The sequence below is a fragment of the Haliotis cracherodii genome, unplaced genomic scaffold (genome assembly GCF_022045235.1).
Source record: "Haliotis cracherodii isolate W230 unplaced genomic scaffold, xgHalCrac1.p SCAF_1, whole genome shotgun sequence".
Taxonomy (NCBI): domain Eukaryota; kingdom Metazoa; phylum Mollusca; class Gastropoda; order Lepetellida; family Haliotidae; genus Haliotis; species Haliotis cracherodii.
This window is the reverse complement of record NW_027266264.1, coordinates 70332804-70472541: the sequence shown is the minus strand read 5'-3', so window position 1 is coordinate 70472541 and position 139738 is coordinate 70332804. Positions and strand designations below refer to the sequence as shown.

Here is a 139738-nt window from a genome sequence, read left to right as displayed (position 1 = left end):
CGACAACCATAGTCGCCTCCTATGACAAGCATGGTTTGCTGAAGACCTATTCCAGCTGCACTGGCTACCTGTGAGACTCAGGATCGTGTTCAAGCTGATCATGTTTCTCTACAAATCGATCCATGGCTATCCCCAGTATACCTCCAGGAGCTCACTGCCCTTTACCCACCTGGACGAACACTGAGATCTGCAAACCAACTACAGCTCGCTGTTCCACCAACCAGCAGAACAACATATGGCGACAGAACCTTCCGAAAAGCAGGCGCAACTCTATGGAATGCGCTGCCCACTGATGTTGACCAGGAGATCTAAAGATGTCAACATCTTCAGATCAAAACTCAAGACCATCCTCTTCAAAAGTGCATACATCTTGTGCAGGCAGTATATCTGGATAAGAAGCGCTATATAAATGCTTAATTTAATAGTATTCTAACCCGGATCTTCATGGTTGGAATTATCAAGGGCTGGTGTGTGCAATTTAATTGCTATAGTCTTAAACGAGACGTTAAACGTCATTTCACCAAACTTTAATACCAAACTTAAATCACACAATCCTTGGTGATTTCTTCAGTTTCTTCAAGGACACCACTGATCCTAATAGAACTTCGACGGCTCGTCTACTCCCCCAGAACGTGTCTCCTCTCAAGAATTCACAAACATAGCTCAGTGATTATTAAAGGCATATCAGGTACACATCCCGCAATCAGTGAACAAGTGTAGTATTGAATGAGTTGTGATGACATATGTGACAATGTATTTGGTGATAGATATCAGTACACCTAAGCTGAATCTCTCGGTGTTGCTAGAAACTGCATAGTGAAACTTGAGCATCCCCTTGTTGACCGTTTGTCTTTATGTCGTCCAATAATCTTCCAAGGCTTCATCGACAGCATACGTGGAACACCTCAGTTCTATCCGAAGACGTTTCCACATGGCATGTTAGAGTTCCTCTGTCATCTGAAAGTGATAAAAGTGATAAGGCCTAAAGAATATGTTTTATATACTTATATATAATTTATATATACTCTGCAAATAAAGAAATGCAAAAGTGGTTTTAGATGTATAGTTTATATATCATATAAATAATCAACAGCTGGTAATTAATATTTCAAAATAGGCACACATCATTGTCATTGATCCAGGTTCCAATTTATCTCCGGGCCATAAAACCAATTTAGTCACGGACTAGTGACGGCACCGCTTCCCTCTCTCTTAATTGTCTGGCTTCCGTCACCATTCGGCAAAGTCCAGCGGTATGGTGACTTTACGTCCATTGTTAGAGAATTTGTGAACATAAATCTTATTCTCCTGCGGTTAAATCTATACTTTTATCCTGTATGTATTTGATATATGTGATCTCGTATATGTATGCAAACCTATTCATGTATTGAAGATGTTTTTGTAACCTTTGATTTTCACGCAGTAGCGCGATTATCTAGTACTGGAACAGATTTCTCAAGTAGTTATTTTCATTTTTGCCACATCGATAATTGTACATATCTGGTTGTAAATCTTTAGTGGTACCGTTGGATAGCTTATGTTTAGCGCTTTATTGTAGTACATACATCTTCCGTATTGCTTCAGTAGTTAGCTTGCTTTACGGGTTTTCCCTGTGTTAGAAAACACACTTAGGTTACCTCACCAGGCTATTGCCCTCTCCGACGTCCGCGCACACGTATATAACCCTTGGCGAAATCATGTGTCGGGTAATGGGTAAAGCACATAGATATTTCACAAATCCGCAAAAAAACTCCAGTCAGCCCTGGACGGAATAGATCAATGGTGCAATAAATGGGGGTTTATCCATTCAAGTGAAAAGACTGTTGGAGTTCTATTCAAACGCAGGGGAAGGATGCTCTGATACCCCGTGTCACCATAAAAGGCAAACCAATCAAATTCGAAAAATCCGCAATATTTCTTTGGGTGATCCTTGATCAACACCTCACTTGGCGCAAACATATAGAATATGTGGACATAACAATAACTGAAACTGTATAAAGGGAAATCTAGTGAAATGGTTTAGCAATCATCTAAAAAACCGGAAACGGAGGGTAGTAACTCAAGGACTCCGATCTGACCTAAACCTAGTAAATGTAGGTGTGCCTCAGGGATCAGTGTTAGGACCACTGTTGTTTAAGTATGTATTAATGAAATCATTGAGGGGATCGAAAGCAATAAAGGTGTGAGGATGTGGAAATAAACCCCGGCCCACAGAAGCCAACTGTAAGTGAGCTCGCGGATATAATAAAGACTTTGCAGCACGAAGTAAAAACTCTCAAACTTAGAGATTCATTGACTAGGAAAACAAACGATCTGACAAGTAAAACTGAGGACATAGAAACTAGATCTCGCAAAAAACTAGTGATTTATGGTATCCCCGAGAAGCAGGGTGGGGATAGAAAGACGTGGGGCGACTGTGAGAATGCGGTGAGAGAGGTGCTCGACGATAAGCTTGGTATACCAGGCGCTGATGATGATGAGAAAGTTGGGACAGAGAGAGGACACAGAGTAGGGGAACGGGATGAAGAAGGGAAACCCACCCAACTGTTGTACAGATGACTCGAAATAAAACTAAGCCTGATATCCTCAGATTAGCCAGAAGCAAACTGTAGGAAGCCACAATAAATATAAGTGACGATTTGAGTTTCCCTGTTAGCGAAAAGAGAAGAAAGCTTATCCCACATGTGATAAAGGCCAGAGGGGTGGGAAGGAAGCGTCCATCTGGTTGGACAAGCTTGTGGTAAATAATAATAACACTAGGACAGTATCACAGCTTCGATAGGGTTGTGGCCAGGGCCAGTCACAACAGGACAGAAGAGCTGCACATCCTACTATATCACACCTGATACAACTCTTACAGATTTTCCCCTGGAACTGCCAATCTACAAAAAGACACTTTTCTGAAAATTATCATCATTCACTTTCATTGGACTATGTGATACATGGTTGTTTTCTCACAATGACACCGCCTCCGTGGTCTTGTGGTAGAGCGTCCGCCCGGAGAGCTGAAGGTCCGGGGTTTGATCCCCGGCCGCGTCATACCAAAAGACGTTAAAAGATGGTACTTGTTGTTACCCTGTCTGGCGCTCGGCATTAAGGGGCTCGGAGTCAGTATACTGTGTCTGAGTGGGGTATTCATGTTAAACTGCGGCATGGTATCTCAGTGAGCTAGCACTATAAATCGGCATCAGTCCGGACTAGTACAAGCAGCCACACAAACACAAACACGTACATGCACGTGGCTATATAAGTGCAATAATCTTGGACGCGACGTTAAACCCAATTTCACCTCACCTCTCACAATGACTACTCAGACTTTAACACTACTCATAATGGGTTTTTTCTGTATGTAGAGACAAGGGTAAGCATGGAGGGGTGGGTGTGTTTGTTCATAGATCTGTGAGTAGTGGCGTTAAGAGAATAATACCTCGTAATAAGGATACAGTTTGTTTAATGCTTCATAAAGTCTTTTCCAGCTTAGAAAGAGATATGATTCTAGGATTTGTGTACATTTCCGCACAGAAATCTGTGTATTGCCATGACCAGGACAAGGACAGCCTCAACCTGCTAGATGATGCTCTGTGTGATATCAGCTGTAAACATGATGCTCTGGTGATACCAGCTGTGGATTGTAACAGTAGAGCTGGAGAGGAAGATGACTTTAATACTGATGACAGTGCACATTATCTCCCAGTTGAGTACCCCGACTGCTATGACAGTGATGGCTTTTCTTCTACGCGCTCACATAAAGACAAGTCAACAATTTTGGAAGGCGATTGCTTCACATCTGCAAAACATACTCAATCCACATGTTAGATGGCAGATACCTAGCGGATGAAGATGGGTGGGTGGGGGTGGGGGCGGGGGGGGGGGGGGGGGAGGGGGGGGGGTATACGTGTGTAGCAAATGGAGGTGTCAGTGTTGTGGATTATATCATTGCCAGTTCATCATTATTTTAACACATAAAACACTTTAGTGTATCAGAAATTGATACTTCAGATCATTTCCCTCTCCTGTGTGAACTTGGCATACATTTGAAACACTGCGAATGATACAAGTGTTGATGAAATTTGATTATCATAAGTACGTCAGGGATAATATTCATGCAGCCAATTTCATCTCAGTGTTACTTGTGAGATGAAACTTAAATCTTTGCTTTAGGTCAGATATATGTTGATATTGAGCAATCCGTCGCGTCCAATTGCCAGTAGTATACGCAAGTACAACAAGTACCATCTTTTAACGTCGTTTGGTATGACGCGGCCGGGGATCGAACCCCGGACCGTCCGCTCTCCGGGCGGACGCTCTTCCTCTCGACCACAGAGGCATCTGAGTTTGCAAAGAGTGAGAAGTACTTAGCACTTGACACATTTATAAACAACCTTACACGTTATCAACGATATAGAGGATATTTCAAATCTTAATGTAATCGAAAGTAAAGTGACTTTCCAAGATACAACAAAAGCTAAGTTTGATGCCATTAAAAGTGAAATTGTGAAAGGAACTCGGGAAAATAGACACTTAAACATTACAGGCAATATTAATTCTAAGGAATGGTTTAACTACTTCGAACAACTTTTAACCTCGTCTCTGTCCAACTCTCTTATGGCAGCTACTGTTCATCACGAGCTGCTACCACACGACACCGCGCCGTGTCCGGAATGTAATGTTGGACAACCCGATCAACTAAATTTACCTATCACAGAACAAGAAGTGACACAAGCAATTCGGAAACAACGGCAAAATAAAGCTCCCGGGTGTGATGGCTTTCCAGCAGAACTATTTATAAAATCCCTCGATATTATTGTTCTAATATGTGTCACACTGCCCAACGAGATAATGAGGTCGGGTATGTACCCCGAAACATTGTGCAGAGCGATTATATGTCCGCTTCATAAGATCAGGTTAACACCCACAGAAGAATCTCTTTACTTCCGGCCACAGGCAAAATATCCATCAAAATATTTAATGAAAGACTTTTAATATGGTCACACGAAAATAACATCATCTCTGAAAATCCGTTCGTTCAACAAGATAGAGTATGTTTACGTTATATAGAATAGTGAAAAAATATTTCTTTTAATCGAAAGGAGGAAGATATTACAGTTTTTAATCGATTTTAGCAAAGTTTTTGATCGCGTAAATCACTCCTTCCTGTGGCATTGCCTTCTGAAGTATGGAATTCATGGAAATTTTCTGAAAGTGCTTCGTGATATGTACTCTAAACTTAAACCATGTGTAGGGACTGAAAATTGTCTTACGGAGTATTCCAACTGTTGTGTTGGGACACGTCAAGGATGCATAATAAGCCCAGCATTATTCACACTATTTATCAATGAAATTGTCACCGAAATGAATCAAGCAAATTGCAGAGGAATTTTCATTTCAGAAGAAGATCCAAATGTTTGTTCGTTGCTATACGCGGATGGCGTCGCAAATTCAGCTGACAGCGGAGGGAGACCACAAGAGAAGTTTAACTATGACAGTGATGTTTGTATGAGATGCGTATGGCTTTAAATGTCGAAAAATAAAAACAAAATCATAGTTTTCAGAAATGGAGGACCAATACGGCACTACGAAAAATGGCATTACTATGGAATACTGTAAGGGACATTCTCGCGATCTCGCATTCTCGCGATCTCGACCTTTGGAAACGAGGTAAATATGCCAAAAACACGAGAATGCGAGATCGCGAGAACGCGAGATTTGGCCAAAATCTCGCGTTCTCGCGATCTCGCATTCTCGTGTTTTTGGTACATAGCCATTTTTGTCAAAAGTCGACAACGCGAGAATGCGACATTTGAACATGATGCAAAATCTCGCAATCTCGCAATCTCGACTTGTCAAATTAGGCCACATAAAAACGAAATCGCGAGAACGCGAGAATGCGACATTTCATTTTCTCGCGATCTCGCGTTCTCGTGTTCTCGCGTTTTAGACGCTGTCCGTGCGCATGCGTAATATCATAAGGTCAAGCGCATGCGCACGTTAGTAGTCCTATGGTCATGCTTCTTTCATGCTCTTCATTCTCCAAGTAGCATTTCGCAAACTTATGACTTGAGCTTGAAAATGCTATGTAATTTAAATACACAAAGTCTGAGTCATCTCCCGTTGTTACAGTTTCCTAAGTACTTTATAATAAAACCCTCAACATGCTCAATATATTTTACAAAAGAAATTGTGTGCATGAATGTCCAATGATAGTGAAAATATTAATGTGTCTGAAAGCTGGAAACAAAACTATTACCGTCAGTGAGTGAGTAATATTGCTTAAAGTCGCATCAGCAGTACTACAGTTACAGAAATAATCACAGGCCAGTGAGTTTCTCCATGAGGCAATTTTATACACGGCTAGCATATTCATGAAAGGCAAAATTTTCATAGACCAATTTGTAATACAAAATTAACTTTCATATTTTCATATTGTAACCGGGGATTGTGATGGAAAATACAATTTCAAACATAGACTACGGGTGTGAGTGTTTATTGCCAGAGTAGATAATGACATCTTTTAATGTACAAAACAATACTGCATAGGTTTCATTCATTCGTTTCATATAAACATACGTCTATATTCTGTACATGAACATGAACTTACTAATCAATGATATACAAAATCATTATATTAACCCTATAATGAACAAACAATTCATCAAGGGCGATAACTCGATCCCGACATCACTCATAAGATACAATATAAACCTGGTCCATGTTGTAAAACACACTTAACATTATAAATACAATTACCATTTTCTTGAAACTGCTGTATTTATTCAGTAACTCACATATATTTGGCACGATACACTATTTACAATTCATATTTCGAGACACGACAAACATGTAAATTACCCATACCCAGTGGGTGACACTGGGATGTTTATCGTCTTCATGCAACCGCTTTCTGAACGATAATGAAGTACTATATTGAGCCAGCTGACGGTCACTTCCCTCTCACAATTAACGTCATCAAACTCTCTGCCATATTAAAGTACATGATCACAATCAAATCATCCGAAATGAGGTCATGATTAATCGTATAAAACACCCCGCTTCGTTCTTCAATGATTTTAGCGAGTAAACGTGTAGTCATCTATAGAGTAAGTGAGAGAGTTGGGTTTAACACCGCTTTAAACAGTATTCCAGTTACATCACAACGTGTCAGCTTAATATGAGAGGAAAGCCCGAAGTGATGCAGGTCTCAGACGTTTACCTCTTCGATGAAGCCCACGAGAACGGCGAACCGGGATTCGAACCCACAATCATAGGTTCCGGGCGTGCCCAACTGACGCAACTCTGCACAGAGAATCGCGGCGCCTCAGACGACTGGGCCACCCTAACGAGTGTTGATATATTTGATGTCAGACCGCCGTCATATAGCTGGAATATTGCTGAGTGCGGCGTTAACAACAAACAAACAAACAAACAAAATCTTTCTGAAAAATACCTTTAGGCATCCATGTTGGTTATTTGACTGTTAGTTGTTAGACAATATTTGTCAAATTCAGTCAGTTCACAGGCAAGAAACGGAGAGTGTTCTTGACTTTATAATGTTACCAGTCTACATAAAATTTCTGTATAATCAAAAGACTTGGAACATTTGCATTCTGACATTGTCAAAAGTCACGTGATTTTGAGCAGCCATTTTGAAATAAACTTCATTAATTTGCAAAGCAGAAATTTCGATGAACGTTCTTGTTCATCCCGTCGTTTTGATGTTTATTCATCATCCAACATCATTCTTCCAACTTTTTCAGTTTGCAGACAGTAATAAGATGTTGGATACAATGGTTCGTGCGCACCTCAGTTCACGCCGCTGCACGCGAGTTTACCGTGAGTGAGTGAGTTTGGTTTTACGCCGCTTTTAGCAATATTCCACCAATATCACGGCGGGGGACACTAGAAATGGGCTTCAAACATTGTAACCATGTCGGGAATCGAAACCGGGTCTTCGGCGTGACGTGCGAATGCTTTAACCACTCGGCTACCCGACCGCCCCGAGTTTACCGTGACGAATTACCTTACAAAATAGTTACATTTAACTGTATAGACAATTAGCACAAAAACACGAGAACGCGAGATTGCGACACTTGACCAATGTCGCAATCTCGCGTTCTCGCGTTCTCGTGTTTTTGTGCTAATTGCCTATACAGTTATATGTAACTATTTTCAAAAACACGAGAACGCGAGAACGCGAGATCGCGACACTTGACCAATGTCGCGTTCTCGCGTTCTCGTGTTTTTGTGCTAAATGCCTATACAGTTATATGTAACTATTTTCAAAAACACGAGAACGCGAGAACGCGAGATCGCGACACTTGACCAATGTCGCAATCTCGCGTTCTCGCGTTCTCGCGTTTTTGTGCTAATTGCCTATACAGTTATATGTAACTATTTTCAAAAACACGAGAACGCGAGAACGCGAGATCGCGACACTTGACCAATGTCGCGATCTCGCGTTCTCGCGTTCTCGTGTTTTTGTGCTAATTGCCTATACAGTTATATGTAACTATTTTCAAAAACACGAGAATGCGAGAACGCGAGATTGCGACATTGGTCAAGTGTCGCGATCTCGCGTTCTCGTGTTTTTGTTCCTGTTTGCCTGTACAGTCATCTTGTGGCTCAGTCGTCTGAGTTGTCGCAATTCGTTGTGTAGAGTTGCGTCCCTTGGATGTGCCAGAAACCTACAAAGGTAGGGGCATTGCCTAAAAGTCGGGCCGGGCCGGGCCGGGCCAAGGCGGGCCAAAGTGTTACTGGCTAATTACTTCATTATCGGCGATCATACCTACATATAATTGATGCAACATTCAGACATGACATTAATGAACAATCACCAAAAAAAAAGTGCACCATAGATAAGTAATTCGGAGTAAATCACTTGAAAACCAGAAAGTGGAGCTGTGTGCAAGCGTCGCTGATCTTGGTAACATGTAAAAGAGCAATCGTTAAACGAAATAAGATTTGAAACGTATCAAATACTTCTAGCTATCGTGATACAAATTTCCATCTGTGAGCATAGCGTTTATATTTATAGGAACGTACTATATATAAGTAAATACCACTTTATGATGTCACTGATCGTCGTATTTAAAGCAGACACGTTGGTTAAAGTAGACCTCTTCTCCCTATACTCTCAACAGTCACACAAGTGTTCGGTCCGACTTGGCCCGGGCGGTCAAAATCAACTTTAAACATAAATATCTATCTTCATATGTGTTTACATCTATAGATTAGTGTTATATCTACCTATATACCACTTTATAATGTCACGGTACATCGTATTTAAAGAAAACATGGGGCTCAAAGTGAAGCATGTTTACTGTGTTTTCTTAAGAAAATCTATGTCAGAAGTGTTCGGTCCGACTTGGTCCGGGCTGTCAAAATCAACTTAAACCGCACAGATGTATCTTCAAATGTGTTAACATCTATAGACTAGTGTTATATCTAAGTGAAGCCATCCATGAAGAAAACATCCTGCGTTGGTTTAACACGAATTAGTGCCAAACGCGTTAATTAATGAAAGAAGAGTAGTCAAAACACTGTCATTTCGAATTCCTGCCCAGGACATCACACCCCTGCACGCTAAGGTCGGTGAGAAACCTTCTCATCAAAGTCAAGACACAGTCAAGACACTGACTTTTCGGTATGGACTCTCGGTATGTAGCTATAATTATCATTTTATTACATTGCTGAAGATGCATTTTGATACAAACTCAATTAAATGAGCAAAACTATACGTTTCTGGACATTTGAGATCTGCCTAGATATGCACGTTTCGTTTTATTATTCTGCAATCCAGTTTTAGTATTACCCGCTGGCCCGGCCCGCCCCGACTTTTCTTGGCCCGACTTTTAGGCAATCCCAATGGTAGGTTTCCTCCCATTTAAAAGGGGCACTGATCTACAGCAATGACCCGAGACTGGTTGTTGTCTTTGTTATTGTTTTCCCCCGTGAGTATCCGGATGATATAGCAGATGTCAAGACTTGTCGCGACCTGTGCTGCGCCATTCGTAAGCGCATGTATCGCTTTTATTAATAGTATTTCATTGTGGGTACATTGTTTAGACAAAATGTATAAAGTTTCACGAAGGCAATTTTTGCAACGCATAAATATTCAGTTATTTTATAAATTGACTGAAAATCGGTCAATTTATGTTATTGTTATTACGAATTCCAAACATTTTTATGTTTTAATTTCATCACCCAGTGACTGAAAATGATAGGATTAAATTAAAGAAAACGAAATTCAAAGTATGTTTCTATAGTTTTGGCTTCTTATACTAGCGGGGCGGTCGGGTAGCCTAGTGGTTATTGCTGAAATAGTGCTAAAAGCGGGGTAAAATCAAACACACTCACTCACTCTAATACTAGGATAAATAGTCTATTTTTGAGCCCTTTTGAACCTCTTAAAAGTTGTTAGTCAATCTGGACTTGGATTCAGTCAATTTCTATATTACTGATATATTTAGACATTTTATAAATTGCCTGAGTGAATCACATTTTACACATTGAGTGTAATATACATGTATACACGCCTACAGGTACAAGAGGAACAAAAATGATTTTGTCCAATGCAACAGCAAATGAATGAAAACAAAATGCAAATATCATAAAAACGACCCACCGAAGTTTTATGTATACATTTGGGCAGCTTCCTTGTTCGAGGAATGTATCCGTGAACATTCACATATGGGAACAATATCCCATACGTCTGCAGCTGTACAAATAAATTTATTCGACTTCACATGGCTCTGTTACATTCAAATGTTTTAAAATATAAACATATAGCGTTTCTGGATATTATAACCCGTGTACGTTTCTCAACTGATCACTAAGTTTGTTTCAGATGTTTCACAAAGGTGTCTAGTCTCATCGGTCAGCTGAGATAGCACGTGTGACAATTATGTTCATGATGTCCATTGTGCTTTATAAATATCCATGGAGTTAGAAAGCAATGAACAATCAATAAACGTATTATCGGCTAATCCTTTGAACCAAGTATGTTGTTTTTACATCGGCACTTCACGCCATGATATGAGTGTATTCCGTCTGCTTTAGTAAACCTACACATGTAAACACTTACAAACCCACTGTGCAAGATAACAGTGATTAATCAATGAACGTAATTTCTGTGGAACTTTTGATGGCGAGGAATGATCCGTTTACAAAAAAGTAAATGAACTGATCACTCCTCTTGCTGGGCTGCGACGTGAATATTACATAACATACATTTCACCTCACTTCAAACCTGGATTCAGATGAAATAATTACCCCAGACACAAGACACAACAGCCAAATGGGAACCGTTGTCAGGTAATCTGAGTAGTGCTACCACTAACTATACCTGTAATAGGTTCATTAACTGAGCAAAGACACAGGTGTAGGGTTATGCCAGAAAACGTGGATAACAACAAGAGATAGCAATCGTATTATCCGCGCAATCCAAAATCCGAAAATGCTTTCACTGCTGGGATACCATTTTTTAAACTATAAAAATAAACTGACGGCCAAAAGAAACGTTACCAACGATATTTCTATGATAAAATATGACCAACACAAATTGAAGCAGCAATAACAATTAACACGTCCCATTTTAATTCTGGAAACCCTAACGGCCAGAAACTCTACGGTCTTTTCCCAGTGTCGGTCAAAGGTATTTACAAAAATAAGCATGCTGTTTTTATGGGAACATACTAAGGAAGAAAAAATGAAAAAAAAGAGTTCAAAAACTCAATATTTACACCATCTCGCCACTGGGCCAATTATTGTATTGTAGAAATTCATCATTCAGAACCGTAAAATTGCTAATTCAACAACAAAGTCCTTGACCTCCAACAGGGACATTTCTTGACAAGGGGTCATTCGTCCAGTATTCGATCAACAACATTGGTTACAACTTTAAGGTGACAACGGCCCAGACCGTTCAAAACGGGATATGACCTCCATGAGCGGCAATGCATCTTCGAATGCGGCGTCGAACTGAGTAGACAAGCGTCCTCACATCGACCGCAGGTATCCGATTCCATTCCTCACGGAGGGCAACGATCAACGCTTGTCTCGTGAAGGGAGGATGTTGACGTTTCCGAAGACGACGCACCAGCTGGTCCGAGATGTTCTGAGGGTGACATATCTGGTGATCGAGCTGGCCATGGCAGGACAGTCACGCTGTAGGCGTTGAGGAAGTCTCTAGTAATACGGGCTTTATGGGGTGTGGCGTTATCTTGTTGGAACACCGTCCGTTGTTGACGCTGGATGAAAGGAAGAACCACTGGCCGTACGATATTGTCAATGTAGCGTTGTGCTGTCAGATTGCCTTCGATGATGAGAAGTTCCGTCTTCTCGTCCCCGCAAACGCCGCCCCAGACCATCACCCTTCCGCCCCCGTAAGGTTCAACCTCCTGGACACAACAAGGAGCCGTACGTTCACCACGTCGTCGATAAACTCGCGTCCGCCCATCAGGTTTGAAGAGTTGGAACCTGCTCTCGTCACTTAACGGCACTCGCCGCCAATCCCTTTGTTGCCATCGCTGAGTTTGCCTGCACCACGTCAATCTGGCACGTCGATGTTGACGGGTCAAGGTCATGCCCTTGAAAGGGCGATAAGCCCGGAGACCATAATGTCGTAGTCGTCTGGTCACAGTTTGTCTGCTGACCGGATGTCCTAAGCTGTTGGCAGCTGATGACGTCACAGTAAGAAATCTGTTCCTCGGATGAAGTACTCGTAAAAAGCGGTCATCCTGCGGGGTCGTGACCTTTGGTCTGCCACTCCGTGGTGTGTCTGCGGTTCTGCCAGTCTGTCGGAGACGTGCGACCAGTCTGGAGCAGTTCATGTTAATGGCAACCGCTCTCTGTGTCGCTCCAGCATACATATGGCTCTCTCCCTCTGGACAGCGGTGGGGCGGTCGGGTAGCCTAGTGGTTGAAGCGTTCGCTCGTCACGCCGAAGACCCGGGTTCGATTCCAGACATGGGTACAATGTGTGAAGCCCATTTCTGGTGTCCCCCGCCGTGATATTGCTGGAATATTGCTAAAAGCGGCGTAAAACCAAACACACTCACTCACTCACTCTGGACAGCGGTCAGTCTTGGCATGTTCGTTGGTGTTAATCATCGCAACCATTGATAGGGAACAGGTCCGTGCGTAATTTATACCCGGGATTGCACGATAATTTGGGAAAGAATGTTTTATAAAAATGCTGAAAAACACCAATATTTCCCAAAATCCGTAAAGCACGTGTAAAGAACGACAGAGAACATGAAGGCTGTATTCGTGAAATAACCATCTGGGGTATTTCCATATAACGACATCCGATGAGCTTCCATCGTTGTTTTTGTCCGTTTGTTTAGGCTGACGAAATTAATTAACATGCGCCCTGTGTCTGAGATTCAGAGATTACAGGTAACCAATCAGTGTTCTTGAACACAGTAGTCCAGTCTCTTGTCACACTCAGTTGCGTCAGCGAGCAAATCGGCAGATAGTGAACCCCAGCTGGCAGTGTTAGACAGCCGAGAAGAAGATTAGTGCCCCTTTAAACCTACAAGCCGGGATATAACTGAAATATAAATACTGTTCAAAGCAGTGTTAAGCCAAACTCACTCACTTATTCAGAGCCATGCCGGTCCCCCAGGCTTGATATTGGCGGTACTTTTCCAGTATAAGCATGCCTGTCATTTGGATGTTATGGCCGCAATAAATTAATAGTTACAGTTTGATTGATTTTTTAAAAACATGGGAGACAGGAGACATTTAAATTTAACGTTTTATTTTGTTCTTATCGACCTACTTTAGGCATATGTGTACAATTGCTGTCGACGGATGCGATTCACATGCATCATGTGTGTTCAGTAGGGCTACGTGTTGCGGAGTATTTTATCAGGTAAAGAAAGTAGCAACACTCATATTAACGATACTTCTATTTCTAGGAATTTGAGGGCATTAAAATAATGTAAGGCAGGATGTTTTGTTGTCAGGCGGGCGCGGATGAACATCAATTTATTAAAGTAGCGAATAAGGTATCGTATAAAAACAAACAAAAAAACCATCGGACAATATCATTTTATCCGAATGCTACAATTTGGTCTGTGAGAATTTTCTTTTAATGAATATTCTAGCCGTGTATAAAATTGCCTCATTGAGAAACTCACTGGCTTGTGATTATTTCTGTAACTCACAGTGTAGCCGTGAATAGCTGCAATACTGCTGATGCGACTTTAAGCAATACTACTCACTCACTCACTGACGGTGATAGTTAATGTTTTCACCATCATTGGACATTCATGCACACAATTTCTTTTGTAAAATATATTGAGCATGTTGAGGGTTTTATTATAAAGTACATAGGAAACTGTAACAACGGGAGATGACTCAGACTTTGTGTATTTAAATTACATAGCATTTCCAAGCTCAAGTCATAAGTTTGCGAAATGCTACTTGGAGAATGAAGAGCATGAAAGAAGCATGACCATAGGACTACTAACGTGCGCATGCACTTAACCTTATGATATTACGCATGCGCACGGACAGCGTCTAAAACGCGAGAACGCGAGAACGCGAGATCGCGAGAAAATGAAATGTCGCATTCTCGCGTTCTCGCGATTTCGTGTTTTTGTGGCCTAATTTGACAAGTCGAGATTGCGAGATTGCGAGATTTTGCATCATGTCCAAATGTCGCATTCTCGCGTTGTCGACTTTTGACAAAAAGTGCTATGTACCAAAAACACGAGAATGCGAGATCGCGAGAACGCGAGATTTTGGCCAAATCTCGCATTCTCGCGATCTCGCATTCTCGTGTTTTTGGCATATTTACCTCGTTTCCAAAGGTCGAGATCGCGAGAATGCGAGATCGCGAGAATGTCCCTTACAGTATTCCATACATTACAGAGGAAATCATTTAGAAACAGTTTCTTCTTACAGGAACCTGGTTTATTCTTCTGGACAAGAGCAGCATCTAGCCTAGCACAACAAGCAGAAAAGGCATGTCTTCTGATATATAACATCTCTCAACTTTCTTGAGGTGTACCTGGATATATAGCATCTAAAGTAATGTTTGATACAATGATTCCACCAATTTTAACTTACAGTTCAGAATTATGGGGACTACAGTACTGTGAACACGTAGAAAGGACACAAACTAAATACTAGTGTTCAAACGAATATTTCAGTTGCCAAACCACGCATGTAACGACGCCGTTCTAGGTGAATGTGGAAGACATAAATTGTATGTACGTTATATCATCAAATGTATAAATTACAGGACTAAACTACTTGCTATGAAAACAAATCGATTACCTAAACAAATCTTTCTAATGCTGTATGTACTGGATGAACTTGTTCGAACATCTTGGGCTACTCACATCAAGAACAGTATTTGCAAATACGGATTTGGATATGTAGGGACAGAATAGGATGTTGGAAATTAAAAAATGTTTCCATCTCATCTTAAACAAAGAGTTCTGGACTGTGACTTTCAAGAACGGCACAGCAATATTTTTCTTTAATCTTAACTCCAAGCCTTTTCAACTTTTAAATCAGCTCTTGAACCCGAACTCTACTTAAAATACATTGACTGTAAACCTTGTAATTATAAAGCAAATGTGCCCCGTGATACATTGTTTTCAAAGTTTCTAATATCGAAACACTGCAGAGACTATGTACAAATCGGGGCGGTCGGGTAGCCTAGTGGTTAAAGCGTCCGCTCGTCACGCCGAAGACCGGGGTTCGATTCCCGACATGGGTACAATGTGTGAAGCCCATTTCTGGTGTCTGGTGCTGGAATATTGCTAAAAGCGTCTTAAAAACCATACTCACTCACTCACTCACTATGTACAAATTATTTATCTTACCAATTTTCGATTGTTTTAGTAATATATGGGATATTTGTGCGATAGATCAGAGCCAAATATTAGAAAAATCTCTACCTGGATGCTTTAAGGACAATTCGCGGGTTTTCCAGGCACTAGCCTTGAAAAATAGATGATGAAACAAAGTATAAATCTCTCGGGAAAAGGCGAAACTATTTCATATTTTGGAATGTTTTACTTATGGCATTACTTATCGCCTGATGCAGGTTCCATAGAATCTTTTAAATGAATTATTACAAACACGGCATTTTGACTTGGACTATGGATCGAGAATATGTCAAATCCATCACTCGCGACTCAGACGAGGATGTAGTGACTTGAATTATAAGTGCGATAGACACATCTCTGAAGACCCTTCTTGTTCCGGCGGTTCGATATGCAAGGAATCAGCTCATTATTTCTTCATATGTCCAAATTATAGTACCATAAGATTAAATTCACACTTTCTATACCCGGGGATATAATCTCAATTCTGTACGTTATGGAAATTATCTTTCCGATTTCATTCCACCGCGCGTTTCCACTTTAAGTAATTACTCGCTGAGGGATAGTTCCAACTTACAAGTTACTAAATGCAGAACTGAAAAATATGCAAAATCATTTAATCCCACAACCACAAACTTATGGAACAATTTATCCCCCGATTTGACCAATGCGGGTTCCAAAGAATCTTTCAAATTATTAATAACACGACATTTTGACTTGGACATTGGATCGAGAATATGTTAAATCCATCACTCGCGATAGATTTTAAACTCACCTCCATCATATCCACTGGTATCTAAAAGTTACTTCTAACTTGACTGTATTTCCATTTTTGAGCGGTATTTATACAAGTCGCAAGATTTGTTTACCAATCCAGTATGGTTATATTTTACAGAAATGAATATGTTGAGCCATATCTGTTACCAATACCTCCAAAAGAGTTATTTTTATATTCATTTAAGCAAAGATTGAATGATATATTTTGTCAATAGTGGCACCAAAGTATTTCTGAGTCACTTTATCTCAGCAAATACAGCAAAGTAAAATCATTGTTACAAACTGAAAGATATTTAACTTGTTTAAATGATAAAAGTTTAATCAGAGCTTATTGTAAACTTAGAATTTCATTGCATAATTTTAATATTAATATATGTCGCAGGTCCAAAGACGGTGATATTATGAACTCTATTTGTATAAACTGTTCATCCGGAGAAGTAGAGGATGAATACCATGTCTTACTTACATGTGAAACGTATTCCCATTTAAGGTATAAATTTATCCCCATGTTGCAAGGTACTTTTTAAGGACCGTCAGTTAATGATAAATCTGCTAAACTCTGAAAATCCTGATATGATCCATGCTGTTTCTGCATTCTTAAAACATGTCTTTAAAATGAGGAATGTGTAACTTGATCTAACATCTGATCATGTACATCACGTGACAATATTGATATCCAATCTGCATTGTACTATGGGCCTTGATGCCTAAAATACTGAATAAACTGTCTGTCTGTCTGTCAAAAAGAGCACCCTTCTATTACCACCACCTCACCGTCATAATGCACCTCCAAACGTGATACTGATGAATATACATTGGCGCAATATATAAGTAAGAGTGTTAATGGTTAATGTTTGAAACCCCGAAGTCGGCCAAGTTGCAATTCCATCATAAAGATTGCCGTGATCTTCACAGGTGAGGTGAAAAGGGGTTTAACGTCGCGTCCAAGATTATTGCACTGAGATGCCATGCCGCAGCAGCTTAATACCCCACTCAGACACCGACCAGTCCTTGTGATAGACCTTTAATGCCGAGTGCCAGACAGGGTAACAACAAATACCATCTTTTAACGTCGGGCTGGGTTCGATCCCCGGACCTTCCGCTCTCCGGGCGGACGCTCTACCACTAGACCACCAGATCTTCACAGACGAAGTCGGGTTAATTGGAACGAGTGTCGGGTTGGTCATGTGATGGTTATGGTAATCAGGGACAGATTGGGCTCATATTGTGCAGAAGTAAAAGGGTTAAAGGTCGACTGGTCTGGTTGGCACGTCGCCAAACAAACTTGGATACACGACAACGAAGTATAGGTACACAACGAGTACTCGGCTTCGCGACCAGGAGAGATGGTGAGTCAGAGTTATTCTTCCCAATAACAGATTCATTGATTTTGTAAGTGAACAAGATATCGCTGTATGACATGACATTATCTTAAAAAGGAGATTTTAATACAGTAAACTACGGTTATAACGAACACGCTTATAACGAACTGACGGACATAACGAACTACTTTTTTGGTCCCGATAATTAGCTGTATTAAGCTGTATATATGCTTATAACAAACTACGGTTATAACGAACTAAAATTAGTAGTCCCTTTGAGTTTGTTATAACCGTACTTTACTGTAATGCGATGAAATAGGACAGAGCGGATCGTACAGGTGGTAAGTCAACATAAGCGGTTGTAGTTCCTCTAAGAGTGTTACAAATGGCTTCAGGTGCTCACATTATTCTAAACCTCGGAACTGAGCGTTAATATTCAACGATTCATAAATTCCTCATTGTCGGACATGAATGCTTTAGAAGAAAAGAATGATAACTTGGCGCGCAGATTAGATCTAGATTATGTGATCACCCACAAACAATGCCGTGATTGAGAGGCATTTAGTAGTAAGTTGGAGTGTTACGCCATATGACGACTGCCTTATGTCTTATGAATGAACAAACAAGTATATCTGTCGACCGTCACGACATGCCTGGTAGTCCTGGCTACAGCTCTGGTGAAGCATGACATGACACAGCGTCAGATTGCAGCATGATACGATTACTGATTTAATGTAACAAAGGCGGTGTTAATACAAGGGCCCTCAGCCAGAGTCTATATCTAGCAGAAAAACCAAATAAAACGCTACACAATCGTCATCATCACCAAGCTAATGGACGTAAGTTGTCGTTCCTCGGTTCGTAGCGGGTGCAGAAGAATATTAAGCAGGTTGGGATAGTTTTGTGGGTGTTTAAGCAGGTGTGGCTATTGTGGGCTTTCGGAACGCTAGGACACCTCCGTATGGGCAGATAGTCTATAGTATGTGGGTAAGCTAAAGGAGACTTGTTGTTTATATCGTTTATAATACGGCTGATCTGTTTATAACATCACTTATTGTATTTTCAGGCGTATGTTGAAGGACTTACTCCTGGTGAGGCACAAGGTAGGTCCAACTCACACCAACAACTGGGGACCCGTGAAGATCCGGGGTAGTATAGGTCTTCAGCGACCCATGCTTGCCGTAAAAGGCGACTATGCTTGTCTAAAGAGGCGACTAACGGGATCGGGTGGTCAGGCTCACTGACTTGGTTGATGCATATCATCGATCCCAATTGCGTGGATCGATGCTCATGATATCAATAACTGGATGGCCTGGTCAAGACTCGATTATTTACAGACCGCCGTCATATAGCTGCAATATTGCTGAGTGCTGCGTTAAACAACAAACCAACCAGCCAACCAACCAACAGCTGGGCACATTGCAGAAAGCGATCTTAGCCACAACGACCACCATCATTCATTGTATCGTTTATAATACGATATTGTGAATTCATAACCACCTTTATTCACTCTAAGGACCGCCAGCGGTGGTACATAAGCTTAGCAATACAATTTATTAATACCTATCTACATAACATATGGTACAGTAAGATGGCAAGTCCACAAAACAAAGAATTTATCTTTAACTTAAATGAGTATTCAGGATATACGTTTGGTGTTCAATAAATAGTTTGTAAAATTTAAAGATGTTTGGCCAATGGTAATAATATTTATTCATAAAAAAAATCGTTTACTGGATAGGGATTAACAACTGAACAGGTGGTGGAAAGCTTCACCGTGAGTATGGTTTTACGCCATTTTTAGCAATATCCACGCAATATTAAGGTGATGGCACCAGAAATGGGCTTCAGGAGCCGAACCCAGGTCTTCGGCGTGACGAGCGAACGCTTTAACCGCTAGGCTACCCGACTGCCAAGAGCATTTGTATCACATAGTGTGCATAAGCGGTCTTTACGAGGTAGCTTCCCAATGTGCCTTCAATCCCATTGTGCCTACAATCTCAATGTGCATACGCTTTAAAACAACATGACACGGTCTGATGGTCGGGATGTTGTATAAAACTTTGCACCTAATTTACATAATAAATGTCTATTGGCCAAAGTGTAGGCAATCTTGGAAATGGATAAAATAGAGAACAATGTCATGGTCATTTTGTATGTTATTTTATTTATCTAACATATTAGTTTTTGGTATAAACTGATCAGTGAAATCATATCACAGAAACGACAACTTGTGAATGGCATTATGAAATATTAAAAGTATGTACATGTTTGGGAGGGCCTTGGCGATACGATTCTTGATGTTATTGTGCCATCCTTCCAAGTGATTGTTGGTTCTGCGACCAATGTTGTGATACTGTTTCCAAATTCGTACATAAAGTAAGACAGGGACAACAATTGCATCAAACACGAATTAACTTTAAGATCGCTTTGTGGAGATGGGGCCCTGCACGGTTTGGTGAAGATATCTTAGTCTACGTGTATTAAACGTTATGTGACCAGTCATGTCGGAATAATCAGAGATAAATGACCGTAATAACTGACTTAAATATGTGTGTTTGCAGAGATTAAGGATGCCTTCCACCTGTTTGATAAGAACGATGACAAGGTGATAAGCAAAGATGAGCTGGGATCAGTCCTACGCGCTCTCGGTCAAAACCCCACACAGAAAAACATCGACTTATATATGGAGCAAGCAGACACAGACGGTGGGTATATATATATATATTGCGAGGGAAAGTGAATGTTGTTTGTCACCATAGGTGATACGCTGGATCACGCTGGATGTCTGGAAAGTATCAAATTGTACTTGAGGCATATATGTGAGTAAGTGAGTGAGTGAGAGAGATGGGTTTAACGCCGCTTTGAACAGTATTCCGGTTATATCACGGCGTGTCAGGTTAATGTGGGAGGAAAGCCCGAAATGATGCAGGCCTCAGACGTTTGCCCCTTCAGTAAAACCCATGATCACGGATATGGTGCTGACATACCTAGAAACATATTCGGGGCGAACCGGGATTCGAACCCAAGATCATAGGTGTACATCGAATTGCGGCACCTTCGACGAGTAGGACCAGTGCCCACAAGAACACACCCCCCACCCCCCCACCCGCCCCCCCCCCAACTTCCCTCTCCACCAGCCAACCCCACTCACCGTGCCCTGTTCTCATCGTCGATATTGGCAGTCGGCAACCGGGAGGTCTATCCAAAGAAATTGTCTTGGCCTTCCTTAACATTTGCTGGGGCGGTCGGGTAGCCTAGTGGTTAAAGCGTTCGCTCGTCACGCCGAAAACCCGGGTTCGATTCCCGACATGGGTACATTGTATGAAGCCCATTTCTGGTGTCCCCCGCCGTGATATTGCTGGAAGATTGCTTAAAGCGGCGTAAAACCATACTCAATCACAATCAATCACTTACAATTTGCCGTTTGTAGTGACTGCCGAAGCTCACTATCGAATAAGTGTGTTGTAAAACAAAAGAAAAATAGTTGTCAATGTTAAAATGCAACCTGCCAAATACGACGTGAACTCTTCAAGTGTTGTAAGGTGTCAGCTCCTTGCGTCATGTAATGGGAATATTCTGTGACCCAGCCTCGGGGTGTCTCAGCTACGACGAGTTCGTCAGGTTGGTTGAGAAAGACATCATATCGCAGCAAGAGGTGGAAGTGCAGCTCAAACAGGCGTTCCAGGTGTTTGACAAGGACAAAAATGAACTGCTGGATAAAAAGGTAAGAGGGAAATACGCATAATCACACACTCAATGAAGTGTTGACGTATAAGAAAATACTTTATAAGCCGATTAAATCTTAGGAGCTTGCATGGGGATATGTTGTTTGCCCTTATTGCTGGAACTTTGATATGGTGTTGTCAGGGTACGTTATGGAGACTTTCAGTGTCCTTACTTACAAGGGTGATGTGTTTTCGGGGTTTGTTATAGAGGAGGTTCTATGTCCGCACTAACAAGGCGAAATGAGGGCATGACACTTTCATAGATACCACTTTATTTATGTATTTGATTACTATTTGCCAATTCAGCAGGATAATCCCGATTAAGCGTATTGAGATGAATGTGTACGTGTTGTTCACACAGGGTAGGATTAATGTACAAAGAAATAAACATAATGATGAAGCCAATGGGATTAACGTAGAGGTGCCAGTTAAATACAGTGAGGGGATCGTGAAGAAGAGATGACGATGGTAACGATGGTAACGATATAACAACAAGACCATCAAGATATCCACGGGCGGTTTATGCAAAGATTCAAATACAATAGAGTACGCACTCGGGAGATAGATGGGTGTCTTCCCAGAGTGCCTACAGTCCCATTGTGCCAACAGTAAAATCATGAAGTAAGACGGTCTGATGCTCAGAAAGCGAGGCACGAGAGAAGATGACTGTTACCCGGTTCACCTGTGATATGAGATAAACTTGTCCATACTGAGACAACGAAAGTGTAGTGAGTGAGTGCGTGAGTGAGTGATTGAGTATGGTTTACGCCGCTTTTAGCAATATTCCAGCAATATTATGGCGGGGGACACCAGAAATGGGCTTCACACATTGTACCCATGTCGGGAATCGAACCCGGGTCTTCGGCGTGACGAGCGAATGCTTTAACCACTAGGCTACCCGACCGCCCGAAACAGTGTAGGCACAATGGGAAACAGTAATAGAACCATAACACATAATGAAAGTCACGGATATATTATAATTTATAATAACACAGACGAAAAATACAACAATAGTTATGACAATACTTTACATTGAATCAGTTAACCAGTCAAATCATAGAAACTTACTGAAATCTCAAACAGTGGTGCATCGACCTTTGCACCCTGAATGCACACACACTTTCAGTGCATTGCACCCCGACGTCTCACGTTGAGCCGGTACCGGTCACCTCCATGGAACACTGACTGGCCCCCCGTCTGGAATGTTATATACTCTGCTCGCTGAATATTTGCCATAATGAGATGATTCAGTGACTTGACAAAGTCTAGTTTTATACTTTTCAACGTGATGAGATTAAAATACAGGAAGTAATATATTGTAGGCACAATGTGATTGAACCGAAAGATGCCTTGCAAATGGTCATCTTAATTAATTCAGTAGGTTTACTCTATTCTCCCAATGAAGGACAAGTAGTAGCCATGAAACGTCAAAAAACTATAAGAAGTCCATAAAAGCGTCATGTCTCCAAGTGCTTCGAGCGTCTAAATGTCCGTCCAACATTTGAAGGGTGGAGTGTTTTGAGGGAATGTCTCACTTTCTTCTCTGTTCTCATTACATCATTATCTAACGCAGGAGCTCCTCCATGTCCTGACGAGCATGGGAGAAGTCTTGTCATTGGAGGAAGCAGAACAAATACTGCGATTAGCAGATCGAAACGGAGACGGCAAACTGAACGTTACAGGTAAATGTGACTTTGTGTTCCTGAACTGTTCAGTTTTATTATACTTTCTCCATGATTTATTAAACTTAATATTTGCTTGAAATCGAACATTGTTTATTTATCAACTGAATCCCTTGTAACACAAATCGATTTTTCTTTATTCAGAATTCACTCATTTTCTCTGCGATCGGATTTAACGTTCCTCTATATTCGGAGGCAGCAGTGGGTGTATAGAGTGGACTTCAGCACAGTCTACCCCAACATGACGATACCTGCATGACTGTAGACTACAGTGTGTGCTGGAAGATAGAATGTGTGTTATAATGGACGTCCGATCACGTACATCACTGTGTCGGTAGATCATTGTATATTTCACGCGAATATACACAAGCGAAGACCAGCATAGATCGATGTATACCTTCCCATGGACTATACAACTGTCCGCTGTAGACATCAGTGGGAGCCGCTGTGGTGGACACTGTAGTGGACATTGTGTTCGTGGCTTCAAACAACCAGTACTGTTATTATTCGAACATTAAGTTTTGGTGGAACTTCAAATCGTGTTTTGTTATATTTTGTTGTGAGTGAGTGAGTGAGTGAGTGAGTGAGCGAGTGAGTGATTAACACCCTGTCACACACAAACACCGTGATTAACACACTGAGTTAGTGAGTGGGTGGGTTGGTGAGTGAGTGAGTTGGTGGGTGAGTGAGTGAGTGAGTTGGTGAGTGAGTGAGTGAGTGAGTGAGTGAGTGAGCAAGGCTCTCCACGGGCTGGCATTTGTGTACCCCTTATACACAGACACCAGCCCCAACGGTCACTGAGATCTTGTGATCACAACATGGTCACCATAACACCATCCAGGACCAAGATATTTGGTGACAGAACAGACAACAGGCCAATGTCTGTGGAATAATCAACCATTGCACATTCACCTAATACAGGAACTTGCAACCTTTAAGAATCAACTGAAAACACATCTTCTTGAGCAGGCCAATGAAGAGTAGAGACATGGTCTCTTTGTCTGTCACGTCATTATTCAAACTCAAAGCGTCTTTGAGCAGTAGATTACTGTATACTAGCGCTATTTATTTATTTATGTCTGATTAACACGATTTCAACCGCTTGTTTGTTTGGTCCAGACTTGATTATATACACCCAAGTATACTAATATATACTTGGAACGAAGATGACACGTTCACACAAACAAGACCCTTAGACGCTGATAGATATCAGAAATTAGTTATCATTGTATCTGAAAGCGTCAGAAACAGTAATCATATATCCATGGATATGGTAATCAGGTGCGTGCACAGTCGTACTGCGTGATTGCGTGCAGGTGTTCCCCACCGTGGGTAACTGTATCTGACATGGCCGTGCTCCCATAGGTAACGCACAACACAAGCACGCATCCCTCCGTATTGGTCTCTCACAGGTTCAGGGTCGACTGTGGCTTGTAGCAGATATACACGGTCGTTCAGGGTGCGAGCCGACAGCAAACCACTTCCCAAACGGTGTAAATCTTGAACGTATAGCTGTGGACTCCGGGTTGGTTTGAATCCAGTTGTGACATATAAGGGGGGACTTGTCGGAGATCTAGATGTGACGAGCCGAGGGACCTATCTTGGACATGGATCTACTACTGAAGGAATTATCTTTTGAGTATCCAAAAGCTATCTTCAGTCAGAGGGACGCCTTCACGCAGACAGAACCAAGTAGGTCCTGATTATCTTGTCTGTACAAACATTGGTCTGAATCCATTCCGTACTACAAATGACGATTCCGTTCTTTATCAGTGATGCCGTTGATTGGGAATTGTTGTCATGGAAACATATATCATAACGTACGGGGGGATTGCATGCCATCGTACCCTAACGGCACGGGGTGTGGATACCAATCGCAGGCTTGTCTGGTCCAGACTTGGTTATTTGCAAACTGCCATCATATTGCTGAAATATTGCTGTAGCGCGGCGCTAAAGAGCAAACAAACAAATACAAATACAAACATTGATGAAGGTCCTCGGCCAGATTGGCGTCTTCGGGTCAGATATTGGGGTCTTGGGAAGACGTGCAATAAAGAAGAGATATACAATGTGCAAAAAAGAAGAGATATACAATGTGCAAAAAGAACTGACCTCTGTTTATTTTTATGGTCAAACACGAGGCTACTATGCATATTACAATGTAACAAACCAAGATGTAGTTTTTCTCATGTTTACACATTTTCGTGTGACAATACAACAGCACCGTTATGTGTATATCGCCACCCCAAATATATGTATATTCCCATGGACAGATACCAGGGGTCACATGAGGTACAACACATGTAATCTCAGCCAGCGTATGCAGAAACCATGTCAGCATGATTGTGTCATCAATGCATTGCAGTAGAGCATGTGAGAATCGTGAGATGGTTGCTGTGCAACAGTAGCCATCTTGGCGAGACAATACCTGACAGTAACGCACAAATGACAAGCCACACGCAAACACGCAAAAAGATAAAAAGATGAGTGTATCCTGTCCAACCCGTCACAAACACATGCAAAGGCAAGTCAAGTGTTCACCCAACAAAACACGAGAATATATGGCACAAGTAAAAATAGGGAACCGCTTCAGACATAACTTTTTTCATTGATGCATCAAATATGGATATATATATATATATATATATATATCCAAATTTGATTATATAAGAGACCTACCTTTCGGAATCCCCTGGGGTTCCTGTGACAAGCATCGCGGTAGTAGAGATATATGTTTCTCCGAATCTTCTAGGGCTTCTGTGACAAGCACGTGATGGTCAAGACATATATGTCCCCAAATCCCCAGGGCTTCTGTGACAAACACGTGGTAGCAGAGATATAAATTTCTTCGGAATCCCATGGGGATCCTGTGACAAGCATGAAATAGTACGTAGAAGCCTATATTTCCCGAAATCCCCAGGGGCTTCTGTGACAAGCACGTGGAAGTAGATACCTATATTTCCCGGAATCCCCTTGGGCTCCTATGACAGTAGTAGAGACCTATATTTCCCCAAATCCCCAGAGGTGTCTGTGACAAGCACGTGATGGTAGAGACATATATTTCTTTGGAATCCCCTTGATTTCCTGTGACAAGCACGTGGTAGTAGAGGCCCATATTTCCCTGAATCTCCTTGGGCTCCTGTGACAAGCACATGGGAGTAGATACCTACAATTTCCGTAATCTCCAGGAGCTTCTGTGACAGGTACGAGGTAGTAGATATTATATTTCTTGGAATCCCTAGGGCTCCCGGTGACGAGCACGTGGGAGTAGAGACCTATATTTCCCGGAATCCCCTTGGGCTCCTGTGACAAGCACGTGATAGTAGAGACCTACGAGGGGTGTTCATTAAAGATTTCCCCTGACCCACTTCCGATGGACCTAGTGGAATGAAACTTGGCATAGGCATTAGTCTTTCTCCACATAGGAACATAGGAAGAGGTGGAAGTCAGATGGTGTAAGGTCAGGAGAGTAAGGAGGATGTGGAAGGATTTCATAGCCACAGGACCGCGCTTCTGTCTGGGCAACATGAGAGTTGTGTACTGGAGCATTGTCTTGCAGGAGACGGACACCCTTGGTCAGCATGCCACGCCTCTTAAGCTTGATAGGATCCCGCAATTTCCGCAGCAGTGAAGCATAATCAGCTCCTGTAATTGTGGTACCCTTTGCCAAGAAATCCATCATCACTACTCCGTGCTGGTCCCTAAACACCGTGAGCATGACCTACCCTGCAGAGGGTTGGACACGTGCCTTCTTTGGGGGTGGTGACTCCACATGCTTCCATTGCATCGACTGAATTTTAGTCTCAGGATCATAGTGATGGACCCATGTTTCATCCTGTGTGATAAGTCTGTAAAAAAAGTTTGCCTGGTTTTTTTTGGCACATGTCCAAAAGATCCTCTGAGCAATTGACTCGTTCCTGGTTTTGGAAAGGTGTGAGCAACCTGGGAATCCATCGTGCAGACACCTTATGCATGTTCAAATTGTCATGGATGAGTTTTTCCACAGACCCTACACTGATCTTGACATCTTGTGCTAACTGGCGAACAGTTATACGTCGGTCTGCCAAAATGACGGTCTCCACTTGATGGATAGTGTCCTCATCAATGGCTGAATGGGGGCGACCAGGAATGGCAGCTGTTTCCAGAGATGTCCGACCACACTTGAACTGGCGATGCCAGTGTTTAACAACGTCATATGATGGGGCATCTTCCCCATAAGTTGCTTTCATTTCATCGAAAGTTTCTTTTAGTGTGCGACCTTTCAAAAATAAAAGCCTAATCACTGCTCGGTATTCTACTGGCTCGATTGTCACACCCTACTCGATCATAACACCTGTAAAAGTGGTAAGATTAATAGTTCGGTGCTGCAAATTCAGACATAACCCATATATACATGTATCATTACACATGTGAAATTTCAACCAAGTATGATAACCCTAAATGGTTTATGGGAAATCTTTAATGAACACCCCTCGTATATTTCCCGGAATCCCCTTTGGGCTCCTGGTGATGAGCACGTGATGGTAGAGAGATAAATTTCTTCGGAATCCCCTTGGGATCCTGTGACAAGCATGAAATAGTACGTATAGGCATATATTTCCCGGAGTCCCCATGTGCTTCTGTGACAAGCACGTGGTAGTAGATACCTATATTTCCCAGAATTCCTGAGGCTCCCGGTGACGAGCACGTAGGAGTAGAGACCTATATTTCCCGGAATCCCCAGAACTTCTGTGACAAGCACGTGATGATAGAGACCTATATTTCTCGGAATCCCCTTGATCCCCTGTGACAAGCACGTGGTAGTAGAGGCCTATATTTCCCAAAATCCCCAGGGGCTTCTGTGACAAGCACGTGGGAGTAGAGACCTATATTTCCCCAAATCCCCTTGATCTTCTGTGACAAGCACGTGGTAGTAGAGGCCTATATGTCCAAGAATCCACTTGGGCTCCTGTGACAAGCACGTTGTAGTAGACCCATATATTTCCCAAAATCCCCAGGGGCTTCTGTGACAAGCACGTGGGAGTAGAGACCTATATTTCCCAGAATCCCCTTTGGCTCCTATGACGAGCACGTTGTAGTAGAGACCTATATTTCCTAGAATCCAATTGGGCTCCTGTGACAAGCACGTGGTAGTAGAGGCCTATATTTCCCTGAATCCCCTGGGTCTCCTGTGACGAGCACATGGGACTACATACCTATATTTTATGGAATCCCCAGGTGCTTCTGTGACAAGCACGTGGTAGTAGAGACCTATATTTCCCAGAATCCCCTTTGGGTTCCTGGTGATGAGCACGTGATGGTAGAGAGATAAATTTCTTCGGAATCCCCTTGGGATCCTGTGACAAGCATGAAATAGTACGCAGAGGCCTATATTTCCGAGAATCCCCATGAGCTTCTGTGAAAAGCACGTGGTAGTAGAGACCTATATTTCCCGGAATCCTTGGGGCTCCCGGTGACGAGCACGTGGGAGTAGAGACCTATATTTCCCAAAATCCCCTTGGGCTCCTGTGACAAGCACGTGGTAGTAGATACCTATATTTCCCAGAATCCCCTTGGGCTCCTGTGACGAGCACATGGGAGTACATACCTATATTTTATGGAATCCCCAGGTGCTACTGTGACAAGCACGTGGTAGTAGAGACCTATATTTCCCAGAATCCCCTTTGGGTTCCTGGTGATGAGCACGTGATGGTAGAGAGATAAATTTCTTCGGAATCCCCTTGGGATCCTGTGACAAGCATGAAATAGTACGCAGAGGCCGTGGTAGTAGAGACCTATATTTCCCGGAATCCCTGGGGCTCCCGGTGACGAGCACGTGGGAGTAGAGACCTATATTTCCCAAAATCCCCTTGGGCTCCTGTGACAAGCACGTGGTAGTAGATACCTATATTTCCCCAAATCCCCTTGGGCTCCTGTGACGAGCACGTGGTAGTAGAGACCTATATTTCCCGGAATCCCTGGGGCTCCCGGTGACGAGCACGTGGGAGTAGAGACCTATATTTCCCGGAATCCCCTTTGGCTCCTGTGACGAGCACGTGGTAGTAGAGACCTATACTTCCCGGAATCCCCTTGGGCTCCTGTGACGAGCACGTGGTAGTAGAGACCTATATTTCCCGGAATCCCTGGGGCTCCCGGTGACGAGCACGTGGGAGTAGATACCTATATTTCCCGGAATCCCCTTGGATTCCTGTGACAATCACGTGGTAGTAAGGACCTATATTTCCCGGAATCCCCTTGGGCTCCTGGTGATGAGCACGTGATGGTAGAGAGATAAACGACGGACTAAGACCTGTAATGTACACTGTCTAAAACAGTGAACCTAAGCATCCCCCTAAATACATATATACTGTAATTATTTAGCACACTTACGTGCCACACTCCCACGAAAAGTGTATGCAATGAACTTTGTATTACTTTGTAAGAATTTGAATGCATGACATATAATAAAAATACAAGACGCTTATAATCATAATATATACAATGTGGTCAAACAGGTGTGCAAATTTAAATCATCGTTTGGATATATGGTGAAAAATCCGTAAGACTTAAGAATAGCTTTATTTCGGGTATCGGAACAAAGCGTAAAGATAGCCTGCAGGTTAGTCAACCAGGCACAACGGAAAAACATAAGCCATTGTGTAGCCCTTACGGAGTGTGTTATCACATCGGCTTGGATAAGCTCCCATTGAGGCCTGAGCGATCACTCGGGACCTCTCGGCTTGTTCCGCTAGATTGAAGAGCCGAATGCCCTTGCGTCCCTAGCAACGCCCCTATCGACTAAGATGAAAGATGGCGACGGCATATGGTAACTTCATTCTGTTTCTTGTTGGATAGAATCACGTTTGTGTTGAAGACTCTCTGAACAATGGATACAGAGACTGAAAATTCTATGTCTGTTTCAGAAAGTACGCGAAGAATAGACTTGTTATCGAGGGCCAAACCAGTACCTCCAGGTTTTTTAGAGGATAGGTAAGTTTTTCGAGTTTTTGAATGATTGTTGTCGATTTGTTTAGCAAAAATATAGGCCTACTATTAATGTCACAACATTAAAAATTACTATTTGTTGCCCCCCACACCTAAACTAACGCTCACTCGAATTTGAGACATGTAAACTAGATATTTTAGGAGTGGTGTGGACGTGATACAATTATAAATAACAAGATAATAGATAGTGGATGCTTATATTATGATGATTTATCGAGGTGGCAGGTGGTTTCAATTTGATTTCCTTACCGAAATGGATACAATGGTGATATGCCCTTGTTTCGGGTAGCATTGGGATTCAGGAGTGTTTTGGGCGACACTCGTCAAACCATTATTGGCTTACCGGGTATAAATAAGCCTAGTTCACAAGATCCTGAAATTGTTTCTTTTTCTCTCTCTGAACATGCTTATATTTAGAAATACACAATAAGGGAAAGTTATTTATCATATAATAAAACATTGCAGGGAGAATAAACCACTAGGGGTTTATTCTCCCAGCAGTATTTTATTGTACAAGGTTATATTAAAGAGGTTTTTGTTGTTATTTATCTCTAATTCAAATCAGTTTGGTAGTTTTTTTTTATGTGTGAACTGAATTATACGGTATATATATATTTTTAAAAACATTGACTTGGTTGCTAACCATACCCATTGTGTAGTTCCCATCCCTGCACTCAAGAAAGAAACCACTCAGCATTTAACTGTTAAAACTTGCAAATTTGAATTCTAAAATAATGCTAAAAGTTTCTTCAACTCTGTAGAGTTACATCTCTTTCAGAAATCTGTTGTTATACTTTCATTATGTCACGGCATATGTATTGACTACCATTGTGTATTGCCATTGTAGCAGGGCGTGGAGTCATCCCACCGATGACATCCTTACCTTGTCAGCTTGCTGAGGGGGTTAACCTCTTTGGTCATGTGGACAAGGTGTCTGACCTCTGATGGTTCTAATCCCATCACGGGACATGGCTACACCATGATTACAATGTTTCAACTGGCAGTAGAAATGCTCATGTATGAAAGTAACATTGCTGGTCTCATATTACAAATATTAGTAACACTATTAATTTTTTCTTATAATTTCGTTTGTTCCCAGAGCTGTAGAGTAAGATAGTATTCTGTCAATATATATTTCTGATTGCAATAGAATGACACAATACACCTTTTATTGTGTGTTAAAATTGCCTGTGTTTGTTGCAGGCGTTCCGTGTACTGGGTAGACAATGACCCCCAGCAGCCGCAGGGACTGACTGAGGGAGGAACATCTAGGGTCACACTCTTCAGTGAGTGCATCCCTCATCTACCATCACCAGTCCGGCCTCCGTTCTTTTACTTTGAGCCAAATACTTCGAGCGGTCGGGTAGCCTAGCGGTTATAAAGTGTTCGCTCGTCACGGCGAAGACCCGGGTTCGATTCCCGACATGGGTACAAAGTGTGAAGCCCATTTCTGGTGTCCCCCGCCGTGATATTGGTGGAATATTGCTCAAAGCGGCGTAAAACCATACTCACTGCAGCCCAAAAAAATATTTGTGTTTCAAGCAACCCATCGTTTCGTTTGTGACCCAAATATGTTCATAACAGCTGTAAAAAATGGATGTTTCCCCATATTATTGTTGCTGTAGCTATTTTGACCATCAGATTGAGACATATTGGAACTAACTTAAGTTAAATATTATTCATAAAAGCATGAAATTATTATTAAAAAAATGCCAACTGACCCACTGATCTTGGGTCCATGTTGATTCTCCTTGTGAATTCCAAATGCATCAAATACAGTGCATGCAGTACATAAATTCATGTATTTATTTTTAATAATGATTTTTGTGTTGTAGCAACCACCACACGGCTCGAGGAACTGGCTCGGCACAGGTCTGCTCATCATGAGTATAAGAAACACAGGTAAAATGATGCTTTGAATGGTACGCTTAGTGACAATTAGGGGTGAGTAAGAGAAAAACTTTGGGTGTGGGTGATAAAGACCCGGGTGGAGTGGGAGACAGACCTTGGGTATGGGTGATATAGACCAGGGTGGAGTGGCAGACAGACCTTGGGTGTGGGTGATATAGACCAGGGTGGAGTAGCAGACAGACCTTGGGTATTGGTGATATAGACCGGGGTGGAGTGGCAGACAGACCTTGGGTAAGGGTGATATAGACCAGGGTGGAGTAGCAGACAGACCTTGGGTGTGGGTGATATAGACCAGGGTGGAGTAGCAGACAGACCTTGGGTATGGGTGATATAGACCAGGGTGGAGTAGCAGACAGACCTTGGGTATTGGTGATATAGACCAGGGTGGAGTAGCAGACAGACCTTGGGTATTGGTGATATAGACCAGGGTGGAGTAGCAGACAGACCTTGGGTATGGGTGATATAGACTGGGGTGGAGTGGGAGACAGACTTTGGGTGTGGGTGATATAGACCAGGGTGGAGTAGCAGACAGACCTTGGGTATTGGTGATATAGACCGGGGTGGAGTAGCAGACAGACCTTGGGTATGGGTGATATAGACTGGGGTGGAGTAGCAGACAGACCTTGGGTATTGGTGATATAGACCGGGGTGGAGTAGCAGACAGACCTTGGGTATTGGTGATATAGACCGGGGTGGAGTAGCAGACAGACCTTGGGTATGGGTGATATAGACTGGGGTGGAGTGGGAGACAGACTTTGGGTGTGGGTGATATAGACCGGGGTGGAGTAGCAGACAGACCTTGGGTGTGGGTGATATAGACTGGGGTGGAGTAGCAGACAGACCTTGGGTATGGGTGATATAGACCAGGGTGGAGTAGCAGACAGACCTTGGTTGTGGGTGATATAGACCAGGGTGGAGTAGCAGACAGATCTTGGGTATTGGTGATATAGACCGGGGTGGAGTAGCAGACAGACCTTGGGTGTTGGTGATATAGACTGGGGTGGAGTAGGAGAGAAACCTTGGGTGTGGGTGATATAGACTGGGGTGGAGTGGGAGACAGACCTTGGGTATGGGTGATATAGATATAGACTGGGGTGGAGTAGGAGAGAAACCTTGGGTGTGGGTGATATAGACCGGGGTGGAGTGGGGGAGAACCCTTGGGTAAGGGTGATTTCAAGAGCCTTTTTTAATGAGTGATCAAGTTAGGTTTAACTCTGCTTTGAACAGTGTATTTTTCAGTAAGATTTTTCCCAAGAAGTTGAAAAAATCATTTTCATACATTTTGATCAAAGTAAAGAAAATATATATGTTTGCAGTAACGTTTAGTTTTCGAGATGACAGAAAAGGGTCTGATAATACCTCCTCCTTTAACAAAACAAATGAATCAAGTAGTTTTCTGAGTAAGAGTTTACAGGCGAATAAAGATGAAAACAATGGACACACAAGCAAATAACAAACTTCCTGGAACCTATGTCCAGGTAATCTGATTACACGTTATTTAGTAATACTTGTTGTAGACCCACTCCAATATGGCCTGTGAAGAAGTCGGCTTTAGATGCCACTCCAACGGAGCGGCTTGAGGTCTTGAGTCTTGCGAAGGGACTCCATGATGAGTTCAAGATAGAGAGATCTCCATACTCTGTGGTAACCAAGGCGGCACGCAGTGTGTCCGCATCAGATCGCCTTCAGTCACTTGCCGTCCCCAAAAACAGGGAAGACCGATATTGTGTCAATGACTACGAGTGGGGTCAACCCAGCGAGGTCTCTCCTGCAGCCAAAACGGCCAGTGCCTCAGCAAGGGTGGAGACGCTAGCAGAAGCTAAGGGCTATCACAACGACTTCAAGGGAGAGAACCCTGTCCAGTGGCCAGTATCGGATCAGGCTCTGAAGGCTATAGCATCCCTGCGTCTTCAGCAGCTGGCACGGCCACGGAGTCGTACGATGATCAAAGACGACTATGATCCATACAAGGTCACTCTTGCTGCCAAGAAGGCTAGAGCAACACCAAGGCTGGAGGAGCTGTGTGCCCCAATACCTCGCAAGGTGCGGCAGAAGAAGACGGTTGCAGTTGGTCAGTGAAGAACAGGACAGTGTTATGTATTCATGTCAGTATTACTCATTTGTTTTAAGCAGTATTATACGGTTTGGCAAGCTTCTGATCAGTATTACATTGAATCTTGTTGTTGTTGCAAAGGTTTGTTTATGTCAATATGCTGTGACAACAAATCTCAGGTTGTTCAACATTTTGTTCTGAAATCAAAATGTTTATAATATTATTATGAATGTGTTATAATAAAGCTTTGTAGTGATATATAATTTACATGAATGATAGTCATAATCATCATAAACATACAGTTTAGACATTTTTCAATGCCCCAATGTTGTACCAACTGTTTCTGAGGTCGTACATGTGAAAAGGATTTTTTCAATTTGAAAAAAAAGAAATGGATGGACAGCAGGGGCATTTTCATCAGTATGTATATCTGTATATACTGTATTTGAATTTAGAGTATTGCAAGGTAGTACAGTAGAACACGGATATAAGGAACTACAATGGACCAGAGAAATCAGTTCGTTATCTCCGTTGTTCGTTATACACGTTTTTGCTCGGAAACGTCCGCCATCTTGGATAAGACAAAACACAATACACGTAATTGCAGTGTTACGCGTGAAATCTTCATGGCCTAATTTCTGGGCGAGTGAACTGACACTTGGACACAATCTCGTGAAATTTAAAGATTACATGTACAGGTAAGATTAACACAATGCAAATTTAACAAGGTTGATCCGTCACCGCTGATTGTATTGATTCGCCGCTGATTGCGTACGGCCAATTGTCAGTGACACTTGACACTGAGTGAGATTTCTCAGTTCGCTATACACGTCACTAATTAGGCCTAGTGATAGATGGGCTTTTCGGTGATCAGATATCAGTTCGCTGTATCCGTTAGTTCGTTAGTTCGTAAATTTTATGTGATATTATATAGGAGATAAATCGGGGATTTTTTAACAGTTCACTGTATCCGTTTGTTCGCTATATCCGTGTTCTACTGTATTCACAAAGGGTATGTGTCTGGATAACAATCGTTTATCCAGTATGACAGGATAACAAGGGTTAAGGATCAAAGCAGGCTTGTGTTATGATGTGTATCATCATATGAAAATATATTTATTTTTAAATTTACAATATTCATCCTCTTGAGATCATAAGCTGTTGCATGCATCATTCATATATTATATGGTGATGTATCAACGTCTGAAGCTGTTGCTGAATCTGTCATGTCTAACAGGTACAGAACTGCGAAGCCGGTCACTCCAGTATTAAACAGTTTACATATTTCTTTACACATGCTGTTTGCTTTATAAAGGTTTTCATATTGTGTATGTTTGAGTGAAGTTTGCCAGTATTTATTATACAGATTACAGTATTATTCTATGTCTTTCACCAGTGTTTTTTATTGCACAAGTGTTCAGTGGAATATCCATGTTGAGACTTTTTTGGCGCATATTCATTTTTTGTAATAAAAGATTGTGAGCAATGTAGTTTTGTGATTGTTGCAGTTTGTTGGAGTGAGTGACAGTGTGTGGGTCAGTGTTGTTCACTTTAGTCAGCAGTAGTCCAGCTGTGGCATGGCAGCCTGGGCCACGTTCATCAGTCATCGACCATGTCATTCTCCATATCTCCGGGTTTTGCATTTCAGTAAACCTTCACTAACCCCTGGATCCATTCCCATGGTTCTTGTGATCTCAAATTACCCTCCCTTGATCTTCATTAGCAAATTTGATTAGATACACTTCTCTGTCCAATGGACCAATCAGAATGCGAGTTACAAACTAGCCTCAATGTTGGATTGGCAGTGGCAGCCAGGTCCCTCGATTATGATAGAGTTTATGAGAATTCAACTTTGAAAAACTGACTGACATGCAAAATATCCCTTAAAGACACTTTTGATGGAAAATATGTCTTCATGTCCCCCTCCCTAACCCATGTTCTTTTTCCTTATATTGATCTTGATTGGTCGGTGAATGTTAATGAAAATCAAGGGCAGGTAATTTAAGATTGTGAGGGTTATTGAAGGTTAACCAAAATGCGAGCCCTGGAAATATAATGGATGTGACCATGTTCACAGCACAAGCAAATAGCAATGCTGTATGGGTGTGATGACTCCCAGTCTATCAGATAAAAAGTATCCCTTTCAAAAGTGGAGTAGTATTATAAATTTTATCAATATATCATATCAATTCGAAAATGTCCAATCAATGATAACCATAAAGACGTGTCAAATTTTCTTCTATTGTATCATGTATTATGTTGTGACATTGTTGTCGAGACGTGTTTTGTGTGTATCACAGCACGTCATCTACAAAATGAGTCATGAACACTGCTGTGTATACATGATACACAGGAAGCAGTCTGTTGGATCAACACAGTAACACCTATATTGTCACTTGCATATCATATATATGTGCATACACCTTACCATGGCTTACCACTAATCATTTCTCCAATGAGCTGTTTGGACAGTGATTCTAATCTTGACCTACAGATAATATCCTAAGTGACTTAGTCCCAGGCGTATAATGCTAAAATGTAGTGGAACCTCTCATAATGTCTACTGCCAAATTGAGTTTGGGATCTGCTTCCTCTACATCTTGTAAGTCTTTGTTTACACAACGTCATCAAAATCAGATCTTTTTTTCCCAATGACACTTCTCCACATGAAGATAGGAGTAAGCCTCCATAGGTCGCTTCAGATGAACTTTCTGATCGGCCAGTCAGCACTGAGTGAGTGAGTGAGTGAGTTGGGTAACGCCGCTTTTAACAGTATTCCAGTTATATCGCAGCATGTCAGCTTAATATGGGAAGAAAGCCTGAAGTGATGCAGGTCTCAGGCGTTAACCACTTCAGTGAAACCCATGAGCACGGGTATGGTGCTGACAAACCTAGAAACATAATCGAGGCAACCGGTATTCGAACCCACAATCATAGTTTTCTGGCGTGGCCGAGGGACGCAACTCTGTACAGTGAATCATGACGACCCATGACCCAGTCAGCGCTGAGACTTCTAAATTCTCAGCATGAATGAGCAAAGTGTTCAGAAAAGAATATCTGACTTCTGTAACTTGAAACGAACTTGAATGTATGTTATGATTAAGGCCACGATCATCCATGATCATCTTCCCGAGGTAACTAGCCTTATTATCAAAATCTTGTTTACACCCTTGCCACATCAAGTCCACTTTCTTGGGCTCAATATGACTGGACAATCGCATATATCGATAGTCCAATCACAGAAGATTTCACAAAATCAATTGTTGCCTGTCTTTGTTGACATGAATATGTCTTCTTCATCTTTTAAACACCTGCAACGTTTGCCTGTTTTTGTATCAGGGATGAAATCGCGAATGTTTTCGTTATCTGATCAAATAGGTTATCACTTATGGTAGTTGCCATCTTTGTGAAAAGCTATACAAGATAAGAACAGCAATCTGATTGGATATCGCATTTAATTACAAGGGGCACAACTCATGATGGTGCCAGGGTCGAGACAATAAAATTGCCTTGATGTGGCAAGGGTAGAAACTAGGCTTTTGATGCTCCATGGTACTGTTGTAGATATTCTATATACCCTGTTATTTCTGACCTCCTAGGCTTCTACACCCAAAAGGGAGTACGCCACTCTCAGCAATATGACGGCGGCCTGTCAATAATCAAACCTTGACCAGACAATCCAACAATCATCATTGTGGGCAACAATCCATGTCTTCAGAGCACGATTACACACTATCAGCCAAGTCACCAAACCTGACCTCCCCATCCATTTGGCCACCTTTTAGACCAGTATAGGTTGCTGGGGACCTATTCTCACCCGGGATTCCTTTGGCATTACGAGACATATAGTTTATGTCAAAGAATTGGAGTTCGAGGCTCAATTTCAAGCAGAATCCTTCAAATAAATTGCATGTCTGTTGTCATACTTGTACACATAAACAATCTGCCCACAATGTCTTCTGATGCATCATACAGGTCATATGGGGTTTAACGCTGTGTTCAAGATTATTGCACTTATATAGCCACACATGTGTGTGTGTGTGTGTTTGTTTGTGTTTGTGTGTGTGCGTGTGCGTCCAGACTAAAGCTGGAAGTATTGTTCCAGCCAACAGATACCATGCCGCAGATTAACATGAATACCCAACGCACACACACTATACTGACTCCGAGCTGACCAGTCATTATTTAATCCCCATAATGCAGAGCGTCAGGCAGGGTAACAACAAGTACAATTTTTTAATGTCTTGGTATGACATAGATAGGATCAAATCAACAACCTCCCTCTCTCCGTGCAGCGCTCTATCCACTAGACCACAGAGTAGGTCCATGCATCAAGGAAACAAGACTGAGGTTTATAGCTTGTATTCACGTAATACATTAAAACCGTATCAGAAATAAGATTCATATGACCATGGATGTATGAGATCTTTATGGCCCAGTGTTATTTCAATGTTATTCATCAACACAGCTGAGGTTTGTCTTTGCATCTATATAGGACTGACACCCATTCCAGTGAATATTGTATGCTGGCTACCACCTTGTTTTTCCTAAACTCAACACACACTTTCATACTGGCTGTATAGTAGGCAGTGTTGTCAGGACAGACATCATTGATGTACCGTCCTGTTGCCATCTGACATGGATGCCCTAGTGTCCTTGAGATGACAGCCATACTACATCAATGCTGTCCTTCAGACGAATAGCATGGCAGTCCCAATGTCCTAGTCAACTGACAACACGGTTGTCCCAGTTGTCCTAGATGACCGACAAGATGGTTGTCCCAACTGTCCTAGATGACTGACAACATGGTTGTCCCAACTCTCCTAGATGACTGACAACATGGTTGTACCAACTCTCCTAGATGACAGACAAGATGGTTGTCCCAATTCTTCTAGATGACTGACAAAATGGTTGTCCCAATTCTCCTAGATGACCGACAAGATGGTTGTCCCAATTGTCCTAGATGACTGATAACATAGTTGTCCCAACTGTCATAGATGACTGACAACACGGTTGTCCCAATTCTCCTAGATGACCGACAACATGGTTGTCCCAACTGTCCTAGATGACTGATAACATGGTTGTCCCACTACTCTGTTGATAGAACAAGTTACTATCCCAGAGTTGTGGACATATTTCATCTTTGGCTCACTATCCAAGTTGACATATATCATGGTTGTCCTACTGTCCCACATAAAACGGCGTCTCAAAGTCCAGTGAACAGCTTCTATTACACAGTTTATCCATACAGGAACAGTTTTGGATCTTGTGAACGTAGCAGAAGTTCATGTTTGTCCCGAATTGCCATGGAGACAGCTATTTCAGCCTTGTTAAGCAGGTTCCACTGTACTCCTGGGTGGGTCACAAATTGGTTCCACTGTACCCCTGGGTGGGGGTCATAAGTTGGTCCCAGCAGCCTGCAGCACATTGTGCTTGGAGAAGTGGAGGTATATCACAGACACCGACTTGGTGGGGAAGGCACTGAGAAGCTCAGGTGAGGCGCTGGACTCAGGGCTAGAACGCAAAGGACAAAGGTTATCCGTGAAATAACACCTAATATCTCAAATGCATGCCGACACAGACTGACCATTATCTTTCCATCAGTATCATACATACCCTGCAGCACTGACTTCTAGTCGACAGGGAAGGAGCTCTACATGCATTGCTACCATGGTTACACGTCTACAGGTGAAAACATTTAGTCATATCAACATGATCAATGCCCAGTAGTCATTATAGGGTGGGGGTGTGGTGAGTTTCCTGAAGAAATTACACAGCAAAAGAGGTGGGGTTCACAATATGGGGGGAGGGGTCTCATAAAAATCAAATGACACCATTCTATTTTTCAAATATTTGTGATGATTATTCAGGGACTGGTCATGTTATATAGTGTGTTGGGAGTGGGGCCATGAAAGAATTTTACATGAAATGGGGGGTGGGGGGCAGCAGAAACATCGTAAGACCAATCTCACCTCCATCTATAATAAACGACCAGGAAATATGGAAAGGAGAAGGAGTGTCTACCCTTCTTCAGGTACATTATATGCTGACTACAATCACGGCCTTGCATGACAGTACTCACTTGTCCTTGTCTACAGTCTTCCCGACGTCCCACACCCAGATACAGGAGTCCAGGCCCCCGGAGGCCAACAATGAGCTGTTGCGGCTGAAGCAGAGGGAGTAGACAGCGTCGGAGTGCCCACGCAGCTCCTTGTACAGATGACCAGTGCTCAGGTCCCACACACGGATCCGACGATCTTCACCTACAACATTTACAACGTACCTACATCAGCCTTTACATCAGTCTCTTCATGATGTTTTAACATCACTGTTATACATGTTATAAGCAGGGACAAAATATCAAAATGATATACAAGATTCAATTACAAGAAATCAATCACAGATTAACACGTGAGGAATTGAGGATGTTTTTCCAAAGTAAATGAATACTGTAAGATTTGAGTTTTGAGTAGGATGCTCTTCAGTTATCTCTTGGCACAAAAAAAACATAATTCACAAAAATCCAAAATCATATTTATTTGGGGTAATTATTAGCATGATTAGTAAACTACACCTCTAGAATGTAATAAACAGCTTTATTCTCCTGTATAGGGGGCTCTACAAGAATAAACATTTTGGGTGTGGAACAGGAGCAGTGGTTTGTTGATAGTTACTTCCCTTTGTGCTTATGCTCAGGAAACTACAATGCCATCTTTAGTCTTCATTATTTTCTTCCTTCAGAACAAACAATAACTGTGTACCACACTTGATGTACCACGCCAACGGCTGATGGTATGGTAACTTCCAATCAAATTTTAACCAACATTGATGAATATAGCAATTATTGATAGGGGATTCCGATACACCTCAACAAGACTCCAGCAGACATCCATAGTCAGGATCACCTGATAACCACAGGGAGTCTGTCATCTTCAACAATACCACCTTGCAGGATTACCATGAACTAGGACCACAAGCATCCCTCTGGTGTCGTTCATAGCATGGTACGCTATATCATCGCGTCAGCTAATTAATAAAGGATCGTAATGGCGTATGCTTATTAACCTATTAAATTAGTCATACCCAAATTGTTTCATGTTATTTGTTCAACGTTTATGATACATTAGTTCGGAATGATCGTTGCTGATTTTCTTAAGCAAGATCAATGATAAAGGAATCCGCCATTAGCAAACTCAATGGTGCAACCCTATATTATTGCAGAGTCGCTATTTTTAGGTTTGATCATCCAAATAAATAGGTTCTATTCTAACCAATTCCGAATGGAGGTAGGGATAATGCCAGTTCAAAAACATTCCAGAAACAACGAACGAGTTAAAATGTTCACTTTTGAAAAATATCATGCTTAGATTTGTATAAGTAAACAGCCAACAGGGTGTGTGGATTACCACGAAAATAGAGAGTCCAAGTATATACATGATTGAGATTGAACCAAGATACCTTGACCCCAGTAAGTCTTAACCCAACTTTTATTAATGGGTGTGACAATAAACACCTTGATTATTAAACAAAAGCTAATAAACAGATTAGGAGCCAATAGAACCAGAAAGGATTACCATAATCAACTGGATCTGATCCTTATTTCCCAACTAAGAAGTAACCTCCAGATCATCATCCACAACTAATAACAACCATCCTCATTACCCGAGTGTTGGATCACACTCTCCCCAGGTAGTTGTCAGCCAAGGTCTTGTCACTGCTTCCATTTCTCTTCCATATCTTGCCAGTAACTGTCTTGACAAAGAATATCAGCAATCATGGGAAACAATCAAGGCTGTTCCTTGAACCCGTTGTTAGTTATCCATTTACTGACCTTGGTCTAGTGGGAGTCATAGATGCCTGAGGTAGATTCCCTGTGAGTTCTAATCACAGCCTGCGATACCTGATCTCAAAGTCCTTCTGAATCAAGATATTGCTATACTACATCCAAGCATTAAGATGTAGTATTTGAGGATTCTGATGAAAACTGTCTGATTGAGGTTGACAGAGTAGGTGTAACCAATCCAGCTTTAGCGGTAGATCAAGCAGAGTCCATACATCTTGGTTGGCAGGGCTTGAACTACCAGATACAACAGGACGTTGTGGGGGGTATTGCAAGTCTGGGATCATTTACCAAAGGTGAAAAGAATTTGCTATCAAGTTGTTGAATCGAGATGTTGAACACATCAATCTGAGGCATCTATCCTACTTCAGGAATGAGCATGAAAACATCCAGATGAAGTGTCCATTCTGTGAAGATTATCCCTGAACATCTGGAAAGAGTGTCTGCCAAAATGTTCATTTTGCTTGGAATGTGTTCGGCCTGAATGCTGATATTCAATGTGCCCACTAGATCAATGAGGTAACAAGTCTCCAGCATCGAAATAATGGTAAGATCTGGTGCCTCCGTGCACGATGATGTTGGATACTACTGTCATATTGATGTGTCTTAGGATCCATACCCTCAAGATACCGTATCAACACACACATCAAGATCTGTGTACAGTTGGTATTGACATGACGTTGGACTGAAGGGTGCTCCCACCAGGCCATGCAGCAGATGGAGCCACGAACTCCTGACGTACCTGTGAAGGAGAGTCACTATAGCCGATCTGGATTGGCATCTGAAGCATGGAAGGCATCCCGGGCTATGATATTGTCTTTGAAACATGCTTCCTATAAACTGGTAAGTTTCCAATGAAATCTCCAAACTGTTTAGGAAGAACTAACATGACTACGACTGCCCTGCAGGCTTGGGTCCTCTGTAACATTCGAGCCCTAAGACATCTCATCATGTCGCATCTTCCGTACTTGATCCCTGCTATCAGCTTAGTTTCATTGTGTAATAGACTGTGTGAGGTATCTGCACTCAAATCCGAGTGCTAAGAAAAACATTCCTTCAATCTGGTAGCCGAAGCCTGTCTTGTACTGTGTATGCAGGAAAGCCGAGTAGAATCTGAGCCTGGATCCAGAATAGCCATCGGATTCACCTCCTGCACCTGTTAAGTAGCTAGATTCACACCAAGTCCAGTAAGATCCATCAGTGCCACAGCGACAGTACAAGATCAGTAGCCAGGTGTGGCATTGGTTTCAGGAGTGGAGACTCCATACAGCTGGGAGCCTGATTTAGCCTTCGCTAAATCAGCAACTGGAAGATCTCCGTAAAGCTCGCATCTCAAATCAAGACCACAGGTAATGTCTATGCACTTTGGACAGACCCGGGTCAGAATAGACATTTGAGAGCTTTCCAAAACACATGTAGCCGTGTTGGCTCAAGAGCAGATATGAGAAGATGGTGGACATAGTTTCCCAAGCAAGAACGCCAAGAGAAGTAACACTATCAAGAAACACTGACTCATGCACCATACTCAAGTAAGTCCTTGACAGGAGGACAAGGCTCTTTTTATTCTAGAGGTAGAGTTTTTGCTACACTTATGTATGATCTGTCACTCTAACAAAGAAAAGACAACAAATCGTTTTGAAGACAATGTATGTCACACTGTCTTCAACACATGTTTAAGTGTATTGAGTACATTTGTATTTAGTACAGACTGAGGTTATATACTTAATTTATTAATATTTCACTTATTAGTGAGTTAGTGAGTTGGGTTTAACGCCGCTTTTAACAGTATTCCAGTTATATCGCAGCATGTCAGCTTAATATGGGAAGAAAGCCTGAAGAGATGCAGGTCTCAGACGTTTACCACTTCAGTGAAACCCACGAGCACGGGGTATGTTGCTGACAAACCTAGAAACATAATCGGGGCGAACCGGGATTCGAACCCACAATCATAGGTTTATGGCGTGCCCAAGGGACGCAACTCTGCACAGCGAATCGCGGCGCCTTAGACGACTGGGTCACCCGTGCCCCCATTTCACTTATTAAGCTGCTTCTCATAATGTTAAAGCAGTCAGTTTATGGTTCAATATTACACTATTATTATCATGGTTTTCTGAAAATGAACTGGGAATGATATGATATACTGATGTTTGCTGCCTACCTGCTGATGCTAAGAGCTTTCCATCTGGTGAGAATGCAAGGGACATAACTGAGCCCCGGTGACCTTGAAACAAGCGGACAGTACGGCCACTTTGTATGCTCCACAATCGGACAGTCTTGTCTCCAGATCCAGTTGCAAGGTAGTTGCCATTTGGGTGGAACTTGACACACTGAAACAGCATGAAGAAGACAACTGAAACACCATCAAAGTTCCCTGAAAGACCTGGATAGGAGGTCACACTCAATTAACACCACATGGCAGAACTGGGTTACACAGTAAGCATGGTAAGTGTGTGCACAGCCATATGAATAGGGGTGCCTATTGGGGCATTTTTGACTATTGCGATACTATTGCGATAATTAAAACAACTATTGCGATACTATTGCGATAGTGGCCCTACTATTGCGATACTATTGCGATAGTTTTCACTTGCAATTATAGCAGGCTTTAGCAGCATATATTTCAGCATTTTGACTGACACCATCAACATAATTATAACTTTCTGATACTATTCGTAAAGAAAACAAGAAATGAGAAGAAAACAAGTTCAAATTGACCTCTCAAAAACATTTTAATACAAAATTTCACTTCATGTAACTTGTAAAGTCTTAGGTTACTGCAGTGTTTTAGCACCAATGTGAATGAATGTGATTGAATGACTAGTATTTGACTATACAAACTGTCAAACTAATTGTCACATTGGCATTCACTGAATGACTAAATGCGATTTAACATATCAATTAGGAAACAAAGTTGACAAAAACTGACATGTGGCGTCCGCCATCTTGTCAATGTTGCCTAGCGACGAGTAGCTAAGGGACATAATTCTAAATCAAGCAGACAAAGTAGTGCAATCCAAAGGAAAGCACGACAGAGGTTAGATGATCATAGGAGTTGTTTCTATGTTTTTTAAGAAAGTAAATGTACCAAACAAATTAACTATCGAAACTATCTATAGTTAGACAAACTATTGCCAATAGTATCGATTGTTTCAAGTTGCAATCGATAGCAATCGCAATCAATCGATAGTTCGATGTATCGTTACACCACTACATATGAACAATGCCATATCGACACCTTGCGAAAATTTGAACTGTTTATACCAAGAAACACATTCACTTTCCTACATCCAACAGTATTCCTTTTTGGTTTTTTTCAGTGAGTGGTTACCATGGTACATGTGAAAACTGACAACAGCTAGAAGCCATGATTAGAAGCTCATTGTACCATCAGTCAATGTTGAAAATAAACAGAAAAATATCAAATCTAACTACACATCATCTAATTACTTTGTTCTTACAAGCCCACAATGGTTTACATGTAAAGTGCCTGATATAAAGTGAGTATTCCAGGTCAACATTTCACAAACATGACCAAACCAAAGATATGTCATCCCACGTAATACTGACATTGTACTCACATCTACATCAAATGTATGGCCAATAAACGATCGGAGGGGATATGTCCTTTCTGTGCACCACAGCTTGGCTGTACGATCCTGAGAGCTGCTGGCAAAATAGCCCGCAGTAGCACTGGAGTGAGAATTATGTCTAAATTAATGACAATTGTATGCAAATTTTATAAAATTTCAGCTATATAACAGCAGGGAATATCAAAATCATTGCCTCAGCTTCTGATAGGGACTTGGTTTTGGGCTCTGGAAAAATGAGAAGCTGATTCAGAATTATATAGGTCGTCTAGCCCTGTCTTAAACCTAGCCCATCTCTGTCCCTTGACCAGTCAGTTTAAACATCAATTTAAAGCTCTGTACTTTCATTAACAAAATTTAAATTTGTTTTACAAACATCTCTAGTTATCATAGTGGGATAAAGCCAAGAAGATTGATTTTGATATTTCACTCAACCTGTAATCTCACATACAAGCCAATTTGATTATCATAATGAGATATATAATTCAGACATGTTAACCAATTATGATGAAGCATATTGCCAGATTACTACATGTCTGCCCCACATGTTGCCGTTGATCGTGGTGGAGTCCCTCCTCACCTAGCATCGATGTCCCACACGGGGTAGTTGTGTCCCTGGTAGCACACCCTGTTGGTGTGTGTCCTCACATCCCACAGCCGCACTGCATAACAAACAAACAGTCAGTGAAAATAAACACTTCATCCTTAATGCTATGGCACATCTAACTCTACCAGTATGATACACCAGTGTCTACCTGTATGGTACACCTGTGTCTACCTGTATTGTACATCTGTGTCTATCTGTATGGTGTGCCTGTATCTACCTGTATGGTACACCTGTGTCTACCTGTATGGTACACCTGTGTCTACCTGTATTGTACATCTGTGTCTACCTGTATTGTACATCTGTGTCTATCTGTATGGTGTGCCTGTATCTACCTGTATGGTACACCTGTGTCTACCTGTATGGTACACCTGTGTCTACCTGTATGGTACACCTGTGTCTACCTGTATTGTACATCTGTGTCTATCTGTATGGTGTGCCTGTATCTACCTGTATGGTACACCTGTGTCTACCTGTATGGTACACCTGTGTCTACCTGTATTGTACATCTGTGTCTATCTGTATGGTACATCTGTATCTACCTGTATGGTACACCTGTGTCTACCTGTATGGTACACCAGTGTCTACCTGTATGGTACACCTGTGTCTACCTGTATGGTACACCAGTGTCTACCTGTATGGTACACCTGTGTCTACCTGTATGGTACACCTGTGTCTACCAGTATGGTACACCTGTGTCTACCTGTATGGTTCATCTACCTCTACCTGTATGGTACATCTGTGTCTACCTGTATGTTACAAATGTGTCTACCTGTATGGTACACCTGTGTCTACCTGAATGATACAAATGTGTCTTCCTGTATGGTTCATCTACCTCTACCTGTATAGTACACCTGTGCCTACCTGTGGTGTCTTCTGAGCAGGAGAGTAGGTAGGTGGAGTCGGGGGTGAAGCAGGTTTTGTAGACAGCCCCAGCATGGCCCCGGAGTGTCAGTGTCTCAAGATCACAGCTAGCCCTGCGGTACACAACAGTAACATGTGCAAACCTTTGATTTGATGGAAATTCAAGATATCAGGACAATTCTGGATTACACATGGTGAGAATGTAAGTGAGGGAACATAATCAACATAATAATGCTGTTTGGAGTGCGCAACAGATCAATGAGTTACCTGTGTCATCATCCCTGCTGTGTGGGCACTGGGACAACGAGGTCAATCACAGGTGAACACTGCCATAATATACCTTTTCCTGTAGTGTCACCAGTGATGTCAGGTGAGGAGAAATGGGGTTTAACATCGTGTCCACGATTATTGTACTTATATAGTGACCTGCTTGTACTTGTCCGGAGTAATGCTGACTTTATAGTGCTAGCCCACTAAGACACATGCTGCATTTTAACATGAATACCCAGCTCAGACACAGTATACTGACTCCGAGCCGACCAGTCCTCGTTTTAGCCCCTTAATGTCGAGCGCCAGACAGGGCAACAACAACTTCAACAAGCACCACCTTTCAACAGCTTTCGGTATGACGAGGCCGGGGATCAAACCACAGACCTTCCACTCTCCGGGAGGACGGTGTCACCAGTGAGCTACAAGTGGTTTACCTGGTGATCAAACCAGCAGCATGGCACATCTACCTTTATATCAGAGAGATACAAGTGGGATGTAACATCTACATATTCCTGTAGTGTCACCAGTGAGTTACAATTAGGTTACCTGAGGGCTGCTTTGTCGGCCTCGACATTGAGGAGGTCAGCTGCTAGCGCTATCCTGCTGGGGTCGCCGTCGCCTGCCTCGGAATGGATGTGTCCGGGTGTCAGGCTCCATAGAGACACAGTGGAGTCTTCAAACCCTGCCGCCAGACTCTCCCCATCAGGGGAGACACACGTACTGCACAACCTGCAGAACAAATTGTCGAAAATCACACAACAACGACAATGGAGACACAAATTTTGATGGGTTTGCAGAAGGAGCATCAAAACAATATTGAGCTAGTGCTATTGATATTGAGCTAGTGCTATTGACATTGAGCTAGTCCTATTGATATTGAGCTGGTGCTACTGATATTGAGCTAGTCCTATTGATATTGAGCTAGTGCTATTGATACTGATCTAATGATACTAAAATGAGCTGGTGCTATTGATATTGAGCTAGTGCTATTGATATTGAGCTGGTGCTACTGATATTGAGCTGGTGCTATTGACATTGAGGTAGTGCTTGTGGTAGTGCTATTGAGCTGGTGCTACTGATATTGAGCTAGTGCTATTGATACTGATCTAATGATACTAAAATGAGGTGATGCTATTGATATTGAGCTGGTGCTACTGATATTGAGCTGGTGCTACTGATATTGAGCTAGTGCTATTGATACTGATCTCGTGCTATTGATATTGAGCTGGTGCTACTGATATTGAAGTAGTACTAGTGCTATTGATATTGAGCTAGTGCTATTGATATTGAGGTAGTGCTAGTGCTATTGATATTGAGCTAGTGCTATTGATATTGAGGTAGTACTAGTGCTATTGATATTGAGCTAGTGCTATTGATATTGAGGTAGTGCTAGTGCTATTGATATTGAGCTAGTGCTGGTACACTGTGCGTGTGGTACACATACCCTTGGTAAGCGTTGAGGAATGTGTAGACACATATTGAGGACATACAGGGTGGTCCATCTCGAACCTTCTGGATGGACTGTGTGAGGGTGGACATGCTGACATCACTGGACACTGGGGTCGTGCTGGACTGCTTGGTAGCATGGTCGTCCTCCACCTTGGGAGTGTCAGTATGTTCCATGTTGCTTAGCTCTTTATGCTTCACTGAAAAATTATGTGGTCGGCTTCAAACTGGCTCTTACTCTTTGTTTCACTGACAAGGGACGTGGCAGGCTTTATATAGGCTCTAACTCTTTGTTTCACTGACACGGGATGTGGTACGCTTCATATAGGCTCTAACCCCTTGTTTCACTGACATACGATGTGGTACGCTTCATATTGGCTCTAACCCCTTGTTTCACTGACATGGGATGCGGTAGGCTTTATATAGGCTCTAACCCCTTGTTTCACTGACACACGATGTGGTACGCTTCATATTGGCTCTAACCCTTTGTTTCACTGACATGGGACGTGGTAGACTTTATATAGGCTCTAACTCTTTGTTTCCCTGACATGGGATGCTGTAGACTTTATATAGGCTCTAACCCTTTGTTTCACTGACATGGGATGTGGTACGCTTCATATAGGCTCTAACTTTGTTTCACTGACATGGGATGTGGTACGCTTCATATAGGCTCTAACCGTTTGTTTCACTGACATGGGATGCTGTACGCTTCATATTGGCTCTAACCCTTTGTTTCAGTGATGATGTGGTGGACTATATTGACTCTATATTGGCTGTAACCCTTTATTTCTCTCTACATTTTTCAAATTACTGAAATATAATGTAGAATGTACATGATGTATACTGACTCAATCCCTTTTGGTGGGAAAGACATGTCAGTTGTTACTGGCTCAAACTTGCATTAAAAAACAATATCGGCCTTACACCATGTACACAGGTGCTAACCATTTTGGTGTCACTAAAACATGACGAAAAGAATTGTAAACATTTTTCTCATACACATATCTCCATTCAGCCTGGGAAACAGGGAGAGACAGTATGAGTCTGTATACCCACTGAGATACCATTCTGCAGTTTAACATAGATGACCCACTCAGGTGCAGTATACTGACTGCCAAGCTGACTACTTCTTGTCTTATCCCCGTAATGCTGAGTGCCAGGCAGGGAAACAACAAGTACCTTCTTTTAATGTATTTAAGTATGATGTGGACAGGGATCAAACCACTGACTTTCCACTCTCCAGGCAGGTGATCTATGAACCAGATCACTATAGTAGGTCAGAAAACAAGAGAAGGAATTGAAAATATGTTACCTACCTTCTACATGGAAGAATTGGTTGAAGATTTGCAACATTATCATGTTGTCCTCCATCTGAAAACACATGTAGAAAACCAACTCACCAAATCTGCAAGTGTCTCAGAAACACATAGAAAATATACACCAGCGACCGTGCGACTATGAGGCGACTAATGGGATCGGGTGGTCAGGCTCGCTGACTTGGTTGATGCATGTCATCAATCTCATATTGCGTGGATCGATGCTCATGATATTATTTACTGAACTGTCTGGTCCAGGCTCGATTATTTACAGACTGCCGTCATATAGCTGGGATATTGCTTAGTGCTGAGTTAAACAACAAACCAACCAACCATGTCACACAACTGGTGGGTGAGTGAATGGATGATCTATCGCTCATCGATCTATTGATCTACCATATTCCAGCTGTCAGTGCTATTTGTAAATGATCAAGTGTGGGTTATGTAAGCCAGTTATTCAAGCATATGTGTTGTGTGTGGATTTCACTTTGTATAAATGGAAACTTCCACGTCGAGGTGGTAAAACACATGAAGCCGAATCATTTGAGAAAGCCGACATCTGATTGGCTCAAGAACCCACCCATCCTTCATTAAGATTTGGTGGTCAAAGTTCACTCATGGTATACCTGACGAGATGTTTGTGTCCAGATCCTGATCCAGAGAGGTATCGTATTGGCCAAAAAGATCTGATTTTAATGAGATATGCTGTTGGTGCAACACCATTTCACAGATTTAAGAAGGGTCAACCACTACATCAAAGTGATAAAGAATCAGCACGGTCAAGTTACCATGGTTACTCACTTTGAGGTGCCTCATCAGGTAACTCAGACTGGCCTCTGTCAAGGAGATGCTGAACTTGTTGTCTCTGAAAGAAAGATAAATGCTCATTTACTGGGATGCAAGAGTGACTGAGTATGGTTTTACGCCGCTTTGAGCAATATTCCAGCAATATCACAACAGGGGACACCAGAAATGGGCTTCACACATTGTACCCATGTCGGGAATCGATCCTGGGTCTTCAGCATGACGAGCTAACACTTTAACCACTAGGCTACTGACCGCCCCCTGGGATACAAGAGAAACTTGCAACAAAACAATAAACATTTATAGTCATTAGTGAAGTAAACATTAATGCTTTTTTGTATCCCAGTATTTTCCATTGCATACTTTTGTACATGGGATGCCAGAAATGCACACACTGACACCACAAGTATGTGCTGGTGCTGACAGACCAGGGATCACAACAGGCTCAATCTGGGATTTGAACCAAGGACAACCAATCCGGCCATGGCTAAAACATGCCCACTAGGTCCCATGTTCTCCCTGCAACACAACATGACCACTCTGACCCCTACACTCATGTAGTCACTCTGTCTGACCACCTACCTGAAGTTCCCGACATCTTGTGAGTTGGCTACATCTAGTTTGGTGTCCATCTTCCGCAGTGCTCTGATCAGCGTCTTATGACTGTCATCCTCTTTCAGTAGTGAAACATGCCGATCATGGAACTTATGGGCTACAAACAATGGAACAATCAGTTTTGTGGAACTACAGTGATTTTCTTTCATCACCTCTGTATGGATAAATAACAATCAGCAATACTCCACAATTACAATCATCAATACTCCACAATTACAATCATCAATACTCCACAATTACAATCATCAATACTCCACAATTACAATCATCAATACTCCACAATTACAATCATCAATACTCCACAATTACAATCAGCAATACTCCACAATTACAATCAGCAATACTCCATTCTCCAGCATACCAATGTGGCCTGTATGTTATCAAGTTTGGGCTTGACTGTACATGCTGTGAAACATGTTGTAAACTGGTAAAGGGGACCCATTCTGTACCCTGGTAAAGGCGTCCCATTCTGTACCGGAATAACTTTAGAAGTCCAGGATAGAAAACATGTTAGATCCACATCTTGCAGATGAAACAAATTTGAGTTTCAAGCCTCAGAGTTTTAAATTATTATGAACTTGTTATGGTACAGTTTATATAAAAAGACTCAGGTGAGATTCTCTGAATGTCTCACAACAAATTCTATCGTGGTGAAACAGGGAGAGAGACTATTTCATTTTGGCAATATGACCAACACATCAGAGAGGTCTGTAAGTTTGGCAAGCAATGGTAAGTAATCAAATCTGGACCAGTGGTTGATAGTAAGAGCAACAATCACCATCCTTGTTGTTTGGAGGCACACAATCAGCATGTAATGAGTCGAGATTGATTTATCCTACACTAGGTTGTAGCTAATGGTGTACCTGGAGTCTTATGTCCATTACAGAGAAGTTCCAGGTAGACGTGGACAAACATTGGGAAGAGAAGACCTCGAAGTTCTCCCTGGTAGGGCTCCACAGCATCAAGTACAAAATGTTTCAATCTGAAAGTCAAAATGAAAAACATTGTGATCCCGTAAGTTTCAAAAGGTTCTATTTACGATCAACTTTTGAACTTGTTTGTCAATATCAATTTCAGGAATGTTTACTTTAAGTCTAATATACAGTGTTAACAAGTAATAGATTCCTGGGAACCTGTAGGTCCATCTATTCCTATAGTATTTGAATCTAGGGGCCCTTACATCTTTAACTTATCACAGCAGGCCAAAGACAGTGAGTGAGTGAGTATGGTTTTACACCGCTTTTAGTAATATTCCAGCAATATCACGACGGGACACCAGAAATGGGCTTCACACATTGTACCCATCTCACGAATCAAACCTGGGTCTTCGGCGTGACGAGCGAACGCTTTAACCACTAGGCTACCCGACCACCCGTCAGTGCAATGACAACATGGACAAAGGTTTTCACATGCGGATATGGGGAGCATCAGCTGAGTTTACAGACTAAGATCAGTTTTACATGACCATGTTGACTGCATTGCTACATGTAAACTGTGCCAGCTAGTGCAGTCTTCACAGTAAATATCAAGTTACTGAAACCTTCTACCAGGGTCTACCAGACAGAACACATTCATATCTAGATTTTACTCCTTTATCAGAGTCTTGGTAACGCTTATTAGACTGAAAGAAAGCTTACACTGAACTAGACTTCCCTTTTGGACAAATGGCTAAGTCCCAGATCAATCAATACTGCATATCACATTAATGTATCACCAAATTAATAGGATTGTCAACCACAAGCCTAAAATGTGCCATGAAATTAATGTGAGAAGCTCTACCATTGAGTCTACCTATGGGCTTCCTTACTCAATAATTATTCCTAAAAGTAAAAACAACATCACACATTGTTGGCATGGTTGATCATCATCTAAACTGCCTGATCATATTGGTGAATATATACCAGTGTATCTGCTTTGTCATGTGGGTAATATACTTGTTGTACATGGTGACTAGCCATTCATGGCAGGTGAGCTAAACTTGGGTCTGCTGTCCTTAATGTTAAATGTTTCCAGTACGTGCATGAGCAATGAATGTGAGAAAGTGACATGGCAAATAAAAGAGCACTCACATGTTTTGCATTAATTTCATGCGAGCATTAACACAGTTAATATTAAGTTTGTTAGTTTGTTGTTTGTTGTTTGTAGCCACACTCAACAATATTTCACCTATATGGCAGCTGTCTGTAAATAATCGAGTCTGGACCAGACAATCCAGTGATCGATATCATGAGCATCGATCCACGCAATTGGGTTATGATGACATGCATCAACCAAGTCAGCGAGCCTGACCACCCAACCCGTTAGTCGCCTCTTACGACAAGCATAGTCGCCTTGTTGGTATGCATGGGTTGCTGAAGACCTATTCTACCCCGCATCTTCACAGGTCATTTAATTTTAAGTTTTACATTAAAACAATAGCACTAAACTATACAAATACATACGACATGTATTAGCAAAGGCAAAGCCTTGGTCCCAAACAGCATATCAAAATGCAGAACAGCATATCAATGCTGAGAAGATATTGGAAATATTTTGTATGCAAATATTTATCTAGACTTGCTTAGAGGCTTATATCCAGTATATCCAGCCCCAGGCCGGCAGTAAATGTCAGAAAAAAAAATCTCAAATATTTCCAAAGTCATACTCTTATAGTCATAACTGATATTATGGCTTGGTCAAAGTGACTTGTATTTCACTGACAACAGGACCAATACACATGATATAGATGAAGAGGCTTTAATGCTTTGTTTCACATCATTGCATAGAAAGCAATGTTAAAATACCTCTGAATTTAAGAAAATAAGAATGTGAAAACATACCAAATTTGAAAAAAAAGGATTTTTCCCAATTTGCCCAACAAGGGGATTTAGTTAGGGATCATACTGTAAAATTGCTAGTATGTACAAATGAACACTAATGACCATGACCTGTTCATTGAGTGAGTGAGATAGTGTTGTTTTACACCAAAGTCAGCATTATTCCTGCATTAACAAGACAAACTGATAAAACTGTGTGAGACAGCATGAGGAAAGATCCATGTTGCGGGGTGCTGTGACACAATCACCCATGCTCATTACTCAGCAATAATGACAACAGTGGGGTACTGGTGCCCCCCAGAATCAGACACAAAGAATCACTGGCCAGAATCACTAATAACAGGGTTCATTTCTATAGAACAGTGTCTCTAACAGTCAAACCTTGTGAATTGCTGATCACAAGCTGTGGCATCCCCAGAAATGCTGCTGTAGACAAGGACGTTCTCGGTGTTGCCGTTGCAGTTGACGCTCCCATGCAGGGCCACCTCACTCAGCTGTTGTGTAGCTCCACACTCCCGTTTCCCACTCACCTCTGCATCCTGCAATAAATGATGCCTTAATCATATGCAGAATATAGTCATCACATGGAACACCACCATGATCATACAGGTACAGTGATATATGGTCCAGTCCAAGCATTCTGGGTTCAAAAGAAAGTAAAATTAATGGTCACTATGTACATGATGTAGCAGATAATTATTGTGAACATAAATATGATGCTCAAACCCTGACATTGGGGTTGACACTTTTGAATGCAGGGAATAATCAACTGTAATCCACAACATTTTTGTTTTTCTGTTATATTTTGATCAGATGAAATATATGAAATTAATGCAAATACACGATTATGCAATATCCACGTTGGTCTGCAAAGTCCCAAGTTTCACGCATTTTACAACATGTTCATCTGTCACGTATTGGTTCAAATTAACCATGTTCATAAATCCATCAGTTTTAGCCAGGGTTACTCCATACAAAAATACGACCATCGTATATCGCTCTAGATGTTTTTTGATTCTCTTTGAATTTTGGCACATTACATGGAAGAAAAATTGAGAGAATCAAATGGCAGAGGCATGCATAGATACTGTCACGGAAACATCCAAACCCACCATGAAGTGCCTCCTCTTTAAATAATGAGTGACAGTCGACTGTATCTGCTCATGTTTAACTCTTTTCATCTTAAGAAAATGTGGAATATCTGGTGTTGACATAACATCCCACATTTTTGCCAGAACTGACTCAAATCAGCCACATCTTTTCATTTGCTTTGTGTTCAGTTTAGAAACTGCAAAGATTCTAGCTTCCGGCTGCCATTTTGATAAAGGGAGGTAATTCAAGATTTGCTTTCTACTGAGGCGCATAACTTCTCCAGTGTTTACCGCTACACGTGTTCGAAACCGAGAACTTGCATGTGTAGGGCCATTATATATTAATGTTGCACGTTGCGTTCAGTTTTAAAATGGGTTCGACCATCAATCAGGTATATAAAACTAGTAGGTATGATATAGCCTATACAAATTAAAAAGGTTAAATTAAGTAACTATGAGGACTACATTAGTCTAACTTTGGTGTTTCATTTAAATGGATGAGCATGTGAAATGTTTTTCCTGTTTTCCAACAGATGGTCTCTGATAGAATCAATCACTGGCATCTTGAATAAACAAAGTCCTTAGAAGTTACCTCAAGGGTCAGAGCAATAAGGAGGACGTCCACCTTTTGGTCATACGTACGAAGGTCGACTGGGGGAACAAATGTTTACTTCGCGTGCATGGCTCGATTTGGGGATTAGTAGAGGCAATAGCATTACGCTCTGTTTTCTTAACATGTAAATTCCGGTTAGAGGGTTGGAAGCATAGATAGGACTTAAGATCGACTACATTTAATTCTTTATTTTACATCTAGCTAATCATAATAAATTCTTTATTTTACCTGTACATCTGATCAATTCTCTATTTTACATGTTCATATGATAAATTTTCTATTTTACCGGTACATATGATCATTTCAATATTTTGCATGTGACCATTTTTCTATTTTACCGGTACATATGATCATTTCGAAATTTTACCTGTACGTATAATCCATTATTTATTTTATATCTATACGTATATATACATGTACTCTGTATGATACAGTATCGAACGGAGAGGAACGACATTGACAGACATTGGCATTTGATTTATTAAGAATAATAACATTTGGTCTCAGGACAGATGCAAGAGGTGGGAACCTGCAACAGCGTACATTTGAGTCCATCTTCCCTCTCTGCAGAGATCCTTTTTGGTCAAATCAAATTTTAGGGATACCCTTTAGTCGTATAACCAGCTTCTCGTCTGTTTGTCAGTGTTTAAGGGATACCCTATATAGTGGTATAACCAGCTTCTCGTCTGTTTGTCAGTGTTTAAGGGATACCCTATATAGTGGTATAACAAGCTTCTAGTCTGTTTGACAGTGTGTAAGGGATACCCTATAGTCGTATAACAAGACTTCTAGTCTGTTTGACAGTGTGTAAGGGATATCCTATAGTGGTATAACAAGCTTCTCGTCTGTTTGACAGTGTGTAAGGGATACCCTTTAGGGGTATAACAAGACTTCTAGTCTGTTTGACAGTGTGTAAGGGATACCCTTTAGGGGTATAACAAGCTTCTAGTCTGTTTGACAGTGTTTAAGGGATATCCTATAGTGGTATAACAAGCTTCTCGTCTGTTTGACAGTGTGTAAGGGATAACCTATAGTGGTATAACAATCTTTTCGTCTGTTTGACAGTGTTTAAGGGATATCCTATAGTGGTATAACAAGCTTCTCGTCTGTTTGACAGTGTGTAAGGGATAACCTATAGTGGTATAACAATCTTTTCGTCTGTCTGACAGTGTGTAAGGGATAACCTATAGTGGTATAACAAGCCTCTCGTCTGTTTGACAGTGTGTAAGGGATATCCTATAGTGGTATAACAAGACTTCTAGTCTGTTTGACAGTGTGTAAGGGATATCCTATAGTGGTATAACAAGCTTTTCGTCTGTTTGACAGTGTGTAAGGGATACCCTTTAGGGGTATAACAAGACTTCTAGTCTGTTTGACAGTGTGTAAGGGATACCCTTTAGGGGTATAACAAGCTTCTAGTCTGTTTGACAGTGTTTAAGGGATATCCTATAGTGGTATAACAAGCTTCTCGTCTGTTTGACAGTGTGTAAGGGATAACCTATAGTGGTATAACAATCTTTTCGTCTGTTTGACAGTGTTTAAGGGATATCCTATAGTGGTATAACAAGCTTCTCGTCTGTTTGACAGTGTGTAAGGGATAACCTATAGTGGTATAACAATCTTTTCGTCAGTCTGACAGTGTGTAAGGGATAACCTATAGTGGTATAACAAGCCTCTCGTCTGTTTGACAGTGTGTAAGGGATATCCTATAGTGGTATAACAATCTTTTCGTCTGTTTGACAGTGTGTAAGGGATATCCTAAAGTGTTATAACAAGCTTCTCGTCTTTTTGACAGTGTGTAAGGGATAACCTATAGTGGTATAACAAGCTTCTAGTTTGTTTGAAAGTGTGTAAAGGATACCCTATAGTGGTATAACGATCTTCTCGTCTGTTTGACAGTGTGTAAAGGATACCCTATAGTGGTATAACAAGCTTCTCGTCTGTTTGACAGTGTGTAAAGGATACCCTGTAGTGGTATAACAAGCTTCTCGCCTGTTTGACAGTGTGTAAGGGATACCCTATAGTGGTGTACCAAGCTTCTCGTCTGTTTGACAGTGTGTAAGGGATAACCTATAGTGTCATAACAATCTTTTTGTCTGTTTGACAGTGTTTAAGGGATACCCTATAGTGGTATAACAAGCTTCTCGTATGTTTGACAGTGTGTAAGGGATACCCTATAGTGTCATAACAATCTTTTTGTCTGTTTGACAGTGTTTAAGGGATACCCTATAGTGGTATAACAAGCTTCTCGTATGTTTGGCAGTGTGTAAGGGGTAACCTATAGTGGTATAACAAGCTTCTAGTCTGTTTGACAGTGTGTAAGGGAAACCCTATAGCGGTAAAACAAACTCCTAGTCTGTTTGTCAGTGTTTAAGGGACACCCTATAGTGGTATAACAAGCTTCTCGTATGTTTGGCAGTGTGTAAGGGATACCCTATAGTGGTATAACAAGCTTCACGCCTGTTTGGCAGTGTGTAAGGGATATCCTATAGTGGTATAACAAGCTTCTCGTCTGTTTGACAGTGTCTAAGGGAGGTCCTGGTGGTATAACAAGCTTCTCGTCTGTTTGACAGTGTCTAAGGGAGGTCCTGGTGGTATAACAAGCTTCTCGTCTGTTTGACAGTGTCTAAGGGAGGTCCTGGTGGTATAACAAGCTTCTCGTCTGTTTGACAGTAAGGGAGTCCCTCTTGGCATAACAAACTTTGTGTCTGTTGCTGTCATCTTTTCTTGTGAATGATTTAGAATTTCTCTATTATATGCACTATCCGAGAGTTAGTGTCACGAGTTTGAACCAAAACACCACAAATGTCAATGTTTGAGATTGACAATTGGTGAAATATTGTTATATATGATATTATATTGCATACACAAGAAAAACTAAACTTCCAATAACAACTTTATTTCGTCGAAGATTGAGAAAAAAACGTAAACAAGTCCACATGTAATTTGGGAGACTGGGCGCATGTTGCGATCATGTGAATGACCCCGATTCATTTATAGCAGCGACAACAAAACTTTGGATCATACTACCAGAACATCTAACGAGGATCGTTACAAAATTTAAGAAATTGTCACACGGAAGAGGAAAAAGTGAGACATACAGGGATTTAAAGTATGGAAACAGGTTATGTCAAATCATTCAGTCGCCTCAGACTTGGCTGCAGCGATCTTAACACGGATCACTATAAAGTACATCATTATTTTTTATACGAAAAGGTGTTTCTGTGGATATCATACCGAAGATGCCTTACATTTAATTTTTGTTTGTATAAACTACATGTACTATATTCTTCGAAATGAAATGTATTTTACCAACATGGTTACTCTTTACGAACAGTGCTATACGGAAATTATCGTATTTGAGTAAGGAAGATCAAATTAACGCAAATATTTGATTCTATTCAAAACTTCATATTAAAAACTGACATATTTTCAATTAAGTAATGAAATGATTAATATAAACTGCAAATATATTTAACATATATACACATATAGCTTGGCATGTACATTTGTTGTATATATTCAACCTTCACTGACGTATCAATTATATCATGGAACGGTATTAACATAAGCTATTCTCTTGCTTACCACTCCACTGTCATATTTTTGTGAAAATAAATATGTTTAAATCATTGAGGAACCTCAATGTATGTCAGCAGGTAGGCGGCCTCCGCAAACCCTCTGCCTGTGACTGTTGATAAACGCATGTAGTTGATACACACATATTGTCGAGGAACCTTTGGAAGTTATCATTTAGTCAGTCAGTGATGTCTTAGCAAGCTGGCATATCGCTTTTGATGAAACTTCTTACTCAATGAATATATACCACACAAGGAAATGATACTATTATGAAACTTATATACTGAACAACAAAAGTTCCTATGACATTGAATAAGATTTAATGCAAAGTTATGTTTTTTACCAAATTTGAAACAATTTCGGTTTGCAACAGATAAAAGACTTGTAAGTGTTCAAATGGTTTAATTTGCCATGATACTGACTTCAGAAAATGCGTGATTTCATAAAAAAAACATGAACATGCCAAAATGTCAATTTACAAATCAATAGCGTGTGTGTCCACCTCTGGTTGCGATGCAAGCAACACATCTTCGTCTCATGGAATGGACCAGGCGTCGCACAAAGTCCTGTGGGATATCTGTCCATATCTGCTGGAGCATGTTTCGAAGTTCCCGGAGTGTCTGTGGAACACGTGGTTGACGTCGAAGGCGCCGATCCATCTTATTCCACATGTGCTCGATTGGTGAGAGATCAGGGGAGCGAGCAGGCCAGGGAATGACATTCACGTTGTTTTGTTGAAGAGAATCCTGAACAAGTCGAGCAATATGAGGCCGGGCGTTGTCATCTTGAAAGGTAATGCCTGGGCCATGACGACCTAAAAACGGTAGAACGACAGGGCCGAAGATCTCGTCGCGGTAGCGCTGTCCTTTGAGATTTCCCTCTACCACTATCAACCAGGTCCTCTGTCTTGCTGTAATCCCACCCCATACCACAAAGCTGCCGCCCCCGAACCGACCTTCTTCCATGACACAATGATTGAGGTAACGTTCACCTCGACGTGGCCGTCCAGCGCAGACGCTGTCTGCACCACTGTAGACGTGCTTGACGGTTGTTTCCTGTCAAAATGGGACGTCTGGCGGGTCTTCTGGTGGCAATCCCTGCACATCTGAGGCAACGACGTACGGTTCGTCGAAGGCCAGGGATGTTTCTTGCAGTCACTGTTGCTGGCTGGAATCGATTTCGTAGGTGTGTTGTTCAAATCCAGTTGTCTTGTCGATTATTGGTTACGCGTGGCCTGCCATTCCGAGGATGGTCTCTGACTGCATTCGTCTGTTGCCAACGTTGCCATAAACACCAAATGGTGTTTCTGTGGACGTTAAATTGTCTTGCAACATCACGTTGACTCGATCCTGATACAAGCATACCAATGGCTCGCAGACGCTCATTTTCGAACAGGCGTGGCATTTCGTAATGTTGAATAATTGCGTAATTTTGTTGTTTTTCTGAGTGGTTGTTGTCAGCACGATGCTAAACAATGCATATAGAATTCCGTTAACGCACATGTTTTTATACCCATTCTTGGGTAGTGAAATGCATGGGGCTTGCACAAAAGTCAACTTTTGCATGGAATGCATGCTTTTCTGTAGCAGCTGCGTTTTTCTGACTTCATTCCATACATGTACTACAATACTGAAAACCAAACTTTACTTGTTTGAAAAATACACTAAAATATTGGTGTCACAGGAACTTTTGTTGTTGAGTATATAACTTTTAAAAATAAAGATCAGTGTCAGTATAACGCTAACTGCGACGACCTGTGTCATTGTGTTACTTCCATATATTGCGATTATTAAATATAATAATAATATACTTGGTGAATATGCGAGGCCATTCTTCAACAATCACTTACGTTATACCACAAACTCCGTGAAGCCAAACAGCTTGTACAGCAACCAGAGACACACGCCAGTTGGGGACCGGTCATATATTATATGGAGTGGGTGGGTCAGTATGAATCAGGGGAGGGTCACCAAAAATATTACGGTCTCTAGGGGATGGTCGTAAAAATAATACACTTGCATTTAGTCTTTTAAGGGAGAGTCATGAAGAACGCAGTGCAAGGACATCGGGAGGGTCATCCATAAACACGACAAGAAATAGGGGAGGGTGTCTGTAGTGTATATCATGTGTATCATGTCTGTAGTATGTATCCTGTGCCTGTAGTATATTGTTTCTTGTGTTATTGATTATGTAGTATATCAGTGAGTGAGTATGGTTTTACGTCGCTTTTAGCAATATTCCAGCAATATCACGGCGGGGGACACCAGAAATGGGCTTCACACATTGTACCCATGTCGGGATTCGAACTCGGGTCTTCGGCGTGACGAGCGAACGCTTTAACCACTAGGCTACCCGACCGCCCACGAAGTATATGAGGGATGAAGGGTAGCCTACAAACAGTGATTATTTAAAGCAATGGGTCGTCACGCCCAAGGCCTAGGTTTCATTAAAGTACCCCGCCAACAGTAAAATTAAAATAATATTTTATGTGGCCGAATATCTATTGCAATAGTAATGTGCATGCATCTTAGGAAATGTCTTTTTACGCGGACGTAAAAATTAAGTTTATGTTTATGTTATGCATCACAATACTTATAAGTGTACTGCTCGTGTCATCGTGCCCCGACGGCATGGGTTGTTGTTCATGCTATCATCCACCGGTTTTCCTATACTGACTCAGCTGCTATTATTTACTGGCCGTCATGGCAAGTAGGTAGAATATGGTTCACTGCAATGTTCAACAATTGTCAAAGTTCATTTGCGATTTAACTATTCCCCAGCAGAATCAATTAGACAGCTGTTTTCTTTTAATTGAAAACGTGTGCAAACCGACATTTCTTCTTCACAAACCGTGTTTCCGTAATTCCCCCGTACAACATCTCGTGAATCCCGTGCGGCACGTTGAACTTGGACAAACACGAGCGAGTAAGTGAGCTTCCATAATGTGGGGCGAATAAAAGGACATTGGGAACAGGCGATTGTGACGCGAGGACAGGCCTGACGTTTAACAGAGGAAACAGTATATTGACATACAGGTATATAACAGTATTGCCAACCTCCATGTATAAAACAAGAGAGGCGACAGCAAGGGCGGATCCAGCATTTCTAAATGGGAGGGGTCCAAAATAAAAAAAATAATTCCTCTCTCAGATAAGTTCACTGCTACTAATACTACATTTGGTTTTCAAAAGGGGTGTCCGGATCCCCACCCCCACCTCCACCCCCACCCCCCACTACCCCCAACCCTGATCCGCCTATGCACAGGTTTGTTTAAAAGTAGGTGTGCATTTTATGATTTGGCAATTCACGCACAGTAATCGCGTAATTCTACTAAAATATATTACCAAATAGAGCAATGTGCCATTAGCTTTACCGATCACCTTTCCGAATGCATAAATGTTTCGTAGCTTCAAATGTGTAACATGCGCACTTTTGATCAAACCACCTGAACGCCGCGATGTAACTGGAATATTGTTAAAAGCGGCGTTAAACCCAACTCACTCCTACCACTTGATGACCTTACTAGCAAGATACACCTAACTCACTCACTCACTCACTCACTCATCATTATCAACTGCAAAATCACGAACTGCAGTTGCCCTCTCGCACCTTTTACAGTCTACTGGTCTTGTGTTTCCATTCGTGTTTTATTGTATTATTAGTGTATTATTGTATGAATACAATGATATAGATTGTGTCATCGCTATATGGCTGAAAAAATGCCGATGCGACGTTAAATTTAAACTCACTCATTCACGCTATAGATTGTAAAGGTCAAGGTCATTCTTTTCCCTCTCTCTTCAGTGAACCGCACTATTTACGTTTAAGTGCCAACTTATGCAGCCATGTCTTTTTCACAGAAGCACACACACAAAGTGAATCCCTATGTTATTCATATATTGTGGAGGGGGCACGGGTGGCCCAGTCGTCTAAGGCGCCGCGATTCTCTGTGCAGGGTTGCGTCCCCTGGACACTCCAGAAACTTATGATTGTGGGTTCGAATCCCGGTTCACCCCCATTATGTTTCTAGGTTTGTCAGCACCACACCCGTGCTCGTGGGTTTCACCGAAGTGGTAACCGTCTAAGACCTGCATCAGTTCGGGCTTTCCCCCCACATTAAGCTGACACGCCGCGATATAACTGGAATGCTTTTAAAAGCGGCGTAAAACCCAACTTACTCATATATTGTGGATGCTAGGCACCGGTTGATTGAGCAAGTAAACACTTTCCAAGAAGCCATGACGTTGTGACATCACAAACGTATCGGCCCTGGCAGTTATTCACAATTTCTTTAACATTATTTGTTTTACATGATGTACAAATTGGTTCTTATAAAAGTCGGGATAATGAATATATTTGGGGAGATTTTTATGAAATTATGTGCCGTCTTCACGGAAAAAATATGTCCCAAAACATTCATATCCCTACCTATTTTTGTTCAGTATAATTGTCCAATTGTAATTACATGAGGCATTGTACTCGTGTCTATTTTCTCAGAATACACATATTCACGTTTTCAGTATCGTAGATATGGACGAACTATTACCGACGTGACTTCACTCACGTTGTCATTTATTTTGAACAGATACTTAAAGGTATAATATTGTACATAGATATGCGTGTTTTGAGTGCAGCTACGATCTTCAGGCTGTCCTCCCTCCAAGTGTGCCCTACATTATACACGCGGTTTTCAGTAACGCGGCGTCCGGTCCTAAGTTGGACGTCTATTTGTTAGCCACATGAATGTTTTTTTGTGGCTTGAGTGAATAAGGTAGGACTTGTTGTGATATCACAAAATGGGTCACTTGTCACTACAGTATAAAAAAACCATCACTCGGGGTTACACGTTAACCCTGCCCCGGAGCCATCACGTGAGACAGTAATGTATGTTGAATGTATGTCATGCTTAGGGTCCGTCGACACAACCTTGTCTGAGACAAAGAGACCGGTTGTGAGATTCAGAAGGTCGGGCGTTTTGTATGCTAGCAGTTACAGTGCTTATATCAGAGATACAATTTTAGGATCTTGGATCTTGCAGTCGGTACACTTGGCAACAAGGAGCTGCAGTTGACAAAGGTAGGTTATTAGGAGTTGCAGGTTTCTAGTATCTGATCACGTCATGTTGCAGGTTTCTAGGATCTTATCACGACTTGTTGCAGGTTTCCAGGATCTTATCGTGTCTTTTTGCAGGTTTCTAGAATTTTATCACGTCTTGTTGCAGGTTTCCAGGATCTTATCACGTCTTGTTGCAGGTTTCCAGGATCTTATCACGTCTTGTTACAGGTTTCCAGGATCTTATCACGTCTTGTTGGAGGTTTCCAAGATCTTATCACGTCTTGTTGCAGGTTTCCAGTATCAGATCACGTCTTGTGTTGCAGGTGTCTAGGATCAGATCACGTCTTGTGTTGCAGGTGTCTAGGATCAGATCACGTCTTGTGTTGCACGTGTCTAGGATCAGATCACGTCTTGTTGCAGGTTTCTAGGATCATAACACGTCTTGTGTTGCAGGTTTCTAGGATCAGATCACGTCTTGTGTTGCAGGTGTCTAGGATCAGATCACGTCTTGTGTTGCAGGTGTCTAGGATCAGATCACATCTTGTTGCAGGTTTCTAGGATCAGATCACGTCTTGTGTTGCAGGTTTCTAGGATCAGATCACGTCTTGTGTTGCAGGTGTCTAGGATCAGTTCACGTCTTGTGTTGCAGGTGTCTAGGATCAGATCACGTCTTGTGTTGCAGGTTTCTAGGATGTTATCACATCTTATAATGTATCTTATAATGTATGTTTCTAGGATCATATTGCGCAGTGAGGATGGCAGGAACCACCTATACTAACGTCAAAGAAGGAAATACCTTCCTGGACCACATCACAGAGAAAGGGTTAGATAACAAGAGCATTATCAACAGGTTCGACAAAGTCAGTGGCGAGTACAATGAGGTAAAGTTCACGTCACCGACTAGTACTTTAAGAGGCATGAAAAAGTATCTTCGGTATAGGGAATGTCCACTGTCTTTTGTGAATGTGTACTGTTATGTGTAAATAAGGTAATCTGGCCGTTAGAAATATATATTGCTATGTGAAACGTATTACAGCAGTACTGAATACTGGGAAGACATACCATCATGTGTAAGTAAAATTTTCTGGTTATTTATAATAACAGATGATGACTAGCTATATTCTATTTTTTAAATAATGTAAATTAGGCATTAAGAAATCATGCTTTGGCATGTGCATGACCCTTGAGGATTCGTAATAAAATTGGTCTTCAGCCTTTCTTAAAAAGTCGATCAACGGGATCGGGGGGTCGAGCTCGCTGACTTGGTTGATGCATGTCATCGTGTCCCATGTAATTTCGTAGATCGATGCTCATGATGTCTGTCACTGGATCGTTTGATCCAGACTCGATTACTTATAGACCGCCGTCGTAAAGTTTGAATATTGCTAAGAGCGGGTTAAACAACAAACAAAAATGTATATGAATCCATGAAAGCGAATGCTAATAGAAGTCTTCGTAAATGAATGCATACCCTTTGTGTCCAAGCATGAACGCCTACTCTCTGTTTATCCTTGTAAATGGCCCGTACCATTAACCCATGCTTGCTGTAAAAGGCGACTATGCTTGTCGTAAGGGGCGACTAACGAGATTCTGTGGTCAGGCTTGCTGACTTGGGTGATGAGTGTCATCCCAAATGCGTGGATGGATGCTCATGATGTCAATCACTGGATTGTCTGGTCCAGACTCGATTATTTACAGAGCGCCGTCATGTAGCTGGAATATTGCTGAGTGCGGCGTGAAACAATAAACAAACAAACAAACAAACAAACTATGTGTGCCAGAACAACACGGATGGGTCATCTACGCTGAACGTTCCATTGTGAAGTTTGTTTCAAAACAATGTACCTACAGGTCGTTTTCATATCTCATTAGGGGCGGTCGGGTAGCCTAGTGGTTAAAGCGTTCGCTCGTCACGCCGAAGACCCGGGTTCGATTCCCGACATGGGTAAAATGTGTGAAGCCCATTTCTGGTGTACCCCGCCGTAATATTGCTGGAATATTGCTAAAAGCGGCGTAAAACCATACTCACTCACTTACTCACTCACTCACTCACCCATATCTCATTATAGGCATTAGGGTCTGTGGATTATATGGGTCCGAGGTCCCTTGCAGGAATCCTGGCGGAATTGCATCCCAGCGACCGAGAGAATGTCAGAGTGTTGGACTTGGCGGCAGGGACGGGATTGGTCGCTATTGAGGTAGAAACATGTAATATATGCAGGCGTAGACATGTGATATATGTACGTTACATGAAGTATATTAAGTAGAAACATGCTATTAATCTAGATATACAGGAGTAACATCAGGGATGTTGAATGTCAAGTGGAAGGCAAGTCCTCCTATGTTATATCTTGTCACGTTAACATTAACCTTTTGTAGTTCAGGGCTCTGCTTTGTGTGAGAATTTGTTTAGGGTATAGCTGAAGGAGGTTATTGCAGTTTGACCCTGCAAGAAACTGGAAAGAGTTATGAAGACTCGTAAACGATAAATTACGAAAGCCTAATGGTGCATACTTATTTTCTTAATTGAAATTTCTCATTTTAATTATCTGCATATTGTTTCTCGAAATTTCGAGTTTTTTTCTTGTAACCTCGATTATCTTCTCTTAATTTCGATTGTTTTTCGTTATCTAAAGTTTATGTTGAAAACTCGAAATTTCGGAAAAAAATCATCGAAGTAACGAGAAAAAAACTCGAAATTATTACCAATAATTGAAATAACGAGAAATTCAGATTTAAAAGAAATAAAGTTATCATACCAAAGTTGCACTATTAGGTTTTCGTAAGAAATACCAAAAGCTTCCTGATGATATACTACTTACTGTAAAATGCCCCTTAAATGCCCCGTTTCCTCCCGCTATTGAGTAGAACCCCTGAAACAACAAATGGTGGGCCTTTAACTTTCATAGGGAAAGTATCTTTAAACAGCTAATTACGTTGTAATTTTATATTGACTTAAGCCGGTAATATAACCTATATAAGGTATCAAATTTAAGATTTAACACCGGCATCAGCAATATTTCAGCTGTGTTACGGCGGGTATAGGGGCTCATGAGCCATGAACCCACGTCGGGAACCCACTAACCCACGTCGGGAACCCACTAACCCACGTCGGGAACCCACTAACCCACGTCGGGAACCCACTAACCCACGTCGGGAACCCACTAACCATGGGTCTTATCGACCGACCCTAAATGGTGATAGTTCCTATATGTAACGAGCGTTACATATGTAATGTGTCCAGTTGAGGCTTGTTTCAGCTGAAGAAGAAGGGCTTCGTCAGTACTGATGGGCTGGAGCCGTCAGAGGGGATGCTGGCTGAGGCTAAAAGAAACAACTTATACGGACGCTACATCTGCGACGTGGTTGGGGAAAACACCTTTGATATTGAAACTGGTGGGTGCGGTCTCTTGGGGCACAGGAGTCAGTATCTAAAGATTGACGCCCTCATGCATATTCATGACTTCAGGCTCGCGTGTGGGAGATGGTCATGAATATGCATGAGGGCGTATATTTTTAGATACGGACAACTGTGCTTAGGGTAGCAATTGCTACAATGCGCGGATAGAACACCACAGATAATGCTGGTCAGGTCAGAGTCGGATGAGTTAATAGATGGTTAAACTGCATCAGATTACCCCACATATTGATGGTCATAAAGACATAGTTGAGGTAGTAGAGGTTAACGTGCTGTAGCAGAATACTATATATATTGCTGATGGTATGGGCGGACCCCATGTAGAATTTCTGGTGGTATAGGCGGAAGTGCTAAGCGTTAACGTGCTGAAACGGGATATTCCTTTATTGGTGAGAGTTTGGCAGAATGGTTAACGCGTGATGTACGTGCTGCTTTGTGGGTGAAATATTGCAGATGTTAAGTTAAATATTACCTCACTCACTATTCCTAATGAATTGTGGGGCGGTCGGGTAGCCTAGTGGTTAAAGCGTTCGTTCGTCACGCCAGACCCGGGTTCGATTCCCGACATGGGTACAATGTGTGAAGCCCATTTCTGGTGTCCCCCGCCGTGATATTGCTGGAATATTGCTAAAAGCGGCGTAAAACCATACTCACTCACTCACTCACTAATGAATTGGTGAATGTAATGGTTAGGACCGAACACAATACTGTATGGCTAATGGTAGCCTAGTGGAAAGGCGTTCGCTCGTCACGCCGAAGTCTCGGATTCGATTCCCCACATGGGTACACTGTTTGGAGCATATTTCTGGTGTCCCCCGCCGTGATATTGCTGGAATATTGCTAAAAGCGGCGTAAAACCATTCTCACTCACTCATCGCAAAAAAAGGGTTTTTCAGTGTTGAAAAATACATGGCCACAGAACTAGGGTAGATTACTTCATGTATTTTGGGGTACGAAGGCAAAAATGAACAATGCTCGAATCCTTAATCCAACAATTTCTGTCAATAGAGAAAAAATTCAACAGTAGTCATATCATTTAATTATATTTATGGAAAATCAATCAAAATGTTTTCCATGTGTTGATGGTTTTGTTTGGAAAGCAAATCTACCGTAGGGTTATGTCGGTGTCACGTTAAGAAATACCCATGATGTCTGGTATCAATTTCGTGCGTTGGGTTCAATGGTAAGACAATCATTATCTTAAATTCCATAGTGTCTGAGGTGACGGTATATATTCTAAACAGATTTTCAAGAGAACACATGAATTGCCTTTGCATGTAGTTGTCACTTTTTAGCGAACATCTGGTAGCATCACTATTTGACAGTGATTCATTAACTCGTGTAGGGGCGGTCGGGTAGCCTAGTGGTTAAAGCGTTCGCTCGTCACGGTGAAGACCCGGGTTTGATTCCCGAAAAGGGTACAAAGTGTGAAGCCCATTTCTGGTGTCCTTCGCCGTGATGTTGCTGGAATATTGCTAAAAGCTCGGCTCACTCACTCACTCACTCATTAACTAGTGCTTATGATACAGTCGGAATCGTACAATAGGCTCTGCTTCAGTAGATATTTCTTGCTTTTGCATGTGTTTGAGACGGGTGCCACCGGTGGGACAGGATACGCTCACCTTACACTATGTGAAAGTGACACATCCTCATGATATAGTCGGAATTGTACAGTGGACAGATATTTCTTGCGAATATAGAAAAGGTTTTTATAGCTTATATTCATGATTAAGTATTCCGTGTGAAAACACATGTTCATTTATTGTCCTCCAGATACCTATTCTGCAATTACTATGTCTGCGTTGAGTTTAGAGATTTTCAAGAAACTGCCCGTGAAAGCCCTAGAGGAGATGGCACGTGTCGTGAAGCCAGGTGAGCTACAACAAACGTTGACCGGGTCGGGGCTCATCAGCCAGGACTGGATGGCCTATACTCGGACTACCTAGAAACAGTCTTTCCGGGGATTCCGGATACGAATTGATATCTAGACCCCTCTGCTTATAAGAGATGACTGTAGTCTGACCCGTGAACATCGGGGGTACAATAGGTCTTCTGCAACCCATGCTTGCTCTTAAAGAGCTTGTCGTAAGAGGCGACGAACGGGATCGGGTGGTCAGGCTCGCTGACTTGGTTGATGCATGCCATCATATCCCAACTGCATGGATCGATGCTCATGATGTCAATCAATGGATTGTCTGGTGAAGACTCGATTATATACAGACCGCCGTCATATAACTGGAATATTGCTGAGTGCGGCGTTAAACCAAACCAAAGCCAAAGACTGTTGACTTCTGTTGGTGTGTCATCATGGCCCGATGGCGTGGGGCGCTGCTCGCGCTCAGTCACAGAATAGCCTGGTCAGATTCGATTATGTACAGGCTACCGTCATATAGCTTGATTATAACTGACCGTTCACAACGTACTCACTCATTCCTCACTCGCACAATACAGACTGCCTCCGTGGTCTAGTGGACAGTCATGTTGAACAGCGGCATTGTATGTCTCAAGCTCCTTCCCAGCGCGTTACACCTGCGTTACACTCTCGGTAACATCGCTGCCACCAGTGTGGGCGCAACCATTACAAGAATCTTGAAATTTGCCCTCTAACCCCAAATGTAGTAACGTGTATACTTTTGTTTATGTCTTTGGGAATGCCATCATATTTCACTTTCAAAAGGTTTACGACTGACCATGTTTTCACTTGTTTGTAAACATAACATAACGGTCATTCGGTTGCGAGTTCAACTCCAAGCATGGTTGGGGCAACCTATCACAATGGGTAGTTTTGACTGGTGGCAGCGATAGTATAGAGAGCTCCGCGAACGGACCATCGCTGTGAGGAGCTTGGGTATGTCTGGTGGTCCCTACCAGCACGCTAGTGACCTTGACCTTTATCTTTACAAATTTGACCCACGAACACATTTCACCAACTATAAACGCTCCTAAATCTATGACACTGTTTGTATTTGGGGATAATAACTAACTCGCGACGGTTATTTGTCTTGTACAAACATCTGGCTAAGTGTCGATCGAGTAATATACACGTAACTAGGTATAAGAGACGTGTATTATATTTGAAAATTACGTTGTCTTTTATCTATAGCAGACAATATGGGTATGATATTGGTGAAAGCACGCACGTCGCTTATATAAGTGCAATAATCTTGAATGCAATGTTAAGACTTACCTCACTTCACCTCACATTGTCTGGCACGGACTCTGTTTTTTACAAGACGACGTTATATAGTTTAACTATAAGACTGCGGCGTTCAACATTGGTCCACTTTCTCGTTGATTGTGTTTCTCTCTACAGGAGGTCACATCTTGATGACGCAGTATGACTTCGCCTTCGACAGCGATGTTCTCAAGGCCAGTTTAAGTAACCTAGAAGATCGGGGCGTATGGAAGTTGATTGAAATGAGGCCAGTTCCTGACTTTACTAAGGGCAAAGACGGTCTTGTGTCGGTTCATCAAGTATTGAAGTGAGAACAGGTTTAGTCAAAACAACACTCAGTAATGCATTACTCAATACTGTATTAAGTCTTAGCAACAGAAACTAATGTGCTGATGTGTGGAACTGGAATAAACGCAGTAAAGTCAGTGGTATTTGTGAATTGTTGAACAGTTTCAGCAACATGATGTTGAAGAGAAACATCAAGTATACTTTCTGACTTACACCTGTTCTAATAAAATCAGTTTTGGTTCGATCCCCACCAAAAGATGTTAAAAGATGGTTCTTGTTGTTACCCTGTCTGGTGCTCGGCAGTAAAGGGCTAAAACAAGGACTGGTCGGCTCGGTATCAGTATACTGTGTCTGAGTGGGGTATTCATGTTAAACTGCGGCAAGGTATCTCAGTGGGCAAGCTCTATAAATCGGCATCAGTCCGGACACACGGACGCGCACGCACGCACGCACACGCACGCACGCACGCACACACACACACACTCACGTAGCTTTATAAGTGCAATAATCTTGGACGCGACGTTAAACCCCATTTCACCTCATCTCGCATCCGTTTTCCCCCTGACGAATATCTTATAATTATTGTATATCTGCAATTGTGCCTTGATACATGTATTTTTCAAAAAAGGCGCAAATTGATAAAATTGTTCATGTCAGGAGATGTCACACTTGCCTACATATAGTCGGGGGCAAGGGCGGCCCAGTGATCTATGTAGAGCTGCGTACAGGCTCCGATCAACCTGGGTTCGAATCCAAGATTGGTCCCGCTTGGTCTGTTGTCTGTCTGCACTATACCCTTGCTCGTTTGTTTCTGCGGTCTGGTAAACCTGCATCACTCCTGGATTTACTGTCACACTGAACAGTCACGCAGTGATACAATAACTGAAATACACTAGGCATCGACGTCAAACCCAATTTACTGGTGTCGTGCCGGGTTAGCGAAAATCCAATTTTCCCTAGTATCAGTAAAGCGAAAACCCAAGTTGGGGTATTTGTCCCTTATACAAGACCCGTGAAGCTCCGGGTTAGAATTGGTCTTCAACAACCCATGCTTGTCGCAACAGGCGACTAACGGGATCGGGTGGTCAGGCTCGCTGACTTGGTTGATACATGTCATCGATCCCAATTGCGTGAATCGATGCTCATGTGGTCAATCACTGGATTGTCTGGTCCAGACTCGATTATTTTACAGACCGCCGTCATATAGCTGGAACATTGCTGAGTGCGGCGTTAAACAACAAACAAGCAAAACAAACACTGGATTGTCTGGTCCAGACTCGATTATTTACAGACCGCCGTCATATAGGTGGAATATTGCTGAGTGCGGCGTTAAACAACAAACAAACAAACAAACTGACGCAAAAACGAGAACACTATGGTTCCAGGCCGCTAATAGCAATTACAGCAACAGCACCGAGCTGATAATGGGTTCACTGTACTGAGAAGTACATACATACACTGTGACACAGACACGCCGACCTGTCCCCCTCATGGGTGTAGTGTTTCTGTTTCACACCGTACAACATGCATACACACGACACAAGCGTCAGACTCGGTAAAACCTACCTCACTTTGGGCCTTCCTCACACACTAGTAGGGGCAGTACCGTTGTGCCCCCTCCGTTCAAGATGTCAACTTGTATACATAACATGATAGTTTCGTAAACAATTTTTTTCCAGTGATGGGAATAAAAATAACAAACGATATTGTTAGGTACGGGGTATTCATTGCCGTGGGCCGTATTGGCTCTCTTAGACTAATCCCAATTAGAATTCATCGTTCTCATTTGGTTGGTTGTTGTTTAACGCCGCATTCAGCAATATTCCAGTTATATGACGACGGTCTGTAAATAATAGAGTCTGGACCCGACAATCCAGTGATTGACAACATGAGCATCGATCCACGCAATTGGGATCGATGGCATGCATCAACCAAGTCAGCGAGCCTGACCACCCGATCCCGTTAGTCGCCTTTTACGACAAGCATAGTCGCCTTTTATGGCAAGCATGGGTTGCTGAAGACCTGTTCTACCCCGGATCTTCACGCGTTTGAGCCAAACGGACTGTCCGGGCTGTACGACTCTATCCGTCGAAATCATGGCCTGTCTCTCGCTTCAATTAGATGAAACATTTCAATGGAAGGGACTTTGTATGGCAGTACTTCTCAAGGGGTATGCAATATCGGACGTCTAGACATTCCAGACTGTTCTTTTGTTCAATTTTCAATTTTGAACCGAGAAGTTTGACAAAATGCTCTTCAAACCGAAGTCGCCAATTTCACCCGCAATACCCAATGTTAAGCTATTCGAGGTTGAATGATTAGAAAACACGTTTTTTTCTTGATATGGAAAGCGACGCTCTATTCAGTGACCCGTAATGGAATGTCCTTAGATCTTTGTTGAGCGGCTGCGAGAAGTACGATTTTATTTTCATACGATTGTTACTATACTAATAAAAGACATAAAACAATGAATAATAACCGAGTTCTAATCGAACTCATCATCATCGTCATCATCACCTCACTTGACCTCGAAACACATTCCTGGATCAGTAGGACGATGGAAGTTTACAGGACCAACTGACCGTGACTTTGACCTTGACTTTCACGTTTGCTACAAGTATCACATGACATGTTTCTCCATTACCTGGACAACTCGTGTCACTAGGTGGAGATGATTTGTCACTGTAGGTTTCTACATTTGTCACCTCCAGGCTTAACTAAGAGCTGATGACACGGTGCGTCATCTTTCTACTTCGTTTGGACCGCCTCCGTGGTCAAGTGGTACAGCGTCCGTTCGGAGAGGGGCCGCGTCATACCAAAAGACGTACTTGTTACCCTGCCTGCCGCTCTGCATTAAGGGGATAAAACAAAGACTGGTCGGCTCGGCGTCAGTTTTCTGTGTCTTAGTAGGGTATTCATATAAAACTGCATCATGGTATCTCAGTGGGCTAGCACTATAAATCGGCATCAGTCCGGACCTGTACAAGCAGCCACGCACACACACACGTCGCTATATACGTGCAATAATCTTGGACACGACGTTAAGCCCCATTTCGCCTGTTTTGGAGGATGTCCAGCAACATATGTCCAAGACTTGTTCGTTAAAATCAATATAATTTCATTTCATAAATACAAATCGAAATTGTGAACAATCCTAAATAACCCTTAGTTAGACTGCTGAATCAATTTGAAGAACGTAGTGAAGTTAAAGTTCCCTCTCTTTCCGAAGTTGGGAAATTACTTCTGCATACACCTGTGTAGTATTTTTCTAAATCCTTTATACATTTTACAAATTGAAATATATCCTAAACATTTGCCTATTTTTACAACTGTTGTTGCTTTTGCTTCCATTCACGCAAATCGTTATATCATCCACACTCATTCTTCTTGAAACGTTTAAAATCAGGCTCAGAAATTCCACGATCTGATTTGCACATATTTATTATAGACAAATACGACGGGAATTGTCCATTCAAAAGTGACAGTAAATTGTGTTTATCTGCATTTTGGCGCAAGAGATCATCAAATATACCACATAACAGAAAGAACGGATATGTCAAATCACATAAATTCATCAATCATAAATTACTCTATCTAAAAATATCAGTTTATCAAAGTAAGTTATTGCCTCTGCTAAATTTGAGTATGCCATATGTCAGCTCCTTGCATGACAACAGTCGCCACACGCCGTCTCAGTGTCAGGAAAATCAATATTATTCGACGAAACAAGGTTTGGAAAGGTCGCATGCTGAGTAGTACAATGGTCAAATTGGTACATGTAAGTAAAACAATAAAATAATCAACTTTGAAAATATTTAAAAATCCACAAGGCCTAGACAACTGAAGCATGATCAGTGTATACAGGGCCGTAATGCGGTTGTAAATGCAATCATTATGAAATTACAAGCAATTATTTGAAATGAACAAAACAGTATGCAAATTGCATTATCTCCTCAGGAACGTCAAAGTTGTTTAGATTGTTTCGTTTCCTTGTTGTTTAACGCCGCACTCAGCAATATTCCAGTCATATGACGGCGGTCTGTACATTATCGAGTCTGGACCAGACAATCCAGTGATTGACATCATGAGCATCGATCCACGCAATTGGAATACTATGACATGCATCAACCAAGTCAGCGAGGCCTGACCATCCGATCCCGTTAGTTGCCTCTTACGACAAGCATTGTCGCCTTTTACGGCAAGAATGGGTTGTTGAAGACCTATTCGAGCCCGAATCTGCACGGGTCATGTGTATTGTGATTCCATTCACCCATGTAAGTCATATTGCTGATAATAGCGATATAAGAGTTCCAAACAAGGGAATGTAGCTTGAATATTCAGAAAGACAAACCCAGTCTTCTAATTCATGACCCATTCGTGACCAACTCGTGTTATTCCGGGACAAGCCGAATAGCTTCTTGCAGGATACGGAAAGGGGCGGGTGGTGACGAATGATTCATGACCGACGTTATTTTTACATCCTGCCAGCATCGTCACCACGTCAGCCAATCAAAATGCATGAAACTAGTCATGTAGCCAATGGTATTTGCATCACAATAATGATACTATAAAGTCAGTTTAAAGTGGTGGGTGTCTGGAGAATGAATGAATTTAATAGCCTTTCCAGTCCATTGTACGATTCCGACTCTATCATAAGCATTTGTTTATGAAGCGTTATCAACTAGTGATGATACAGGGTTTTTTCGAAAAGGTGAGCGAATCCTGCCCCACCTGTGTAATGTAATTATAAGTAAAGTGTTTATCTGTTATTCCTGACATCATGTTGGTCACTGGCGTGTCAAATTTGGAAATGTCCTCCACATTTGTACCATAAAGTGAGTGAGTGAGTGAGTTTGGTTTAACGCCGCTTTTAACAGTATTACAGTTATATCGCGGCGTGTCAGCTTATTTTGGGAGGAAAGCCCGAAGTGATGCAGGTTTCCTGACGTTTACCATTTCGGTGAAACCCACGAGCACGGGTATGGTGTGACGCTCTTGGACATCTTCGTAGGAAGATCATGCTCAGTCTGTAAATAATCGAGTCTGGACCAGACAATCCAGTAATTGATATCATGAGTTTTTATGTAGGGGAAACTGACCTTGGATGACGGCTGGCTGGCACAGAATAGGTTGACTCCATTTCTGTTTCCTCTTTTGCAGTTTGTGCATTCTCCCAATGACAACGCCACACACTGACCTAACCCACTCTAAAAGACACTCAACAGGTTCGTCTTCCCTTTTGGCCCATTTGTTTTCTTTTGCATATGCTTCGACAGCATCAATAGTGTGAGTTATGATTCCAATGGTACAAGGCTGCTCATGATATGTTGGACCATATTTGAATAACAGACGGAGGATGTTATTGTCAATAATAGAGAGGTTACCTGTGCTTATGGGGCTTACGCGTTGGTAACGGTTTAATGAGCCTTGAAGTGCACAGGTAGTGGACTCTTCATCATGAGCTGTCATGTCCACGATCTGCAACAATTTCCTATAACTGTACAACCCGAATGAAATTGTAGTCGGTTCCTGAAATTTGAAATAATCTGGAACATTTTGGGAAACTGATTTTTGACTGAGAATGTTACTTAAATTTAAGGCATGAGTTCACCTGCAAATTTCAAATTCAAAGCATGCGGTCTTTGTCTGATGTAGAGGAGTCTTGTTTCTGCTTTGGCCAAGCGATATCAAGAACTATTCTTTTTTAGGCGATAGTGTCGGCTCTTACTGTTTGTAGACCCACGCATCAGCAAACGTTGCTGGAGTCGTTTAATTTCTTTCAGTGACACGGGGTATACTCTTGATCAGACCCAGTGGTTCCTAAAGGAGAGGCAACAAATCTTCCAAATGAATGGTATCATTTGGTTTTGGGCCTTCTTGTGACCATGGCTGCGTCGTCTTTGGGATGTCGGAAATAGACACAGTGCATTGATAATGGTAGTTTCGTTGCTAGCAAGACGGCCAACCTCTTTTATTTTGTCATTATATCCATATGGCATTGCTGTATTCAACAGTCGAATCCAATGATGTTTTCTGGACATTCTATAAGTTCGATTGCATATAAGCCGATCAGACGTATGGTATATTTTCTCTAACATCCTAATTTTCATTCCAGGATGGAATGATTTTCAGAATTGAAATGCTGGTAGGCATAGTTGGAAACATTTCTGTTGGTGAACGATCTGTGACAGTTCACATGTGTCTCTACAATATAAATGTAATCTACAAAGGGTACAATGCCTCATACGACTTGTGCAATCAGATCAGTTCATCCACCCTTGTAGTAACACTATTTCGAAGCCCCATCCCCGTGAAGACGAGATTACTGATTCAGTTTTTCAACGTTTAGTAGAGGGCATATCTGCAAGTTTCTCGACTTGTTCATCATTTCCACGTTCGTCATCGTCCTGACCAAAGGTACTGTTGGAATCAGCAAAATTCTTATTAAAAGATCGTTTGAGACATGAAAACCATCAGAAATATAAGACTTCGCAAGCTCCGACGTTCATACAGTTTGGCCCTCACTCTATGAAGGTTCATACTCTAATAACCTCAGGCAAAGTGAAAGACAATTCTTAAATCGCAGCACATCACGATTTGATGGCCGACTCGCAACGGTTCATAATAGTGATTGAGGTCAGAGTCGTGGTACCCTTTTGCGTGGGGTTGTTGGTCGCCAATTTGAATGGGCGATTTGTCTGTCCCAGGTTTTGTCCAACCTTTCGCTTTGTACGTTTGTTGGCGTTATCGCAGCAGTTAGCAATATTCAAGATATACGACGCCGGTCGTAAAATAATCGAGTATGGACCAGACAATCAGTCGCTTTGTAAGCTGGTTCCGGGGGCCAATGTGCGCTGCGATAACTTGTTACTAGAGACGGAACCAAACCTGATTGGTATCCGTGTGCTACAAGCACATATTTTGTGACGAGAGTTAATTTAGAATAGCAAGACTTGTTCAGTCGTTAACTTAAACGTGAACTGACACAATGCAAGGCAACCGGAAACACTCCATGAACAATAGTGTTTCGCGTCAATGAAATAATGAAAACCACCTTATTTGTCAACACTTGTCAGTTACTTGTCAGTTATGCCCACAACAAAAATGTCCAAACTGCGACATTCAAATTCAACAAATAGTTTACGTGCAACCCTAGACTTCAATGTAACAAAGTCGGACGTGAAGAAGGAAGATGGAAAAGAATTCCGAGAGAAGAAAGATTCTGCAAATGTTACTCTTACAGATCAAACATTAGCACTGTGGAAAATGAAATTTAAAACATTTATTTTTTACTCGTCCGCCATGCAACAGCAATATATAAATATGTTCTAGAAGTTAAATTTCATTTTTGTTCACATACAATTCTTTATATGTGTCAATGTGACGCTAAAGCTAGGAAAATGGGGGCGCATCTATATTTTAGTGTAATATTAAGAAAAGATAGGATAGAAAAACCTTAAGAATAATTTTGCATTAAGTCATTGTTACCTTATTGTGAATACGTACAAAACGTGAATGTTTGTACTGTTTTAATTTGATATGTCATAATTGTATTGTATTCGCACTAGTACAGCATAGTGGTGTCATGGACTGGATGTCGTGATGTGTATATTCAATAGTATCTATAGGGACATAGTTATGACCAATACTTCAGTTGTTATGAAATAACACTATGTATTATGTGAACTATGGGTTGGATGGCCTACATTCTGAATTAGCATTGTTTGAATGAAGTCGTGGATACAAAACTCAAAATATATCTACAGCATACATATTTAGCAGCATCAAAGTATTGATTTTAAATTACTCATATCAACATTTTGCCTCACAGTTTTATGACACATAATTGAAATACACCAAATAGATGCACTAGGCATCTACCAATCAGTTGCAATTCAGACATTTAGCCCGTTGTGCAGACTTTAGGGTGTGGATTCAGGCTCATTCCTTTTCTTCTTCTTTTGTTCACACATATCAATAGACATGTTTCATCTCTCCTTAATGCTTTGTCCTTCATGAATCTGTCCGTTTATTGTAATCAGTCATCCCAGCTATTAATTACTTGAGGTATTAGGACCGCCTCCGTGGTCTAGTGGTAGAGCGTCCACCCGGAGAGCGAAAGGTCCTGGGTTCGATCCCAGACGAAAAGACGTTCAACAATGGTACTTGTTGTTACCCTGTCTGGCGCTCGGCATTAAGGGGCTAATACAAGGACTGGTCGGCTCGGAGTCAGTATACTGTGTCTGAGTGGGGTATTCATGTTAAACTGCGGCATGGTATCTCAGTGTGCTAGCACTATAAATCGGCATTAGTCCGGACTAGTACAAGCAGCCACACACATAATCTTGGACGCGACGTTAAACCCCATTTTGTCTCACCTTGAGTTACTAGGTTTTACCGCATGCTGATCGTTTTGTCAAGACACTAAAGATATTACACTGACTTTCCAAGAAGATGCTGATTATGGTGGCTGGTTTTGTACATGATAATTGTTGGTTCCTGACAACTGTACTGCAGTGGTATTCACATCTATTTGTGAGATAAGTTTTTTCCCCGTTTAATGTAAAACAGTTAATGTTCAAATAATGATTAGCATGACATAAATGCAGAATTTAACATCAACCTACCGTCATATAAGAAAGGTTGCAATTAGTTTCAGTTTCATAGCATATCAGGACACATCGAACGGTCGTCCGCTTTGCATTTGGCTTACACGATGGAATCAATGTGATGTTGGTTGGTTGGTTGGTTTGTTGTTTAACACCGCACTCAGCAATATTCCACCTATATGACGACGGTTAGTAAATAATCGAGTCTGGTCCAGACAATCCAGTATTTAATATCACGAGCATCTATCCACGCAATTGGGATCGATGACATGCATCAACCAAGTCAGCGAGGCCTGACCACCCGATCCCGTAAAGTCAACAAGCATAGTCGCCTTTTACGGCAAGCATGGTTTGCTGAAGACCTTTTCTACCCCGGATCTTCACGGATCCAATGTGATGTAATAAGATGGTTGCCGCGCGGCATCTTCCAGTTTAGTCTGTTATCTGAAGCTTCGCTTGTACCTTCGTATGAGGTACAATGCCTCATACGACTTGTGCAATCAGATCAGTTCATCCACCCTTGTAGTAACACTATTTCGAAGCCCCATCCCCGTGAAGACGAGATTACTGATTCAGTTTTTCTACGTTCAGTAGAGGGCATATCTGCAAGTTTCTCGACTTGTTCATCATTTCCACGTTCGTCATCGTCCTGACCAAAGGTACTGTTGGAATCAGCAAAATTCTTATTAAAAGATCGTTTGAGACATGAAAACCATCAGAAATATAAGACTTCGCAAGCTCCGACGTTCATACAGTTTGGCCCTCACTCTATGAAGGTTCATACTCTAATAAACTCACACAAAGTGAAAGACAATTCTTAAATCGCAGCACATCACGATTCGATGGCCGACTCGCAACGGTTCATAATAGTGATTGAGGTCAGAGTCGTGGTACCCTTTTGCGTGGGGTTGTTGGTCGCCAATTTGAATGGGCGATTTGTCTGTCCCAGGTTTTGTCCAACCTTTCGCTTTGTACGTTTGTTGGCGTTATCGCAGCAGTCAGCAATATTCAAGATATACGACGCCGGTCGTAAAATAATCGAGTATGGACCAGACAATCAGTCGCTTTGTAAGCTGGTTCCGGGGGCCAATGTGCGCTACGATAACTTGTTACTAGAGACGGAACCAAACCTGATTGGTATCCGTTTGCTACAAGCACATATTTTGTGACGAGAGTTAATTTAGAATAGCAAGACTTGTTCAGTCGTTAACTTAAACGTGAACTGACACAATGCAAGGCAACCGGAAACACTCCATGAACAATAGTGTTTCGCGTCAATGAAATAATGAAAACCACCTTATTTGTCAACACTTGTCAGTTACTTGTCAGTTATGCCCACAACAAAAATGTCCAAACTGCGACATTCAAATTCAACAAATAGTTTACGTGCAACCCTAGACTTCAATGTAACAAAGTCGGACGTGAAGAAGGAAGATGGAAAAGAATTCCGAGAGAAGAAAGATTCTGCAAATGTTACTCTTACAGATCAAACATTAGCACTGTGGAAAATGAAATTTAAAACATTTATTTTTTACTCGTCCGCCATGCAACAGCAATATATAAATATGTTCTAGAAGTTAAATTTCATTTTTGTTCACATACAATTCTTTATATGTGTCAATGTGACGCTAAAGCTAGGAAAATGGGGGCGCATCTATATTTTAGTGTAATATTAAGAAAAGATAGGATAGAAAAACCTTAAGAATAATTTTGCATTAAGTCATTGTAACTTTATTGTGAATACGTACAAAACGTGAATGTTTGTACTGTTTTAATTTGATATGTCATAATTGTATTGTATTCGCACTAGTACAGCATAGTGGTGTCATGGACTGGATGTCGTGATGTGTATATTCAATAGTATCTATAGGGACATAGTTATGATCAATACTTCAGTTGTTATGAAATAACACTATGTATTATGTGAACTATGGGTTGGATGGCCTACATTCTGAATTAGCATTGTTTGAATGAAGTCGTGGATACAAAACTCAAAATATATCTACAGCATACATATTTAGCAGCATCAAAGTATTGATTTTAAATTACTCATATCAACATTTTGCCTCACAGTTTTATGACACATAATTGAAATACACCAAATAGATGCACTAGGCATCTACCAATCAGTTGCAATTCAGACATTTAGCCCGTTGTGCAGACTTTAGGGTGTGGATTCAGGCTCATTCCTTTTCTTCTTCTTTTGTTCACACATATCAATAGACATGTTTCATCTCTCCTTAATGCTTTGTCCTTCATGAATCTGTCCGTTTATTGTAATCAGTCATCCCAGCTATTAATTACTTGAGGTATTAGGACCGCCTCCGTGGTCTAGTGGTAGAGCGTCCACCCGGAGAGCGGAAGGTCCTGGGTTCGATCCCCGACCGCGTCAGACGAAAAGACGTTCAACAATGGTACTTGTTGTTACCCTGTCTGGCGCTCGGCATTAAGGGGCTAATACAAGGACTGGTCGGCTCGGAGTCAGTATACTGTGTCTGAGTGGGGTATTCATGTTAAACTGCGGCATGGTATCTCAGTGTGCTAGCACTATAAATCGGCATTAGTCCGGACTAGTACAAGCAGCCACACACATAATCTTGGACGCGACGTTAAACCCCATTTTGTCTCACCTTGAGTTACTAGGTTTACCGCATGCCGTTTTGTCAAGACACTAAAGATATTACACTGACTTTCCAAGAAGATGCTGATTATGGTGGCTGGTTTTGTACATAATTGTTGGTTCCTGACAACTGTACTGCAGTGGTATTCACATCTATTTGTGAGATAAGTTTTTTCCCCGTTTAATGTAAAACAGTTAATGTTCAAATAATGATTAGCATGACATAAATGCAGAATTTAACATCAACCTACCGTCATATAAGAAAGGTTGCAATTAGTTTCAGTTTCATAGCATATCAGGACACATCGAACGGTCGTCCGCTTTGCATTTGGCTTACACGATGGAATCAATGTGATGTTGGTTGGTTGGTTGGTTTGTTGTTTAACACCGCACTCAGCAATATTCCACCTATATGACGGCGGTTAGTAAATAACCGAGTCTGGTCCAGACAATCCAGTATTTAATATCACGAGCATCTATCCACGCAATTGGGATCGATGACATGCATCAACCAAGTCAGCGAGGCCTGACCACCCGATCCCGTAAAGTCAACAAGCATAGTCGCCTTTTACGGCAAGCATGGTTTGCTGAAGACCTTTTCTACCCCGGATCTTCACGGATCCAATGTGATGTAATAAGATGGTTGCCGCGCGGCATCTTCCAGTTTAGTCTGTTATCTGAAGCTTCGCCTGCTCCCCCCCCCCCCCGCCTAAATTTTCAAATATTTAAATGAACCGTTATTGTTGAACCAGCATTTTCAATTCAATTATGTTCATTGCATTCAAGGTCATTAGCCCACAAACAGTTTTCCCATAAAATCTAAAAGGGCATGCCGGTGACCACATTCTGATGACTCATCACAAAAACATTTTGCTAGCGTGACTCCAGAAATGGGCTTCACTCAGGTCTGCGTAGATACGAATATGTGTAACTGTTGGTAAAGATAACATGTTGCACATCAGAGATAAAATAATTTGTCCGTGTGATTCGTGCTGAATTATGGTTAACTTGGTTGGGAAAACGTCGAACAAGGTCTGAATAATGATCCTCTTAGTGTGTCTGTGTGTCTTTCTGTGTGTCTTTCTCTGTTTGTGTGTGTCACTTTATGTGTGTGTGTGTGTGTTTGCGTGTGTCTGTATGATGCCTGTGTCGTTCTGTGTGTGTGCGTGCGTGCGTGCGTGCGTGTGTGCGTGCGTGCGTGCGTGTGCGTTTGTCTTTGTTTAAAGCCACACCCATAGTCTAGTTATATGACGGCGGCCTATACTAAGTCTATACCAAACAATCATGTGATGGGTATTATGAGCAAGCCATCAACCAAATCACCGAGCCTGACCATCCGATCCCCCCCCCCCCCCCTCCCCCCCCTACGACCAGCATAAGTTGCTGGGGACTACTTCTAACCTGGAATGACCAAGTTGTAGTGTTGTAGTGACATATTCTAAACAAAGTCCTGTGAAACCTAACATACGTGCTTTATGTGCTGATGGGGTACTATGAGGCTCATTGCAGATATTGCAGCAGCTCGACCAACATTCCATGCGGTCACAGGTTGTGTCATAACAAGCTAGATAAATGGTCATGACACGAAGTCGACCTGGAACATATTAATCGCACAACCAGATTTGATGCAACCATCAAAAGAAACTGATGCCTTCCACATGAAAAAATTAGAATATGAATTGCTCACCTGTAAATGCACAACACACATATGTTCCCCATCCAGGTTTAGCTACGCCAAGAACAACATGGGATGTTCCCTTGGATGCCATTGCGCTATGTCATGCCGCTAGACAGAAACAGACAATAGGTGATATCATTTCCCAGCCCCTGACTCAGGGATAATACTACAAGTATTTTATTTGTGTGTTTTTTCACTCAGTTAATAAACTAGTTAAATGCTCGGACAAACGTGCAGTATATCTACAATTTTGAGAGAAACTATGTCCATTTTAATTGAAATCTGGTTGGTGTCGCCATGTGGTTGGTGGAGAAAATAGCTTTTAATATATTATTTGTTTTATTGTTAGGGATCAATTTACCAGTGAATAACGTACATCACTGAAAAGATAAAGTAAAAAGCTTTCATGTGACCATACATGATCATGTTGAAGATCTTGACACAGGTCGACATGGCGGCCATCTTTAAATTCCATTGACAGTTATAGAGAAACATCATTTTTCTTTATGATTTTACAATTTGGGTGTTTTTAAGCATTGTTGCAATTATCCCACTCATCCATTACATAAACATAATCTACCACCATATCTCAATAAGCAATCTTCGTCACAATTGGGGGGAATGGGGTAACATTGTATACAATATCTCAGCCCCCATGTAATATATTTTCATTTTGTTTTCTATATAGGATAGCACAATGGTTCAGGTAGTTTTTGATACACAGTTATGGTGGTTTTATTGTCATAACTCAATGGAATTTTTGTTTTACCTACTCACAAAATTTGAAAATGAAGTAAAAAAACCACATGATTTTCACTGAAAATTAGAATAACAGTTTTAATGAAACAAAATGTTTTCTAAATTCAGATAACCGAACATATTACCCCCTGAAAATTCACGCACACATTTGCAAGATTACTACTCCTTGGAAATCGTGTGAATCGTCCTTCATACAATAGCAAAAGTGGTTGTCCCAAATCAGTCGCTATGACCAAACGATAACTCGTGCATTTGTTATCATCGTGATATATTACAATATAGGTCAGCCTACTACCACTGAATATCATATGTGTATAAGTCCATCGGGAACTGTATTCTAGCACTGTTTCAACCAAAGTGATGTCATATATATGTAACTATAACAACAACAACGAACAAGCGACCTAGTGCAGTGTTCAGGTCAGCACACGTATAGGCAAGTTGTGCTACGTTTACTAATTGTTTCGCACTAGGACGGCATTGCTATTCAAATGCTGTTTACCACGCTTCACTTCCTATGCAGTACGTCACCGGATGATAGATTCAGTTTAGGGGTTGTTCTAGTCTAGTGATTCACAAGGGAATATATTGCCAGCCTGCGGAGCTTCTTTGAGCTGTTTTGAAATGATAAATTTCTTTACTGTTGCATGAAGAGACTGTTTATTAAAGGTCGTGATAACCCAGGTAACCCAGGTAACCCAGGTAATACTGAAGCAACAACCTGTGCATGCACAACACTGCACACTGTTTGGTATGAACGCAGACAGTTGAGGCTACCTTTCATTCAAAAACAGGACCAAAGACAAGGTACCCAGCGTTCGTTTGGGTGTTCATGATCAGGAATTTCACAGCCAGGTAGGAGTCGGGTAGGGGCCACGACCAGGTACCCAGCGTTCGTTGAGAGTTTTATGATCAGGGATTTCACTGCCAGGTAGAAAACAAGCGGGCCAAACACCATGTTTCAATGTCAGTATTGTCAGTGAATGATTTAATTTCTTTCGGCAGTAGTGAGTGAGTGTGGTTTTACGCCGCTTTTAGCAATATTCCACCAATATCACGTTACCCCACTGCCCCCTTTCGAATTCGGTAGTAAAGGAGGGTATTGTAAGCGGTTATGGGGCATTGTTGCGTCAAGTGTTATTTCACTGGCACACACATTCAAATGTATCAGGATGAGTGTATATATATCACCCATATCTCATTATAGGTATGCACAATGTTGTTACCCATACACCAATTGTTGTGAGACAGGTATCTACAATACTGAGACACATATACCAATTGTTGTGAGACAGGTATCTACAATACTGAGACACATATACCAATTGTTGTGAGACAGGTATCTACAATACTGAGACACATATACCAATTGTTGTGAGACAGGTATCTACAATACTGAGACACATATACCAATTGTTGTGAGCCAGGTATCTACAATACTGAGACACATATACCAATTGTTGTGAGACAGGTATCTACAATACTGAGACACATATACCAATTGTTGTGAGACAGGTATCTACAATACTGAGACACATATACCAATTGTTGTGAGACAGGTATCTACAATACTGAGACACATATACCAATTGTTGTGAGACAGGTATCTACAATACTGAGACACATATACCAATTGTTGTGAGACAGGTACCCAAAATACGGTGTGACACAAATACCAATTGTTGTGAGATAGGGACCCACAATACTGTGTGACACATATACCGATTGTTGTGAGACAGGTACCCACAAAACTGTATGAAACATATACCGATTGTTGTGAGACAGGTACCAATAATACAGTGTGACACATATACCGATTGTTGTGAGATAGGTGCCCACAACACTGTGTGACACATATAACGATTCTTGTGAGACAGGTACCCACAACACTGTGACACATATTTCGATTGTTGTGAGACGGGTACCCACAAAACTGTGAGACACATATACCGACTGTTGTGAGACAGGTACCCACAATACTGTGTGACATATACACCAATTGTTGTGAGATAGGTACCCACAATACTCTGACACATATACCGATTGTTGTGAGATAGGTACACACAATACTGTGTGACAAATATACCAATTGTTGTTAGATAGGTACCCACAATACTGTGTGACACATATACCAATTGTTGTGAGAAAGGTATCCACAATACTGTGTGACACATATAACGATTGTTGTGAGACAGGTATCCAAAATATTTTGTGACACAAATACCGATTTATAGGTGATAGGTGCCCACAATACTGTGTGACACATATACCGATTGTTGTGACATAGGTACCCACAATACTGTGTGACACATATACCGAATGTTATGAGACAGGTACCCACAATACTTTGACACATATACCGATTGTTGTGAGATAGGTACCCACAATACTGTGTGACACATATACCGAATAGTGTGAGACAGTTACCCACAATACTGTGTGACACATATACCGATTGTTGTCAGATAGGTACCCACAATACTGTGTGACACATATACCGATTGTTGTGAGTTAGGTACCCACAATACTGTGTGACACATATACCGATTGTTGTGAGATACGTACTAACAATACTGTGTGACACATATACCGATTGTTGTGAGACAGGTACCCAAAACATTGTGACACACATATACCGATTGTTTTGAGACAGGTATCCAAAATGTTGTGTGACACATATACCGATTTATAGGAGATAGGTGCCCACAATACATTTTGACACATATACCGATTGTTGTGAGACAGGTACCCACAATACTGTGACACATATACCGATTATTCTGAGACAGGTACCCACAATACTCTGACACATATACCGATTGTTGTGAGATAGGTATCCACATTACTGTGTCACACATTTACCGATTGTTGTGAGATAGGTACCCACAATTATGTGTGACACTTATACCCAATGTTGTGAGAGAGGTACCCACAACATTGTGTGACACATATACCGATTGTTGTGAGACAGGTACCCACAATACTGTGACACATATACCGATTGTTTTGAGACAGGTACCCACAATACTCTGAAACATATACCGATTGTTGTTAGATAGGTACCAACAATACTTTGTGACACATATAACGATTGTTGTGAGACAGGTACCCACAATACTGTGTGACACATATACCGATTGTTGTGAGACAGGTATCCACAATACTGTGTTACAAATATACCGATTGTTTTGAGACAGGTACCCACAACACTGTGACTCACAATTCGATTGTTGTAAGACAGGTATCCACAATACTATGTAACATATATACCGATTGTTCTGAGATAGGTACCCACAATACTGTGACACATATACCGATTGTTGTGAGATAGGTATCCACAATAATGTGTGACACATATACCGATTGTTGTTAGATAGGTACCCACAATTCTGTGTGACACATATACCGATTGTTGTGAGACGGGTATCCACAATACTGTGTTACACATATAACGATTGCTGTGAGACAGGTATCCTCCAGACTGTGTGACACATATACGGATTGTTGTGAGATAGGAACCCACAATACAGTTTGACACATATACCGATTGTTGTGAAACAGGTATCCACAATACTGTGACACATATACCGATTGTTGTGAGATAGGAACCCACAATACTCTGACACATATACCGGTTGTTGTGAAACAGGTACCCACAATACTGTGTGACACATATACCGATTGTTGTGGGATAGGAACCCACAATACTCTCACACATATACCGATTGTTGTGAGACATGTATCCACATTACTGTGTGACACATGTACCGATTGTTGTGAGGTAGGTATCCACAATACATTGTGACACATATACCGATTGTTGTTACACGGGTATCCACAATACTGTGTGACAAAAATACCGATTGTTGTGGGACAGGTACCCACAACACTGTGACACATATACTGATCGTTGATAGGTACCGTTATATGAGATGGAACATTGATGACTGTGGCGTAAACCACCTAAACAATCAAGAAAGACGTCATCCTCAAACATCAGGATCGAATGGTCAGACTCTGTGATTTGGCTGATTGCACGTCACCTTAACCAAGTGTCACGGATTGTTGGTCATGGTTTCAGTCACTAGTTGGTCTTGTCCGGACGTGCCATCATAACACCGCAAATGACAACTTTGTTAGTTAAGTGAAGGAATGTGTGAAGGTCGATTAACGCGGCAGTCTGCAATTCTCCATCAATATCTCCCGCTATTCCAATCTGGGTCAGACAAACTTGTGATTGAAAACATGAGCAATGCCAGTTGATAAGGTGCTGAGCCATAAGCCAAGTCACAGAGTCTGACCATCCGATCCCCACATGACTTTTTTATTTTTTTTTTTTTTTTTTTTTTGTGTGTGTGTGGGGTGTGTGTGTGGGGTGTGGTGTGTGTGTGTGTGTGTGTGTGTGGCGGGGGGGGGGGGGGGGTTACGTCGCAATCATCAATATTCTAGCTGTATGACGATGGCCTGTGAATAATCGAGTCTGGGCCAGGCGGGGTTCTATGTCAAGAAATCAACAATTTCACCAAACCTGAACACTTGATCCAAGTTTGTCGCCTCTCGCGGCACGCAACTGATGGCAAGGATAATCTAATGATGCTTCAGAACGGATGGAAGTAACTACATGATAATGACATTGCACCATATATAAAAAGCTGTGATCATGAATACAAATTAATGAGATGATAATGCCTGATGATGTAGAATATAAGGTTACTAAAATACATATGACAACAACATATTACACCGGATCTGACCAACCAGCGTTCTGATAACGTACATGGTGTTCGTCTTTGTAAATGTGGGTATTTTGCCAGGCGCAAAGATCGGGGATGGAGAATACACGCTTTACTGAAGAGGAAAAGGCTGAGGAAAGAAGATGTTTTCAATACCTGGTAGAGAAGGGTCTTGATAATGCTGCTATTGTCAAGAGGTTTGACACCATAGCTGAGAAATACGACAAGGTACAGTTGACATACAATAATATTAAAATACTAGCTCTGTAAGTTCATTGAGAACAGGGTCGGTCGGGTAGCCTGGTGGTTAAAGCGTTAGCTCGTCACGCGGAAGACCCGGGTTCGATTCCCGACATGGGTACAATGTGTGAAGCCCATTTATGGTGTCCCCCGCCGTGAAATTGCTGGAATATTGCTAAAAGCGGCGTAAAACCATTCTCAGTCAGTCAGTCAGTCAGTCATTGAGAACATCGCAGAACACGAGGCACAAACGGAGTAAGTGTTGGGTACAAGTACGAACTTCAATGCTGTGTGTAGGGCGTACACAATATAACCAGGTACAGCGGAGTGTTCCGTAACAAAGACAACATATATTTATAGATCACCACTCCATTGTGCATGATATCCTTAAAAAAAGGTTTGTCAAGGCACAGAGTGCTATATACGAGACTTCAAATGTATCTTTCTATTTTCCCATATCAAACATGCTGGTATATTTGTTTTTCACTGTGATCACATTATGTTTTGTTGACTCATATATTTGTTCAGATGCAGAATATAAATGGCAACAAGTTGCCGAAATGGATGGGAGAGAGTCTAGCGGCTCTGTATACCCGCAACCGACAGACTGTCAAGATCTTGGATGTAGCTGCAGGAACTGGATTGGCCTCTCACGAGGTAAAATGCTACCTGTTGTGGAAGGAGTTACATAAATGTAAAGACCTCTGTTGATGCAGGTTAAATGGGGTTCAACGTCGCTTCCAAGATTATTGCACTTATATAGCGACGTGTATGCACGTGTGTGTGTTTGTGTGACTGCTTGTACTAGTCCGGACTAATGCCGATTTATAGTGAAAGCTCACTGAGATACCATGCTGCAGTCTAACATGAATACCCCACTCAGACACAGTATACTTACTCCGAGACGACCAGTCCTTGTTTAAGCCCCTTAATGCCGCACGCCACACAGGGTAACAACAAGTACAATCCTTTAACATCTTTTGGTATGACGCGGCCGGGGATCGAACCCCGAACCCCCCTTCTCCGGGCGGACGCTCTATCACTAGACCACGGAGGCGGTTCTCGGTTGATGAAGGGAATTTGTTAGGTCACAGTCTCATAACAGGCCCCTTGGTTTATGTGACATGACGAACCAAACAATTTAATTTGACACCCACAACATACTTGTCGGCCATTCGGCATGTTTGTTTTGCGTATTTACGGTTACCATTGCAAGGCATCGCTTATCTACAGTAACAATTTCAGTAGCACGTAGGTGAGCTATTTGAGTCTCACGATTCTCTTGGGAACACGGTTGGCCCAGTCGTCGAAGACGCCGCGATTCGCTTTGCAGAGTTGCGTCCCTTGGGCACGCCAGAAACCTATGATTGTGGGTTCGAATCCCGGTTCGCCCCGATTATGTTTCTAGGTTTTTCTAGCCCCGAAGTGGTAAACGTCTGAGACCTGCATCCCTCGGGTTTTCCTCCCACATTAAGCATACACGCCGTGATATAACGGGAATACTGTTAAAAGCGGCGTTAAACCCAACCCACTCACTTATTCATGATCCTCTTGGCTTTATTATGCATAAGAGCAAACTGGCAAATGTAAATACATCCATATGATCAGTATATGTTGTCTGATGTAGGAGTCAATGTCTTGTTTCTTACTAAACTGACGGCCAAAAGAAGAAACTAAATGAACGCAAAATACACCAGCCAAACACGACAATGTTCTATGCAGAAAGTTATACATGTCCAAGACAAGGTGGGTTTTTTTTAGGAATTGCAAAAAAAGCAAAAAAAACATATGCCGCTTGGGCGGCTGAAACTATACCTGCAATAAGGGTACATAAATGATACGGACATCATGTCAGACACTCACACTCATAAAATACCACCACAAAAATACCACGACTGCCACCCGGACAATGCGAGCGGTCCCTGGGTACGATACAGATGGGAGCCACCCATGCCCACATTGATAGAACTTTTGGTTGTTCTCGTGTTGTCGTAACAAACCTGATGCAACGTTACAGACAGATCGGGCAGACATCAGACAGGCCAAGAACAGACAGGCCCAGGGTAACTATGCCCAATGAAGACCGGTACTTTGTATCTCCGGAATCGATCCCTGACATTGGCGTCATCAGCGACGAATGCCTAAGTGGATATGGTTAGTCGACAGACAGTGGCCAGGCGACTCTAGGGCTCTGGGGCTTACAGACCTTACTGAGGACCGTTATTGACAGCGCAACATCGTCGTCAGAGATTGATGTGGGCCCAGACTGTACGTCGTTAGTAGAGACGTCGTCTTCCCTGATGAAAGCCGTTTCTGTCTGTTCACAGCTGATGGGAGGAATTTTGGGACAGGAGAGAACACCACTGGTCATCGTTAACGGAGATTTTACAACTCAGCGTTACACGGATGACATTCTTCGTCAGATTTCTTCGTCCTACCATTTCTACAACATCTGCTACTTGGTGTCCTTTATCAGCATGGCAACTCCAGACTCCATACAACCCGAATCGTACAGAACTTCGTTGCAGCCAACAAGACATGTCACCCATTGAACACATCTGGGATGTCATGGATCGTCGTGTTCGACTGCGACCACATCCTCCAGTCAACTGACAAGAACTGATCAAGACAATCCAAACATAATGGAGACATATCCATTGTGACGTCATCAGACGACTGACTTTTTCTGTGCGCCCGAGACTTTTTCCTTGTCTTGTAGCTGGGGGTGGGCATACACGCTATTAATGTGATGTGTCATTGAACCTGAGCGATTTTAGATGTGACTGCTTTTTGTCCAGTAAGTTGAAGGCTTGTTTGTGCTACTCCACCTCAATTCGGGCAACTGTCATGTCAGTATTGGATGTTTTATGACTGTCATTTCCCTGATTTGGTTGAGATTATGATCTTTTCAATCTTTTTACTTCATGCATCTACATGTTGTGGTTTTTATACAAGAGTGATTCACAACTATGATTTGGCCGTCAGTTTATGAGTGAGTGTGTGAGTGAGTATGTTTTTACGCCGCTTTTAGCATTATTCCAGCAATATCACGGCGGGGAACACCACAAATGGGCTTCACACATTGTACCCATGAAGGGAATCGAACCCGGGTTCTAGGCGTGACGAGCGAACGCTTTAACCACTAGGCTACCCGATCGACCCCCCCCCCCCCCCCCCCCCCCCCCCCCCGTCAGTTTATGAAAAGTCGGCATATGAGAAAGAAGAAGAAAACAGTTTCTCCCCAATCTTAGTCCTTGTCATTTTATGTGCTGATTGAACCTGAATTGTGGTATGCTGGACAGATAAAATTATAGAGTTCTTTTATGTCCCAGATGCGGAAACACGGATTCCTGCACATTGATGGTCTGGAACCGTCTGCCGGGATGCTTGAACAGGCTAGGAAAAACAACTTGTATGAGCGATACATATGTGACATTCTTGCTGACAACACCCTGGATATTTCTGATGGTGAGAGTAGGAACGGTTGCATTAGACACGGTTTTAAGACAAGAAGTAGACAACATATACAGAGATATGGGATAGAGTAGATGTCTCATTGTGAAGGTAGTGTCAGTTGATGTAGACGTGACCGCCCGAGAAAGGAATAATGCAGATATACCTGATATAAGGAGACTACCGATGAATTTGCCTTTGACGTTTGTGATAGAATATTTGTTAACATGATAAATATAACATCTTTCCCATTGTTTAAATATCAAACACAATATCGCCAGTGTCTGAAAATTAAGACATGTTTCAAATCATATTTATGTAAGTTCTGAGAACAATTTGTCACCTGGTTCTTGCTTAGTATGTATATGATACAGAACAACAAACAAACACCCAAATATTGAGACTTGGCCATACATTTGTCCGTGGCTTGACATGGTTGTTTCAAAACAGACAACCATTTTGTGATTTCAGAGCCACCAGAACGAAGGCCCCCATGCCCTTCCATTACCAGATATTACCTGCATGTGTCTTTGTTTATTGCAGAAACATACACTATAGTAACAGTGGTCGGTCTCAGCTCCGAGATATTCAGTAAACTGTCCATCAAGGCATTCGAGGAACTGGTGCGTGTCACGAAATCAGGTGAGAACAAATTGTTATGGATTTTAATGAAGAGCGTAAAAACAACATATATTAAGACATACTGAAGGATTCATGTAAGTCATCGATCTACTGTTCTTCATCAATGCTGCCTTCTGACCCGTCAAGATCCGGGTTAGAATAGGTCTTCAGCAACCCATGCTTGCCGTAAAAGGCGACTATGCTTGTCGACTAACGGGATCGGGTGGCTGACTTAGTTGATGCACGTATTCGATCCCAATTGCGTGGATCGATGCTCGTGATATTAATCACTGGATTGTCTGGACCAGACTCGATTATTTACAAGCCGCCGTCATATAGGTGGAATATTGCTGAGTGCGGCGTTAAACAAGAAACCAACCAACCAACCAACCAACCAACATCACATTGATTCCATCGTGTAAGCCAAATGCAAAGCATACAACCGTTCGATGTGTCCAGACATGCTATGAAACTGAAACTAATTGCAACCTTTCTTATATGACGGTAGGTTGATGTTGAATTCTGCATTTATGTCATGCTAATCATTATTTGAACATTAACTGTTTTACATTAAATGGGGCTTAAACATCGTGTTAGCCAAATGCAAAGCGGACGACCGTTCGATGTGTCCTGATATGCTATGAAACTTGTCGTCTGGTCCAGACTCGATTATTTATAGAGCTTATTATTAAACAATCTTTACTGCCTTCTAGGTGGCCATATCTTGATGAATCACTTCGACTACATCTTCGAGAGGGATGTCCTCCGTGCGAATCTCTCCAGCCTAGAGAACCGTGGGCTATGGAAACTGGAGGACAAGCAAATTATGCCCGAGATCAAGAAGGGGATTACCGGTCATCTGCGTGTCTATAAAGTTCTGTAGTCCTACACCAAGAGGAAACAAGGGGATGACCGGTCATCTGCATGTCTATCACGTTCTGTAGTCCTACACCAGGGGGAAACAGGGGGTTGACCGGTCATCTGCGTGTCTATCACGTTCTGTAGTCCTACACCAAGAGGAAACAAGGGGATGACCGGTCATCTGAATGACTATCACGTTCTGTAGTCCTACACCAAGAGGAAAGTCTATTGTATTTAATAATCATGACCCATACTACTGTTCAGCCTTTTCTTTCGCTCTATTAAAATGATGGTGAAAAGATCCCTGTTTAAGTAAGACTTACTTACTTGCATGCGTCGATCTAGTTTACTACTGACTACCTCCGAGTGTGTGCATGTGTGGATGGGTGCATGTGTGGGTGGGTGCATGTGCGTGCATGCGTGCGTGCGTGCGTGCGTGCGTGCGTGCGTGCGCGCGTGTGTGTGTTATAACCAATATCGCCATTCTCATAGCTCATTCTACATTAAAAATAATCATATTCACATAGTCGACAAACAGTTATTTGATAAAATGGTCCACATGACACTGACTAACGTATAACAACGTGAACCAATCAAGGTGAATGTGTTCAACACAGACCTCTATATTCATAAGATCAGAAAACCAGGCTGACACAGTACCTGATTGAATCCAAGATAAAAGCAAAACTTGATGGGTTTAGACCAATGTAAGACAAAGCTATCAAATTGGTCAGTACGTAGTACGTCATGATCCGCAGAAAAAGCTGCAGTTCAGAAAAATTTCGAAGTCATAAAATGTATGAAAGAAAATCATACAAATGTTTAAACGCAAGTGTTCGCCGAATATATCACGAGTAAATTCTTTGAAAGGCATTACATAGAAGTTACGTATAGCTTGGCTAAGTTGGCATTACTTAGAAGCATCCTTACTTGATAACGGTATAAGTATCTATATCGAAACGTCGCTTTTACAGTAAAAAAAGAAGTTGTTATCCATAAATTGTATCTACTTTGTCATCCGCCAACTTCTAACTAATGCCTAGCAAATGATGTATCCGTCGTCGACCTTGTGACATGGCAATCAACACCATCAAGAGCCTCGCCCGACCAGTTTTGACGGTCCAATGGTAGAAGGACCTATACCGAAACGTCGCCTTTACAGTAAATAAAGAAGTTGTTATCCATAGATTTTGTCACCTCTGGTATCACGAATATATTTTATTCGGCATAATATTTAAGTGGTTTCATGTGAGCCACCAAACCGGCAAAAACACTGGGAGTCCCCGAAATGTTAATCAAGCCATTCAAACCCCACTTTATTTGTCTTCTAACTGTAAGTCTTTTGTATATGTATATGTATACACCTCTCGTCCTCTCGTTGCCACTTAGCGAGAGACCCACATACTTTCCGGGTCTGATCTTCAGCAGTCCACGCTTATTTGTTGGCTGTTGGAGATAGCCTTTTCATTTGGAGATAATTGACATGTAAACACACCTGTCATGTACATTTTGATATTGTTGTCATCCTTTCCGTTTAATTGTTTACGTGTTGTTCAGAGAGGACCTTGAATTTAACGCAATTAAGAGCAATATTATATCATGTTCTGTTAAAACCAACACATAATTCCTAACTTTACACATAGGACTCCTCGTATTGATGTTTTATCCTCCCCAATCTATTTACCTTGATAAACACAGAAGAGAATTTATGGATGTCAACTTCTTTATTTATTTCACTTCATTGACCCAAATATTCTCGCGGGTCAGCAGAGGCATCAAAGCAGGCTCGAACTCTGAAATGATAGCCCCGTGTCACATCCCTGTAAGGCTGACTGTACACCTATATAAGACTGACTGTACACCTCTTAAGACTGACTGTACACCCCTTAAGACTGATTGTACACCCATGTAATATTGACTGTACAACCCCGTAAGACTGACTGTACACCCTTAAGACTGACTGTACAACCCTGTAAAACTGACTATACAACCACGTAAGACTGACTGTACATCACTTAAAACTGATTGTACACCCCTGTAAGACTGACTGTAAAACCCTTAAGACTGACTGTACACCTATATAATATTGACTATGCAACCATGGGAGACTGACTCTACCACCCTTAAGACTGACTGTACACCTATGTAATATTGACTATGCAACCCTTTAGAATAATTGTACACCCCTTAAGAGTGACAGTATACCCTTAAGACTGTCTGTACAACCCTGTAAGACTGACTATACACCCGTGTAATATTGACAGTATTACTCTGTAAGACTGACTTGTACATGCTTGTACATGCTTGTAAGACTGACTGTACAACCCTTAACACTGACTTTACACCTATGTAATATTGACTATGCAACCCTTTAGAGTGACTGTACACCCCTTAAGAGTGACTGCTCATCTCTTAAGAGTGACTGCACACCCCTTAAGAGTGACTGTATACCCATGTAATATTGACTATACAACCATGTAAGACTGACTGTACATCCCTGTAAGACAGACTGTACACCCTTGTAAGACAGACTGTACACCTATGTAATATTGACTATGCAACCCTTTAGAGTGACTGTACACACCTAAAGACTGACTGTACATCCCTGTAAGACTGACTGTACACAACTTAAGGCTGACTGTACACCCCGGTAACACAGACTGTACACCTATGTATCACTGACTGTACACCCCTGTAAGACTGACTGTACATCCCTGTAAGACTGACTGTTCATCCCTGTAAGACTGACTGTACATCCCTGTAAGGCTGACTGTACACCCCGGTAACACAGACTGTACACCCATGTATCACTGACTGTACACCCCTGTAAGACTGACTGTACATCCCTGTAACACAGACTGTACACCCATGTATCACTGACTGTACACCCCTGTAAGACTGACTGTACATCCCTATAAGGCTGACTGTACACCCCTGTAACATTGACTGTACACCCCTGTAAGACTGACTTACATCCCTGTAAGGCTGACTGTACACCCCTGTAACACAGACTGTACACCCATGTATCACTGACTGTACACCCCTGTAAGACTGACTGTACATCCCTATAAGGCTGACTGTACACCCCTGTAACATAGACTGTACACCCATGTATCACTGACTGTACATCCCTGTAACACTGACTGTACACCAATGTATCACTGACTGTACACCCATGTATCACTGACTGTACACCCATGTATCACTGACTGTACACCCCTGTAAGACTGACTGTACAACCATTTAGAGTGACTGTACACATCCCTTAAGACTGTCTGTACACACCTAAAGACTGACTGTACATCCCTGTAAGACTGACTGTACACCCCCTAAGGCTGACTGTACAACTCTGTAACACTGATTGTACAACCATTAAGACTGACTGTGCAACCCCGTAACACTGACTGTACATCACTTAAGACTGATTGTACACCCATGTAACATTGACTGTACTACACTGTAAGACTGACTGTACACCCCTGTAAGACTGACTGTACAATTCTTAAGACTGACTTACACCATGTAATATTGACTATACAACCATGGAAGACTGACTGTACAACCCTTAAGACTGACTGTACACCTATGTAATATTGACTATACAACCATGTAAGACTGACTGTACAACCCTTAAGACTGACTGTACACCCATGTAAGACTGACTGTACATCCCTGTAAGACTGACTGTACAACCCTTAAGACTGACTGTACACCCATGTAATATTGAGTATGCAACCCTTTAGAGTGACTGAACACCCCTTAAGACTGATTGCTCAACTCTTAAGAATGACTGCACACCCCTTAAGAGTGACTGTATACCCATGTAATATTGACTATACAACCATGTAAGACTGACTGTACATCCCTGTAAGACAGACTGTACATCCATCACAAGGGTCTGTCCGGTTTGGAAAAACCGAGGCTCAGACCAGGCGCCGGAACGGACCATTCAGCGCGCTATGTTTTCGACCAATCAGGAAGCAGGGTTTCAGTGCCTCTCCTATAAAAAATAAGAGAGAAGCCACGCACACCGTCACAGTCCTAGCACTGAATGAGAGATCAACCATGTCGTCTCGATACACCTGTATGAAGTGCCAGACCAACAGTCAACAATGTCCGTGGATGAGGAAAGTCTATTCGTGGACAATAGTGGTCTACCCACCTGATGAATCGGAGACGATCTTAAGTCCACATTGGTTTAAGAACAAGTCTGAGGCTATGACAGCATTACAACGAACTATACAACGCGCAATTGGCATGCCCGACTGTTGGAGTGGACCGTATTATTATCTAGTATCGAGATCAAGGAAAGGTCGCATTATTATCTAGTATCGACATCAAGGAAAAGAAATGTAAAACAGAGACAAGCCTCGTCCAGCTTGTTTCCAGTTTGTTTCCAACGGCCCTTTTCAGGGCCACCCCATTCTCCCGACAGAACGCTTTCATCATTTCATCCTCATCCTCCTTCCTCCCTCCACCACCACAACCACTTGCGCTTCTTCTTCTTTTTAAATGAAAGTAGAGGATTTTACGTTCGCTTCTGTTCCTTTTTTAATTTAATCATTTTATGAGCGCTTCTTCTGTCTTATTCCTCCCGGAACCGGATGTGGCGTCCTCTTGGAGGCGCACGCCTCCCCGGAACCGGACGTGTCGCCATCTTGAAGGCATGCGCACGCCTTCCCAGAAACGGACGTGACACCATCTAGGATGCGCACGTATGACCCTCTTCGCCAATCCAAGATGGCGGCACGTACGGTGGGGGAGATAACTCCTGCTGACTTTGTTACCAGATCACTGCTCTGAACTACTGTCATCGTATCCAAATTGCGTAGACTGATGCTCATGCCCTCATTCGCTGGATTGTCTGATCCAGACTCGATTATTTACAGACCGCCGTCATATAGGTGGAATATTGCTGAGTGCGGCGTTAAACTACAAACAAACAAACAAACAAACTGACACATAAATGAGAATACTAAGGTTCCAGGCCGCTAATAGCAATAACAGCAACAGCACCAAGCTGATAATGGGTTCACTGTACTGAGAAGTACATACATAAACTGTGACACAGACACGCCGACCTGTCCCCCTCATGGGTGTAGAGTTTCTGTTTCACACCGTTAAGCATGCATACACACGACACAAGTGTCAGACTCGGTAAAACAAACAAAGAAACAATGAACTAAACTGCATATAGTACATACAACTTTATGAATCCTCTATGAATTACATTGAGTCACGTTACCTATTATTGAGCCTGTGCTGTATTTCTTTTGTCTTTTTATTGCGAATAGTTAGATATAAACTCTCAAACCCTTTCCATAACCATACGAAATCTTGCGCATTGCACGAGTCCGACAAAGTTATGTATTCACGAATCACTGTCAAATTGTGATGATACCAGTTGTTCGCGAAACGTTCAGCATATCCTGCCCCATTGCCACACATGCAAAGGCAAGTCAATTCTTCACATGATATCACACGTGAACATATGGTATAGCAGGGAATTGTTTCGCACATAATTTTGGTCACTGATACGTAACATTTGGTAATATCCTCGAAAGACGCTCTTTGGGATTTTAGAGGTAATGAGGTTAAACGTTGCGTTCGAGATTATTGCACTTATATAGCGGTGTGTGTGTGTGTGTGTGTGTGTGTGTGTGTGTGTGTGTGTGTGTGTGTGTGTGTGTGTGTGTGTGTGTGTGTGTGTGTGTGTGTGTGTGTGTGTGTGTGTGTGTGTCCTTGTTTATAGCCACACTCATAGTCTAGTTATATGACAGCGGCCCCCCAAAATTCGATCAAGTCTATACCAAACAATCTTGTGATTGATATTATGAGCAAGCCATCAACCAAATAACCGAGTCTGACCACCCGATCCATTAAGTGCCCCTTCCCCCCTACGACCAGCATAAGTTGCTGGGGACTACTTCTAACCTGGAATGACCAAGTTGTAGTGCGGTAACAGGTTGTGTCATAACAAGCTAGATAAATGGTCATGACACGAAGTCGACCTGGAACATATTAATTGCACAACCAAATTTGATGCAACCATCAAAAGAAACTGATGCCTTCCACATGAAAAAATAGAATTAGAATTGCTCACCTGTAAATGCACAACACACATAGGTTCCCCATCCAGGTTTAGCTACGCCAAGAACATGGGATGTTCGCTTGGATGCAATTACGCTATGTCATGCCGCTAGACAGAAACAGACAATAGGTGATATCATTTCACAGCCCCTGACTCAGGGATAATACTACAAGTATGTTTTTAGTGTTTTTTTCCACTCAGTTAATAAACTAGTAAAATGCTCGGAAAAAACGTGCAGTATATCTACAATTTTGAGAGAAACTATGTCCATTTTAATTGAAATCTGGTTGGTGTCGCCATCTGGTTGGTGGAGAAAATAGCTTTTAATATATTATTTGTTTTATTGTTAGGGATCAATTTACCAGTGAATAACGTACATCACTGAAAAGACAATGTAAAAAGCTTTCATATGACCATACATGACCATGTTGAAGAAATATGTTAGATCTTGACTTTGGAAACAGGTCGACATGGCGGCCATCTTTAAATTCCATTGACAGTTATAGAGAAACATCATTTTTCTTTATGATTTTACAATTTTGGTGTTTTAAAGCATTGTTGCAATTATCCCATTCATCCATTACATTAACATAATCTACCACCACATCTCAATAAGCAATCTTCGTCACAATTGGGGGGAATGGGGTAACATTGTATACAATGTCTCAGCCCCCATGTAATATATTTTCATTTTGTTTTCTATATAGGATAGCACAATGGTTCAGGTAGTTTTTGATACACAGTTATGGTGGTTTTATTGTCATAACTCAATGGAATTTTGTTTTACCTACTCACAAAATTTGAAAATGAAGTAAAAAAACCACATGATTTTCACTGAAAATTAGAATAACAGTTTTAATGAAACAAAATGTTTTCTAAATTCAGATAACCGAACATTTTCCCCCTGAAAATTCACGCACACACTTGCAAGATTACTACCCCTTGAAATCGTGTGAATCGTCCTTCATACAATAGCAAAAGTGGTTGTCCCAAATCAGTCGCTATGACGATACGATGACTCGTGCATTTGTTATCATCGTGATATGATACAATATAGGTCTGCCTACTACCACTGAATATCATATGTGTATAAGTCCATCGGGAACTGTATTCTAGCACTGTTTCAACCAAAGTGATGTCATATATATGTAAATATAACAACAACAACGAACAAGCGACCTAGTGCAGTGTTCAGGTCAGCACACGTATAGGCAAGTTGTGCTACGTTTACTAATTGTTTCGCACTAGGACGGCATTGCTATTCAAATGCTGTTTACCACGCTTCACTTCCTACGCAGTACGTCACCGGATGATAGATTCAGTTTAGGGGTTGTTCTAGTCTAGTGATTCACAAGGGAATATATTGTCAGCCTGCGGAGCTTCTTTGAGCTGTTTTAAATGATAAATTTCTTTACTGTTGCATGAAGAGACTTTTTATTAAAGGTCGTGATAAGCCAGGTAATACTGAAGCAACAACCTGTGTATGCACAACACTGCACACTGTTTGGTATGAACGCAGACAGTTGAGGCTACCTTTCATTCAAAAACAGGACCAAATACAAGGTACCCAGCGTTCGTTTGGGTGTTCATGATCAGGAATTTCACAGCCAGGTAGGAGTCGGGTAGGGGCCACGACCAGGTACCCAACGTTCGTTGAGAGTTTTATGATCAGGGATTTCACTGCCAGGTAGAAAACAAGCGGCCCAAACACCATGTTTCAATGTCAGTATTGTCAGTGAATGATTCAATTTCTTTCGGCAGTAGTGAGTGAGTGTGGTTTTACGCCGCTTTTAGCAATATTCCACCAATATCACGGCTACCCCACTGCCCCCTTTCGAATTCGGTAGTAAATGAGGGTATTGTAAGCGGTTATGGGGCATTGTTGCGTCAAGTGTTATTTCACTGGCACACACATTCAAATGTATCAGGATGAGTGTATATATATCAACCATATCTCATTATAGGTATGCACAATGTTGTTACCCATATACCAATTGTTGTGAGACAGGTATCTACAATACTGAGACACATATACCAATTGTTGTGAGACAGGTACCCACAATACGGTGTAATACATATACCAATTGTTGTGAGACAGGTACCCACAATACTGTGTGACACATATACCGTTTGTTGAGAAACAGGTATCAATAATATTGTGTGACATATATACCGAGTGTTGTGAGATAGGTACCAACAATACTGTGACACATATACCGATTGTTGTGAGACAGGTATGCAGAACGTTTTTACACACATACCGATTGTTGTGAGACAGGTATCCAAAATACTGTGACACATATACCGATTGTTGTGAGACAGATATCCACAATGCTGTGACACATATACCGATTGTTGTGACACAGGTATCAACAATGCAGTGTGACACATATACCGATTGTTGTGAGACAGGTATCCCCAATATTGTGTGACATATATACCGATTATTGTGATACAGGTATCCGCAATACTATGTGACACATATACCGATTGTTGTGAGATAGGTACCCACAATACTGTATGACACATATACAGATTGTTGTGAGACAGGTACCCACAATACTTTGACATATATAACGATTGTTGTGAGACAGGTATCCACAATACTGTGTGACACATATACCGATTGTTGTGATACAGGTACCCACAACACTGTGTGACACATACACCGATTGTTGTGAGTTAGGTACCCACAACACTGTGTGACACATATACCGATTGTTGTGGGACAGGTACCCACAATACTGTGTGACACATATACCGATTGTTGTGAGGTAGGTATCCACAATATAGTGTGACAAATATACTGGTTGTTGTGAGACAGGTATCCACAATACTGTGTGACATACATACCGATTATTGTGATACAGGTACCCACAATACTATGTGACACATATACCGATTGTTGTGAGATAGGTACCCACAATACTGTATGACACATATACAGATTGTTGTGAGACAGGTACCCACAATACTTTGACATATATAACGATTGTTGTGAGACAGGTATCCACAATACTGTGTGACACATATACCGATTGTTGTGATACAGGTACCCACAACACTGTGTGACACATACACCGATTGTTGTGAGTTAGGTACCCACAACACTGTGTGACACATATACCGATTGTTGTGGGACAGGTACCCACAATACTGTGTGACACATATACCGATTGTTGTGAGGTAGGTATCCACAATATAGTGTGACAAATATACTGGTTGTTGTGAGACAGGTGTCCACAATACTGTGTGACACATATACCGATTGTTGTGAGACAGGTACTCACAACACTGTGTGACACATATACCGATTGTTGTGAGACAGATACCCACAACACTGTGACACATATTTCGATTGTTTTGAGACAGGTACCCACAATACTGTGACACATATACCGATTGTTGTGAGACAGGTACCCACAATACTGTGTGACACATATACCGATTGTTCTGAGACAGGTACCCACAATACAGTGACACATATACCGATTGTTGTGAGATAGTTACCCACAGTACTGTGTGACACATATACCGATTGTTGTTAGATAGGTACCCACGACACTATGTGACACATATACCGATTGTTGTGAGATAGGTACCCACAACACTGTGACTCACATGTCGATTGTTGTGAGACAGGTACCCACAATACAGTGTGACACATATACAGATTGTTTTGAGATAGGTACCCACAATACTGTGTGACACATAAACCGATCGTTATGAGATACGTACCCACAACACTTTGTCACACATATACCGATTGTTGTGAGACAGGCACCCACAATACTGTGTGATATATACCGATTGTTGTGAGATAGCTACCCACAATACTGCGTGACACATATACCGATAAATGTTTCACAGGTACCCACAACACTGTGTGATACATATACCGATTGTTGTGAGACAGGTATCCACAATACTGTGAAACATATACCGATTTTTGTGTGGCAGGTACCCACAATACTGCGTGACACATATACCGATTGTTGTGAGACAGCTACCCACAACACTGTGTGACACATATTCCGATTGTTCTGAGACAGGTACCCACAACACTGTGTGATACATATACCGATTGTTGTGAGACAGGTATCCACAATAATGTGAAACATATACCGATTTTTGTGTGACAGGTACCCACAATACTACGTGACACATAAACCGATTGTTGTGAGACAGGTACCCACAATACTGTGACACATATACCGATTGTTGTGAGGAAGGTATCCACAATACTTTTTGACACATGTACCGATTGTTGTGAGACAGGTACCCACATTACTGTGTGACATATACCGATTGTTGTGAGACAGCTACCCACAACACTGTGTGACACATATTCCGATTGTTCTGAGACAGGTACCCACAATACGGTGACACATATACCGATTGTTGTGAGACAGGTATCCACAATAATGTGAAACATATACCGATTTTTGTGTGACAGGTACCCACAATACTACGTGACACATAAACCGATTGTTGTGAGACAGGTACCCACAATACTGTGACACATATACCGATTGTTGTGAGGAAGGTATCCACAATACTTTTTGACACATGTACCGATTGTTGTGAGACAGGTACCCACATTACTGTGTGACGTTACGTCGCAATCATCAATATTCTAGCTGTATGACGATGGCCTGTGAATAATTGAATAATCGAGTCTGGGCCAGGCGGGGTTCTATGGCAGGAAATCAACAATTTCACCAAACCTGAACACTTGATCCAAGTTTGTCGCCTCTCGTGGCACGCAACTGATGGCAAGGATTATCTAATGATGCTTCAGAACGGATGGAAGTAACTACATGATAATGACATTGCAGTATATATAAAAAGCTGTGATCATGAATACAAATTGATGAGATGATAATGCCTGATGATGTAGAATATAAGGTTACTAAAATACATATGACAACAACATATTACACCTGATCTGACCAACCAGCGTTCTGATAACGTACATGGTGTTCGTCTTTGTAAATGTGGGTGTTTTGCCAGGCGCAAAGATCGGGGATGGAGAATACACGCTTTACTGAAGAGGAAAAGGCGGAGGAAAGAAGATGTTTTCAATACCTGGTAGAGAAGGGTCTTGATAATGCTGCTATTGTCAAGAGGTTTGACACCATAGCTGAGAAATACGACAAGGTACAGTTGACATACAATAATATTAAAATACTAGCTCTGTAAGTTCATTGAGAACAGGATCGGTCGGGTAGCCTGGTGGTTAAAGCGTTCGCTCGACACGCGGAAGACCCGGGTTCGATTCCCGACATGGGTACAATGTGTGAAGCCCATTTATGGTGTCCCCCGCCGTGAAATTGCTGGAATATTGCTAAAAGCGGCGTAAAACCATTCTCAGTCAGTCAGTCAGTCAGTCATTGAGAACATCGCAGAACACAAGGCACGAACGGAGTAAGTGTTGGGTACAAGTACGAACTTCAATGCTGTGTGTAGGGCGTACACAATATAACCAGGTACAGCGGAGTGTTCCGTAACAAAGACAACATATATTTATAGATCACCACTCCATTGTGCATGATATCCTTAAAAAAGGTTTGTCAAGGCACAGAGTGCTATATACGAGACTTCAAATGTATCTTTCTATTTTCCCATATCAAACATGCTGGTATATTTGTTTTTCACTGTGATCACATTATGTTTGCTGACTCATATATTTGTTCAGATGCAGAATATAAATGGCAACAAGTTGCCGAAATGGATGGGAGAGAGTCTAGCGGCTCTGTATACCCGCAACCGACAGACTGTCAAGATCTTGGATGTAGCTGCAGGAACTGGATTGGCCTCTCACGAGGTAAAATGCGACCTGTTGTGGAAGGTGTTACATGAATGTAAAGACCTCTGTTGGTGCAGGTTAAATGGGGTTCAACGTCGCTTCCAAGATTATTGCACTTATATAGCGACGTGCATGCACGTGTGTGTGTTTGTGTGACTGCTTGTACTAGTCCGGACTAATGCCGATTTATAGTGCTAGCTCACTGAGATACCATGCTGCAGTCTAACATGAATACCCCACTCAGACACAGTATACTTACTCCGAGACGACCAGTCCTTGTTTAAGCCCCTTAATGCCGAGCGCCAGACAGGATAACAACAAGAACAATCCTTTAACATCTTTTGGTATGACGCGGCCGGGGATCGAACCCCGAACCCCCCTTCTCCGGGCGGACGCTCTATCACTAGACCACGGAGGCGGTTCTCGGTTGATGAAGGGAATTTGTTTGTATGTTTTTACGCCGCTTTTAGCATTATTCCAGCAATATCACGGCGGGGAACACCACAAATGGGCTTCACACATTGTACCCATGAAGGGAATCGAACCCGGGTCCTAGGCGTGACGAGCGAACGCTTTAACCACTAGGCTCCCCGATCGCCCCCCGTCAGTTTATGAAAAGTCGGACCATATCGGCATATGAGAAAGAAGAAGAAAACAGTTTCTCCCTTGTCATTTTATGTGCTGATTGAACCTGAATTGTGGTATGCTGGACAGATAAAATTATAGAGTTCGTTTATGTCCCAGATGCGGAAACACGGATTCCTGCACATTGATGGTCTGGAACCGTCTGTCGGGATGCTTGAACAGGCCAGGAAAAACAACTTGTATGAGCGATACATATGTGACATTCTTGCTGACAACACCCTGGATATTTCTGATGGTGAGAGTAGGAATGGTTGCGTTAGACACGGTTTTAAGACAAGAAGTAGACAACATATACTGATAGCACGGACAGCCGAGGTTAAGAGAGAAATGGGATAGAGTAGATGTCTCATCGTGAAGGTAGTGTCAGTTGATGTAGACGTGACCGCTCGAGAAAGGAATAACGCAGATATACCTGATATAAGGAGACTACCGATGAATTTGCCTTTGACGTTTGTGATAGAATATTTGTTAACATGATAAATATAATATCTTTCCCATCGTTAACGTATCAAACACAATATTGCCAGCGTCTGAAAATTAAGACATGTTTCAAATCATATTTATGTAAGTTTTGAGAACAATTTGTCACCTGGTTCTTGCTTAGTATGTATATGATACAGAACAACAAACAAACACCCAAATATTGAGACTTGGCCATACATATGTCCGTGGCTTGACATGGTTGTTTCAAAACAGACAACCATTTTGTGATTTCAGAGCCACCAGAACGAAGGCCCCCATGCCCTTCCATAACCAGATATTACCTGCATGTGTCTTTGTTTATTGCAGAAACATACACTATAGTAACAGTGGTCGGTCTCAGCTCCGAGATATTCAGTAAACTGTCCATCAAGGCATTCGAGGAACTGGTGCGTGTCACGAAATCAGGTGAGAACAAATTGTTATGGATTTTAATGAAGAGCGTAAAAACAACATATATTAAGACATACTGAAGGATTCATGTAAGTCATCGATCTACTGTTCTTCATCAATGCTGCCTTCTGACCCGTCAAGATCCGGGTTAGAATAGGTCTTCAGCAACCCATGCTTGCCGTAAAAGGCGACTATGCTTGTCGACTAACGGGATCGGGTGGCTGACTTAGTTGATGCACGTATTCGATCCCAATTGCGTGGATCGATGCTCGTGATATTAATCACTGGATTGTCTGGACCAGACTCGATTATTTACAAGCCGCCGTCATATAGGTGGAATATTGCTGAGTGCGGCGTTAAACAAGAAACCAACCAACCAACCAGCCAACCAACATCACATTGATTCCATCGTGTAAGCCAAATGCAAAGCATACAACCGTTCGATGTGTCCAGATATGCTATGAAACTGAAACTAATTGCAACCTTTCTTATATGACGGTAGGTTGATGTTGAATTCTGCAATTATGTCATGCTAATCATTATTTGAACATTAACTGTTTTACATTAAATGGGGCTTAAACATCGTGTTAGCCAAATGCAAAGCGGACGACCGTTCGATGTGTCCTGATATGCTATGAAACTTGTCGTCTGGTCCAGACTCGATTATTTATAGAGCTTATTATTAAACAATCTTTATTGCCTTCTAGGTGGCCATATCTTGATGAATCACTTCGACTACATCTTCGAGAGCGATGTCCTCCGTGCGAATCTCTCCAGCCTAGAGAACCGTGGGCTATGGAAACTGGAGGACAAGCAAATTATGCCCGAGATCAAGAAGGGGATTACCGGTCATCTGCGTGTCTATAAAGTTCTGTAGTCCTACACAAAGAGGAAACAAGGGGATTACCGGTCATCTGCATGTCTAGCACGTTCTGCAGTCCTACACCAAGAGGAAACAAGGGGATGACCGGTCATCTGCATGTCTATCACGTTCTGTAGTCCTACACCAAGAGGAAACAAGGTGATGACCGGTCATCTGCATGTCTATCACGTTCTGTAGTCCTACACCAAGAGGAAACAAGGGGATGACCGGTCATCTGCATGTCTATCACGTTCTGTAGTCCTACACCAAGAGGAAACAAGGGGATGACCGGTCATCTGCACGTTTATCACGTTCTGCAGTCCTACACCAAGAGGAAACAAGGGGATGACCGTTCATCTGCATGTCTATCACGATCTGTAGTCCTACACAAAGAGAAAACAAGGGGATTACCGGTCATCTGCGTGTCTATAAAGTTCTGTAGTCCTACACCAAGAGGAAAGTCTATTGTATTTAATAATCATGACCCATACTACTGTTCAGCCTTTTCTTTCGCTCTATTAAAATGATGGTGAAAAGATCCCTGTTTAAGTAAGACTTACTTACTTGCATGCGTCGATCTAGTTTACTACTGACTACCTCCGAGTGTGTGCATGTGTGGGTGGGTGCATGTGTGGGTGGGTGCATGTGCGTGCATGCGTGCGTGCGTGCGTGCGTGCGCGCGTGTGTGTGTTATAACCAATATCGCCATTCTCATAGCTCATTCTACATTAAAAATAATCATATTCACATAGTCGACAAACAGTTATTTGATAAAACGGTCCACATGACACTGACTAACGTATAACAACGTGAACCAATCAAGGTGAATGTGTTCAACACAGACCTCTATATTCATAAGATCAGAAAACCAGGCTGACACAGTACCTGATTGAATCCAAGATAAAAGCAAAACTTGATGGGTTTAGACCAATGTAAGACAAAGCTATCAAATTGGTCAGTACGTAGTACGTCATGATCCGCAGAAAAAGCTGCAGTTCAGAAAAATTTCGAAGTCATAAAATGTATGAAAGAAAATCATACAAATGTTTAAACGCAAGTGTTCTCCGAATATATCACGAGTAAATTCTTTGAAAGGCATTACATAGAAGTTACGTAGAGCTTGGCTAAGTTGGCATTACTTAGAAGCATCCTTACTTGATAACGGTATAAGTATCTATATCGAAACGTCGCTTTTACAGTAAAAAAAGAAGTTGTTATCTATAAATTGTATCTACTTTGTCATCCGCCAACTTCTAACTAATGCCTAGCAAATGATGTATCCGTGGTCGACCTTGTGACATGGCAATCAACACCATCAAGAGCCTCGCCCGACCAGTTTTGACGGTCCAACGGTAGAAGGACCTATACCGAAACGTCGCCTTTACAGTAAATAAAGAAGTTGTTATCCATAGCTTTTGTCACCTCTGGTATCGGCATAATATTTAAGTGGTTTCATGTGAGCCACCAAACCGGCAAAAACACTGGGAGTCCCCGAAATGTTAATCAAGCCATTCAAACCCCACTTTATTTGTCTTCTAACTGTAAGTCTTTTGTATATGTATATGTATACACCTCTCGTCCTCTCGTTGCCACTTAGCGAGAGACCCACATACTTTCCGGGTCTGATCTTCAGCAGTCCATGCTTATTTGTTGGCTGTTGGAGATAGCCTTTTCATTTGGAGATAATTGACATGTAAACACACCTGTCATGTACATTTTGATATTGTTGTCATCCTTTCCGTTTAATTGTTTACGTGTTGTTCAGAGAGGACCTTGAATTTAACGCAATTAAGAGCAATATTATATCATGTTCTATTAAAACCAACACATAATTCCTAACTTTACACATAGGACTCCTCGTATTGATGTTTTATCCTCCCCAATCTATTTACCTTGATAAACACAGAAGAGAATTTATGGATGTCAACTTCTTTATTTATTTCACTTCATTGACCCAAATATTCTCGCGGGTCAGCAGAGGCATCAAAGCAGGCTCGAACTCTGAAATGATAGCCCCGTGTCACATCCCTGTAAGGCTGACTGTACACCTATATAAGACTGACTGTACACCTCTTAAGACTGACTGTACACCCCTTAAGACTGATTGTACACCCATGTAATATTGACTGTACAACCCCGTAAGACTGACTGTACACCCTTAAGACTGACTGTACAACCCTGTAAGACTGACTATACAACCACGTAAGACTGACTGTACATCACTTAAAACTGATTGTACACCCCTGTAAGACTGACTGTTCAACCCTTTAGAGTGACTGTACACATCCCTCAAGACTGTCTGTACACACCGTAAGACTGACTGTACATCCCTGTAAGACTGACTGTACACCCCCTAAGGCTGACTGTACAACTCTGTAACACTGATTGTACAACCACGCCTTCCCAGAAACGGACGTGACACCATCTAGGATGCGCACGTATGACCCTCTTCGCCAATCCAAGATGGCGGCACGTACAGTGGGGGAGATAACTGCTGACTGCTCTGAACTACTGTCATCGTATCCAAATTGCGTAGACTGATGCTCATGCCCTCATTCGCTGGATTGTCTGATCCAGACTCGATTATTTACAGACCGCCGTCATATAGGTGGAATATTGCTGAGTGCGGCGTTAAACTACAAACAAACAAACAAACAAACTGACACATAAATGAGAATACTAAGGTTCCAGGCCGCTAATAGCAATAACAGCAACAGCACCAAGCTGATAATGGGTTCACTGTACTGAGAAGTACATACATAAACTGTGACACAGACACGCCGACCTGTCCCCCTCATGGGTGTAGAGTTTCTGTTTCACACCGTTAAGCATGCATACACACGACACAAGTGTCAGACTCGGTAGAACAAACAAACAAACAATGAACTAAACTGCATATAGTACATACAACTTTATGAATCCTCTATGAATTACATTGAGTCACGTTACCTATTATTGAGCCTGTGCTGTATTTCTTTTGTCTTTTTATTGCGAATAGTTAGATATAAACTCTCAAACCCTTTCCATAACCATACGAAATCTTGCGCATTGCACGAGTCCGACTAAGTTATGTATTCACGAATCACTGTCAAATTGTGATGATACCAGGTGTTCGCGAAACGTTCAGCATATCCTGCCCCATTGCCACACATGCAAAGGCAAGTCAATTCTTCACATGATATCACACGTGAACATATGGTATAGCAGGGAATTGTTTCGCACATAATTTTGGTCACTGATACGTAACATTTGGTAATATCCTCGAAAGACGCTCTTTGGGATTTTAGAGGTAATGAGGTTAAACGTTGCGTTCGAGATTATTGCACTTATATAGCGGTGTGTGTGTGTGTGTGTGTGTGTGTGTGTGTGTGTGTGTGTGTGTGTGTGTGTGTGTGTGTGTGTGTGTGTGTGTGTGTGTGTGTGTGTGTCCTTGTTTATAGCCACACTCATAGTCTAGTTATATGACAGCGGCCCCCCAAAATTCGATCAAGTCAATACCAAACAATCTTGTGATTGATATTATGAGCAAGCCATCAACCAAATAACCGAGCCTGACCACCCGATCCATAAAGTGCCCCCTCCCTCCTACGACCAGCATAAGGTGCTGGGGACTACTTCTAACCTGGAATGCACAAGTTGTAGTGACATATTCTAAACAAAGTCCTGTGAAACCTGGGTAACTCGAAGTTGTCTGTGAAACCTAACATACGTGCTTTATGTGCTGATGGGGTAATATGAGGCTTAGTTACACCAATCTTTCATTGCAGATATTGCAGCAGCTCGACTAACATTCCATGCGGTCACAGGTTGTGTCATAACAAGCTAGATAAATGGTCATGACACGAAGTCGACCTGGAACATATGAATTGCACAACCAGATTTGATGCAACCATCAAAAGAAACTGATGCCTTCCACATGAAAAAATAGAATTAGAATTGCTCACCTGTAAATGCACAACACACAGATGCTCCCCATCCAGGTTTAGCTACGCCAAGAACATGGGATGTTCGCTTGGATGCAATTACGCTATGTCATGCCGCTAGACAGAAACAGACAATAGGTGATATCATTTCACAGCCCCTGACTCAGGGATAATACTACAAGTATGTTTTTAGTGTTTTTTCCACTCAGACAATGTAAAAAGCTTTCATGTGGCCATACATGACCATGTTGAAGAAATATGTTAGATCTTGACTTTGGAAACAGGTCGACATGGCGGCCATCTTTAAATTCCATTGACAGTTATAGAGAAACATCATTTTTCTTATGATTTTACAATTTTGGTGTTTTTAAGCATTGTTGCAATTATCCTATTCATCCATTACATTAACATAATCTACCACCACATCTCAATAAGCAATCTTCGTCACAATTGGGGGGAATGGGGTAACATTGTATACAATGTCTCAGCCCCCATGTAATATATTTTCATTTTGTTTTCTATATAGGATAGCACAATGGTTCAGGTAGTTTTTGATACACAGTTATGGTGGTTTTATTGTCATAACTCAATGGAATTTTGTTTTACCTACTCACAAAATTTGAAACTGAAGTAAAAAACCACATGATTTTCACTGAAAATTAGAATAACAGTTTTAATGAAACAAAATGTTTTCTAAATTCAGATAACCGAACATATTAACCCCTGAAAATTCACGCACACACTTGCAAGATTACTACCCCTTGGAAATCGTGTGAATCGTTCTTCATGCAATAGCAAAAGTGGTTGTCCCAAATCAGTCGCTATGACGATACGATGACTCGTGCATTTGTTATCATCGTGATATATTACAATATAGGTCTGCCTACTACCACTGAACATCATATGTGTATAAGTCCATCGGGAACTGTATTCTAGCTTCTAGCACTGTTTCAACCAAAGTGATGTCATATAAGAAAATAATGTAAATATAAAAATAATAACGAACAAGCGACCTAGTGCAGTATTCAGGTCAGCACACGTATAGGCAAGTTGTGCAACGTTTACAAATTTCTCGCATTGCTATTCAAATGCTGTTTACCACGCTTCACTTCCTACGCAGTACGTCACCGGGTGATACATTCAGTTTAGGGGTTGTTCTAGTCTAGTGATTCACAAGGGAATATATTGCCAGCCTGCGGAGCTTCTTTAAACTGCTTTGAAATGATAGATTTCTTTACTGTTGCATGAAGAGACTGTTTATTAAAGATCGTGATAACCCAGGTAACCCAGGTAATACTGAAGCAACAACCTGTGCATGCCTTCCGCCCTCACACTGGTGTGGACCGTCCCGGAGCCGTTTGCTGGTTAAACAATTAACCCTATAATCTTCCCTTCAGTTCATTCTGGCCGCACAACACTTCACACTGTCTGGTATGAACGCAGACAGTTGAGGCTACCTTTCATTCAAAAACAGGACCAAATACAAGGTACCCAGCGTTCGTTGGGGTGTTCATGATCAGGGATTTCACAGCCAGGTAGGAGTCGGGTAGGGGCCACGACCAGGTACCCAACGTTCGTTGAGGGTTTTATGATCAGGGATTTCACTGCCAGGTAGAAAACAAGTCGCCCAAACACCATGGTTCCATATCAGTATTGTCAGTGAATGATTCAATTTCTTTCGGTAGTAGTGAGTGAGTGTGGTTTTACGCCGCTTTTCGCAATATTCCAGCAATATCACGGCGGGGGACACCAGATATGGACATCACACATTGTACCCATGTGGGGAATCGTACCCGGGTCATCGGCGTGACGAGTGAACGCTTTAAGCATGAGGCTACCCCACTGCCCCCTTTCGAATTCGGTAGTAAATGAGGGTATTGTAACTGCTTATAGGGCATTTTTGCCCTGTGTTATTTCAAGTGTTATTTCACTGGCACACTCATTCAAATGTAAGCCTTGCGTTCATATTATTTATCAGGGTGTGTATATATATCACCCATATCTCATCATAGGTATGCACAATGTTGTGTTATACATATATCGATTGTTGTGAGATAGGTATGCAGAACGTTGTAACACATATACCGATTGTAGTGAGATAGGTACCCACAATGATGTGTGACACATATACCGAGTGTTGCGAGACAGGTACCCGCAATACAGTGTGACACATATACCGATTACTTTGAGACAGGTACCCGCAATACAGTGTGACACATATACCGATTGTAGTGAGACAGGTACCCACAACACTGTGTGACACATATACCGATTGCTTTGAGACAGGTACCCACAACACTGTGTGACACATATACCGAGTGTTGTGAGACAGGTACCCACAATACTGTGTTACACATATACCGAGTGTTGTGAGACAGGTATGCAGAACGTTGTGACACACATACCGATTGTTGTGAGACAGGTATCCACAATACTGTGACACATATACCGATTGTTGTGAGACAGGTACCCACAATGCTGTGTGACACATACCGATTGTTGTGAGACAGGTATCCACAATGCTGTGACACATATACAGATTGTTGTGGGACAGGTACCTGAAATACTGTGTGACACATATACCGATCGTTGATAGGTACCGTTATATGAGATGGAACATTGATGACTGTGGCGTTAACTAACAAAACAATCAAGAAAGACGTCATCCTTAAACATGGGGATCGAATGGTCAGATTCTGTGACTTGGCTGATGGCACGTCACCTTAACCAACTGTCACGGATTGTTGGTCATGCTTTGGTCTTGTCCGGAAGTGACATCATAACACCGCAAATGACAACTTTGGTAGCTAAGTGAAGGAATGTGTGAAGGTCGATTAACGCGGCAGTCTGCAATTCTCCATCAATATTCTAGCTGTATGGCGATGGCCTGTGAATAATCGAGTCTGGGCCAGGCGGGGTTCTATGACAAGAAATCAACAATTTCACCAAACCTGAACACTTGATCCAAGTTTGTCGCCTCTCACGGCACGCAACAGATGGCAAGGATTATCTAATGATGATTCAGAACGGATGGTAACTACATGATAATGACATTGCACCATATATAAAAAGCTGTGATCATGAATACAAATTAATGAGATGATAATGCCTGATGATGTAGAATATAAGGTTACTAAAATACATATGACAACAACATGTTACACCTGATCTGACCAACCAGCGTTCTGATAACGTACATGGTGTTCGTCTTTGTAAATGTGGGTATTTTGCCAGGCGCAGATATCTGGGATGGACAATACACGTTTTACTGAAGGGGAAGAGGCTGAGGGAAGAAGATGCTTTCAATACCTGGTAGAGAAGGGTCTTGATAATGCTGCTATTGTCAAGAGGTTTGACACCATAGCTGAGAAATACGACAAGGTACAGTTGACATACAATAATATTCAAATACTAGTTCTGTAAGTTCATTGAGAACATCGCAGAACACCAGGCACGAACGGAGTAAGTGTTTGGTACAAGTACGAACTGCAATGTGTAGGGTGTACACAATATAACCAGGGCTTGTCAATTGCTCAAGGAAGCACTTATATGGTACAGGAGGCCGTATAAGGTACAGCGGAATGTTCCGTAACAAAGACAACACATATTTGTGGATCACCACTCCATTGTGCATGATATCCTTAAAAACGGTTTGTCAAGGCACAGAGTGCTATATACGAGACTTCAAATGTATCTTTCTATTTTCCCATATCAAACATGCTGGTATATATGTTTTTCATTGTGATCACATTATGTTTTGTTGACTCATGTATTTGTTCAGATGCAGGATATAATTGGCAACAACTTGCCGAAATGGATGGGAGAGAGTCTAGCGGCTCTGTATACTCGCAACCGACAGACTGTCAAGATCTTGGATGTAGCTGCAGGAACTGGATTGGCCTCTCACCAGGTAAAATGCGACCTGTTGTGGAAGGTGTTACATGAATGTAAAGACCTCTGTTGATGCAGGTTAAATGGGGTTCAACGTCACTTCCAAGATTATAGCACTTATATAGCGACGTGCATGCACGTGTGTGTGTTTGTGTGGCTGCTTGTACTAGTCCGGACTGATGCCGATTTATAGTGCTAGCTCACTGAGATACCATGCTGCAGTTTAACATGAATACCCAACTCAGACACAGTATACTTACTCCGAGACGACCAGTCCTTGTTTTAGCCCCTTTATGCCGAGTGCCAGACAGGGTAACAACAAGTACAATCCTTTAACATCTTTTGGTATGACGCGGCCGGGGATCGAACCCCGAACCCCCCTTCTCCGGGCGGACGCTCTATCACTAGACCACGGAGGCTGTGTTCGGTTGATGAAGGGAATTTGTTTGGTCACAGTCTCATAACAGGCCCCTTGGTTTATGTGACATGACGAACCAAACAATTTAATTTGACACCTACAACATACTTGTCTGCCATCCGGCATGTTTGTTTTGCGTATTTACGGTTACCATTGCAAGGCATCGCTGATCTACAGTAATAATTCGAGTAGTACGTAGGTGAGCTATTTGAGTCTCACGATTCTCTTGGGGGCACGGTTGGCTGTGCAGAGTTGCGTCCCTTGGGCACGCCAGAAACCTATGATTGTGGGTTCGAATCCCGGTTCGCCGCGATTATGTTTATAGGTTTTTCTAGCTCCATACCCGTGCTTATGGGTATCAACGAAGCGGTAAACGTCTGAGACCTGCACCCCTCGGGTTTTCCTCCTACAGAAAGTGATACACGTCTAAGACACGGTGCTTTTTTTTAGGAATTGAAAAAAAGTGAAAAACATATGCCGCCTGGGCGGCTGAAACTATACCTGCAATAAGGGTACATAAATGATACGGACGTCATGTCAGACACTCACACATAAAATACCACCACAAAAATACCATGACTGCCACCCGTACAACGCGAGCGGGCCCTGGGTACGATACAGATGGGAGACACCCATGCCCACATTGATAGAACTTTTGGTTGTTCTCGTGTTGTCGTAACAAACCTGATGCAACGTTACAGACAGACCGGGCAGACATCAGACGGCCAAGAACAGACAGACCCTGGGTAACTACGCCCAATGAAGACCGGTACTTGCATACTTTGTATCTCCGGAATCGATCCCTGACATTGGCGTCATCAGCGACGAATGCCTAAGTGGATATGGTTGGTCGACAGACAATGGTCAGGCGACACTAGGGCTCACGGGCTTACAGACTTTACAGAGGACCGTTATTGACAGCGCAACATCGTCGTCAGAGATTGATGTGGGCCCAGACTGTACGTCGTTAGTAGAGACGTCGTCTTCCCTGATGAAAGCCGGTTCTGTCTGTTCACAGCTGATGGGAGGGATTTGGGGGCAGGAGAGAACACCACTGGTCATCGTTAACGGAGATTTTACAACTCAGCGTTACACGGATGACATTCTTCGTCAGATTTCTTCGTCCTACCATCTCTACAACATCTGCTACTTGGTGTCCTTTATCAGCACTCCATACTCCATACAACCCGAATCGTACAGAACTTCGTTGCAGCTAATAAGACATGTCACCAATAGAACACATCTGGGATGTCATGGATCGTCGTGTTCGACTGCGACCACATCCTCCAGTCAACTGACAAGAACTGATCCAGGCACTCCAAAAATAATGGCGACGTATCCCATGTGACGTCATCAGACGACTGACTTTTTCTGTGCGCCCGAGAGTTTTTGCCTGTCTTGTAGCTGGGGGTGGTCATACACGCTATTAATGTGATGTGTTATTGAACTTGAGGGATTTTGATGTGACTGCTTTTTGTCCAGTAAGTTGAAGGCTTGTTTTTGCTACCCCACCTCAATTCGGGCAACTGTCATGTCAGTATCGGATGTTTTATGACTGTCATTTCCCTGATTTGGTTGAGATTATGATCTTTTCAATCTTTTTACTTCATGCATCTACATGTTGTGGTTTTTATACAAGAGTGATTCACAACTATGGTTTGGCCGTCAGTATATGAGTGAGTGTGTGAGTGAGAATGTTTTTACGCCGCTTTTAGCATTATTCCAGCAATATCACGGCGGGGAACACCACAAATGGGCTTCACACATTGTACCCATGAAGGGAATCGAACCCGGGTCCTAGGCGTGACGAGCGAACGCTTAAACCACTAGGCTACCCGATCGCCCCAACCCCCCCCCCCCCCCCCCCCCCCCGTCAGTTTATGAAAAGTCGGACCATATCGGCATATGAGAAAGAAGAAGAAAACAATTTCTCCCCAATCTTAGTCCTTGTCATTTTATGTGCTGATTGAACCTGAAATGTGGCATACTGGCAAGATCAAATTGTAGAATTCGTTTATGTCCCAGATGCGGAAACACGGATTCCTGCACATTGATGGTCTGGAACCGTCTGTCGGGATGCTTGAACAGGCTAGGAAAAACAACTTGTATGAGCGATACATATGTGACATTCTTGCTGACAACACCCTGGATATTTCTGATGGTGAGAGTAGGAACGGTTGCATTAGACACGGTTTTAAGACAAGAAGTAGACAACATATACAGAGATATGGGATAGAGTAGATGTCTCATTGTGAAGGTAGTGTCAGTTGATGTAGACGTGACCGCCCGAGAAAGGAATAATGCAGATATACCTGATATAAGGAGACTACCGATGAATTTGCCTTTGACGTTTGTGATAGAATATTTGTTAACATGATAAATATAACATCTTTCCCATTGTTTAAATATCAAACACAATATCGCCAGTGTCTGAAAATTAAGACATGTTTCAAATCACATTTATGTAAGTTTTGAGAACAATTTGTCACCTGGTTCTTGCTTAGTATGTGTTTGATACAGAACAACAAACAAACACCCAAATATCGAGACTTGGCCATACATTTGTCCGTGGCATGACATGGTTGTTTCAAAACAGACAACCATTTTGTGATTTAATTGCCACTAGAACGAAGGCCCCCATGCCCTTCCATTACCAGATATTACCTGCATGTGTCTTTGTTTATTGCAGAAACATACACTATAGTAACAGTGGTGGGTCTCAGCTCCGAAATATTCAGTAAACTGTCCATCAAGGCATTCGAGGAACTGGTGCGTGTCACGAAATCAGGTGAGAACAAATTGTTATGGATTTTAATGAAGAGCGTAAAAACAACATATATTAAGACATACTGAAGGATTCATGTAAGTCATCGATCTACTGTTCTTCATCAATGCTGCCTTCTGACCCGTCAAGATCCGGGTTAGAATAGGTCTTCAGCAACCCATGCTTGCCGTAAAAGGCGACTATGCTTGTCGACTAACGGGATCGGGTGGCTGACTTAGTTGATGCACGTATTCGATCCCAATTGCGTGGATCGATGCTCGTGATATTAATCACTGGATTGTCTGGACCAGACTCGATTATTTACAAGCCGCCGTCATATAGGTGGAATATTGCTGAGTGCGGCGTTAAACAAGAAACCAACCAACCAACCAACTAACCAACATCACATTGATTCCATCGTGTAAGCCAAATGCAAAGCATACAACCGTTCGATGTGTCCAGACATGCTATGAAACTGAAACTAATTGCAACCTTTCTTATATGACGGTAGGTTGATGTTGAATTCTGCATTTATGTCATGCTAATCATTATTTGAACATTAACTGTTTTACATTAAATGGGGCTTAAACATCGTGTTAGCCAAATGCAAAGCGGACGACCGTTCGATGTGTCCTGATATGCTATGAAACTTGTCGTCTGGTCCAGACTCGATTATTTATAGAGCTTATTATTAAACAATCTTTACTGCCTTCTAGGTGGCCATATCTTGATGAATCACTTCGACTACATCTTCGAGAGGGATGTCCTCCGTGCGAATCTCTCCAGCCTAGAGAACCGTGGGCTATGGAAACTGGAGGACAAGCAAATTATGCCCGAGATCAAGAAGGGGATTACCGGTCATCTGCGTGTCTATAAAGTTCTGTAGTCCTACACCAAGAGGAAACAAGGGGATGACCGGTCATCTGCATGTCTATCACGTTCTGTAGTCCTACACCAGGGGGAAACAGGGGGTTGACCGGTCATCTGCGTGTCTATCACGTTCTGTAGTCCTACACCAAGAGGAAACAAGGGGATGACTGGTCATCTGAATGACTATCACGTTCTGTAGTCCTACACCAAGAGGAAAGTCTATTGTATTTAATAATCATGACCCATACTACTGTTCAGCCTTTTCTTTCGCTCTATTAAAATGATGGTGAAAAGATCCCTGTTTAAGTAAGACTTACTTACTTGCATGCGTCGATCTAGTTTACTACTGACTACCTCCGAGTGTGTGCATGTGTGGATGGGTGCATGTGTGGGTGGGTGCATGTGCGTGCATGTGTGCGTGCGTGCGTGCGTGCGTGCGCGCGTGTGTGTGTTATAACCAATATCGCCATTCTCATAGCTCATTCTACATTAAAAATAATCATATTCACATAGTCGACAAACAGTTATTTGATAAAATGGTCCACATGACACTGACTAACGTATAACAACGTGAACCAATCAAGGTGAATGTGTTCAACACAGACCTCTATATTCATAAGATCAGAAAACCAGGCTGACACAGTACCTGATTGAATCCAAGATAAAAGCAAAACTTGATGGGTTTAGACCAATGTAAGACAAAGCTATCAAATTGGTCAATACGTAGTACGTCATGATCCGCAGAAAAAGCTGCAGTTCAGAAAAATTTCGAAGTCATAAAATGTATGAAAGAAAATCATACAAATGTTTAAACGCAAGTGTTCGCCGAATATATCACGAGTAAATTCTTTGAAAGGCATTACATAGAAGTTACGTATAGCTTGGCTAAGTTGGCATTACTTAGAAGCATCCTTACTTGATAACGGTATAAGTATCTATATCGAAACGTCGCTTTTACAGTAAAAAAAGAAGTTGTTATCCATAAATTGTATCTACTTTGTCATCCGCCAACTTCTAACTAATGCCTAGCAAATGATGTATCCGTCGTCGACCTTGTGACATGGCAATCAACACCATCAAGAGCCTCGCCCGACCAGTCTTGACGGTCCAATGGTAGAAGGACCTATACCGAAACGTCGCCTTTACAGTAAATAAAGAAGTTGTTATCCATAGCTTTTGTCACCTCTGGTATCACGAATATATTTTATTCGGCATAATATTTAAGTGGTTTCATGTGAGCCACCAAACCGGCAAAAACACTGGGAGTCCCCGAAATGTTAATCAAGCCATTCAAACCTCACTTTATTTGTCTTCTAACTGTAAGTCTTTTGTATATGTATATGTATACACCTCTCGTCCTCTCGTTGCCACTTAGCGAGAGACCCACATACTTTCCGGGTCTGATCTTCAGCAGTCCACGCTTATTTGTTGGCTGTTGGAGATAGCCTTTTCATTTGGAGATAATTGACATGTAAACACACCTGTCATGTACATTTTGATATTGTTGTCATCCTTTCCGTTTAATTGTTTACGTGTTGTTCAGAGAGGACCTTGAATTTAACGCAATTAAGAGCAATATTATATCATGTTCTGTTAAAACCAACACATAATTCCTAACTTTACACATAGGACTCCTCGTATTGATGTTTTATCCTCCCCAATCTATTTACCTTGATAAACACAGAAGAGAATTTATGGATGTCAACTTCTTTATTTATTTCACTTCATTGACCCAAATATTCTCGCGGGTCAGCAGAGGCATCAAAGCAGGCTCGAACTCTGAAATGATAGCCCCGTGTCACATCCCTGTAAGGCTGACTGTACACCTATATAAGACTGACTGTACACCTCTTAAGACTGACTGTACACCCCTTAAGACTGATTGTACACCCATGTAATATTGACTGTACAACCCCGTAAGACTGACTGTACACCCTTAAGACTGACTGTACAACCCTGTAAGACTGACTATACAACCACGTAAGACTGACTGTACATCACTTAAAACTGATTGTACACCCCTGTAAGACTGACTGTAAAACCCTTAAGACTGACTGTACACCTATATAATATTGACTATGCAACCATGGGAGACTGACTCTACCACCCTTAAGACTGACTGTACACCTATGTAATATTGACTATGCAACCCTTTAGAATAATTGTACACCCCTTAAGAGTGACAGTATACCCTTAAGACTGTCTGTACAACCCTGTAAGACTGACTATACACCCGTGTAATATTGACTGTATTACTCTGTAAGACTGACTTGTACATGCTTGTACATGCTTGTAAGACTGACTGTACAACCCTTAAGACTGACTTTACACCTATGTAATATTGACTATGCAACCCTTTAGAGTGACTGTACACCCCTTAAGAGTGACTGCTCATCTCTTAAGAGTGACTGCACACCCCTTAAGAGTGACTGTATACCCATGTAATATTGACTATACAACCATGTAAGACTGACTGTACATCCCTGTAAGACAGACTGTACACCCTTGTAAGACAGACTGTACACCTATGTAATATTGACTATGCAACCCTTTAGAGTGACTGTACACACCTAAAGACTGACTGTACATCCCTGTAAGACTGACTGTACACAACTTAAGGCTGACTGTACACCCCTGTAACACAGACTGTACACCTATGTATCACTGACTGTACACCCCTGTAAGACTGACTGTACATCCCTGTAAGACTGACTGTTCATCCCTGTAAGACTGACTGTACATCCCTGTAAGGCTGACTGTACACCCCTGTAACACAGACTGTACACCCATGTATCACTGACTGTACACCCCTGTAAGACTGACTGTACATCCCTATAAGGCTGACTGTACACCCCTGTAACATTGACTGTACACTCCTGTAAGACTGACTTACATCCCTGTAAGGCTGACTGTACACCCCTGTAACACAGACTGTACACCCATGTATCTGTACACCCATGTATCACTGACTGTACATCCCTGTAACACTGACTGTACACCAATGTATCACTGACTGTACACCCATGTATCACTGACTGTACACCCATGTATCACTGACTGTACACCCCTGTAAGACTGACTGTACAACCATTTAGAGTGACTGTACACATCCCTTAAGACTGTCTGTACACACCTAAAGACTGACTGTACATCCCTGTAAGACTGACTGTACACCCCCTAAGGCTGACTGTACAACTCTGTAACACTGATTGTACAACCATTAAGACTGACTGTGCAACCCCGTAACACTGACTGTACATCACTTAAGACTGATTGTACACCCATGTAACATTGACTGTACTACACTGTAAGACTGACTGTACACCCCTGTAAGACTGACTGTACAATTCTTAAGACTGACTTACACCATGTAATATTGACTATACAACCATGGAAGACTGACTGTACAACCCTTAAGACTGACTGTACACCTATGTAATATTGACTATACAACCATGTAAGACTGACTGTACAACCCTTAAGACTGACTGTACACCCATGTAAGACTGACTGTACATCCCTGTAAGACTGACTGTACAACCCTTAAGACTGACTGTACACCCATGTAATATTGAGTATGCAACCCTTTAGAGTGACTGAACACCCCTTAAGACTGATTGCTCAACTCTTAAGAATGACTGCACACCCCTTAAGAGTGACTGTATACCCATGTAATATTGACTATACAACCATGTAAGACTGACTGTACATCCCTGTAAGACAGACTGTACATCCATCACAAGGGTCTGTCCGGTTTGGAAAAACCGAGGCTCAGACCAGGCGCCGGAACGGACCATTCAGCGCGCTATGTTTTCGACCAGTCAGGAAGCAGGGTTTCAGTGCCTCTCCTATAAAAAATAAGAGAGAAGCCACGCACACCGTCACAGTCCTAGCACTGAATGAGAGATCAACCATGTCGTCTCGATACACCTGTATGAAGTGCCAGACCAACAGTCAACAATGTCCGTGGATGAGGAAAGTCTATTCGTGGACAATAGTGGTCTACCCACCTGATGAATCGGAGACGATCTTAAGTCCACATTGGTTTAAGAACAAGTCTGAGGCTATGACAGCATTACAACGAACTATACAACGCGCAATTGGCATGCCCGACTGTTGGAGTGGACCGTATTATTATCTAGTATCGAGATCAAGGAAAGGTCGCATTATTATCTAGTATCGACATCAAGGAAAAGAAATGTAAAACAGAGACAAGCCTCGTCCAGCTTGTTTCCAGTTTGTTTCCAACGGCCCTTTTCAGGGCCACCCCACTCTCCCGACAGAACGCTTTCATCATTTCATCCTCATCCTCCTTCCTCCCTCCACCACCACAACCACTTGCGCTTCTTCTTCTTTTTAAATGAAAGTAGAGGATTTTACGTTCGCTTCTGTTCCTTTTTTAATTTAATCATTTTATGAGCGCTTCTTCTGTCTTATTCCTCCCGGAACCGGATGTGGCGTCCTCTTGGAGGTGCACGCCTCCCCGGAACCGGACGTGTCGCCATCTTGAAGGCATGCACACGCCTTCCCAGAAACGGACGTGACACCATCTAGGATGCGCACGTATGACCCTCTTCGCCAATCCAAGATGGCGGCACGTACGGTGGGGGAGATAACTCCTGCTGACTTTGTTACCAGATCACTGCTCTGAACTACTGTCATCGTATCCAAATTGCGTAGACTGATGCTCATGCCCTCATTCGCTGGATTGTCTGATCCAGACTCGATTATTTACAGACCGCCGTCATATAGGTGGAATATTGCTGAGTGCGGCGTTAAACAACAAACAAACAAACAAACAAACAAACTGACACATAAATGAGAATACTAAGGTTCCAGGCCGCTAATAGCAATAACAGCAACAGCACCAAGCTGATAATGGGTTCACTGTACTGAGAAGTACATACATAAACTGTGACACAGACACGCCGACCTGTCCCCCTCATGGGTGTAGAGTTTCTGTTTCACACCGTTAAGCATGCATACACACGACACAAGTGTCAGACTCGGTAAAACAAACAAAGAAACAATGAACTAAACTGCATATAGTACATACAACTTTATGAATCCTCTATGAATTACATTGAGTCACGTTACCTATTATTGAGCCTGTGCTGTATTTCTTTTGTCTTTTTATTGCGAATAGTTAGATATAAACTCACAAACCCTTTCCATAACCATACGAAATCTTGCGCATTGCACGAGTCCGACTAAGTTATGTATTCACGAATCACTGTCAAATTGTGATGATACCAGGTGTTCGCGAAACGTTCAGCATATCCTGCCCCATTGCCACACATGCAAAGGCAAGTCAGTTCTTCACATGATATCACACGTGAACATATGGTATAGCAGGGAATTGTTTCGCACATAATTTTGGTCACTGATACGTAACATTTGGTAATATCCTCGAAAGACGCTCTTTGGGACTTTTGAGGTAATGAGGTTAAACGTTGTGTGTGTGTGTGTGTGTGTGTGTGTGTGTGTGTGTGTGTGTGTGTGTGTGTGTGTGTGTGTGTGTGTGTGTGTGTGTGTGTGTGTGTGTGTGTGTGTGTGTGTGTCCTTGTTTATAGCCACACTCATAGTCTAGTTATATGACAGCGGCACCCCAAAATTCGATCAAGTCAATACCAAACAATCTTGTGATTGATATTATGAGCAAGCCATCAACCAAATAACCGAGCCTGACCACCCGATCCATAAAGTGCCCCCTCCCTCCTACGACCAGCATAAGGTGCTGGGGACTACTTCTAACCTGGAATGCCCAAGTTGTAGTGACATATTCTAAACAAAGTCCTGTGAAACCTGGGTAACTCGAAGTTGTCTGTGAAACCTAACATACGTGCTTTATGTGCTGATGGGGTAATATGAGGCTTAGTTACACCAATCTTTCATTGCAGATATTGCAGCAGCTCGACTAACATTCCATGCGGTCACAGGTTGTGTCATAACAAGCTAGATAAATGGTCATGACACGAAGTCGACCTGGAACATATTAATTGCACAACCAGATTTGATGCAACCATCAAACGAAACTGATGCCTTCCACATGAAAAAATAGAATTAGAATTGCTCACCTGTAAATGCACAACACACAGATGCTCCCCATCCAGGTTTAGCTACGCCAAGAACATGGGATGTTCGCTTGGATGCAATTACGCTATGTCATGCCGCTAGACAGAAACAGACAATAGGTGATATCATTTCACAGCCCCTGACTCAGGGATAATACTACAAGTATGTTTTTAGTGTTTTTTCCACTCAGACAATGTAAAAAGCTTTCATGTGACCATACATGACCATGTTGAAGAAATATGTTAGATCTTGACTTTGGAAACAGGTCGACATGGCGGCCATCTTTAAATTCCATTCAAAGTTATAGAGAAACATCATTTTTCTTTATGATTTTACAATTTTGGTGTTTTTAAGCATTGTTGCAATTATCCCATTCATCCATTACATTAACATAATCTACCACCATATCTCAATAAGCAATCTTCGTCACAATTGGGGGGAATGGGGTAACATTGTATACAATATCTCAGCCCCCATGTAATATATTTTCATTTTGTTTTCTATATAGGATAGCACAATGGTTCAGGTAGTTTTTGATACACAGTTATGGTGGTTTTATTGTCATAACTCAATGGAATTTTTGTTTTACCTACTCACAAAATTTGAAAATGAAGTAAAAAAAACACATGATTTTCACTGAAAATTAGAATAACAGTTTTAATGAAACAAAATGTTTTCTAAATTCAGATAACCGAACATATTAACCCCTGAAAATTCACGCACACACTTGCAAGATTACTACCCCTTGTAAATCGTGTGAATCGTTCTTCATGCAATAGCAAAAGTGGTTGTCCCAAATCAGTCGCTATGACGATTCGATGACTCGTTCATTTGTTATCATCGTGATATATTACAATATAGGTCTGCCTACTACCACTGAATATCATATGTGTATAAGTCCATCGGGAACTGTATTCTAGCTTCTAGCACTGTTTCAACCAAAGTGATGTCATATAAGAAAATAATGTAAATATAAAAATAATAACGAACAAGCGACCTAGTGCAGTATTCAGGTCAGCACACGTATAGGCAAGTTGTGCTACGTTTACAAATTTCTCGCACTAGGACGGCATTGCTATTCAAATGCTGTTTACCACGCTTCACTTCCTACGCAGTACGTCACCGGGTGATACATTCAGTTTAGGGGTTGTTCTAGTCTAGTGATTCACAAGGGAGTATATTGCAAGCCTGCGGAGCTTCTTTAAATTGCTTTGAAATGATAGATTTCTTTACTGTTGCATGAAGAGACTGTTTATTAAAGATCGTGATAACCCAGGTAACCCAGGTAATACTGAAAAAACAACCTGTGCATGCCTTCCGCCTACACACTGGTGTGGACCGTCCCGGAGCCGTTTGCTGGTTAAACAATTAACCCTATAATCTTCCCTTCAGTTCATTCTGGCCGCACAACACTTCACACTGTCTGGTATGAACGCAGACAGTTGAGGCTACCTTTCATTCAAAAACAGGACCAAATACAAGGTACCCAGCGTTCGTTGGGGTGTTCATGATCAGGGATTTCACAGCCAGGTAGGAGTCGGGTAGGGGCCACGACCAGGTACCCAACGTTCGTTGAGGGTTTTATGATCAGGGATTTCACTGCCAGGTAGAAAACAAGTCGCCCAAACACCATGGTTCCATATCAGTATTGTCAGTGAATGATTCAATTTCTTTCGGTAGTAGTGAGTGAGTGTGGTTTTACGCCGCTTTTAGCAATATTCCAGCAATATCACAGCGGGGGACACCAGATATGGACATCACACATTGTACCTATGTGGGGAATCGTACCCGGGTCATCGGCGTGACGAGTGAACGCTTTAAGCACGAAGCTACCCCACTGCCCCCTTTCGAATTCGGTAGTAAATGAGGTTATTCTAACTGCTTATAGGGCATTTTTGCCCTGTGTTATTTCAAGTGTTATTTCACTGGCACACTCATTCAAATGTAAGCCTTGCGTTCATATTATTTATCAGGGTGTGTATATATATCACCCATATCTCATCATAGGTATGCACAATGTTGTGTTATACATATATCGATTGTTGTGAGATAGGTATGCAGAACGTTGTAACACATATACCGATTGTAGTGAGATAGGTACCCACAATGATGTGTGACACATATACCGAGTGTTGCGAGACAGGTACCCGCAATGCTGTGTGACACATATACCGATTACTTTGAGACAGGTACCCGCAATACAGTGTGACACATATACCGATTGTTGTGAGACAGGTACCCACAATGCTGTGTGACACATATACCGATTGTTGTGAGACAGGTACCCACAATGCTGTGTGACACATATACCGATTGTTTTGAGATAGGTACCTACAACACTGTGTGACACATATACCAATTGTTGTGAGACAGGGACCCTCAATACTGTGTGACACATATACCGACTGTTTTGAGATAGGTACCCACAATGCTGTGTGACACATATACCAATTGTTGTGAGACAGGGACCCTCAATACTGTGTGACACATATACCGACTGTTTTGAGACAGGTACCCATAATGCTGTGTGACACATTTACCGATTGTTTTGAGATAGGTACCCACAACACTGTGTGACATATATACCAATTGTTGGGAGACAGGTACCCACAATACTGTGTGACACATATACCGATTGTTGGGAGACAGGTACCCACAATGCTGTGTGACACATATACCGACTGTTTTGAAACAGGTAACCACAATGCTGTGTGACATATTTACCGACTGTTTTGAGATAGGTACCCACAACACTGTGTGACACATATACCGAGTGTTGTGAGATAGATACCCACAATACTGTGTGACATATACCGAGTGTTGTGAGATAGGTACCTACAACACTGTGTGACACATATACCGAGTGTTGTGAGATTGATACCCACAATACTGTGTGACATATACCGATTGTTGTGAGATAGGTACCTACAACACTGTGTGACACATATACCGATTGTTGTGAGACGGGTACCCACAATGCTGTGTGACACATATACCGATTGTTTTGAGATAGGTACCCACAACACTGTGTGACATATACCGATTGTTGTGAGATAGGTACCCGCAATACAGTGTGACACATATACTGAGTTTTGTGAGACAGGTACCCACAATACAGTGTGACACATATACCGATTGTAGTGAGACAGGTACCCACAACACTGTGTGACACATATACCGAGTGTTGTGAGACAGGTACCCACAATACTGTGTTACACATATACCGAGTGTTGTGAGACAGTTATGCAGAACGTTGTGACACACATACCGATTGTTGTGAGACAGGTATCCACAATACTGTGACACATACACCGAGTGTTGTGAGACAGGTATGCAGAACGTTGTGACACACATACCGATTGTTGTGAGACAGGTATCCACAATACTGTGACACATATACCGATTGTTGTGAGACAGTTACCCACAATGCTGTGACACATATACAGATTGTTGTGGGACAGGTACCTGAAATACTTTGTGACACATATACCGATCGTTGATAGGTACCGTTATATGAGATGGAACATTGATGACTGTGGCGTTAACCAACAAAACAATCAAGAAAGACGTCATCCTTAAACATGGGGATCGAATGGTCAGATTCTGTGACTTGGCTGATGGCACGTCACCTTAACCAACTGTCACGGATTGTTGGTCATGCTTTGGTCTTGTCCGGAAGTGACATCATAACACCGCAAATGACAACTTTGGTAGCTAAGTGAAGGAATGTGTGAAGGTCGATTAACGCGGCAGTCTGCAATTCTCCATCAATATTCTAGCTGTATGACGATGGCCTGTGAATAATCGAGTCTGGGCCAGGCGGGGTTCTATGACAAGAAATCAACAATTTCACCAAACCTGAACACTTGATCCAAGTTTGTCGCCTCTCACGGCACGCAACAGATGGCAAGGATTATCTAATGATGCTTCAGAACGGATGGTAACTACATGATAATGACATTGCAGTATATATAAAAAGCTGTGATCATGAATACAAATTAATGAGATGATAATGCCTGATGATGTAGAATATAAGGTTACTAAAATACATATGACAACAACATATTACACCTGATCTGACCAACCAGCGTTCTGATAACGTACATGGTGTTCGTCTTTGTAAATGTGGGTATATTACCAGGCGCAGATATCTGGGATGGAGAATACGCGCTTTACTGAAGGGGAAGAGGCTGAGGGAAGAAGATGCTTTCAATACCTGGTAGAGAAGGGTCTTGATAATGCTGCTATTGTCAAGAGGTTTGACACCATAGCTGAGAAATACGACAAGGTACAGTTGACATACAATAATATTCAAATACTAGTTCTGTAAGTTAATTGAAAACATCGCAGAACACCAGGCACGAACGGAGTAAGTGTTGGGTACAAGTACGAACTGCAATGTGTAGGGTGTACACAATATAACCAGGGCTTGTCAATTGCTCAAGGAAGCACTTATATGGTACAGGAGGCCGTCTAAGGTACAGCGGAATGTTCCGTAACAAAGACAACACATATTTATGGATCACCACTCCATTGTGCATGATATCCTTAAAAACGGTTTGTCAAGGCACAGAGAGCTATATACGAGACTTCAAATGTATCTTTCTATTTTCCCATATCAAACATGCTGGTATATTTGTTTTTCACTGTGATCACATTATGTTTTGTTGACTCATATATTTGTTCAGATGCAGGATATAATTGGCAACAACTTGCCGAAATGGATGGGAGAGAGTCTAGCGGCTCTGTATACCCGCAACCGACAGACTGTCAAGATCTTGGATGTAGCTGCAGGAACTGGATTGGTCTCTCACGAGGTAAAATGCGACCTGTTGTGGAAGGAGTTACATGAATGTAAAGACCTCTGTTGATGCAGGTTAAATGGGGTTCAACGTCGCTTCCAAGATTATTGCACTTATATAGCGACGTGTATGCACGTGTGTGTGGGTGTGTGGCTGCTTGTACTAGTCCGGACTGATGCCGATTTATAGTGCTAGCTCACTGAGATACCATGCTGCAGTTTAACATGAATACCCCACTCAGACACAGTATACTTACTCCGAGACGACCAGTCCTTGTTTTAGCCCCTTTATCCCGAGCGCCAGACAGGGTAACAACAAGTACCATCCTTTAACATCTTTTGGTATAACGCGGCCGGGGATCGAACCCCGAACCCCCCTTCTCCGGGCAGACGCTCTATCACTAGACCACGGAGGCGGTTCTCGGTTGATGAAGGGAATTTGTTTGGTCACAGTCTCATAACAGGCCCCTTGGTTTATGTGACATGATGAACCAAACAATTTAATTTGACATCCACAACATACTTGTCGGCCATCCGGCATGTTTGTTTTGCGTATTTACGGTTACCATTGCAAGACATCGCTGCTCTACAGTAACAATTCGAGTAGTACGTAGGTGAGCTATTTGAGTCTAACGATTCTCTTGGGGGCACGGGTGGCGATTCGCTGTGCAGAGTTGCGTCCCTTGGGAACGCCAGAAACCTATGATTGTGGGTTCGAATCCCGATTCGCCGCGATTATGTTTCTAGGTTTTTCTAGCTCCATACCCGTGTTCATGGGTATCATCGAAGCGGTAAACGTCTGAGACCTGCACCCCTCGGGTTTTCCTCCTACAGAAAGTGATACACGTCTAAGACACGGTGCATTTTTTTAGGAATTGCAAAAAAGTAAAAAACATATGCCGCCTGGGCGGCTGAAACTATACGTGCAATAAGGGTATATAAATGATACGGACGTCATGTCAGACACTCACACTTATAAAATACCACCACAAAAATACCACGACTGCCACCCGGACAACGCGAGCGGGCCCTGGGTACGATACAGATGGGAGCCACCCATGCCCACATTGATAGAACTTTTGGTTGTTCTCGTATTGTCGTAACTAACCTGATGCAACGTTACAGACAGAACGGGCAGACATCAGACGGCCAAGAACAGACAGACCCTGGGTAACTACGCCCAATGAAGACCGGTACTTGCATACTTTGTATCTCCGGAATCGATCCCTGACATTGGTGTCATCAGCGACGAATGCCTAAGTGGATATGGTTAGTCGACAGACAGTGGCCAGGCGACTCTAGGGCTCTGGGGCTTACAGACCTTACAGAGGACCGTTATTGACAGCGCAACATCGTCGTCAGAGATTGATGTGGGCCCAGACTGTACGTCGTTAGTAGAGACGTCGTCTTCCCTGATGAAAGCCGGTTCTGTCTGTTCTCTGCTGATGGGAGGGATTTGGGGGCAGGAGAGAACACCACTGGTCATCGTTAACGGAGATTTTACAACTCAGCGTTACACGGATGACATTCTTCGTCAGATTTCTTCGTCCTACCATTTCTACAACATCTGCTACTTGGTGTCCTTTATCAGCACGGCAACGCCAGACTCCATACAACCCGAATCGTACAGAACTTCGTTGCAGCCAACAAGACATGTCACCAATAGAACACATCTGGGATGTCATGGATCGTCGTGTTCGACTGCGACCACATCCTCCAGTCAACTGACAAGAACTGATCAAGGCACTCCAAAAATAATGGCGACGTATCCGATGTGACGTCATCAGACGACTGACTTTTTCTGTGCGCCCGAGAGTTTTTGCTTGTCTTGTAGCTGGGGGTGGTCATACACGCTATTAATGTGATGTGTTATTGAACTTGAGCGATTTTGAATGCGAGTGCTTTTTGTCCAGTAAGTTGAAGGCTTGTTTTTGCTACCCCACCTCAATTCGGGCAACTGTCATGTCAGTATCGGATATTTTATGACTGTGATTTCCCTGATTTGGTTGAGATTATGATCTTTTCAATCTTTTTACTTCATGCATCTACATGTTGTGGTTTTTATACAAGAGTGATTCACAACTATGGCTTGGCCGTCAGTATATGAGTGAGTGTGTGAGTGAGTATGTTTTTACGCCGCTTTTAGCATTATTCCAGCAATATCACGGCGGGGAACACCACAAATGGGCTTCACACATTGTACCCATGAAGGGAATCGAACCCGGGTCCTAGGCGTGACGAGGGAACGCTTTAACCACTAGGCTACCCGACCGCCCCCCGTCAGTTTATGAAAAGTCGGACCATATCGGCATATGAGAAAGAAGAAGAAAACAGTTTCTCCCCAATCTTAGTCCTTGTCATTTTATGTGCTGATTGAACCTGAATTGTGGCATACTGGCAAGATAAAATTGTAGAATTCGTTTATGTCCCAGATGCGGAAACACGGATTCCTGCACATTGATGGTCTGGAACCGTCTGTCGGGATGCTTGAACAGGCTAGGAAAAACAACTTGTATGAGCGATACATATGTGACATTCTTGCTGACAACACCCTGGATATTTCTGATGGTGAGAGTAGGAACGGTTGCATTAGACACGGTTTTAAGACAAGAAGTTGACAATATATACTGATAGCACGGACAGCCGAGGTTAACAGAGATATGGGATAGAGTAGATGTCTCATTGTGAAGGTAGTGTCAGTTGATGTAGACGTGACCGCTCGAGAAAGGAATAACGCAGATATACCTGATATAAGGAGACTACCGATGAATTTGCCTTTGACGTTTGTGATAGAATATTTGCTAACATGATAAATATAACATCTTTCCCATTGTTTAAATATCAAACACAATATCGCCAGTGTCTGAAAATTAAGACATGTTTCAAATCACATTTATGTAAGTTTTGAGAACAATTTGTCACCTGGTTCTTGCTTAGTATGTGTTTGATACAGAACAACAAACAAACACCCAAATATCGAGACTTGGCCATACATTTGTCCGTGGCATGACATGGTTGTTTCAAAACAGACAACCATTTTGTGATTTAATTGCCACTAGAACGAAGGCCCCCATGCCCTTCCATAACCAGATATTACCTGCATGTGTCTTTGTTTATTGCAGAAACATACACTATAGTAACAGTGGTGGGTCTCAGCTCCGAAATATTCAGTACACTGCCCATCAAGGCATTCGAGGAACTGGTGCGTGTCACGAAATCAGGTGAGAACAAATTGTTATGGACTATGCTTGTCGTCTGGTCCAGACTCGATTATTTATAAAGCTGGAATATTGCTGAGTGCGGCGTTAAACAACAAACAAACAATCTTTACTGCCTTCTAGGTGGCCATATCTTGATGAATCACTTCGACTACATCTTCGAGAGGGATGTCCTCCGTGCGAATCTCTCCAGCCTAGAGAACCGTGGTCTGTGGAAACTGGAGGACAAACAAGTTATGCCCGAGATCACGAAGGGGATTACCGGTCATCTGCGTGTCTATAAAGTTCTGTAGTCCTACACCAGGAGGAAACAAGGGGATTACCGGTCATCTGCATGTCTAGCACGTTCTGTAGCCCTACACCTGGAGGAAACAAGGGGATTACCGGTCATCTGCATGTCTATCACGTTCTGTAGCCCTACACCGGGAGGAAACAAGGGGATTACAGGTCATCTGCATGTCTATCACGTTCTGTAGTCCTACACCTGGAGGAAACAAGGAGATTACCGGTCATCTGCATGTCTATCACGTTCTGTAGTCCTACACCTGGAGGAAACAAGGAGATTACCGGTCATCTGCATGTCTATCACGTTCTGTAGTCCTACACCAAGAGGAAACAAGGGGATTACCGGTCATCTGCATGTCTATCACGTTCTGTAGTCCTACACCAAGAGGAAACAAGGGGATATCTGCTAATCTGCATGTCTATCACGTTCTGTCGACCTACACCAGGAGGAAACAAGGAGATTACCGGTCATCTGCATGTCTATCACGTTCTGTAGTCCTACACCAAGAGGAAACAAGGAGATTACCGGTCATCTGCATGTCTATCAAGTTCTGTAGTCCTACACCAGGAGGAAACAAGGGGATTACCGGTCATCTGCATGTCTATCGCGTTCTGTAGTCCTACACCAAGAGGAAACAAGGGGATTACCGGTCATCTGCATGTCTATCACGTTCTGTAGTCCTACACCAGGAGGAAACAAGGGGATTACCGGTCATCTGCATGTCTATCACGTTCTGTCGACCTACACCTGGAGGAAACAAGGAGATTACCGGTCATCTGCATGTCTATCACGTTCTGTAGTCCTACACCAGGAGGAAACAAGGGGATTACCGGTCATCTGCATGTCTATCACGTTCTGTAGTCCTACACCAGGGGGAAACAAGGGGGTGACCGGTCATCTGTATGTCTATCACGTTCTGTAGTCCTTCACCAGGAGGAAACAAGGGACTTGCCGGTCATTTGCATGTCTATCACGTTCTGTCGACCTACACCAGGAGGAAACAAGGGACTTGCCGGTCATTTGCATGTCTATCACGTTCTGTAGTCCTACACCAGGAGGAAACAAGGGGATATCTGGTCATCTGCATGTCTATCACGTTCTGTAGTCCTACACCAGGAGGAAACAAGGGGTTATCTGGTCATCTGCATGTCTATCACGTTCTGTAGTCCTACACCAGGAGGAAACAAGGGGATATCTTGTCATCTGCATGTCTATCACGTTCTGTAGTCCTACACCAAGAGGAAACAAGGGGATATCTGCTAATCTGCATGTCTATCACGTTCTGTCGACCTACACCAGGAGGAAACAAGGAGATTACCGGTCATCTGCATGTCTATCACGTTCTGTAGTCCTACACCAAGAGGAAACAAGGAGATTACCGGTCATCTGCATGTCTATCAAGTTCTGTAGTCCTACACCAGGAGGAAACAAGGGGATTACCGGTCATCTGCATGTCTATCGCGTTCTGTAGTCCTACACCAAGAGGAAACAAGGGGATTACCGGTCATCTGCATGTCTATCACGTTCTGTAGTCCTACACCAGGAGGAAACAAGGGGATTACCGGTCATCTGCATGTCTATCACGTTCTGTCGACCTACACCTGGAGGAAACAAGGAGATTACCGGTCATCTGCATGTCTATCACGTTCTGTAGTCCTACACCAGGAGGAAACAAGGGGATTACCGGTCATCTGCATGTCTATCACGTTCTGTAGTCCTACACCAGGGGGAAACAAGGGGGTGACCGGTCATCTGTATGTCTATCACGTTCTGTAGTCCTTCACCAGGAGGAAACAAGGGACTTGCCGGTCATTTGCATGTCTATCACGTTCTGTCGACCTACACCAGGAGGAAACAAGGGACTTGCCGGTCATTTGCATGTCTATCACGTTCTGTAGTCCTACACCAGGAGGAAACAAGGGGATATCTGGTCATCTGCATGTCTATCACGTTCTGTAGTCCTACACCAGGAGGAAACAAGGGGTTATCTGGTCATCTGCATGTCTATCACGTTCTGTAGTCCTACACCAGGAGGAAACAAGGGGATATCTTGTCATCTGCATGTCTATCACGTTCTGTCGACCTACACAAAGAGGAAAGTCTATTGTATTTAATAATCATGACCCATACTACTGTTAAGCCTTTTCCTTCGCTCTATTAAAATGAGGGTGAAAAGAACCCTGTTTAAGTAAGACTTACTTACTTGCATGTGTCGATCTAATTTACTACTGACTAGGGCTTCATGAGTACTCGAGTACTCGGGGCCGGATTCGGTTTTACTGGGACTCGAGTCCGTTATCAAGGACTCGAGTACTCGATAAGGGGAGATCACTCTGTTTCAATGTTCAATTGTTCATCAATATATTGATTAAAGCTTGAAAAAATATTGTTTGAAGAATGTATTTTTTGTAGAAAGTAGATGTACATTAGAACAATTGAGAATGTCACATAAAATATACGTAATTATTGTTTTTCCTTCCTGACTTTAAGAAATTGAATGTATCAAGGCAATTATTGCTTTTTTGCTCCGACTCAAATGCCAGTGTATTCCCCTACACAGATTAACAACTGATTAGCTGATATATATGTGTTATTTCAGTGCTTACAAATCAAGTGACAGGTTCTGTTTGGTACAGTTTGAAAACGTGACCAACTCATGAATGAATGAACTTATAGTACTACATTTCCATACCTAGCGGCCTTAGTCTTGCATCCCAGCAGCTGCGTATACGTGTATGTCACGTGATGCACATTATCGATTTTCTTCCTGCTAACTATTGTTCGTGCTTGTTGGCAGGTGACGAATGAAACGCGGATCGTCAGAAAAACAACAACTTGGTTTGTGTTCAATATGTATTGTAGTATTTGTAGACGTGGCGTAATGTTTTTGAAGGTCGTGATTAAGATTAGTGCAGTTACAAGCAAACATTAACACTGAACACTTCCATACACTTTGACAGATAAACAAGTTCCGTGGACGCTCTCTATTTACATTTAAGTGCAGTTCAATTATACTTATAACATGTTTTAATACTTTTAGATGGCAATTTTGATCTGATGAACCAATATTCTTAAAGGACGTCCTATTTTCGGGTACTCGAGTACGAGTCGAGTTTCACCCATTGGACTCGTGGAAGCCCTACTACTGACTACCTCCGAGTGTGTGCATGTGTGGGTGGGTGCATGTGCGTGCGTGCGTGCGTGCGTGCGTGCGTGCGTGCGTGTGTGTGTGTGTGTGTTATAACCAATATCGCCATTCTCATAGCTCATTCTACGTTAAAAATAATCATATTCACATAGTCGACAAACAGTTATTTGATAAAATGGTCCACATGACACTGACTAACGTATAACAACGTGAACCAATCAAGGTGAATGTGTTCAACACAGACCTCTATATTCATAAGATCAGAAAACCAGGCTGACACAGTACCTGATTGAATCTAAGATGAAAGTAAACCTTGATGGGTTTAGACCAATGTAAGACAAAGCTATCAAATTGGTCAGCACGTAGTCCGTCATGATCCGCAGAAAAAGCTGCAGTTCAGAAAAATTTCGAAGTCATAAAATGTATGAAAGAAAATCATACAAATGTTTAAACGCAAGTGTTCGCCGAATATATCACGAGTAAATTCTTTGAAAGGCATTACTTAGAAGCGTCCTTACTTGATAACGGTATAAGTATTTATACCGAAACGTCGCTTTTACAGTAAAAAAAGAAGTTGTTATCCATAAATTGTATCTACTTTGTCATCCGCCAACTTCTAAGTAATGCCTAGCAAATGATGTATCCGTCGTCGATCTTGTGACATAGCAATCAACACCATCAAGAGCCTCGCCCGACCAGTCTTGACGGTCCAACGGTAGAAGGACCTATACCGAAACGTCGCCTTTACAGTAAATAAAGAAGTTGTTATCCATAGCTTTTGTCACATCTGGTATCACGAGTATATTTTATT

General features: G+C 42.0%; 7 protein-coding genes across 10 annotated transcripts; 6 read left to right on the top strand and 1 right to left on the bottom strand.

Annotated features, from left to right (window-relative positions):
* Positions 1–30122: 30122 nt before the first annotated feature.
* LOC139468160 (sperm microtubule associated protein 2-like) lies at positions 30123–35740 on the top strand. 2 transcript variants are annotated; one of them, XM_071249958.1, is made up of 5 exons: positions 30123–30155; positions 30253–30319; positions 31538–31620; positions 32170–32236; positions 33763–35740. In XM_071249958.1, exons 1-5 carry the CDS (start codon positions 30140–30142, stop codon positions 34322–34324), a joined length of 795 nt encoding a protein of 264 aa, XP_071106059.1. In that variant the 5' UTR covers positions 30123–30139; the 3' UTR covers positions 34325–35740. The 2 variants fall into 2 exon arrangements, with proteins under 2 accessions (XP_071106059.1, XP_071106051.1); XM_071249950.1 differs by having other exon boundaries at positions 30140–30319.
* Positions 35741–38032: 2292 nt separating this feature from the next.
* On the bottom strand, positions 38033–55769 carry LOC139468154 (TAF5-like RNA polymerase II p300/CBP-associated factor-associated factor 65 kDa subunit 5L). Its single transcript, XM_071249938.1, has 14 exons — positions 55573–55769; positions 54842–54999; positions 52508–52626; positions 51612–51741; positions 51027–51090; positions 50226–50280; positions 48908–49109; positions 48010–48192; positions 47194–47306; positions 46306–46387; positions 45717–45828; positions 44297–44465; positions 40381–40561; positions 38033–39812 (listed from the first exon to the last, which is right to left on the bottom strand). Exons 1-14 carry the CDS (start codon positions 55684–55686, stop codon positions 39695–39697), a joined length of 1800 nt encoding a protein of 599 aa, XP_071106039.1. The 5' UTR covers positions 55687–55769; the 3' UTR covers positions 38033–39694.
* Positions 55770–65537: 9768 nt separating this feature from the next.
* On the top strand, positions 65538–71776 carry LOC139468149 (methyltransferase-like protein 27). Its single transcript, XM_071249925.1, has 5 exons — positions 65538–65679; positions 66868–66996; positions 68059–68194; positions 69990–70088; positions 71530–71776. Exons 1-5 carry the CDS (start codon positions 65554–65556, stop codon positions 71700–71702), a joined length of 663 nt encoding a protein of 220 aa, XP_071106026.1. The 5' UTR covers positions 65538–65553; the 3' UTR covers positions 71703–71776.
* A 14274-nt stretch (positions 71777–86050) lies between these two features.
* On the top strand, positions 86051–95605 carry LOC139468135 (methyltransferase-like protein 27). Of its 2 annotated transcripts, none has more exons than XM_071249918.1 (6): positions 86051–86152; positions 90160–90306; positions 90847–90975; positions 93651–93786; positions 94315–94413; positions 95106–95605. In XM_071249918.1, the coding sequence occupies exons 2-6, from the start codon at positions 90175–90177 to the stop codon at positions 95273–95275; spliced, it is 666 nt and encodes a 221-aa protein (XP_071106019.1). In that variant the 5' UTR covers positions 86051–86152; positions 90160–90174; the 3' UTR covers positions 95276–95605. The 2 variants fall into 2 exon arrangements, with proteins under 2 accessions (XP_071106019.1, XP_071106012.1); XM_071249911.1 differs by having other exon boundaries at positions 86051–86200; positions 95106–95602.
* A 7209-nt stretch (positions 95606–102814) lies between these two features.
* On the top strand, positions 102815–109548 carry LOC139468130 (methyltransferase-like protein 27). Its single transcript, XM_071249895.1, has 6 exons — positions 102815–102955; positions 106358–106504; positions 107043–107171; positions 107898–108033; positions 108588–108686; positions 109379–109548. The coding sequence occupies exons 2-6, from the start codon at positions 106373–106375 to the stop codon at positions 109546–109548; spliced, it is 666 nt and encodes a 221-aa protein (XP_071105996.1). The 5' UTR covers positions 102815–102955; positions 106358–106372.
* Positions 109549–116705: 7157 nt separating this feature from the next.
* On the top strand, positions 116706–121554 carry LOC139468122 (methyltransferase-like protein 27). The gene is made up of 5 exons (XM_071249882.1): positions 116706–116837; positions 117238–117366; positions 119791–119926; positions 120455–120553; positions 121246–121554. The coding sequence occupies exons 1-5, from the start codon at positions 116706–116708 to the stop codon at positions 121413–121415; spliced, it is 666 nt and encodes a 221-aa protein (XP_071105983.1). The 3' UTR covers positions 121416–121554.
* Positions 121555–128871: 7317 nt separating this feature from the next.
* On the top strand, positions 128872–136916 carry LOC139468115 (methyltransferase-like protein 27). Of its 2 annotated transcripts, none has more exons than XM_071249869.1 (6): positions 128872–128956; positions 131616–131762; positions 132163–132291; positions 134708–134843; positions 135398–135496; positions 135617–136916. In XM_071249869.1, the coding sequence occupies exons 2-6, from the start codon at positions 131631–131633 to the stop codon at positions 135784–135786; spliced, it is 666 nt and encodes a 221-aa protein (XP_071105970.1). In that variant the 5' UTR covers positions 128872–128956; positions 131616–131630; the 3' UTR covers positions 135787–136916. The 2 variants fall into 2 exon arrangements, with proteins under 2 accessions (XP_071105970.1, XP_071105959.1); XM_071249858.1 differs by having other exon boundaries at positions 128872–129004.
* Positions 136917–139738: the final 2822 nt, after the last annotated feature.

Bases quoted from the DNA above. Each gene is read 5' to 3' on its own strand.
- LOC139468160 (XM_071249950.1), top strand. From the start codon at position 30,216: ATGGATACAGAGACTGAAAATTCTATGTCTGTTTCAGAAAGTACGCGA. The intron at 30,320-31,537 runs GTAAGTTTTTCG...TGTTTGTTGCAG, and splicing joins CCAGGTTTTTTAGAGGATAG to GCGTTCCGTGTACTGGGTAG. The intron at 31,621-32,169 runs GTGAGTGCATCC...TTTGTGTTGTAG, and splicing joins ATCTAGGGTCACACTCTTCA to CAACCACCACACGGCTCGAG.
- LOC139468149 (XM_071249925.1), top strand. From the start codon at position 65,554: ATGGCAGGAACCACCTATACTAACGTCAAAGAAGGAAATACCTTCCTG. The intron at 68,195-69,989 runs GTGGGTGCGGTC...ATTGTCCTCCAG, and splicing joins CACCTTTGATATTGAAACTG to ATACCTATTCTGCAATTACT. The intron at 70,089-71,529 runs GTGAGCTACAAC...TTCTCTCTACAG, and splicing joins GGCACGTGTCGTGAAGCCAG to GAGGTCACATCTTGATGACG.
- LOC139468115 (XM_071249869.1), top strand. From the start codon at position 131,631: ATGGAGAATACGCGCTTTACTGAAGGGGAAGAGGCTGAGGGAAGAAGA. The intron at 131,763-132,162 runs GTACAGTTGACA...ATATTTGTTCAG, and splicing joins TAGCTGAGAAATACGACAAG to ATGCAGGATATAATTGGCAA. The intron at 135,497-135,616 runs GTGAGAACAAAT...ACTGCCTTCTAG, and splicing joins GGTGCGTGTCACGAAATCAG to GTGGCCATATCTTGATGAAT.
- LOC139468135 (XM_071249918.1), top strand. From the start codon at position 90,175: ATGGAGAATACACGCTTTACTGAAGAGGAAAAGGCTGAGGAAAGAAGA. The intron at 90,307-90,846 runs GTACAGTTGACA...ATATTTGTTCAG, and splicing joins TAGCTGAGAAATACGACAAG to ATGCAGAATATAAATGGCAA. The intron at 94,414-95,105 runs GTGAGAACAAAT...ACTGCCTTCTAG, and splicing joins GGTGCGTGTCACGAAATCAG to GTGGCCATATCTTGATGAAT.
- LOC139468130 (XM_071249895.1), top strand. From the start codon at position 106,373: ATGGAGAATACACGCTTTACTGAAGAGGAAAAGGCGGAGGAAAGAAGA. The intron at 108,034-108,587 runs GTGAGAGTAGGA...TGTTTATTGCAG, and splicing joins CACCCTGGATATTTCTGATG to AAACATACACTATAGTAACA. The intron at 108,687-109,378 runs GTGAGAACAAAT...ATTGCCTTCTAG, and splicing joins GGTGCGTGTCACGAAATCAG to GTGGCCATATCTTGATGAAT.
- LOC139468122 (XM_071249882.1), top strand. From the start codon at position 116,706: ATGGACAATACACGTTTTACTGAAGGGGAAGAGGCTGAGGGAAGAAGA. The intron at 116,838-117,237 runs GTACAGTTGACA...GTATTTGTTCAG, and splicing joins TAGCTGAGAAATACGACAAG to ATGCAGGATATAATTGGCAA. The intron at 117,367-119,790 runs GTAAAATGCGAC...TTTATGTCCCAG, and splicing joins CTGGATTGGCCTCTCACCAG to ATGCGGAAACACGGATTCCT.
- LOC139468154 (XM_071249938.1), bottom strand. From the start codon at position 55,686: ATGTGGGATGTTATGTCAACACCAGATATTCCACATTTTCTTAAGATG. The intron at 55,000-55,572 runs GTGGGTTTGGAT...CATTTATTGCAG, and splicing joins TAAAGAGGAGGCACTTCATG to GATGCAGAGGTGAGTGGGAA. The intron at 51,742-52,507 runs GTACACCATTAG...CATTGTTTGTAG, and splicing joins TAATGGACATAAGACTCCAG to CCCATAAGTTCCATGATCGG.